Consider the following 129,588-nt stretch of genomic DNA (forward strand, 5'->3'; position numbering starts at 1 on the left):
TTGAACCTGAAGGATACAAACTTTAATATTGGCTTTTTCTTCATTTGCCTCATTTAACAGCCTTTTTACATGTTCCATCTTATTGAGCAGTTCAAGCTTTATGATTTCCATTGAGTCTCTCTCTTCTTTTACATTTTGTCTCTTTTCTTCCAATATTTCAAATTGTTTCTTCATGTCAGACATCAACAGCTTCAAATCCATTTTCTCTTTATTCAGCACCTCACTTTCTCTCTCCAGATCTTCTCTGTCTTGTCTCAGATCTTCTTTCCGTTTATCAAGATCTCGTTTGTCCAGTTCAAACTGCTGCTTCCATTCTTTTTCTGTGCATTCTCTCTTGGTGATCATGTCTGAAAGGATATTCTCACACCTTCCTTTCCTCTCTAACATTTCAGTGAAATAGCAAATGTTTTCTTTCTGTTTGTCTTGAGTTGTAAGTTTTTCTTCCAACACTGTTTGCAGCATGGACCTGTTGTCAACATTTTGTAGTAATCTGTCCGTTTTAGCTTTTATATGCTGCTTCAGTTGTTGAAGTTTCACTTTCAGAATCTCTAGTGATTTCATTTCATCCATGACTTGGTCTCCTCTCATTTCCATCTCAGACCGCTCTTCTTCCATATTTCTCCTTTCCTTCAACAACAGTTCTCGTTCTTTGGCAATGTCAGTCTTCATCTGTTTCACCTCTTCTTTTTCTTCACTCATGATTTCCTTTGCACGTTCAAGCTCTTCTTGCTTCTTGTTGAGATTCCTCATCAGACTCTCCACTTTTTCTCTTTCACTCTGTAATTGCTTCTTCTTCATTTCCAGTTCTTTTGTTTGTCTTCTGAGGTCATCTTCCTTGACTTTTTGTTCACTATGTGTTAAGAAAATCTTGCTTAAAATGTCTTCAAGTCTTTCTTTTTCCGTTTGAACCTGAAGGATACAAACTTTAATATTGGCTTTTTCTTTATTTGCCTCATTTAACAGCCTTTTTACATGTTCCATCTTATTGAGCAGTTCAAGCTTCATGATTTCCATTGAGTCTCTCTCTTCTTTTACATTTTGTCTCTTTTCTTCCAATATTTCAAATTGTTTCTTCATGTCAGACATCAACAGCTTCAAATCCATTTTCTCTTTATTCAGCACCTCACTTTCTCTCTCCAGATCTTCTCTGTCTTGTCTCAGATCTTCTTTCCGTTTATCAAGATCTCGTTTGTCCAGTTCAAACTGCTGCTTCCATTCTTTTTCTGTGCATTCTCTCTTGGTGACCATGTCTGAAAGGATACTTCTCACACCTTCCTTTTCTCTATCTAACATTTCAGTGAAACAGCAAATGTTTTCTTTCTGTTTGTCTTGAGTTGTAAGTTTTTCTTCCAACACTGTTTGCAGCATGGACCTGTTGTCAACATTTTGTAGTAATCTGTCCGTTTTAGCTTTTATATGCTGCTTCAGTTGTTGAAGTTTCACTTTCAGAATCTCTAGTGATTTCATTTCATCCATGACTTGGTCTCCTCTCATTTCCATCTCAGACCGCTCTTCTTCCATATTTCTCCTTTCCTTCAACAACAGTTCTCGTTCTTTGGCAATGTCAGTCTTCATCTGTTTCACCTCTTCTTTTTCTTCACTCATGATTTCCTTTGCACGTTCAAGCTCTTCTTGCTTCTTGTTGAGATTCCTCATCAGACTCTCCACTTTTTCTCTTTCACTCTGTAATTGCTTCTTCTTCATTTCCAGTTCTTTTGTTTGTCTTCTGAGGTCATCTTCCTTGACTTTTTGTTCACTATGTGTTAAGAAAATCTTGCTTAAAATGTCTTCAAGTCTTTCTTTTCCGTTTGAACCTGAAGGATACAAACTTTAATATTGGCTTTTTCTTTATTTGCCTCATTTAACAGCCTTTTTACATGTTCCATCTTATTGAGCAGTTCAAGCTTCATGATTTCCATTGAGTCTCTCTCTTCTTTTACATTTTGTCTCTTTTCTTCCAATATTTCAAATTGTTTCTTCATGTCAGACATCAACAGCTTCAAATCCATTTTCTCTTTATTCAGCACCTCACTTTCTCTCTCCAGATCTTCTCTGTCTTGTCTCAGATCTTCTTTCCGTTTATCAAGATCTCGTTTGTCCAGTTCAAACTGCTGCTTCCATTCTTTTTCTGTGCATTCTCTCTTGGTGATCATGTCTGAAAGGATATTCTCACACCTTCCTTTCTCTCTAACATTTCAGTGAAATAGCAAATGTTTTCTTTCTGTTTGTCTTGAGTTGTAAGTTTTTCTTCCAACACTGTTTGCAGCATGGACCTGTTGTCAACATTTTGTAGTAATCTGTCCGTTTTAGCTTTTATATGCTGCTTCAGTTGTTGAAGTTTCACTTTCAGAATCTCTAGTGATTTCATTTCATCCATGACTTGGTCTCCTCTCATTTCCATCTCAGACCGCTCTTCTTCCATATTTCTCCTTTCCTTCAACAACAGTTCTCGTTCTTTGGCAATGTCAGTCTTCATCTGTTCACCTCTTCTTTTCTTCACTCATGATTTCCTTTGCACGTTCAAGCTCTCTTGCTTCTTGTTGAGATTCCTCATCAGACTCTCCACTTTTTCTCTTCACTCTGTATTGCTTCTTCTCATTTCCAGTTCTTGTTTGTTCTGAGGTCATTCCTTACTTTTGTTCACTATGTTAAAAATCTTGCTTAAATGTCTTCAGTCTTTCTTTTTCGTTGAACCTGAAGATACAACTTTATTGGCTTTTCTTATTTGCCATTACAGCCTTTTACATGTTCATCTTATTGAGCAGTTCAAGCTTATGATTTCCATTGAGTCTCTCTCTTCTTTACATTTTGTCTCTTTTCTTCCAATATTTCAAATGTTTCTTCATGTCAGACATCACAGCTCAAATCCATTTTCTCTTTATTCAGCACCTCACTTTCTCTCTCCAGATCTTCTCTGTCTTGTCTCAGATCTTCTTTCGTTTATCAAGATCTCGTTTGTCCAGTTCAAACTGCTGCTTCCATTCTTTTTCTGTGCATTCTCTCTTGGTGACCATGTCTGAAAGGATACTTCTCACACCTTCCTTTTCTCTATCTAACATTTCAGTGAAACAGCAAATGTTTCTTTCTGTTGTCTGAGTTGTAAGTTTTTCTTCCAACACTGTTTGCAGCATGGACCTGTTGTCAACATTTTGTAGTAATCTGTCCGTTTAGCTTTTATATGCTGCTTCAGTTGTTGAAGTTTCACTTTCAGAATCTCTAGTGATTTCATTTCATCCATGACTTGGTCTCCTCTCATTTCCATCTCAGACCGCTCTTCTTCCATATTCTCCTTTCCTTCAACACAGTTCTCGTTCTTGCATGTCATCTTCATCTGTTTCACCTTTCTTTTTCTTCACTCATGATTTCCTTTGCACGTTCAAGCTCTTTGCTTCTTGTTGAGATTCCTCATCAGACTCTCCACTTTTCTCTTTCACTCTGTAATTGCTTCTTCTTCATTTCCAGTTCTTTTGTTTGTCTTCTGAGGTCATCTTCCTTGACTTTTTGTTCACTATGTGTTAAGAAAATCTTGCTTAAAATGTCTTCAAGTCTTTCTTTTTCCGTTTGAACCTGAAGGATACAAACTTTAATATTGGCTTTTTCTTTATTTGCCTCATTTAACAGCCTTTTTACATGTTCCATCTTATTGAGCAGTTCAAGCTTCATGATTTCCATTGAGTCTCTCTCTTCTTTTACATTTTGTCTCTTTCTTCCAATATTTCAAATTGTTTCTTCATGTCAGACATCAACAGCTTCAAATCCATTTTCTCTTTATTCAGCACCTCACTTTCTCTCTCCAGATCTTCTCTGTCTTGTCTCAGATCTTCTTTCAGTTTATCAAGATCTCGTTTGTCCAGTTCAAACTGCTGCTTCCATTCTTTTTCTGTGCATTCTCTCTTGGTGATCATGTCTGAAAGGATAGTTCTCACACCTTCCCTTTCCCTCTCCAACATTTCAGTGAAATAGCAAATGTTTTCTTTCTGTTTGTCTTGAGTTGTAAGTTTTTCTTCCAACACTGTTTGCAGCATGGACCTGTTGTCAACATTTTGTAGTAATCTGTCCGTTTTAGCTTTTATATGCTGCTTCAGTTGTTGAAGTTTCACTTTCAGAATCTCTAGTGATTTCATTTCATCCATGACTTGGTCTCCTCTCATTTCCATCTCAGACCGCTCTTCTTCCATATTTCTCCTTTCCTTCAACAACAGTTCTCGTTCTTTGGCAATGTCAGTCTTCATCTGTTTCACCTCTTCTTTTTCTTCACTCATGATTTCCTTTGCACGTTCAAGCTCTTCTTGCTTCTTGTTGAGATTCCTCATCAGACTCTCCACTTTTTCTCTTTCACTCTGTAATTGCTTCTTCTTCATTTCCAGTTCTTTTGTTTGTCTTCTGAGGTCATCTTCCTTGACTTTTTGTTCACTATGTGTTAAGAAAATCTTGCTTAAAATGTCTTCAAGTCTTTCTTTTTCCGTTTGAACCTGAAGGATACAAACTTTAATATTGGCTTTTTCTTTATTTGCCTCATTTAACAGCCTTTTACATGTTCCATCTTATTGAGCAGTTCAAGCTTCATGATTTCCATTGAGTCTCTCTCTTCTTTACATTTTGTCTCTTTTCTTCCAATATTTCAAATTGTTTCTTCATGTCAGACATCAACAGCTCCAAATCCATTTTCTCTTTATTCAGCACCTCACTTTCTCTCTCCAGATCTTCTCTGTCTTGTCTCAGATCTTCTTTCCGTTTATCAAGATCTCGTTTGTCCAGTTCAAACTGCTGCTTCCATTCTTTTTCTGTGCATTCTCTCTTGGTGACATGTCTGAAAGGATATTCTCACACCTTCCTTTCCCTCTCTAACATTTCAGTGAAAAGCAAATGTTTTCTTTCTGTTTGTCTTGAGTTGTAAGTTTTTCTTCCAACACTGTTTGCAGCATGGACCTGTTGTCAACATTTTGTAGTAATCTGTCCGTTTTAGCTTTTATATGCTGCTTCAGTTGTTGAAGTTTCACTTTCAGAATCTCTAGTGATTTCATTTCATCCATGACTTGGTCTCCTCTCATTTCCATCTCAGACCGCTCTTCTTCCATATTTCTCCTTTCCTTCAACAACAGTTCTCGTTCTTTGGCAATGTCAGTCTTCATCTGTTTCACCTCTTCTTTTTCTTCACTCATGATTTCCTTTGCACGTTCAAGCTCTTCTTGCTTCTTGTTGAGATTCCTCATCAGACTCTCCACTTTTTCTCTTTCACTCTGTAATTGCTTCTTCTTCATTTCCAGTTCTTTTGTTTGTCTTCTGAGGTCATCTTCCTTGACTTTTTGTTCACTATGTGTTAAGAAAATCTTGCTTAAAATGTCTTCAAGTCTTTCTTTTTCCGTTTGAACCTGAAGGATACAAACTTTAATATTGGCTTTTTCTTTATTTGCCTCATTTAACAGCCTTTTTACATGTTCCATCTTATTGAGCAGTTCAAGCTTCATGATTTCCATTGAGTCTCTCTCTTCTTTTACATTTTGTCTCTTTTCTTCCAATATTTCAAATTGTTTCTTCATGTCAGACATCAACAGCTTCAAATCCATTTTCTCTTTATTCAGCACCTCACTTTCTCTCTCCAGATCTTCTCTGTCTTGTCTCAGATCTTCTTTCAGTTTATCAAGATCTCGTTTGTCCAGTTCAAACTGCTGCTTCCATTCTTTTTCTGTGCATTCTCTCTTGGTGATCATGTCTGAAAGGATAGTTCTCACACCTTCCTTTACTCTCTAACATTTCAGTGAAATAGCAAATGTTTTCTTTCTGTTTGTCTTGAGTTGTAAGTTTTTCTTCCAACACTGTTTGCAGCATGGACCTGTTGTCAACATTTTGTAGTAATCTGTCCGTTTTAGCTTTTATATGCTGCTTCAGTTGTTGAAGTTTCACTTTCAGAATCTCTAGTGATTTCATTTCATCCATGACTTGGTCTCCTCTCATTTCCATCTCAGACCGCTCTTCTTCCATATTTCTCCTTTCCTTCAACAACAGTTCTCGTTCTTTGGCAATGTCAGTCTTCATCTGTTTCACCTCTTCTTTTTCTTCACTCATGATTTCCTTTGCACGTTCAAGCTCTTCTTGCTTCTTGTTGAGATTCCTCATCAGACTCTCCACTTTTTCTCTTTCACTCTGTAATTGCTTCTTCTTCATTTCCAGTTCTTTTGTTTGTCTTCTGAGGTCATCTTCCTTGACTTTTTGTTCACTATGTGTTAAGAAAATCTTGCTTAAAATGTCTTCAAGTCTTTCTTTTTCCGTTTGAACCTGAAGGATACAAACTTTAATATTGGCTTTTTCTTTATTTGCCTCATTTAACAGCCTTTTTACATGTTCCATCTTATTGAGCAGTTCAAGCTTCATGATTTCCATTGAGTCTCTCTCTTCTTTACATTTTGTCTCTTTTCTTCCAATATTTCAAATTGTTTCTTCATGTCAGACATCAACAGCTTCAAATCCATTTTCTCTTTATTCAGCACCTCACTTTCTCTCTCCAGATCTTCTCTGTCTTGTCTCAGATCTTCTTTCAGTTTATCAAGATCTCGTTTGTCCAGTTCAAACTGCTGCTTCCATTCTTTTTCTGTGCATTCTCTCTTGGTGATCATGTCTGAAAGGATAGTTCTCACACCTTCCCTTTCCCTCTCTAACATTTCAGTGAAATAGCAAATGTTTTCTTTCTGTTTGTCTTGAGTTGTAAGTTTTTCTTCCAACACTGTTTGCAGCATGGACCTGTTGTCAACATTTTGTAGTAATCTGTCCGTTTTAGCTTTTATATGCTGCTTCAGTTGTTGAAGTTTCACTTTCAGAATCTCTAGTGATTTCATTTCATCCATGACTTGGTCTCCTCTCATTTCCATCTCAGACCGCTCTTCTTCCATATTTCTCCTTTCCTTCAACAACAGTTCTCGTTCTTTGGCAATGTCAGTCTTCATCTGTTTCACCTCTTCTTTTTCTTCACTCATGATTTCCTTTGCACGTTCAAGCTCTTCTTGCTTCTTGTTGAGATTCCTCATCAGACTCTCCACTTTTTCTCTTTCACTCTGTAATTGCTTCTTCTTCATTTCCAGTTCTTTTGTTTGTCTTCTGAGGTCATCTTCCTTGACTTTTTGTTCACTATGTGTTAAGAAAATCTTGCTTAAAATGTCTTCAAGTCTTTCTTTTTCCGTTTGAACCTGAAGGATGGCTTTTTCTTTATTTGCCTCATTTAACAGCCTTTTTACATGTTCCATCTTATTGAGCAGTTCAAGCTTCATGATTTCCATTGAGTCTCTCTCTTCTTTACATTTTGTCTCTTTTCTTCCAATATTTCAAATTGTTTCTTCATGTCAGACATCAACAGCTTCAAATCCATTTTCTCTTTATTCAGCACCTCACTTTCTCTCTCCAGATCTTCTCTGTCTTGTCTCAGATCTTCTTTCAGTTTATCAAGATCTCGTTTGTCCAGTTCAAACTGCTGCTTCCATTCTTTTTCTGTGCATTCTCTCTTGGTGATCATGTCTGAAAGGATAGTTCTCACACCTTCCCTTTCCTCTCTAACATTTCAGTGAAATAGCAAATGTTTTCTTTCTGTTTGTCTTGAGTTGTAAGTTTTTCTTCCAACACTGTTTGCAGCATGGACCTGTTGTCAACATTTTGTAGTAATCTGTCCGTTTTAGCTTTTATATCCTCTTCAGTTGTTGAAGTTTCACTTTCAGAATCTCTATGATTTCATTTCATCCATGACTTGGTCTCCTCTCATTTCCATCTCAGACCGCTCTTCTTCCATATTTCTCCGTTCCTTCAACAACAGTTCTCGTTCTTTGGCAATGTCAGTCTTCATCTGTTTCACCTCTTCTTTTTCTTCACTCATGATTTCCTTTGCACGTTCAAGCTCTTCTTGCTTCTTGTTGAGATTCCTCATCAGACTCTCCACTTTTTCTCTTTCACTCTGTAATTGCTTCTTCTTCATTTCCAGTTCTTTTGTTTGTCTTCTGAGGTCATCTTCCTTGACTTTTTGTTCACTATGTGTTAAGAAAATCTTGCTTAAAATGTCTTCAAGTCTTTCTTTTTCCGTTTGAACCTGAAGGATACAAACTTTAATATTGGCTTTTTCTTTATTTGCCTCATTTAACAGCCTTTTTACATGTTCCATCTTATTGAGCAGTTCAAGCTTCATGATTTCCATTGAGTCTCTCTCTTCTTTTACATTTTGTCTCTTTTCTTCCAATATTTCAAATTGTTTCTTCATGTCAGACATCAACAGCTCAAATCCATTTTCTCTTTATTCAGCACCTCACTTTCTCTCTCCAGATCTTCTCTGTCTTGTCTCAGATCTTCTTTCAGTTTATCAAGATCTCGTTTGTCCAGTTCAAACTGCTGCTTCCATTCTTTTTCTGTGCATTCTCTCTTGGTGATCATGTCTGAAAGGATAGTTCTCACACCTTCCCTTTCCTCTCTAACATTTCAGTGAAATAGCAAATGTTTTCTTTCTGTTTGTCTTGAGTTGTAAGTTTTTCTTCCAACACTGTTTGCAGCATGGACCTGTTGTCAACATTTTGTAGTAATCTGTCCGTTTTAGCTTTTATATCCTCTTCAGTTGTTGAAGTTTCACTTTCAGAATCTCTATGATTTCATTTCATCCATGACTTGGTCTCCTCTCATTTCCATCTCAGACCGCTCTTCTTCCATATTTCTCCGTTCCTTCAACAACAGTTCTCGTTCTTTGGCAATGTCAGTCTTCATCTGTTTCACCTCTTCTTTTTCTTCACTCATGATTTCCTTTGCACGTTCAAGCTCTTCTTGCTTCTTGTTGAGATTCCTCATCAGACTCTCCACTTTTTCTCTTTCACTCTGTAATTGCTTCTTCTTCATTTCCAGTTCTTTTGTTTGTCTTCTGAGGTCATCTTCCTTGACTTTTTGTTCACTATGTGTTAAGAAAATCTTGCTTAAAATGTCTTCAAGTCTTTCTTTTTCCGTTTGAACCTGAAGGATACAAACTTTAATATTGGCTTTTTCTTTATTTGCCTCATTTAACAGCCTTTTTACATGTTCCATCTTATTGAGCAGTTCAAGCTTCATGATTTCCATTGAGTCTCTCTCTTCTTTACATTTTGTCTCTTTTCTTCCAATATTTCAAATTGTTTCTTCATGTCAGACATCAACAGCTCCAAATCCATTTTCTCTTTATTCAGCACCTCACTTTCTCTCTCCAGATCTTCTCTGTCTTGTCTCAGATCTTCTTTCAGTTTATCAAGATCTCGTTTGTCCAGTTCAAACTGCTGCTTCCATTCTTTTTCTGTGCATTCTCTCTTGGTGATCATGTCTGAAAGGATAGTTCTCACACCTTCCCTTTCCGTCTCTAACATTTCAGTGAAATAGCAAATGTTTTCTTTCTGTTTGTCTTGAGTTGTAAGTTTTTCTTCCAACACTGTTTGCAGCATGGACCTGTTGTCAACATTTTGTAGTAATCTGTCCGTTTTAGCTTTTATATCCTCTTTCAGTTGTTGAAGTTTCACTTTCAGAATCTCTAGTGATTTCATTTCATCCATGACTTGGTCTCCTCTCATTTCCATCTCAGACCGCTCTTCTTCCATATTTCTCCGTTCCTTCAACAACAGTTCTCGTTCTTTGGCAATGTCAGTCTTCATCTGTTTCACCTCTTCTTTTTCTTCACTCATGATTTCCTTTGCACGTTCAAGCTCTTCTTGCTTCTTGTTGAGATTCCTCATCAGACTCTCCACTTTTTCTCTTTCACTCTGTAATTGCTTCTTCTTCATTTCCAGTTCTTTTGTTTGTCTTCTGAGGTCATCTTCCTTGACTTTTTGTTCACTATGTGTTAAGAAAATCTTGCTTAAAATGTCTTCAAGTCTTTCTTTTTCCGTTTGAACCTGAAGGATACAAACTTTAATATTGGCTTTTTCTTTATTTGCCTCATTTAACAGCCTTTTTACATGTTCCATCTTATTGAGCAGTTCAAGCTTCATGATTTCCATTGAGTCTCTCTCTTCTTTACATTTTGTCTCTTTTCTTCCAATATTTCAAATTGTTTCTTCATGTCAGACATCAACAGCTCCAAATCCATTTTCTCTTTATTCAGCACCTCACTTTCTCTCTCCAGATCTTCTCTGTCTTGTCTCAGATCTTCTTTCAGTTTATCAAGATCTCGTTTGTCCAGTTCAAACTGCTGCTTCCATTCTTTTTCTGTGCATTCTCTCTTGGTGATCATGTCTGAAAGGATAGTTCTCACACCTTCCCTTTCCGTCTCTAACATTTCAGTGAAATAGCAAATGTTTTCTTTCTGTTTGTCTTGAGTTGTAAGTTTTTCTTCCAACACTGTTTGCAGCATGGACCTGTTGTCAACATTTTGTAGTAATCTGTCCGTTTTAGCTTTTATATCCTCTTTCAGTTGTTGAAGTTTCACTTTCAGAATCTCTATTGATTTCATTTCATCCATGACTTGGTCTCCTCTCATTTCCATCTCAGACCGCTCTTCTTCCATATTTCTCCGTTCCTTCAACAACAGTTCTCGTTCTTTGGCAATGTCAGTCTTCATCTGTTTCACCTCTTCTTTTTCTTCACTCATGATTTCCTTTGCACGTTCAAGCTCTTCTTGCTTCTTGTTGAGATTCCTCATCAGACTCTCCACTTTTCTCTTTCACTCTGTAATTGCTTCTTCTTCATTTCCAGTTCTTTTGTTTGTCTTCTGAGGTCATCTTCCTTGACTTTTTGTTCACTATGTGTTAAGAAAATCTTGCTTAAAATGTCTTCAAGTCTTTCTTTTTCCGTTTGAACCTGAAGGATACAACTTTAATATTGGCTTTTTCTTTATTTGCCTCATTTAACAGCCTTTTTACATGTTCCATCTTATTGAGCAGTTCAAGCTTCATGATTTCCATTGAGTCTCTCTCTTCTTTTACATTTTGTCTCTTTTCTTCCAATATTTCAAATTGTTTCTTCATGTCAGACATCAACAGCTCCAAATCCATTTTCTCTTTATTCAGCACCTCACTTTCTCTCTCCAGATCTTCTCTGTCTTGTCTCAGATCTTCTTTCAGTTTATCAAGATCTCGTTTGTCCAGTTCAAACTGCTGCTTCCATTCTTTTTCTGTGCATTCTCTCTTGGTGATCATGTCTGAAAGGATAGTTCTCACACCTTCCCTTTCCGTCTCTAACATTTCAGTGAAATAGCAAATGTTTTCTTTCTGTTTGTCTTGAGTTGTAAGTTTTTCTTCCAACACTGTTTGCAGCATGGACCTGTTGTCAACATTTTGTAGTAATCTGTCCGTTTTAGCTTTTATATCCTCTTTCAGTTGTTGAAGTTTCACTTTCAGAATCTCTATTGATTTCATTTCATCCATGACTTGGTCTCCTCTCATTTCCATCTCAGACCGCTCTTCTTCCATATTTCTCCGTTCCTTCAACAACAGTTCTCGTTCTTTGGCAATGTCAGTCTTCATCTGTTTCACCTCTTCTTTTTCTTCACTCATGATTTCCTTTGCACGTTCAAGCTCTTCTTGCTTCTTGTTGAGATTCCTCATCAGACTCTCCACTTTTTCTCTTTCACTCTGTAATTGCTTCTTCTTCATTTCCAGTTCTTTTGTTTGTCTTCTGAGGTCATCTTCCTTGACTTTTTGTTCACTATGTGTTAAGAAAATCTTGCTTAAAATGTCTTCAAGTCTTTCTTTTTCCGTTTGAACCTGAAGGATACAAACTTTAATATTGGCTTTTTCTTTATTTGCCTCATTTAACAGCCTTTTTACATGTTCCATCTTATTGAGCAGTTCAAGCTTCATGATTTCCATTGAGTCTCTCTCTTCCTTTACATTTTGTCTCTTTTCTTCCAATATTTCAAATTGTTTCTTCATGTCAGACATCAACAGCTCCAAATCCATTTTCTCTTTATTCAGCACCTCACTTTCTCTCTCCAGATCTTCTCTGTCTTGACTCAGATCTTCTTTCAGTTTATCAAGATCTCGTTTGTCCAGTTCAAACTGCTGCTTCCATTCTTTTTCTGTGCATTCTCTCTTGGTGATCATGTCTGAAAGGATAGTTCTCACACCTTCCCTTTCCGTCTCTAACATTTCAGTGAAATAGCAAATGTTTTCTTTCTGTTTGTCTTGAGTTGTAAGTTTTTCTTCCAACACTGTTTGCAGCATGGACCTGTTGTCAACATTTTGTAGTAATCTGTCCGTTTTAGCTTTTATATCCTCTTTCAGTTGTTGAAGTTTCACTTTCAGAATCTCTATTGATTTCATTTCATCCATGACTTGGTCTCCTCTCATTTCCATCTCAGACCGCTCTTCTTCCATATTTCTCCGTTCCTTCAACAACAGTTCTCGTTCTTTGGCAATGTCAGTCTTCATCTGTTTCACCTCTTCTTTTTCTTCACTCATGATTTCCTTTGCACGTTCAAGCTCTTCTTGCTTCTTGTTGAGATTCCTCATCAGACTCTCCACTTTTCTCTTTCACTCTGTAATTGCTTCTTCTTCATTTCCAGTTCTTTTGTTTGTCTTCTGAGGTCATCTTCCTTGACTTTTTGTTCACTATGTGTTAAGAAAATCTTGCTTAAAATGTCTTCAAGTCTTTCTTTTTCCGTTTGAACCTGAAGGATACAATCTTTAATATTGGCTTTTTCTTTATTTGCCTCATTTAACAGCCTTTTTACATGTTCCATCTTATTGAGCAGTTCAAGCTTCATGATTTCCATTGAGTCTCTCTCTTCTTTACATTTTGTCTCTTTTCTTCCAATATTTCAAATTGTTTCTTCATGTCAGACATCAACAGCTCCAAATCCATTTTCTCTTTATTCAGCACCTCACTTTCTCTCTCCAGATCTTCTCTGTCTTGTCTCAGATCTTCTTTCAGTTTATCAAGATCTCGTTTGTCCAGTTCAAACTGCTGCTTCCATTCTTTTTCTGTGCATTCTCTCTTGGTGATCATGTCTGAAAGGATAGTTCTCACACCTTCCCTTTCCGTCTCTAACATTTCAGTGAAATAGCAAATGTTTTCTTTCTGTTTGTCTTGAGTTGTAAGTTTTTCTTCCAACACTGTTTGCAGCATGGACCTGTTGTCAACATTTTGTAGTAATCTGTCCGTTTTAGCTTTTATATCCTCTTTCAGTTGTTGAAGTTTCACTTTCAGAATCTCTATTGATTTCATTTCATCCATGACTTGGTCTCCTCTCATTTCCATCTCAGACCGCTCTTCTTCCATATTTCTCCGTTCCTTCAACAACAGTTCTCGTTCTTTGGCAATGTCAGTCTTCATCTGTTTCACCTCTTCTTTTTCTTCACTCATGATTTCCTTTGCACGTTCAAGCTCTTCTTGCTTCTTGTTGAGATTCCTCATCAGACTCTCCACTTTTTCTCTTTCACTCTGTAATTGCTTCTTCTTCATTTCCAGTTCTTTTGTTTGTCTTCTGAGGTCATCTTCCTTGACTTTTTGTTCACTATGTGTTAAGAAAATCTTGCTTAAAATGTCTTCAAGTCTTTCTTTTTCCGTTTGAACCTGAAGGATACAACTTTAATATTGGCTTTTTCTTTATTTGCCTCATTTAACAGCCTTTTTACATGTTCCATCTTATTGAGCAGTTCAAGCTTCATGATTTCCATTGAGTCTCTCTCTTCTTTTACATTTTGTCTCTTTTCTTCCAATATTTCAAATTGTTTCTTCATGTCAGACATCAACAGCTCCAAATCCATTTTCTCTTTATTCAGCACCTCACTTTCTCTCTCCAGATCTTCTCTGTCTTGTCTCAGATCTTCTTTCAGTTTATCAAGATCTCGTTTGTCCAGTTCAAACTGCTGCTTCCATTCTTTTTCTGTGCATTCTCTCTTGGTGATCATGTCTGAAAGGATAGTTCTCACACCTTCCCTTTCCGTCTCTAACATTTCAGTGAAATAGCAAATGTTTTCTTTCTGTTTGTCTTGAGTTGTAAGTTTTTCTTCCAACACTGTTTGCAGCATGGACCTGTTGTCAACATTTTGTAGTAATCTGTCCGTTTTAGCTTTTATATCCTCTTTCAGTTGTTGAAGTTTCACTTTCAGAATCTCTATTGATTTCATTTCATCCATGACTTGGTCTCCTCTCATTTCCATCTCAGACCGCTCTTCTTCCATATTTCTCCTTTCCTTCAACAACAGTTCTCGTTCTTTGGCAATGTCAGTCTTCATCTGTTTCACCTCTTCTTTTTCTTCACTCATGATTTCCTTTGCACGTTCAAGCTCTTCTTGCTTCTTGTTGAGATTCCTCATCAGACTCTCCACTTTTTCTCTTTCACTCTGTAATTGCTTCTTCTTCATTTCCAGTTCTTTTGTTTGTCTTCTGAGGTCATCTTCCTTGACTTTTTGTTCACTATGTGTTAAGAAAATCTTGCTTAAAATGTCTTCAAGTCTTTCTTTTTCCGTTTGAACCTGAAGGATACAAACTTTAATATTGGCTTTTTCTTTATTTGCCTCATTTAACAGCCTTTTTACATGTTCCATCTTATTGAGCAGTTCAAGCTTCATGATTTCCATTGAGTCTCTCTCTTCTTTTACATTTTGTCTCTTTTCTTCCAATATTTCAAATTGTTTCTTCATGTCAGACATCAACAGCTTCAAATCCATTTTCTCTTTATTCAGCACCTCACTTTCTCTCTCCAGATCTTCTCTGTCTTGTCTCAGATCTTCTTTCAGTTTATCAAGATCTCGTTTGTCCAGTTCAAACTGCTGCTTCCATTCTTTTTCTGTGCATTCTCTCTTGGTGATCATGTCTGAAAGGATAGTTCTCACACCTTCCCTTTCCCTCTCTAACATTTCAGTGAAATAGCAAATGTTTTCTTTCTGTTTGTCTTGAGTTGTAAGTTTTTCTTCCAACACTGTTTGCAGCATGAACCTGTTGTCAACATTTTGTAGTAATCTGTCCGTTTTAGCTTTTATATCCTCTTTCAGTTGTTGAAGTTTCACTTTCAGAATCTCTATTGATTTCATTTCATCCATGACTTGGTCTCCTCTCATTTCCATCTCAGACCGCTCTTCTTCCATATTTCTCCTTTCCTTCAACAACAGTTCTCGTTCTTTGGCAATGTCAGTCTTCATCTGTTTCACCTCTTCTTTTTCTTCACTCATGATTTCCTTTGCACGTTCAAGCTCTTCTTGCTTCTTGTTGAGATTCCTCATCAGACTCTCCACTTTTTCTCTTTCACTCTGTAATTGCTTCTTCTTCATTTCCAGTTCTTTTGTTTGTCTTCTGAGGTCATCTTCCTTGACTTTTTGTTCACTATGTGTTAAGAAAATCTTGCTTAAAATGTCTTCAAGTCTTTCTTTTTCCGTTTGAACCTGAAGGATACAATCTTTAATATTGGCTTTTTCTTTATTTGCCTCATTTAACAGCCTTTTTACATGTTCCATCTTATTGAGCAGTTCAAGCTTCATGATTTCCATTGAGTCTCTCTCTTCTTTTACATTTTGTCTCTTTTCTTCCAATATTTCAAATTGTTTCTTCATGTCAGACATCAACAGCTTCAAATCCATTTTCTCTTTATTCAGCACCTCACTTTCTCTCTCCAGATCTTCTCTGTCTTGTCTCAGATCTTCTTTCAGTTTATCAAGATCTCGTTTGTCCAGTTCAAACTGCTGCTTCCATTCTTTTTCTGTGCATTCTCTCTTGGTGATCATGTCTGAAAGGATAGTTCTCACACCTTCCCTTTCCGTCTCTAACATTTCAGTGAAATAGCAAATGTTTTCTTTCTGTTTGTCTTGAGTTGTAAGTTTTTCTTCCAACACTGTTTGCAGCATGGACCTGTTGTCAACATTTTGTAGTAATCTGTCCATTTTAGCTTTTATATCCTCTTTCAGTTGTTGAAGTTTCACTTTCAGAATCTCTATTGATTTCATTTCATCCATGACTTGGTCTCCTCTCATTTCCATCTCAGACCGCTCTTCTTCCATATTTCTCCTTTCCTTCAACAACAGTTCTCGTTCTTTGGCAATGTCAGTCTTCATCTGTTTCACCTCTTCTTTTTCTTCACTCATGATTTCCTTTGCACGTTCAAGCTCTTCTTGCTTCTTGTTGAGATTCCTCATCAGACTCTCCACTTTTTCTCTTTCACTCTGTAATTGCTTCTTCTTCATTTCCAGTTCTTTTGTTTGTCTTCTGAGGTCATCTTCCTTGACTTTTTGTTCACTATGTGTTAAGAAAATCTTGCTTAAAATGTCTTCAAGTCTTTCTTTTTCCGTTTGAACCTGAAGGATACAAACTTTAATATTGGCTTTTTCTTTATTTGCCTCATTTAACAGCCTTTTTACATGTTCCATCTTATTGAGCAGTTCAAGCTTCATGATTTCCATTGAGTCTCTCTCTTCTTTTACATTTTGTCTCTTTTCTTCCAATATTTCAAATTGTTTCTTCATGTCAGACATCAACAGCTCCAAATCCATTTTCTCTTTATTCAGCACCTCACTTTCTCTCTCCAGATCTTCTCTGTCTTGTCTCAGATCTTCTTTCAGTTTATCAAGATCTCGTTTGTCCAGTTCAAACTGCTGCTTCCATTCTTTTTCTGTGCATTCTCTCTTGGTGATCATGTCTGAAAGGATAGTTCTCACACCTTCCCTTTCCGTCTCTAACATTTCAGTGAAATAGCAAATGTTTTCTTTCTGTTTGTCTTGAGTTGTAAGTTTTTCTTCCAACACTGTTTGCAGCATGGACCTGTTGTCAACATTTTGTAGTAATCTGTCCGTTTTAGCTTTTATATCCTCTTTCAGTTGTTGAAGTTTCACTTTCAGAATCTCTATTGATTTCATTTCATCCATGACTTGGTCTCCTCTCATTTCCATCTCAGACCGCTCTTCTTCCATATTTCTCCTTTCCTTCAACAACAGTTCTCGTTCTTTGGCAATGTCAGTCTTCATCTGTTTCACCTCTTCTTTTTCTTCACTCATGATTTCCTTTGCACGTTCAAGCTCTTCTTGCTTCTTGTTGAGATTCCTCATCAGACTCTCCACTTTTTCTCTTTCACTCTGTAATTGCTTCTTCTTCATTTCCAGTTCTTTTGTTTGTCTTCTGAGGTCATCTTCCTTGACTTTTTGTTCACTATGTGTTAAGAAAATCTTGCTTAAAATGTCTTCAAGTCTTTCTTTTTCCGTTTGAACCTGAAGGATACAAACTTTAATATTGGCTTTTTCTTTATTTGCCTCATTTAACAGCCTTTTTACATGTTCCATCTTATTGAGCAGTTCAAGCTTCATGATTTCCATTGAGTCTCTCTCTTCTTTTACATTTTGTCTCTTTTCTTCCAATATTTCAAATTGTTTCTTCATGTCAGACATCAACAGCTTCAAATCCATTTTCTCTTTATTCAGCACCTCACTTTCTCTCTCCAGATCTTCTCTGTCTTGTCTCAGATCTTCTTTCAGTTTATCAAGATCTCGTTTGTCCAGTTCAAACTGCTGCTTCCATTCTTTTTCTGTGCATTCTCTCTTGGTGATCATTTCTGAAAGGATAGTTCTCACACCTTCCCTTTCCCTCTCTAACATTTCAGTGAAATAGCAAATGTTTTCTTTCTGTTTGTCTTGAGTTGTAAGTTTTTCTTCCAACACTGTTTGCAGCATGGACCTGTTGTCAACATTTTGTAGTAATCTGTCCGTTTTAGCTTTTATATCCTCTTTCAGTTGTTGAAGTTTCACTTTCAGAATCTCTATTGATTTCATTTCTGTCATGACTTGGTGTCCTCTCATTTCCATCTCTTTCTGCTCATCTATGATATTTCTCCTTTCCTTCAACAACAGTTCTTTTCTATTGTCACGTCTAGTTCTCATCTGGTTGACTTTTTGTTTTCCCTGGTTTCGTTTTTTGATCTCTTTTTTTATGAAGTCTTGTTTTGTGTCTTGTAATACAACCCTTTTCATACCATCCTTAAGCGTTATTTTTTTTCCCGTTTCTTTTATTTCACTGGTTTTCTTTTCCTCTTTTATGTCTTCCTTTTTTTGTTTTAATATGTCAATTTCTTTTTTGACTTTACAGCCTCTCATTTCAAGTTTCTGGTTCTTCTTCAACATCTCAGTCATTCTTTTAACATCTTCTTTGTCTTGACTCTTGTCTGCACTCAAGTCATCAATGGCATCTTTTTCTATCTGAAATTGTTTTTTCCATCCGTTTTCATTTTTTTCTTGCTCTGTCTTGATTTTTGTCTCCACTTGTTCCCCATGTTTTCGCTCTTGTTTTATGTTTTTTAATGCGCACCGTATAATTTCCTTTTGCCTATCTAACTCGCTTTTCATATTCAGTACTTCTTTTCTTCTGGTCATGTAGAAATTCTTTTGGTCTTGCATGTGCTTATTTTCATTCTGAATTATTCCAATGATGATTTGAGTGTTTTTAATTACCTTGTTATATTCCCCTAAGTATTTGTTGATTAGTTCCCAATGCTTTTTAATTTGCTTCCTTTTTTCTGTCATCCTCATGTCTTCAATTTCACTTTTCATCCCTTTCTTTCCTTTTTGCAACTTCTGCTTTTTTTCTTGTTTACCTTGATGTTTGATGATCTCCGCTCGTCGTTGTTCAAGCTCCTTTTTCTGCTTTGTTTCTCTCACGAGGGCAGTTCTTTCTTCTTTGAAAGTAACCCATATTCTTTTTATCTTCTGTTCTTTTTGAATGCTTCTTTTGATTACACGTTGGTTTTCTCTTTTCTTCATCTCCAGCTCAACCACCAGAGCTTCGATCTCTTGTCTTTCCCTTTTAATACTTTCTAGTCTCATATCAAGCCTCTGTTTTTGTCTTTGGATTTTTTCCCACATGTTGATTGTTTCATCCATCTCTGCAGTGTCTTGTATGGTAACTCTTCCAAAGATTAAATTAAGCTGATATTTTAATCTCCTCATTTTGTTTGTTATATTCTTATTTTCAGCCTCAACTTCTCTGAATCCCTTCCTGTCCTTTTCTAAATGAGCATTCACATTTTCTAGAATTTTCATCTCTGTCCTAATTGTTCCCATGTGTAAATTAACCCTGTCTCTTATGTTTTGGATGTAAATAATATAATGAGAAACTTTTGAGCTGTGGTTTTTAAGTTTCTCCATGAACATTTTCACATCTTTGCTTTCCCAATGTTTTTCATGTTCATTGGGTAGATGGATGAACAGATTATGGTCTCTCTGCTTCTCCTCAGCCAGCTCTTCCATCTGTCGTTTCAATTTTACCCTTAACATTTCTAGTTCATCCCTTTTTCTCAGAGTTATCTCCAGTCTTTGGTCTAATTCTCTTCTTTTCTTTTTGATCTCGGTCCTCAATGCTTCCTTTTCTCGTTGTATTTCATTCCACATTATTTCAATTTCCTCCTTTTTTCTCATGGTTTTTCTAAATAAACGCTCCAGTTCTTTTGTCTTTATTTTCAATTCTGATTGTAGCAGCTCCATTTCTCTTATTTGCCTTTTTGTCATGTGTACTCTGTCATCAAGCTCCTGTTTGTGTCTTTCAGTTTTCTCCCTCAAATGGTTCATCTGTTCATCCTGTATTTCTGTTTCAGTTAGTTGTTTAACTATTTTCTCATTCTTTATCGCTGTTTGGATCTGTTCTGTCACCTCAGTCTCTTCTCTCTTAATTATTTGTTTCACAGTCTCACTAACTGATTTTTTTTTTTTATGACCCAGACTGTCTAATGAAAGTCTTACATCATCCAGTTTCTCTTTAACTTGTTTGAGGATTTCTGTTCCCTCAGTTTCTTTGTCCATTTTGGTTTTTGTCAGTTTATCTCTTTTATTGTCCATTGTCTTTCTAATTTCAGTCTTGAAAATTTCAAGAGCAGTTCTTTGCTTAGGTGTAGTACCATGTTCCATGTCTGGTTTTGCGCCTTTTGTTAAGTTAAGGTTAATGTAGTCAAGGTCTTTAAACTGTCTTAGTTTTATTTCAGTCTCCTTCATACTAATTTCTATCTCTTCAATTTTCCTTCTGGTCTGAGTGGCTATTTTCTCGATTGTGCTCTTAACTTTTGCCATTTTTTCTAAATTCTGCCGAATCAGTTCAGTTTGCCTCTGCATTTTTATTTTAAAGATGTCTAATCTGTCTCTCTCTTTTGAAGTATTTTCTAACCTTTGATCTAATTCTCTTCTCTTCTTTTTCACTGCAGTTTTAATTGATTTCATATTGCTCATTTCTTCTGTCATATATACTTCACTTTGCTTTATTGTGGCTTTTACAATTTCCAAAAACTCTTGAAACTGTTTGATGTCTTTTAGCAATCCTTCAATTTCACTGCCTTCATTCTTTTGATCTTTGTCCATGTTACTTTTTTCCGCTAGGTTCTCAAGTCCTCCTCTTAGCGTTCTTATAATCTCTTGTGTTTTGTAAATCTCTGCCCTGAGTCTTTGTACATCGGCTCCTCTGTCCTTTTTATTTTCATCTGTGTGTTCAACATATTTTTTCATCTCTTCTCCTGATTTCTGAATTTGTTTTTGCTTGTTAATATCAAGTCTTATCAAGCTAGACTCTTGTTTTATTTTTTTGGCATCGTCCTCCTCTTGTACTTCATATTTCATTATTTCATTTTTGAAAACTTTGGTGTTCACCATCAAAATCTTTCTCTGTTCAGTTTCTTCCAACAGCTTAGTTAATACTTCCTGGGCATTTTCAGTTTCGCCGACTGTAATTACAGTGTCTGCCCTCTGCAGGTCATTCATTTCCAAAATGAGCCTTTTGATGTCTTGAGTTTTTTCTTTCATGTTATCAACAGTGTACTTTATTTGCTCCTTTATTTCCCCCTCTTGCTGCTTTAGGTTACATATCAGTTTTTCCACTTCTTCCCTTTCTCTTACAATTATCAGTAATTCAGTTTTATCATGCACTGCTTCTTCATGAATTTCAGTTCGCATCTGTAAGCAAAAGTCCTGCTCCCCATTTTTGCCTTCTGCAAAACAATGTTTGGATTCAAAATGCTCCTTCTGTTGTTCTTTAATTTTTTTATTTTGATGCTGATCATCTAATGTTACAGAATTTTGTAATGATGTTGTATCTGTTATATTTTCTGTCCCCCTTTTGTCCTTTGGAATTGCTGATGTTTGATCCTCGAGGGAGTCTGTGTCTATTTCTTTCTGTGATTCTTGAAGTTTGGATGCATTCACCGAAAAAGTATATTTGATTGTAGATTGTGTCGATATCCATTTGTTGACCCAAGCTTTCATGGTTGTTAGGTTTTCCTTCACAAAAACAGAAAAAAAAAAGCTTTTTTGCTTTTGATGACACCAAGACAACAATAAAGAACTTCTTAAAACATCTATGTTTAAATTTTTTATTTCACATTTATGGATCTTACTAGGGTTGGTCGATACGTAAACATTTTCCAACCGACAATCGTCAGTCCAATAATCGACGATGGGCGATATATTCGCGCATACGCAGACTTTTTGATTGGCAGAGCAATGTAATCATGCATGGAGTGATTTGTGCGTTTACAACACAGATAAAATCCAAACATGGACGAACTAATTTCCCCCAAAAATTAGGGCTGTCAGCGTTTACGTGGTCATCACAAATTAATGCAATTAAAATTTTTAACGCGCTCAACCCATCTGGAGTGCAGAATGAATAAACTTTGGACAAACTGCCCGAAATGCGTTGAGAGAGACATTTCAGGGATTTTGACTCAGTCTGCGCTCCAGATGGGTTAATTGTTAAACGTGTTAGTCGTGATGACAGCGCGTTAATGTTGACAGCAGTAAAAAAAATATAAAGTCGCCAATTTGGGATTTCTTTGACTTTAAACCAGATGAAAAAGGTAAACCTAAGGACGTAACCACAACGGTGTGCCCCTTGTGCAGACATATAGTGCGAGCAAAGTACTCAAACATGATTAACTTGCATGAGCATATACGTGTCCACCATCTGGCTGGGTGTGCTAGGCTACCACCAGCTTCTGCAGCTCCATCAACAAGCATTTGGGCGCACTCTCGGGGTGCATTTGCTTGCAGATGAAAGAGGGTGCTGTTAAAACAGCGCTATGATTTTTTTTTTCTGTTGACTGATTCTATTAGCTCCATCATTATTAGCAAACTTACTCATGGGCAAATAAATAAATAATTCGCCCTTGTAAAAACGATCGCCGATGGGCTCAGCCTATCGTCGATAGTTGATATATTCGTCCAATCGCCCAACCCTAGATCTTACACAGGCTGCTATGCTCCTAAGCCTGGCAGTTGTAATAAAGGTAGAAATCTTCTATGTCACTTACATGGATAAGGATCAAGATGACATGGAATGAGTTTGCTACTATGTAAATTAGAAGTTATGTATGCTTAATTGTGAATGCTGACTGTTCTTTTTTCATTAAATGAAATGTAACATTATTTGGAGCAGCTTATCAGCACAGTGTGATGCACAGAGTCCATTCTGTAAGCAGACTTAGCCTTGATTACACACAGGCACACAGATGTCTGCATGGACACTTGTGCCCACCGTCTGATGACATAATTTACTTTACTATAGCAGACTTAAGCGGACTCACTCATTCTTCACCTTACTTTCTATATTGCCTGCCACTGGTGTATGTCCATCTATGCAATTTGTTAGCAGTTATTTTTTTTTTTTTACATTTTTCCAGGTTTAAAGGGCACACCCCCACCCCAAAACAAAAAACACATCTGGTGGTAGGAGATGTGTCGCCACTGACTCCAAAATCCACGATTCCCAATGCATAACTGATTATTTTTGCACATTCTTTTGCATTTCAGTTTGTTAGGTTTATACAGTAAAATTACTTATGTAGTTAGGTAACATTCCATACTTGAACCAAGTGGGAAACACTGAAAAAAAGTCAGAGATTTTAACTCTGTATAGCCTGGGGATAGTTCTTTTCTTCTTTAGAATGGCTAGAATAATTTCCTCAACTTATTGACAACAGCAACTACAGTATGTGGATATCAGTAACCATACCCTTTCAATTCTCAGAATATTAAAAAATTATGCATACGCAAATTACAATTTCAAGCTCAGTTAAACCCAAACTGTTGGCAGTAAGTAAGGCATCTTACTACTTTTTTACAGTTTTATTGGAGTACTTAAAAATGGAGTATTTTTTTCCAACAAATCCATTCGGTAAATAAAGGAATTGTTGTCAAATACTGAATCTCTTTCAACCAAAAGCAGTTTCAATAATAATCAGGGGATGCTGACAAGAAATAGCTAAAAGGAAAGAATAAATACTTACCATATAGTTCTTGGCTTCTTCCTCGTTCTTACTCATCTCCCTTTGGGTTCTCCGCATTTTCTCCCAAGTGTTGTTAATTTCTGCACCAGTTTTTTCTATTTTACCTTTCATCTCAGTGACAGTATTTTCCAGTTTTTGTTCAACCCCTTCCTTTTGTCGCTGTATTTTTCTCTTCATGATTTCTAACTCATCCCTCTCTTTCATTATCTTCTCGAGCAGATGCTCAAGCTCCCTTCTTTTTTGCTTTTCTCGAAAATTTGTCCATTTGGTTTGAGCCTTTACTTCTGTAAAGTCCCTCGTGCTCTGCTTTGTTTCTTCACTCTTGATACAAAGCACCTCATTGTTTTCTTCTTCCTCAGAGATCAAATTCTGCATGTAAGTATTTGGCTTGTCTTTTTCTACATTTTCCCTTCCTGTCTTTAGTTTCATTTTAACTCTCTTTAAGTCATCTCTTTCAGACTGGATGTGTGTCACTTTCAAGCTTAGATCTGAAGCTTGTTGCTTTGGATAATTAATATTCATCTTGATGTTCACGGGATTGTTCTCTGCCATTAGCTGCTGCTTTGCACTTTGAGTCACTTCCAGTTGTTGTTCACTGTCTTCCAGCACATCCCAAAGTTTCTCCATCTCTTCCTGGATTCTACACATTTTTCTCTTCACTGTGTCAAATGTGGCTTTTCCATCTTTTCTTTCTCTCTGTCCTTCTTTATACATGTGAATTTTCTTCATTTCAGCCTGTTTTATAATGCTTGCCCATCTGTGCTTGACCATGTTGATCTTTACATACATAATATGTTTAATGTGGTTAATTTGTTCACTGTTTTTTGAAATGTCCTCTTTATTTCTTTTTAATGCTTGCTGTATGTTTGCTTTAGTTTTCTCCATTTTTTCTTTAACTTTCTTTACTTCAACCATTATTTCCCTGTTTTTCTCAGTTGCATTCTCCAGTATATCCAGTTCCTGCTTTACCTGCTTAAGGAGCTCTTTGGGTTCCTCCCTTATTGGTGATTCTGTCTTACTAGCTTTTATACTGTCTAGCCTGTGTCGCTCATTGATGAAGTAATGACGTCTTCTGTCCAGAGTATCCTTCTCTTGGTATATTTTAGTCCACATTTTCAGAAGGTTTGTTTTTTCGTTAGCAACTGAATTTTTGCTTTCTTTGAGTTTCTCAGTTATATTTTTTATTTGGAAGTTAAATTGCTTTAATAGTAGGTGCTGTTTGTTTTTTTCAGATGTCAGTCTCTCAGTGTTTTCCTGTTGCCCCTCTGTCTTTGTCTTTAAGAAGTCAATTTCATTTCTTTTTCTTTCTGTCTGTCTCCAGAGTTGTTCGATCTCCTCCATTACTTGACATATCAGTTGCCTTTGTCTTTTTATAGTTTCTTTTTGGGTTTTCATGTCAGTTCTTGTTTGTTTGCTATCTGATTGCGTTCTGTTTTCCATTGTTGAGTTCCATTCAGTTGTCATCCTACTGTCTTTGTTCTGTTGGTAAAAATAAATAAATAAATGAATAAACAAAGTGGCCAAACCATAACTAACAAATGACAAGACATTCTAAACTCATACTGTGTTGGAAGATAACAAGTAAAAGAGGGATAACCAGAAATTGACAGATGGATTGGGGCCACAACTGCAGTCATGTGGATGCTGTACCAGTCCATCATGGTGAACAGAGAGCTGAGTATAAAAGCAAAGATTTCAATTTACTGGTTGCTCTACATCCCTACCCTCGTCTTCAAGATCGGCTGCAGACTCACCCACCCTCTACTCACCCTGCTCACTCCTCCCCACCCCCAACAACAGCATCCAATACACACTCAACACAAGGCTCCAGCCTGTCTCTCTCAACCACCCAGGTTAGGAGGGAACTGAGGAGGATTAAAGCCAGGAAGGCACCGGGTCCAGATGGCATCAGCTCAAGGGTCGTCAGGTCCTGCGCAGACCAACTGTGTGGGGTGATGGAGCACCTCTTCAACCTGAGCCTGAGGCTGGGGAGAGTCCCACAGCTCTGGAAAACCTCCTGTGTTGTCCCAGTGCCAAAGACTTCACACCCCAAGGACCTCAACAGCTATAGGCCGGTGACTCTGACATCCCACCTGATGAAGACCCTGGAGCGGCTGGTCCTGGCTCAGCTTCGGCGCCTGGTGAGCTCATCACTGGACCCACGTCAGTTTGCCTACCAGCCTGGCATTGGAGCGGATGATGCTGTCATTCACCTCGTGCAACCACTGAACATCCAAGGTATGGACATTGAGACTGTGGATAGCTACAGGTACCTTGGTGTTCATCTGAACAATAAACTGGACTGGACTCATAATTCAGACGCCCTCTACAGGAAAGGGCAGAGCAGGCTGTACCTGCTGCAGAGACTCAGGTCTTTTGGAGTGAAGGGCCCACTCCTGAAGACCTTCTATGACTCTGTGGTGGCCTCAGCTATCTTTTACGGTGTGGTCTGCTGGGGCAGCAACATCTCTGCCGGGGACAGGAAGAGACTGAACAGGCTGATCCGCAGGGCCAGCTCTGTTCTAGGATGTCCTCTGGACCCAGTGGAGGTGGTGAGTGACAGGAGAATGGTGGCTAAGCTGTCATCCCTGTTGGACAACATCTCCCACCCCATGCAGGAGACTCTGACAACACTGAGCAGCTCCTTCAGTGGCAGGCTGCGGCACCCTCGATGTGGGACGGAGAGATTTCGCAGGTCTTTCTTCCCCACTGCTGTCAGACTCCACAACAAAGACTTCAACTGATCAAACACACACATCCACACATGTGCAATAGCAACAACACTAAGTGCATTACTGTTTTTCTGGCATCGCTGTATTATACCCAATTGTATATAGAATTTGTATTCTATTTTATTCTATTTTATTTGATTGTATATAGTATTTATTTCTATCTATTGTGTACAGTATCTTATTGATATCTTATTCCAGTGTTTTTCTCTAATTTTCTATGCAGCTTTGCACTGTCCACTGCTGTAACAAAACAAATTTCCCACACGACCATTTCTTATGGTCGTAAGTGATTGAAAGAACAAGATCGCAGATACAAGCATGAAATGAGCTTTTTCCGAAGGGTGGCTGCTCCTCCTCCACATTGAAAGGAGGCAATTTGAGCATGTCCCACAGGGCGAAGGCCCCGGAGCACACCAAGGACACACTGGAGTTCCCCTGGATAAACAGGAGGAGGTGGCTGGGGAGAAGGTGGCCTGGGGTTCTTTGCTTAGGCTGTTGTCCCCACGACCCAGCCACAAAGAAGATGGGTAAATGGCATAATTGTTTATATCACATTTACAGTATTTTTTGGCAACAATGTAATAATGCAGTTCAATTCAATTCAATTTTATTTATATAGCGCCAAATCTCAACAACAGTCACCTCAAGGCACTTTATATTGTACAGTAGATCCTACAATAATAGATACAGAGAAAAGCCCAACAATCAAATGACCCCCTATGAGCAAGCACTTTGGCGACAGTGGGAAGGAAAAACTCCCTTTTAACAGGAAGAAACCTACGATTCAATGCAGAGAGGTCTATTAACACATAGTGAGTGAGAAAGGTGACTGGAAAGGAAAAGCTCAATGCATCATGGGAATCCCCCAGCAGCCTACATCTATTGCAGCATAACTAAGGGAGGATTCTATGGCGTTATTTTTGTGCCACTATTCTGAGCGCATGTAAAAAAATATTTGCAGGTGCAAGTGTTGCATTTTGAGGAGAAATTTATTTTGAGCGAAGAAAAGCTAAATTTGAGTGAACCAAATTCATTGCTGCGTGCAAAAAATGTATTTCAGTGTTTGCTATTATCCATACACACACACAATAGCAGCCCTTCTCGCTCAGTTTTTGCATTTGCGCTTGCTCGCAATGTGTTGCTTGCGCTCTCAACATTTCTGCCGTGCGCGTTCAACTCTTTCTGTACACCGTTATGTTTGTGCCACAAAACCAGCCAATCACAGACTTGGATGCAAAAAAATCTGATTGGCTGTTTTGGTCTCCAATCAGTTCAAAATGACGAAATGCAATATCCCAGAATCCATTTCGTCCAAAACTCAAACGAGACAGTGCCGGAAGAACACAGAGTGGCGGAGTTTGAAATATTACTCTTTCTGGGTCACAAAATAAACTTTTAAGATATTTTCATGCGAGAATGGTGCTGTGTAAACTTCAAATATCTGCTTGATTTATCAAGACATCACATATTTGCAAAAGTGCTCAAACGTTTTCTGCTCACTCTGGCTCAGCTGACTGCAGGTTTCCCCAATCTTAGTACAGTACATTTGCATAATGACTGAAACCAGCCCACTGAAGGAACAAAGGGCTGGGAGGACCTCCCAGCCCCACAGTCTCAGTCAGCTGAGACTGAAGAAGTCACTTGGATGAGTGATGAAATGTTTCTCCCACTGAAAACGCTACGTCCAGATGAACAGAATCAACATTTGGAGATTTACTTACCTGGATGATTGAGCATGCATCAAGATGCTATGCCTTCTGATGATACTGCCTAAGGCAGTGGTTCCCAAACTTTTTTTGCTGGGCCCCCCTTTGTTTTACAAGAAAAATGTTCGCGCCCCCCCACACAGCCTCCAACCACACACACCCATATTTTGCTCCATTGCGGTTTATTTCACACCTCAAACATTTAGTAAACAATTATTAAGCAAATACAAATAATCTGCAACAAATTAAAGTAAGTAAGAAAATAAACTACTAACTCTTTTATGCTACGTCCACACCTACACGGGTATTTTTGAAAACGCAGCTGTTTCGTCCACACATAAACGGCATTTCGAATCACTTTCTTTTAAAACTCCTTTTTTGCGTTTACGTGTGGACGAGGAATACAGAGTTCGTCACATCAAAGGGATGTGCCTTTTTTCACGTCACGCTGTGCGCCACGTTATTGTTTACATGAGATGAATTGCAGAATAGCAGATAGAGACAAAATACTGTTAATCTGACTATCTGCAGGTTTTACACGCTTACATATACACACACAGCTACTGTCCCTCTATTTAGAAAGGCAGAGGCGTCACGGTGTGATTATTTTACATGTAGTTGTTTTTTTCCTGTGTAATAATATTCAACATTGCTATCAATACATTTTTCAATCCCTCTGCAAAATGGGTTCAAAAACATAAACAACTGTTGGATGCTGTTTGTCCGTGATTTGAACAGGGGGGACAAATTGTGGCAGGATCAGCCTGATGTTATTTGTATCCCACTGTAACTTTACTGTATAAAGAGCTAACATCTCCAAAATGCCAGGAGTAGTTAGTCATTACAACAAGTGTTTGTGAACTAAAAATCAAGAATGTGGGATACTGTTTGTCCGTGATTTGAAGAGCCCAGCGCGTGCTCCCGACGAAGGGAAACCCAATTCTGCAGGGAAGATATGCTTCACCATATTTTCTAGTCTTTGGCTTAGAATGAAGTTGGTTTGGAAACATATTCAGCTATGCTTCATCTCCTGATTTGCGTTTCTGGAGGCGCCCCGTGCTAGCAGTGTCCAAGCGTTTGTTTTTTTTGTTTTGTTTTTTTCCTTTTCATACCGCGCCCCCCGGCGGGCCCCACACTTTGGGAAGGTCTGGCCTAATGGAAGCGTGTATAATGTAAACAGAATTGGTCCTAGCACTATGTGGAAAACCATAGTTGACCTTAGTGTGTGAAGAGGACTCTCCATTTACATGCACAAATTGGAGTCTATTAGATAGATATGATACAAACCACTGCAGCGGAGTACCTGTAATACCTACAGCATGTTCTAATCACTCTAATAGGATATTATGGTCAACAGTATCAAACGCTGCACTGAGGTCTAGCAGGACAAGCACAGAGATGAGTCCACTGTCAGAGGCCATAAGAAGATCATTTGTAACCGTCACTAAAGCTGTTTCTGTGCTTTGATGGGCTCTGAAACCTGACTGAAACTCTTCAAATAAGCCATTCCTCTGCAGATGATCTGTTAGCTGTTTGACAACTACTCTTTCAAGGATTTTTGATATGAAAGGAAGGTTGGAGATTGGCCTATAATTAGCTAAGACAGCTGGGTCTAGAGATGGCTTTTTAAGTAAAGGTTTAACTACAGCCAGCTTGAAGCCCTGTGGTACATAGCCGATTATTAGAGATAGGTTGATCATATTTAAGATTGAAGCATTAATTAATGGCAGGACTTCTTTGAGCAGTTTTGTAGGAATGGGGTCTAAAAGACACGTTGATGGTTTGGAGGAAGTAATTATTGAAGTTAACTCAGAAAGATCAATTGGAGAAAAAAAGTCTAACTTAACATCAATGGTACTAAGAGTAGCTGTAGACGATGTTACAACTGTGGGATGATTATTGGTAATTTTTTATCTAATGATAAGAATTGATGGTTTGGAGGAAGTAATTATTGAAGTTAACTCAGAAAGATCGTAGTTGGGTTATCTGAGGTCTGTTCTATAGCAAATGTAGAAAAAATGTTTTAAGAAGAGCCAATATAATTTGGTGTTCTAAAGAATATGACTGTTTCCTTGCAAGACAATAGCGCGGATACATCTGCAGCCTGTCTGCAGCTTAGACACAAAAACATTTCACTGCATGTTGTACTCTGTATGATTGTGTATGTGACAAATAAAGCTCGTTAGTTGTTAATGACTTTTAAAATCATATTCAAGTAGATTTTAATGTTTTTTTTGCATTAGAGGTGTTTCAGAACTACGTTATAATAAATTTAAAACAAGTGCATTCTGTGTGTCACAGTCTTTGTGTTGGTTGGAAGTTGAGTTTTGTAATTGTATTTTTACCTTGTTTAGCTTTTATACTTGTACTTTTTTATTTTTCATTTTTTATTTTTCATTCATCTTATATGTAAGGTGACCTTGAGGGTCTTTAAATGTACCTATAAATAAAATGTATCATCATTTTTATTATTATTATTATTTAGAAAAAATAGATTAACACAAATGCATAAGCTGCAAAGATGTTATATAGTTGTTTGGAACATAATTAAAATGAGAAAAATGAGTTATGTTCAAAATTTAAATGTAAACATAGCCAATTTGCATTGATAACTAAAGATTTTACATTGATGGGGGGGGAATCATCATTTTCATTTAACAAGTGAAAATAACATTAAAAACTATTAATTAACCAAGCATAACTTTGTTTTCAACAGATAAACATATGTTAATCCAACTAATGAGTTAAGTTCAAGTTCAAATTCTGGTAACTGACTGAGAAACACCTGGCAATGTAGTCAAAACTGCATTTGTAGTAGATATCTCCAGACCAAATTATGCCATTATGACACAGATTCACAAGTGCAGACTCAAAGTCTGCCCTTCCACGTTAGGCAGGCCTCTTTTCTTTCTAAGTTTAAAACTTTTCTTAAAACATATTTATTTGCTGAAGACATTTGGCATTTTTTAACAGGTTGACTCTATTTTTTCTAATTCTCTATTCTCTATCTCTATTTCTTCTAACTCTCTAATTCTAGATAGATAGATAGATAGATATTCCAGTGATGATCTGTGCTCTAAACTTTTCTAGGAATCTTTCTGCAACACATAAATGTGTTGGCTACTATACAGAGTTTATCAAAGTGTGAGTCTACTATTGGATAAATAACTGTATTAGGTATTACTTTCTCTCTGTAAAAGCTTATTTATATATATATATACTTTGACTTAAAATATTTATAAGTTATACATCCTGAATGTATAACTTATAAAATTACAACAATTAGTAAAACTGAGTCAATATAGTGAACCAAACCAAAAGTATTGTTTTTATGCCTTCTATCCTATGTCAGCTCCCTGCCCCCAGTCCCCACTTCAAACCTTGGATGAGAAAGAAAAAATATAATTCATCATACCTCCATCTTCTTTTGCCTTGTAATTTTAAAAACAAAGCTGTGTAGCAGGTCATCTGAGAGTCCTGTGCTGGTTCACTTTGATGGCAGTTCTGTGGAAGTGAAGCAGGTGAGGACTAATCTGACCTAAACATTGCTTATCTTCTCTGTCCACACCACCAGTTTGATTATCAGATACATGTGGCATCCAATAAGTGTGTCTAATTGGATAACAGGTCATGTTTGGCTGCAAAAACATCATGCTCCCTGAGTCTGCTCTCAGCTGATAAGGGTGGGGTCTATACTTGGCTGCATAGAGCCATTCTCCATGTATGCAACACACACAGACTTGTGTGCTTACTATGCTTCCGCATTCCAACATTTTAAAGATACAAATAACATCTGCTAGCTTTTTTAGTAGGAATTGCTTGTGAAAAGTAATGTGCAGTGTGAATGTGTACAGAATTTGTTCAAACTAATAAAACCTTGATTTGAAACCCGCATTAAAAGGGAATATGGTTTTTTACAACATTTACATACACCATATACTTGTATCTGACAATACAGGAAAACCACAGTTATACAAGTTCAGAGGAGACCATGTTGTTATTTACAAAGTGGTATATCAAATCCACAAATTCTTTGCAATTGCATTATTCTTAAAATATTTTACAAATATAACATAGTACGACTGTCACTGTTTCTAAGATGGTCATAGAACGGTTTAAATGACTTACACATTTAATGCAGCATCCTCACTTTTGGTGATAGGCCAGTATTTTAAGTGTCTCCCATTTTACAGAAAAAAGCCATGTGAAAATATTTCAGTTTTAATTGCAAATGTCAAAAATATGAACTATTCAGAACAGCTTGAACGGTTGAAAGGTTACAACCGTAGACATGATAAGGAAAAGCTGCCAGGCATTACCTCATCCTCATCCTCCTCCTCTGCTCAGTGTACAGAAGAAAAAAGATCCCAGATAGCAAAATTGGTATGGCCCGGATCTGGCCCATACTATGTGCTGACACATGGTGCACATACCGCAAAGAATGACGGCCCTTTGGTGGCCCACATCAGGTTTGCCAGAGGTAGTCCACACATGAGCCTGCACAAGGCCAGTCGCAGACACACTGCTGGTCCTGGTAAATGGCCTGTATTTATATAGCACCTTAATAGTCCCTAAGGACCCCAAAGCGCTTTACATATCCAGTCATCCACCCATTCATACACACATTCACACACTGTATGTGTTAATAGACCTCTCTGCATTGAATCATATCTGTTATTAATCTCTGTCTCTCTTCCACAGCATGTCTTTCATCCTGTTTTCCTTCTCTCACCCCAACCGGTCGCAGCAGATGGCCGCCCCTCCCTGAGCCTGGTTCTGCCGGAAGTTTCTTCCTGTTAAAAGGGAGTTTTTCCTTCCCACTGTCGCCAAAGTGCTTGCTCATAGGAGGTCATATGATTGTTGGGTTTTTCTCTGTACCTATGCTTCATACCTATGCCTTGAGGCGACTTTTGTTGTGATTTGGCGCTATATAAATAAAATTGAATTGAATTGAGACACAGGCTACTTTGTCTTGTCATTTTTTATTCATTAGAGATTGAGTGGATTACTGGTCTTGGGGCTCAAGTCTAGGGGCCCATTTGCTCAGGTACTACTACAACTATTTGTAGTGGGGATGGTGGGTGCTGGTCTTGAGTGGACACACACATCATAATAAAATTGTATGTTGTATGTTTCTCTGTTTTGTCTTACAGGCAGAGATGGGCAGTAATCTGATTACTTTTTCTTAAGTAACAAGTAAAGTAGGAGATTACTAATGCAAAAAAAGTAATTAGATTACTGTTACTTTCCCGTGAGCACGCTGTGTTACTGCATTACTAAACTGTGACTTTGGTTGTGACAGTGTCTCATGACAATGACATACAAGCGTGTGACATCCATGGCAGCAACAGACATGTGTGGATAAACAATGGACAATATGGAGTGCAGGAGAGAGTACGACCATGTAGTATTAAAAGCTTGGAAGTACTGACATTACTTTGAGTTTGATTCCGTAAAAAGTGACAAACACATTAGCGTCCGCTGTACACTCTGCGTGGGAAGAAAACTTCTTTCTACAGTGAAAAATTAAACTTCAAATCTGAGCAAGCACTGAGCACGCTGCCACAGGGAAACCCCCAGATCCTCCCACTGACATGACCGCTGCGGCACTGGGCAACCCTCCACTGGCCCCACTCCTGCTAAACAGGTGAAAAGAGATTTAAGAGCGACAGGACTTAGTGCTGCTGAATCTTTGATTTTTTTTAATTTTTTGCTGTGTTTTACTGGCATCTATTTGAAAGAGTGAGTGTAAACACAAAAAATATTTTTTTTATTTTATATGCTGGAATATTCCCAAAATAGTTTTAAAAGGAGACTTTCTCATTTGATTCAATTTTATATGATGGATTATGTAGAAAAAATAGAATTTTAAAAATTTAAAAATTTTATTCCACAACTTAGACATCCACATTATTCACACTCTCATAACACACACATACATATAGGGCCTTGAGGGTGACCACGTTAACGGCGTCCAGTGGACGGTCTGTGTTTTCAACCCTACCTCTGGCGCCGGTGCCCACCTGTCAATTTTAAATCCATGTAGACATTGAGGGTTCTCGGGAGGGGCCGTGCTAACACCTGCTGCTCTCTGGCAGCAGCACCATGCCCTCCCTTGTTTTAAATGCACTTTAGAACAACACGCAGCAACACTACACATGAGCGGGAGGAGGGAGGTATGGGGTCTTCACACACCCCCGTTCTCTACTAGCCATCGGGGCGGGGGACTGGGAGGAGGTGTTGGCTGTCCGATTGGCCTCCCTTCTGCTGCGGAGCCTGGGGCGGTCTGCTTGCCTCCACCCCGGGGGAAAGGGTCACATCTCTTGGGTCTGGGTGCCGTTTCCCCCTCTGGGGGCGAGGGTACCTGGACCTGGGGTATAGAGTATGTTTGGGGAGTATGATTGTGTGTACATGTCCATGTATGTCTATCCCTACGTTGGGTGAGTGCTGAGTGTTTGTATATGTGTGCATGAGGGTGGGAAAGCATGTTTGTGTCTGTGTGTGCCTGTTTGTCTGTGTCTATATGTCAGGTCGGGTCTTAGACTCCACCTCCCTGGGAACTCCCAGTCCCTCCAAAGTGTGGAGGCCTATCTCCCCTCACCACACTACCTGCCGGTAACTGATGCCCTCAGGGGTTGGTGCATTGGCGGTTCTTGGTGTCCGGGGCTGGGCACTCAGTTATGCACCAGCTCACTCCCGGTGGCTACTTGGCGGGGCCTGGTGCCTGTCGCTCGGTCAGGCCTCTTCTGGGGCAAAGGGGGCCCTCGGGCCTCCTGCCTCGGGGCCTGCAACTCGGTTCACTCTGGCACAGTTGGCTGCCGGCAGAGCCGGCGGGCACGCCGGTGCAGCCCCCTCTGGCTTCTGCTCCGTGGCTACTGGGTGGCCCCTCGTCTGGGGATCTCCTCAGCCCTTCCCAGGAGGGTGGCACGGATGCCCCTCCGGTGGTACTCCTTGGGCTCTCGCACTCTGGGGCCTCTGGATGTCTGGAGACTGGATCTCCTCCATGCCTGCTTCATGCCCTGGGGGACGGGGCTATGGCCCTCCACACCCTCTAGCAGACCGTTACATGGGGAAACCTTTTGTATACAAGCGCGCTGATCCACACAGGTGTGCACACGGGTGTTCACTGTTCGTAGACATAAACTACACCTTTCTTAGCTGCTACTTCAAAGCACATTGTGCGCTGTCTGTCCTGCGTGCTGCACAACAACATTCAATATTTAGTATTTACTGCTGTTCACACTTAGCTAGATTAACGTGATGGTGTTGTGTTTAGTATGTTGCTTTGTTTTTTTGTTTTTTTTTGCTTGTTTTCTCTTCTTTTTCTCTCAACAGGTGATCCAGGAGATTTTTTTTTTCTCTTTGTCTTTGTAAGTGCCCTTTCTCACTGTCCCTTTTCCCTTCTGTTTTTCTTTTCCTTCCTCTCTTTCTTTCTCCCTTTCCTATCCCCCAGTCATGTTTGTCCCATCTGTAACAACTGAAAATAAAGTAAATAATAACAACAAAGTTTGATCAAATGGACCAATACGGCAATGCCATGATGATCCATTTGGCAAAATAAATCCATTTGGTATCCTTGTTGGTCTTCAGACAACAATTCTGACGGCTAAAGAACCAAATGGGACAGGCAAAAAAAAAAAAAAAGAAAAAAAAAGAAAAAATAGAATTGGGCTGAAAGGTCTATTGCTTGGTATTCAGTATTCAGGTTGTGTATCATGCTTTTGAAAAGTAACTAAGTAAATAAAGTAACTAATTACTGATTACTTATTTTCAAAAGTAAAGTAACGGGATTACTTTCTTGGAGAAGTAATCAGTAATTAGTAACTAATTACTATTTCCAAGTAACTTGACCAACACTGCTTGCAGGTGCTGTTTGTTTTTTGAGTGTGTTTTGTAACCTTGACAAAAGTCAAGGCTTTATCCTTGACTTTTGTCCCCCTCCCCCCTTCTTTCTCTCTCTCTCTCTTTTTTCCTTTTTCTATTCCTCTGCCTTCTTCTCCTGTCTTTCACCAAACTGGCCTTTATCTTCAGTCTGCTCCGACATAATCCCCACTCTGATAATAATGTGAACAACAATGTAAAACCAATAAATACGTTTAAAAAGACTAACAGGAGGAGCCTATTGAAAGTCTACAGTGCTCCTCTTGGCAAAGCAAAAGTGTTTGGTACAAAAAAGTATAAAAAAAAATTGGATGAGCTGAGATTCTTCCTATTAGGCCAAACTCTGGCTCAGTAGAGCTGCATGATGGTTATTACTGAGACTTTGCTAAATCAATAAACTCCAAATTCAGCAGTTGAGCTAACAAGTCACACTAGCCATCACAACAACAGAAGCAGCAAGTCCCACAGGGGGGACTTTCTGTTTATACCAACAACAACTGTTGCATGTCACAATAGCGCCAGGTTTAAGACTCAAATGCAGGACTTTGGAGACAAAACGTAAACTGCAGCTTTATTTATCCCCCTTAAGAGATGGCTTCTCAGATGGCACAGCCACATCCACACGCCTTCCTGACCACTGTGCACAGACTATGCACCTTTTTAGTTGTTTACTTATTTATTGCTTTGTTATACATTCCAAAATCTTCTAGATTTATAGTTTATGACAGCAGATCACTTCTCAACATTGATAACAAGTTTGCACATGTAATCTTGGACACTTTTAAACCCACCCGTCCTGGCCGACTGAGATACTACGCAGCTTGGACAACATCAATGGACAGGACGCTCACCTGAGGCGAAGAACAAAGAAGCGCCGGGGGAAACGCGCTGGCGTTCGGAATAGACTGAGGCAGCAGGCGCACTGTGCACCTCTGCCCAGTATCCTGCTGGCTAATGTTCAATCGTTGGAGAACAAACTAGATAATCTGAGGGCAAGAGTCACCTTCCAAAGAGACATGAGGGACTGCAACATTCTGTACTTCACTGAGACATGGCTGAACCCCACCGTGCCGGACTGCACCGTAACTGTGTCTGATTCATTCTCTGTGCTCCGTGCGAACAGAACGACAGAGTCAAACAAAACCAAAGGTGGAGGATTGTGTCTTATGGTAAACAGTAAGTGGTGTGACACCAGGAGCATTTCTACGCTCTCCAGCGGCTCAGGAATACCTGAGCATTAAGTGTCACCCTTTTTACCTGCCCCGTGAGTTCACATCGGTCATCGCCACAGTGGTCTACATCCCACCCCAAGCGGACACAGGTACGGCTTTGTCTAAACTACATTATGTGCTGAGTGCATTTCAAAACAAGGATCTGGGTTCAGCCCTCATTGTGGCAGGGGACTTTAATAAAGCAAACCTCTGACAAGTCATGCCGAACTTTTACCAACATGTCACATGTCCGATGAGGGGAGACAGAATCTTGGACCACATGCCATACAAGCAGGGCTACAAAGCTGTTTCACACCCAGCTTTTGGGAAGTCTGACCATAACGCCATCTTCCTAATTCCTCAGTATAAACAAAACATACGGAGAGATGAAGTAACCACAAGGGAAGTGAAACGCTGGTCTGCCCAATCAGAAGTGACGCTACAGGATGCGCTCAATGACGTAGACTGGGACATGTTCAGGGCATATGCAGTCGACATCAAAGAGTTTACGGAAGTAGCAGTAAGCGTCATTAGCATGCTAATGGAGGAGATCATCCCCACTGCGAGAGTTGTGGCATTCCTGAACCAGAAACAGACAGATTGATCCACACTGCAGTGAACGCCAGGACCTCCACCTATAACACCGGTCTCGCGTCTGGCGATATGAGCGCCTACAAAGCTGCTTCATACGGCGTGCGACGCGCAGTGAGGGATGCCAAACGCAGGTATCGGGAGCGCATGGAGTCTCACTTCCGCCAGGGCGACACATGGAGCATGTGGCACGGACTACGCACAATCATGGACTATAAAGCCAGGGACACTGCGCCGATCAAGGCTGACTCTCCATTCACCAATGAGCTGAATTCGTTCTACGCCCGTTTCAAGGTTAGCCAGGCAGCTAATGCTAACTACTGCTTGACAATTGAGGACGGTGACATCATCAGCGAGGGACCAGTGATCAGCATCGGAAAGCACAATGTCCGAGCAGCGCTAAGGAGATTGAGCACAAGGAAAGCGGTGGCGCCAGATGGCATCACCAGCCGTCTGCTGCGTTGCTGTGCTGACCAACTAGCAGGTGTGTTCACTTCCATCTTCAACGAGTCCCTGGCGAAGTCTGTGGTCCCCACATGCTTCAAGAGATCCACCATTGTCCCTGTGCCCAAGAACAACAAGCCCTCATGCCTGAACAACTACCAGCCAGTTGCACTGACTTCGGTGGTAATGAAGGTGTTCGAGAGGCTACTGAAGAACATCATCTCATTCTCCATCCCAAACATCACAGATCCACTCCAGTTCACCTACCAACCCAACAGATCCACTGAGGAAGCCATCGCCCATGTCCTGCACACCACCCTCAGCCACGTGGACAAAAAACAGGGTAACTATATGAGACTGCTGTTTGTTGATAACAGTTCAGCGTTCAACACAATAGTGTCCGGTAGACTGTTCACAAAGCTGAAGGATCTAGGACTCAACAGCTGTCTGTGTGCATGGATGTTGGACTTCCTCACTGGCAGAACTCAGGTGGTGAGGGTGGGTAGGTGCGTCTCCGACAGCATCACCATCAAGCACCACAGGGGTGTGTACGCTCGCCTCTGCTCTACTCCCTCTATACTTTAGACTGTGCGGCTACCCGTAGCTCCAATACCATTGTGAAGTCTGCTGACAACACAGTGGTGTTGGGCGCCATCTCCAACAACGATGAGGCGGCCTACATGGATGAAGTGAAGAATCTGGCATCATGGTGCCAGGATAACCATGTCCAGCTGAACGTTCGCAAGACCAAGAAACTGGTGGTGGACTTCAGAAGGAGTAAAGACAGAGACTACAAGCCAGTTGTCATCAACGGAGCTCCAGCGGAGAGGGTGCCGTGCTTCAAGTATCTCGGTGTCCACATCTCCTCAGACCTGACATGGTCTACCCACATTCAGGTCCAGTCCAAAAAGGCTAGGCAGCACCTGTATCATCTCCGACAACTGAGGAAGTTCAGGGTTTCTCCAGTGATCCTCAGGACTTTCTATACAGGCGCTGTGGAGAGCATCCTCACACAGAACATTGCATCCTGGTATGGGAACAGCTATGTTAAGGAGCAAAAAGCTCTTCAGAGAGTGATCCGTACAGCAGAACACTGCTGCAGGGCTGCTCTCTCCTCCCTACAGGACATTTACACCAGGAGACGCTGGTCCAGAGCAGCCCAGATATTGAAGGACCCGTCCCATCCCAGCAATAAACTGTTCCAACCTTTGCAATCAGGCGGATGTTTCCGCACCATCCGAGCAAAAACTGAGAGGCTCAAGAGGAGCTTCTATCCTCAGGCCATCCGTGTGTTAAATCAGGACATCAATCACTGCGTGTTATACTTGTATATACTTGTATAACCATGCACGTGACAAATAAATAATCTTGAATCTTGAATCAGATGTCCCAGGAAAACAGCCAACATAAAATCAAAAAAAAAAAAAAAAACAGAAAACAGCCCAGATGTACACTCTGCTGTGATAACAGCATAGTATGTGTTTTCTTTGCATGGTATGACAATAAAGCATTTATCTATCTGATCTATTTGCCAGTCCTTATTCTTTGGAAAAGTAGCAGCAATCTTCCACTCCACCCTATTCATCAACCATAGAACCAGATAGATTCACATTACATATTCACATCATTTGAAAGCCTGACTTTTACCCTTGTATAAATTCAAAACCTCAGCCTTCATGCAACATTTCTCAAAGTGTCAGCAGTGTCAGTAGAGCAACACTTACCCCTCCTAAGTGGTCTGATGGTTTTCCAGAATCCCACTGAGTCTTTGAGTCAGAGTTACATTCCATTGTGACTGCCATCAGCTGCCTCTGAAGTCATACAGGCTAACCAAGCACAGAATGATGGCCCCTTTCGACTCCAACCGTCACTTATAATACATGTCTTTCTGAAAGTGTTGTAACTAAGTTTAAGGATATATTTCCTCCATAGTTCCTCCACCTTTGCCATGACTCCCCTTCTATTCAATTCAATTCAATTCAATTTTATTTATATAGCGCCAAATCACAACAAAAGTCGCCTCAAGGCGCTTTATATTGTACAGTAGATAGCACAATAATAAATACAGAGGGTAAATACAATCATATGACCCCCTATGAGCAAGCACTTTGGCGACAGTGGGAAGGAAAAACTCCCTTTTAACAGGAAGAAACCTCCGGCAGAACCAGGCTCAGGGAGGGGCGGCCATCTGCTGCAACCGGTTGGGGTGAGAGAAGGAAAACAGGATGAAAGACATGCTGTGGAAGAGAGACAGAGATTAATAACAGATATGATTCGATGCAGAGAGGTCTATTAACACATACTGAGTGAGAAAGGTGACTGGAAAGGAAAAACTCAATGCATCATGGGAATCCCCCAGCAGCCTACGTCTATTGCAGCATAACTAAGGGAGGATTCAGGGTCACCTGGTCCAGCCCTAACTATATGCTTTAGCAAAAAGGAAAGTTTTAAGCCTAATCTTGAAAGTAGAGATAGTGTCTGTCTCCCGAATCTAAACTGGAAGCTGGTTCCACAGAAGAGGGGCCTGAAAACTGAAGGCTCTCCCTCCCATTCTACTTTTAAATAATCTAGGGACAGCAAGTAGGCCTGCAGAGCGAGAGCGAAGTGCTCTAATAGGGTGATATGGCACTACAAGGTCATTAAGATAAGATGGGGCCTGATTATTTAAGACCTTGTATGTGAGGAGCAGGATTTTGAATTCAATTCTGGATTTAACAGGAAGCCAGTGAAGGGAAGCCAAAACAGGAGAAATATGCTCTCTCTTTCTAGTCCCTGTCAGTACCCTTGCTGCAGCATTTTGGATCAGCTGAAGGCTTTTCAACAAGTTTTTAGGACATCCTGATAATAAAGAATTACAGTAGTCCAGCCTGGAAGTAATAAATGCATGAACTAATTTTTCAGCGTCACTCTGAGACAGGATATTTCTAATTTTAGAGATGTTGCGCAAATGGAAGAAAGCAGTCTTACATATTTGTTTAATATGTGCATTGAAGGACATGTCCTGGTCAAAAATGACTCCAAGGTTCCTCACAGCATTACTGGAGGCCATGGTAATGCCATCCAGAGTAAGAATCTGGTTAGATACCATATTTCTAAGATTTTCAGGGCCAAGTACAATAACCTCAGTTTTATCTGAATTAAGAAGCAGAAAGTTAGCGGCCATCCAGGTCTTTATGTCTTTAAGGCATTCCTGCAGTTTAACTAATTGGTGTGTGTTACCTGGCTTCATGGATAGATAGAGCTGCGTGTCATCTGCATAGCAGTGAAAATTTATGCTATGTCTTCTAATGATGCTGCCTAGGGGAAGCATGTATAATGTAAATAGAATTGGTCTTAGCACTGAACCCTGTGGAACACCATAATTGACCTTAGTGTGTGAAGAGGACTCTCCATTTACTTGAACAAATTGGAGTCTATTAGATAGATATGATACAAACCACTGCAGCACAGTACCTGTAATACCTACAGCATGTTCTAATCGCTCTAATAGGATATTATGATCAACAGTATCAAACGCAGCACTAAGGTCTAGCAGGACAAGCACAGAGATGAGTCCACTGTCAGAGGCCATAAGAAGATCATTTGTAACCGTCACTAAAGCTGTTTCTGTGCTGTGATGGGCTCTGAAACCTGACTGAAACTCTTCAAATAAGCCATTCCTCTGCAGATGATCTGTTAGCTGTTTGACAATTACTCTTTCAAGGAATTTTGATATGAAAGGAAGGTTGGAGATTGGCCTATAATTAGCTAAGACAGTTGGGTCTAGAGATGGCTTTTTAAGTAAAGGTTTAACTACAGCCAGCTTGAAGGCCTGTGGTACATAGCCGATTATTAGAGATAGGTTGATCATATTTAAGATTGAAGCATTAATTAATGGCAGGACTTCTTTGAGCAGTTTTGTAGGAATGGGGTCTAAAAGACACGTTGATGGTTTGGAGGAATTAATTATTGAAGTTAACTCAGAAAGATCAATTGGAGAAAAAGAGTCTAACTTAACATCAATGGTACTAAGAGTATCTTTAGATAATATTACATCTGTGGGATGATTATTGGTAATTTTTTCTCTAATGATAAAAATTTTATTTGTGAAGAAGTTCATGAAGTCATTACTAGTTAACGTTAAAGGGATTGTTGGCTCAGTAGAGCTCTGACTTTTTGTCAGCCTGGCTACAGTGCTGAAGAGAAACCTGGGGTTGTTCTTATTTTCTTCAATCAGTGACGAATAGTAAGATGTTCTGGCTTTGTGGAGGGCTTTCTTATAAAGCAGCAAACTATTTCTCCAGGCTAAATGATGATCCTCTAAATTTGTGACACGCCCTTTCCTCTCCACCTTACGAGTTATCTGCTTTAGGCTACGTGTTTGAGAATTATACCACGGAGTCAGGTACTTCTAATTTGAGACCTTAGTTTTCACAGGAGCTACAGTATCCAGAGTCGTACGTAGTGAGGAGGTAAAATTATTAACAAGATAATGAACCTCTGTTGGAGTAGCGTTCAGATAGCTGCTCTGCTCTATGTTGGTACAGGGCATTGAAGATGATAACAGGGGGTGGATTATATTCTTAAACTTAGTTACGGCACTTTCAGAAAGACATCTACTTTGATAAAGTCTACTCTCCACTGCTGTGTAATCAATTATTGTAAGTGTGAATGTTATCAGGAAATGATCAGACAGGAGAGGGTTTTCAGGAAACACTGTTAAATGTCCAGTTTCTATGCCATATGTTAAAACAAGATCTAGAGTGTGATTAAAGTGGTGGGTGGGTTCTTTTACATTTTGAGAGAAGCCAATTGAGTCTAATAACAGATTAAATGCGATGTTGAGGCTGTCATTTTTAGCATCTACATGGATGTTAAAATCACCCACAATAATTATTTTATCTGAGCTGAGCACTAAATCAGATAAAAAGTCTGAGAAATCAGAGAGAAACTCTGTGTAAGGCCCAGGTGGACGATAGATAATAACAAGTAAGACTGGTTTCTGAGTTTTACAGCTGGGTTGGACAAGGCTAAGCATCAGGCTTTCAAATGAATTAAAAGTTTGTCTTGGTCTTTTGTTAATTAATAGACTGGTGTGAAAAACTGCTGCCACACCGCCCCCTCGGCCTGTGCTTCGAGATTTCTGGTAGTTAGAATGACTCGGGGGTGTTGATTCATTTAAACTAACATACTCATCTGGCTGCAACCAGGTTTCTGTAAGGCAGAGTAAATCGATTTGTTGATCAATTATTAAGTCATGTACTAACAGAGACTTGGTGGAGAGAGACCTAATATTTAATAATCCACATTTCACTGTTTTACTCTTTGGTTCAGATGTGGATACTGTATTGTTCTTTCTTTGTGATTTTTTATGTTTAAATTGTTTATTGCTGGTTTTTAGTTTGTTTTTTGTCTGTTTGGGAGCTGACACAGTCTCAATGGAGATGGGTTTTTGGGGGGGTAGCAGGAGGAGAGAAGCTGCAGAGAGGCGTGTAAGACTGCAACTCTGCTTCCTGGTCCCAACTCTGGAGTCATATTTTGGGGGGTTTAATGAATTGGTCCATATTTCTAGAAATGAGAGCTGCTCCATCCAAAGTGGGATGGATGCCGTCTCTCCTAACAAGACCAGGTTTCCTCCAGAAGGTTTGCCAATTATCTATGAAGCCCACATCATTTCTGGGACACCACTCAGACAGCCAGCAATTTAAGGAGAACATGCGGCTAAACATGTCACTCCTGGTCTGATTGGGGAGGGGACCAGAGAAAACTACAGAGTCCGACATTGTTTTGGCAAAGTTACACACCGATTCAATATTGATTTTAGTGACCTCCGATTGGCGTAACCGGGTGTCATTACTGCCGACGTAAATTATGAGCTTACTGTATTTACGTTTACCCTTAGCCAGCAGTTTTAAATTTCCTTCAATGTCGCCTGCTCTGGTCCCTGGAAGACAATTGACCATGGTTGCCGGTGTCTCTAGCTTCACATGTCTGAGAACAGAATCACCAATTACCAGAGTTTGACCCCCGGCGGGTGTGTCACCGAGTGGGGAAAAACGGTTAGACACATGAACAGGTTGGTGGTGTACCTGGGGCTTCTGTTTAAGACTATGCTTCCTCCTCACCGTCACCCAGCCGCCCTCTTTCCCCAGCTGCTTGGGGTCTGCCGGGGAACAGCTAGCGGGGCCTGCGCTATCTTCGGCTGCACCAGCTACAGGGGCCTGGCTAGCTACGGGTGAATGAAGGGTGCAAAGCCGAGTCTCCAATTCAGTAATCCTGGCCTCCAGAGCTGCAAATATGCTACATTTGTTACAGGTATCATTACTGCTAAAGGAGGCCGAGGAGTAACTAAACATCTGACACAATGAGCAGGAAAGTGCAGGAGGGACAGGTGAAGTAGCCATGGTGCTAACGAGTCGGCTACGAGCTAAGCTAAGCTAGCGAAACAGTAAAGAGACAGTGAGTGAATACTTTGGCTATAAATTAGGTAGTGAGCACACAGAAAGGGTGATTCAGATGAAGCACGTTAAGATTATACTATGAAAAAGGGATGTATCAAAAGATTTAAATTAAATTGCTAAGCAGAAAAGCTACTCAGAAACACCACTGTGTTTGAGCAGGAACAGGAAGTGATACTCTACCACAAAGCGAGCGAACACCAAGGCCCTTTCTCAATTCTCAAGTACGCGAGTACGTACTCACGTTCTCGGCGAGTACGTACTGGCCGAGAACGCACGGGAGTACGGACTCGCCGAGAACGCGAGCACGGACTCGTGATTTGTACAATTGGAACACCAGCGTACTTGATGATGTCACAGGTCCGGAGTTTTTACTGCCATCCCCTCTTAATTTAACTGTGAGTAATATGTTATGAAGCTTAACTTTAATCACAGCCAAACCGGTTTACTCAGGAACAAATAAAACACTGAAATAAACCAAACATTAACATTTAGAAGTGATCTAAGTGACTTATATATCATTTTTAACCTCAGTAGTGAAATCTCTATTAATAAAAATAGTGTACATGTACATACCTGTACATACCTTAATAAAAACAAGCAGGTGAGATGTTAGAACGCTTTTATTTTTATTTTAGTGGACACTCAATACAATACACAGCTACTGGGGTTTGTTAACCTGAGTAGTGAAAAGACCGCGGGGGGGGGTTGAAAACGATGTGCCGGGAGTCCGCTGTTCTCCCCGGCTCTAATAATCCTCGACCTCGCTGTCTGTTATGGAGCTGGTGGGTCACAGACGTCTCCGAAAACGTCGGAGCGCGTTTGGAAATATATGATATCTTGATAAATCGTGCAGATATTTGAAGTTTACACAGCTACATTCTCACTTGAAAATAACTTAAAAGTTTATTTTGTGACCCAGAAAGAGTAATATTTAAAAGTTTTTAGCCCCGCTCGTCCGCCATTGCCGCGTTTCAGTTTTGGACGAAATGCATTCTGGGATATTTAGCTGTACCAAGTCCACACAAGTCTCCACCGATGCATGCTCGATAAAACGGGCGGAGCGAGAACACATCCGGGACTTTTTCATGTTCTTGGCTTGATGCGTACTTCGAATTGGAACAGTACTTGGTCTCCGACTGATGACGTATCAAGAGTACACGAGAACGCAAGTACGCACAAGTATGCATATTGAGAAAGGCCCCAAGTGACATCTGCCAACCATTCTCCGCTCAGTATTAACTGTCCTCCCTCTCTGCTTTCAGTTGAATCCATGCCAGAGGCTCATGCTTCAGTTAAACATTCAGCATCACAAACCCCAAGTTAAATAAAGCTTTGTTTTCTCACAAACTTGTCTGTCCCTTGAATCTGGTTTTGGGTCCATTCAGCCCCTTCTGACACTACATCAAATCTACTCCAACAGAGATTGATTATCTTGTTAGTGTTATATCTTCACTGTGTATGGCTTTGAATTCTATGGCTTCTCTGAAAATGGAAGCCTGAAATCAGAGCTGCTCTTCTGCCTGGTATAACTCACAAACCACAAATAACATGTGAGCTGGAGACGAAATTGTGTCTCACTAATTTAAAAGATCTTTATTTAACCGGTAAAAAAAATCTGTTGCTTTATTTTTATTTATTTAAAAAAAAAGCCTGTATAGCTACAACATCTTACTATTAGTGATTGAAGAAAATAGGCAATAGGCAAAAAATATTCATAACCATCTGAGCTTTCTGAAATTACTTTTGATAATTACTTCCTTCAAGTTATCAATATGTCTATTAGACCCCATTCTTACAAGACTGCTCAAAGAAGTCCTACAGTCTTAAATATGATCAGGCATATTTTTCTTTCAATCCAATTTCTTCCTGCCTGTATGATGAGTCCCATGGGGAATTGAAAAAGACCTTTTCAAAACCTCGTCTCTGAGGGCAGCACAGCTAAGAAAATGTTAGGGAGTTTTCCTCCAAGCTCTGAATGATCAGATAAGGGATCAATTAGCCTCACAGGACTAGCCCTCCTCTTTTGAGGATTTGAGTCAAAAGGATCCGGCCGCCAGTAAAATTTGGGGATATAGGTGGGGGGATCCACGACCTCTTCTAAACCCTGGTTATTGCTACCAGTAAAACTTAGCCTAAACCAGGTCGGTCTCTACAGGCCCTTCTTGATTCAGAGGGTGAACAGAACATCATAGACACTGAATTAGCAAACCAACTGCATCTATCACTCAGGGCCCGGTCAGTCTCAGTTCTGGTTATCAACCCCAAAACAACAGCCAAACTGAATGACTGAATCAGGAACTGGAATCCGCTCTCCACTGTATCACCTTTCACAACCCAGAAACGTGGTCATCATATCTCAAATAGGTAGAGATTGCTCACAATTCTCTCACTGCCTCTGCTACTGGTCCCTCGCCTTTTGAGGATATCAACCACCCCTTTTCCCAGAGGCAGATATAGATCTGGTGGTTCCCTAATTTCAGTACCACTTGCAACTATGCCAACACATCTGGGCACGGGCCTTGGAAAGACTTCTCAGTTCAGTCGAAAGCCAGCACCACTATGCTAACTGCAGGACACCCACCCCCAGGTATCAGCCGGGGGAGAAGGTATGGCTCGCAGGTCATGGACATCTCCACTTAATGCCCCAACAGGTTATTAAACTCCAGCCAATCTGGGGTTTAATAACAAGGGATGTGTGAGGTGGGAGCTAACCATGACTTTGACTCTATGCCTTTAGCCCTTATATTTTATCAGCAGTGGCACTATATTTGTCTATGTCTCCATACACAAACCTCACCTCCACCCACTCAGTCTCCAACAATGCCTCAGGGCGAACCAGGATTTGGGCAGTCATGAAGGCCATGTCCCAGTCGCCTGCACCTTTAGCACTCCTACCCAGGTGTTCATGTGGCTCCTAGTGGGTGGGGCACAGTGTCCACAGATGCCAGGACCTGGGAAAAAACAACAGCAGAAAGGGGCCAAGTGGAGCCGTGGTCACATCATGCAGCTGCCTCCTTGGAGCCAGTCCTGGCCAGTCTTCTCCTGTCCTGTGGCACTGCTCCTGATGTATGGCCAGCCATTATCTTGGCCAGCGCCTCAACTGGCTGTGCATCACGAATTTAGCCATCTCATTGCAGTTTGCCCAGTGCTGAGAAAGAAAAAAATGTTAAAACATAAGAAACTTGTCTGCTGTAGGGCCAGTACAGTGTCAGTGCTGGCTGGCACCTTGTAGCGCCAGCACTGCCACTGTACTGGCCCTACAGTAGAGATAGATGTGTTCAAGCCTTTCATCTCCAAACGTTTTCCTTCACTGACTGGAAGCGAGGTGGACCCAATTACCATTATTATTTTAAGAGACACTGCTGCAAAGCATTCTATGGTACGATGCCGTGTAGTGTCTTTTTCTGACCAGTCATACTGTGGCTCAGATTTGTTGGTGTATATACTTCCACTGAAGTATATACAGGTAACAATGTACAGAAATATGTATAGAAAAATTGCACGGAGATATGTATAAAATGTACAGTGAACAAACAAGCTGATGAGTAACATAACCAAAAGGATGTTAAACTATGTTATAGAGTCTGACAGCTGCTGGTAAGAATGACCTGCGGTAGCACTCCTTCCAACACTGTGGGTGTAAAAGTCTACTGCTGAACAAGCTGCTCAGTGCTCGTACAGTCTCATGCAGGGGGTGGGAGGTGTTGCCCATGATGGATGTAAGCTTAGACAACATCCTCTCCTCCCCAACCTGCTTGATGGACTTCAGCGGACAGTCCAGGATAGAGCTGGCCCTCTTGACCATAAGTTTATTGAGTTTCCCCCTGTCCCTCTCTGCCATCCCACCACTCCAAGAGTGGAGTGGTGTGAAGAGGAGTGTGCTGTGTGGCAGGAGCAGAGTGTGTGTGCGTGGCCGAAGAGTATCATGGGAGCGTGCGTGGAATTCCCCACACCAGACCCCGTGGAGCCCGTGAACCCTTTCCTCCCCTCACATTTTGTATATACTCACTTGGTGTTTTGTAAATAAACCTTTTGCACTTTTTATGCTGGAATTCTTAACCTGTGCAACAGATGTAATACATCTCCCTGTGAATTAACTCATATGTTTTTTACTTGCCCAACACTTCAATCATACTGGACTTTTGTGCTCTCTCATGTTTTGAGTGTTACATTGAAACCTTGCTCACTAGTTGCCATTTCTGGTGTTTCTGAGGATTCCACTATAAACCTTGGTCGTAAGCAGATGGATGTTATTGCTTTTACTTCATTGTTGGCACATCGCAGAATTTTGCTTTCTTGAAAAGCTCCTCACCCTCCAGTTACATCACTTTGGCTGAAAGATGTTGTGTTTTTTTTTCAATGGAAAAAAATTTAATTCAGCCTCAGAGGGAATGCTAATAACACTTTTACAGATCTGGCAGCAGTCAGTAGTTTCCAAAAAAGCTTAAAAAAAAAAAAGTTTAAAAAAGTTTAAAAAATTGTGAATGGCTTGAACTGTATTGATTTATACCTTTATATCACTTGTGTTTTTGTTGAGCCTGATATGTGAAACTACATGGAAATTCTATAATAAAGATTGAAAAAGAGTGTTTTCTGCTGAAATCTAATTATATATTTACTGTTTCAGTGCTTGCAAGGGATCTAAAATGCTAATGCCTTATTGAAAAGTAAAACTTGTTAGAGAAAAAAAAGATTTAATTTGGCTATTGTTGCACTGTAACTGATGGTTGTGCCTGTATTCTTCCATTATATTCTCTAACAAATTCCACCACTGATGCCCACATCAGGCATCAGTGTTTTAGATTCTTTGCAAGCTCTGAGCGCTCTAATAGGAAGCTCAGCTTCAACAATATAAAGCACAATATAAAACACCATTGCATTTTATACAAATGGTACATATATACATATATATATATATATATATATAGTAGATACAATATTACATTTGGATCACTTTTTATTATTACTGTAATAAACCTTTTGCACTTTTTCCTCGAGTCTGCGCTGCAGTCCGTTCAGTCCACCGTGACACTTTCCATGTTACTAGTTCATTTCAACCTCACTGCAACAGGGTAGGATCCAGGGTAACAGGATCCTCATGCTATTTGGTGTTACCTTGAGGCTCAATCATGTCTCTCTACCTCACTTTCAACATTATTATTTTCATCCCTTCCTGTTTCCCTGTGACAATATACAGATAACCCTGTTGTAATTCCCTGTCTAAAGATATGGTATCAAATCTGGCCACACCTTAATTCTGTCTCTGCCTCTACTCTGGCCCCGATGTGTAACAATCATCTCTTCCCCCCATCTCCTTTGGACTCTTCCTTCCATATATATGCAAGAAAAGGTATAAAATGTTTTTTAAATCATTTTTTTTAAAGACAACACTTTTAGTGATATGTCTTATTTGTACAATTTGCCCTCATATCATTCATTCCGCTATTTTCAAATAAGATACTGTGCAGCCTCTATTTTCCCAGTTTCCAAATCAGCCCCCCAAGCATTCATGGGAGGACTTATTTTAATTGAAACCTCACAGTAAGACTCTTATATTAAGAATATATACTTTCATTACTGCATCGGGCAATTACTCAACCAAAAATATCACTTCCAGTTGGGAATAGGAACTGGGTCCTAAGTTTGGGGAAGATTACTGGGACACTGCCACTCTGCTTTTTAACTCCAGCCGATGGGACCATTTCTCACACCCATAAACATAAACTTCTTTATACTCTTTTTTATACTGCCGACACTTTATTCACTCTTAGTCACTTATAGTTATTTATTCACTTATTTAGTCTCTCTAATTTTAAAACTGTGTATATACTGTATATTCTAAGTATTTTTTATCTCATTTTTATTGTCTGTTTATGCCCTGTCCTTATCTTTAACGTCATGTTGCTCTGTTGTCTCTTAATTGCCCCTTGGGGATAAATAAAGTCTCTCTGATCTGATCTGAAAGTAGTTGACAGAATTCATACCTCATCCTCATGTGCAAGACTTACCCTTATTCAGTTTAAGACAGTATACAGATTGCACTTGTCAAAATCAAGATAAAATTTATGCTGTAATCATCAATCTCACATTTATTGCATTTTATTTTTGCATAAGAGTTCCCCTGTGTTATGCTTGCTGACAGATGCTATTTGTAATATTAATAATTAAAAGCATTGGCATAGGCAGTGAATAAGGAAGAAGGGATAGCAGTTAGAGTTGGTGCGATTTGCTTTTCCCGGGCAGACCTGCCAGTTGCTGCCAATATATGACATTGTTAATTAAACATTGTTAAAATTTATAAGCGTGTAATAGTCTTTTTACGTTGGTAAGACCGGTTAACACAACTTCCCGGAAGCAGCGCCAGCTGGAACTCTCCCGAGCAGTGTTGCCAACTTAGCGACTTTGTCGCTATATTTAGCGAGTTTTCAGACCCCCTTAGCGACTTTTTTTCTAAAAAGCGACTAGCGACAAATCTGGCGACTTTTTCTGGTGTTATTGGAGATTTATTTATGACGACTTTTTGACGTGAAAGTGGGTATCGCTTTTACTCTCAACAAGCAGCGGGTGCTGCCGTGGGCACCTCGCCCGTACCAAAGCGCTCACAGGCGGAGGATAGTCCTCCCCCAGCTGCTATCAGGGCAGGAGATGTTCACACCTATGCGTCCGAACTGCAAATGAATCGCGCATGAGCGAAGCCGCTGCTCCCGCACTGACTGTAACGCAGTCAGTTCTTCTTTTACTGTTATGCTGTTTTGTGGATCACGAGGTTTAAAACTACTTATAAACACACACACACACAAAGTAACTCCACCAGAGTGCCTATTTCGGGTCTTTTTTGCCGGTCCAAGCAGGGTTGGAATTCTGACTTTAAAAAAAACAATAATTGCTAAAATAAATTTAATTTGTAGTTCTAAATAAATTCTAAATGCATTTAGGACGTTTTTTACTCACTTTATGTCTCTTCCACAATGTTATTTCTCTCTCCAACAACGTAGGTTACAATTATATTAGCATGACCAATTATGCAAATTAGGCGATGATGTCATTTAGTGACTTCTGGCGACTTTTAGGACAGCCAATAGCGATTTTCCTTACTGAGGAGTTGGCAACACTGCTCCCGAGGACGGTGGCGGTGAAAGAATAGTAGCGCTGTCCTCGTAGGACACTGAGGACAGCATTAATCCGAACGGTGAGATCCGTCGCCTTAACAATAAATTTGAAGGTCAGATTAATGCTCGCAAAACGATCTCCGAACTGTCATTTTTACCAACAGCAACCGATCCTCTAACTTCCAGAGAACTTCCCTACACGACGCAACCGTCGGGGAACTGAGTGGGTGGGTGTGTGGGGGGTTGGGGGGCTGCAGATGGTTTCCTTGTTTGCTGGGAAGATCCGTGGTTCGATCATCAGAATAAAGACAACGTCCTCGGTGGTTGTATCAGGAAGGCCATCAGCCATCAAGATCTAACAAATCACAGCGGAGCTATGTGTAAATGCTGTAATCACTACTACACAACTTCAATAACACGTTTATGGAGGACGCACACTTGTCACACCCAAGCACTCTTGTCACTTCCGGTATAACACTGCTCGTTCCGACTGAAAGGAGTGGGAGCGGCCCTTATGTCACGTTGTAGTTGTAGCAAGATTCCAGAACAAGGCTAGAATGATGCAGGAACTTACATTACTGTACCTCTAAAATAAAAGCACAGACTTTACGCTATGAGTTGCGTTTGTGTGACGCAAAAATAAAGCCCAATGAAAAGATGAATGTAGCCACCAACCGAAAGCAAAAGGACAATTAAAAAAAGGCAAAAGTTAAACAAAACACATTTGTGCTGGGAGATACATATCTTGTGTTTAATGTAGGATAATTCAAATTTTGCAGTATTTATAAAGGAATAGAGTCTTCATAGTTCTGAGATGGGCCTGGGAGGTCGAGGGCTATGCTATGCACTATTTTAGTTTTTCTTAAGACTGCATCCTGATTAACCATGTTGCCACTTGAAACGATAATCATAAATTAATCAAGAGATACAGTTCTGTGATCTATTATTTTGAGTGTTAATAATATGGGCTACAGTGTCTAATTCTTATATTGACCAAAAATAAAAGGAAAGAAGTCGACAAAATTATTTTTAAAAAATCGCTAACAGTCCTATCTTTGATTACCACACACAGTGATGAAATTGTCACCTTAAATTAATCTTGTCGTTGGCCGTCATCTTTGTACCACTGGTGCTATTAAAAGAGCATGATTGTTGGGTGTTAATTTTAATTAATAACAAAATCGAATACAAGCTGACCACGGAGCCGAAAATCTAGATGTAAATGATTTCATCAATCGTCACTTTATTTTGAAATGTTCCACTGGAAGTATAATTTAGAGTATTTAACTTCACACCTGTTTTGCCGTACAAAACGTATTGTGCCTCGCGATTATACAGTTCCTCCGGCTGCTCCCAGGGAGTTGCTCTTATTTGACAATTATAAATTTTGAGGATTTATAGTGAAATAACAGAACTATATAGGCTGGATACTTTTCATGCCCATTTTTTTTCAGCATTGGACTCTGGGATAGTCCTTGTTTTTGTTTTGGATGTGGACCGAATTCAGTAGGGATCCCAGCAGATATTCCCTTGTGATTTGGTAAGTTAGGACTTTGTTCCCCCTCCAACATCCGTCTATATAAGTGTAAGAATCTTGTGTGACCTCAGTCACAGTCGCTTAAAACGAAAAATCAGCCTCCCGGAAACAGTGGTTATATGGTAGCTTACGTTCATAACAGGTAGTTCATGAAAACCAGAAAAACGAATGAGTTAACATATGAGAAGATCACTGCACACGAAGTAAAAACTTGATCCTTAATCAAACCACAAAGGAAGAGGACGGAATATAATAGGCATTTTGTGCACCTTAGTTTTGCAGTTAAAGTTCTGGATGTGTAAAAATAACGTGCAAATCTAGTGACATGCACTCATCAGGAAAGACGCTAAAACCTATATTGCAGGGGTTTAACTGTCAAGTCCAGGACCAAGGAGAGGTGTGGGGGGAAAAAAACCTAAGAAGAAGCTCGGTCTAATAAACATCTTATATAGGCTGTGCGTATTCTCTCATGTCTGAAAGCATATTAATGAAAAAATAGCAACTGTAACTGTTTTTCGCAAACCAAAAAATGCATCAGGCTGATTCTTTTTTTCTATCAGAAATTTTTCAGAAACATTTTTCAAATGTTTTCATGTCAATTAATGTCTTGATAGTGCAAATTCTGTGTAATTTTAGGAAATGGCAACTGCTCTCAGTAGCCGATATCCTGGTGGACGTGGACCAAATAGAAGTAAGGGGCGAATTTTAGGCATCATTGATGCCATCCAGGATGCAGTGGGGCCACCCAAACAAGCAGTTGCTGACCGGAGGACTGTGGAAAAAACTTGGAAGCTCATGGATAAAGTTGTAAGTCTTGAGAAATGACCTTGGCCATCAGATTCTAAATTCAGTTCAATTCAATTCAATTTTTTTTATTTATACAGCGCCAAATCAGAAAGTACTTTTTGTCGTATATTAACATGGAGAGATGGAGTTAATGGCTATGCACCTTTCATGTTTTCTAGTGGTTTATTAAATTTATTTAAGCATTTGTTTCATCCATCCATTTCATCTCAATAGAACCTTTAGAACTACCTTTACTTACAAAAGACCTACAAAATCGGTCATATACATACTTATGAGTTACATAATGGAACTAATATAGGCATAATATTGTTCCTGTTGTTCCTCTCACTGGCAAACTGGCCGAGGTAGAGTGGCAGGAGAAAATTTGATGTTCATTGAGAAAACATTGATATTTAATTTATTGATGAACTCCTTTGCAACAGGTGCGGCTCTGCCAAAATCCCAGACTCCAACTGAAAAACAGTCCACCATACATCCTGGATATTTTACCTGATGCCTACCAACACCTGCGGGTCATACTAGGCAAATATGAAGAGAACCAGATGATCATACAGCTTAGTGAGAATGATTACTTTAACATCTACATTGATAGCCTTATGAAGAAGTCCAAACGAGCTATCCGGCTCTTCAAAGAGGGAAGAGAGAGGATGTACGAGGAGCAGTCACAGGACAGGTATGACGACGGGATATTTCCTGGCTTTTGTGTTTTAACACAGGTTTTCTTGGTTTTCTCTGGAAGCTGCTGGTTTGAGAGAAGTAGCTATCCTATGATGTCTCTCAGACAGAATAGGAACAATAATAATTAACAGTTTTGTTTTAGATTTAAAAATTACAAGCTTTTTGGAGGTACACTCTGTTCTGGCCACTTAATTCCAAATCTATATGTATTTGTGTACATTTGGGCTAGATATGCACAGCAGATGCTCCTTGATGCCCTCAGATGTCAGTTTCCTTTTTGAATACTGTACGAGACTGTGCTCTTTTTTTGTTTTACTCACGATAACCATAGTCACAGAGACAACATGACTATCTGTCTTACCATTCACCTTTAAATGTTATTTAAATAACATTTTCTTAAAATCTTAGTAGCTCAGCTTTCCAGCCTCCTACAACCAACTCATATGTGTCACACTTGCAATTACAACTGTGAAAGTCAAAAGTTTCCATAAGTACTTCAACACAGCAACTCCTGCTCTTTGTCTTAACGCTCAATATTAAGTTGCAGGTTGATTCATCTGAAAAATATGTTGGAATGATCTTGACAACTTTAAGTTGTTTTTTTTTTAATCTCAGCCACATCATGATGATAGATATTTGTAACTGTACATGGCTGGTGAGACAGCTGAAATACTGTGATAGCAGCAATGATGATTATGAAGATGATTCTCTGTGAGAACTTTACCCATTGCAGAGTTACAGGAAGAACACTTCGCATTCTTTCCATGGTCCAAGTTGCAAAGTAGTCATATAATCCAAAAAGTAACTATGCAGAGAGTCTCTGCTGCAATTTCATCTGTTTTGAAGGCAAACTACTTCACGGTACTCTGCTGTCTATATTGAAGCTTAATAGAAATAAACACACATATATTTTATTTGTTTTTAACTGATTTTTTTACTTTATTTTTTTTACTGATGTCCAGACAGCCCTTCTGACTGTCTTTCTTCCCAAACTATCTAAGGATAAATGCCACTACACATCTTGTGCATTGCAAAAATTTGATATGAAATTCAGATTTTTTTTAAATGCAAACCTGTCATGTAACATATACAGAAGGCCCAGCCAGATGGTGTATTCAATTCCAGAAACTTCTTGCTATGAGTCAACAGGCCTAAAAAGTAAATGATTTCTGCCATTTAAAAACTGTTTTTGCAATAGGTAATTTAAATGTGTAAGGCTCCAGTAATTCTCAAGAGCCCTTTCTGATAGCTATGTGCAGAGCTTCAGAGGGAAAATCCCCACACACTTTACATCCGCTTCATATATTTCCTTTTTATCTCAGCTGAAGAAGCATCCAGCACCCTTTTTGATCTGTATGTGTGAAACGCTTTCTTTCTTTTTTTCTTACTTTTATTCTCTTATTGCCTCCGATTGTATAGGCTTAATTTATTGCAGTAAAACACAGTGTTTACAGTAAACACTATATGTTGCTGTTGCAATATGGTAAAGCCATAGAACCATAGAAACAAGACTGTAATATATTTCACATGTGATTCAGATTTATAAATGTCAAATCTGAATCACCTGACAAATTATTTAGCTATTTAGTACATTCTTGGTAGTTACATGATGTTGCATGAGTCAGTATTTCTAGATTTTTAACATAGCTGTTTTCATTTGCATAAAGCAAAGAGTCATGCGGTGTGTGTGGGTTCGTGATGATTCCTTCTGCTTCAATGAAGTCTAAAAGAACAGTTGAACCAGTTGCAGGGTTTGATTTCTGTGTTAATCAAATTGATTTCCGTTTTTATCAAATTGTTTTTGCTGTTACAACATGAGGTTGAGCTTTTACATTGTATGCAAATGTTGTAGGATGCCTGTGAAACCAGACTAAGTGAGAAGTGTTCCAGCAGTTTCTCCCATAGTTGAATTTTGGAACCTATACCAGTGATTATTAGGGAGAAAGTATATCCTGATATTTATATATCAGCAAATATTTTTCAAAATATTTTCACACATACTATACATAGATGTTAAAGATGTGAAACTGGAAAATGATAGGGGCATTATTCATCAACTCTTCTCAATGTTCTCAAGTGGATGTTCTGCAGACACATTGAGAGAATGGTAAACAGTTTCAAAATTACATGCATCCTTTTTTGCTGTCTAGCAATGACTCTTTTAACATAAGAAACTCAATTTCACCAGCATACAGTGTTTTAAATAGACCCTAGCTAGAACAGTGTGAAAAAATATGTAGTTGCAAATATATAGTCCGAGTTTATTCATACATCCTTCTATTCATATCGTGAGAAAGTGGACTCTTAAACATACAGGCAAGAGGCTCTCTTTCCACCTACAAAAGACTGAGAGACAGGGTGGCTGTGTGTCTTTGCTCATGTCTGTTTGAGTAATTGTGTTTTAACCTGACATTACATTATATTTACAACTTAAACTGGAGAAGCACTTTGTCTCTTTTGTATTAAATTTGAGCCTCTCTTTAGAAACAGACTCATGGCTGTTTTATTTAATTGAGCAAGTTAACCTCTTCTTTTTCAATGTTTTACTTTCTAGTACAAATCTTTGACACCATAGCACTTTGGTGATAACTCTCTCTATTTGTCCTGCCCATTGACAGTTAATGCCCAAAGCAGATGATGTCATTTGGGTAAACCCTTTTCAGAAAAGAGCCCATCAAACAGCGTAAAATGACACTGACAAACATGAGTGGTTTTCATAATTCAATGCTGCAAATGATAGATTTATTGTATAAAATGTCATTTGCTAAAACTGAGCTGTAAATCAAAGTTGCAGTAAATTAGCTCTGCTAAAAAAGTTTTTTTCTTGATCTTGCTGAAGGTTGCTTCAACTTATGCTGAAACAATTTTTTTTCTTCTGTGATCCTCATTTGATAGTTCACATACTACACCACATAATTTTGTACTGTCATATGCATTTTTTTATGTAGCTTATATTTCTGTGACATTTTATACCAGGATAGTTAAGGTGTTAAGATTATTAAAATCTCGAAAGAGCATTAGCAGGGACTGTTTATATTTTTAGCATATGACCACTCGGCAAACTCTGCCAAGAAAAGATTTTATTCAATAGGAAGAGAAGTGATCTCTGCAAAAATAGGCTTAGCATGGGGCAGTTATCTTCTGTGGCTAGTTGAGGGTTGAGGGAAAAGATAAGAGAGAATGAAAAGTATAGACGGAAAAGAAAAGCATAGTCCATTTTTCTTTGTTTAATTTAATGTTCACTGTATCAGTTATTTCTTTTAATTTGTTCATGAGAATGGGCATACTTTTACAGTACTGTGCAAAGGTTTTAGGCAGGTGTGAAAAAATGCTGTAAACAAAGAATGCTTTCAGAAATGGAAGTGTTAATCATTTATTTTCATCAATCAACAAAATGCAGTGAATGAACAAAGGGGAAATCTAAATCAAATCAATATTTGGTGTGCCCACCCTTTGCCTTCTTCTAGGTACAGTTGCACACAGTTTTTGAAGGAACTCGGCTGGCAGGTTGTTCCAGAAATCTTGGAGAACTAACCACAGATCTTCTGTGGATGTAGGCTTCCTCACATCCTTTTGTCTCTTCATGTCTCTCAGACACATTCGATGATGTTGAGATTTAGGCTCTGTGGGGGCCATACTATCACTTCCAGTGCTTCTTGTTCTTCTTTACGCTGAAGATAGTTCTTAACTAGAAAAATTTGCATTTCCTGCGAAAATGCAGTGTGGATGCTGTAAAGCTGAAGCTGTCTGCTGAAACTAGCAGAAAAAGCTGAAAAGTTGCAGAAATTGTAAAAACTTTGCAGAAGCAAAGGAACTTTGCTAAAATGTAGTAACTTAGCAGAACTGTAATATCTTAGAGGAAACATAATACTTGGCAGAAATACAATAGCAGAGCAGAACCTAGCAGAAATAATGTAACTTACCAGAAACACGATAACTTCTCCAAATTACAAGAATTTAGGAGAAACAGTATAAGATAACAGAAAGAATATATTTAGCCAAACATTCTTAAACATTACAGAAATACTATGATTTAGAAAAACAGTACAACATAGCTGAAATGCTGTGATTTACCAGAGACACTGTAATATACTATGAATATTATAATTTTATATAAATACTATGTATTAGCAAAAATACTCCAGTTTAGCACAAATATTATAACATAGCAGAAATACTATTCTATAGCAGAAATGCTATATTTAGAAAGAAAAATATAATATAGTAGAAATACTATGATTTAACAGAAATCCTACAATATAGCTTAATAACAATGATTTAGAACAGATACTATGATTGAGCAGAATAGTAATAACTTAAGTGAAAATATTGGAAAGGTAAAATGACAAGCTGAATAAAAAGGAACATGGTTAAGTTCGCTCAAAACTAATTTTTGTTCACCTGTGAAAAAATAAAATAAAAATACATTTAGAAAAAAAACAAATAAGAACAGCCAACAGATATACACAAAATCAAATATGGATACACAAATCACCAAATACACAGAAAATCAAATATGGATACACAAATGTACAGAGAGAGACACACACACAGGGTCTATGCCAGTCAACCAGTCTGAATATATTATATTTTTATCCAACAATGAGATGCTGCCCTAAAAAGGGTCTTCTTTCTCTCTCTCTCTCTCTCTTACACACACACACACACACACACACACACACACACACACACACACAGCAGCAGCATCAGCAAGTGAACAGGGGCTGTTAACAGCATGTTTCTAGGTCAGTCAAACAGCTGTGAGCTTCTCAATTTGAATCCACCAATCAGAGAGGCTGTGTGCTTTTTCTATGTTTTAGCACAAATACTATAAAACGGCAGAAATACTATAATTAAGCAGAAATACTATATTAAGTACAAATCCTATGAAATAGCAGAAATAGTATGATTTAGCACAAATGCTGTATTTAGCACAAATCTTATAAAATAGCAGAAAAAGTATGATTTAGCACAAATGCTGTATTTAGCACAATAGTAATAACTTAAATAGAAAAATTGGAAAAGCAAAATGAACACCTGAAAAAATGCTGAACATGCTAAGGGTCCCTCAAATGTAATTGTTAAATGAAAAAAAAAAAATCAGCAAAGAAAAGTATAACAGTCACACAATCACAAATATGGACACATATGGAAACACACATGCACAGAGAGACACACAGGATCAAATTCAGTCAAGCAGTCTAAATATAAGATGCTCCCATAAAAACTCTCTCTCGCCCTCTCTTTCTCTCTCTCTCTGTCACACACACACACACACACACACACACACACACACACACAGGGAGAGAAAAGCAAGTTTCTAGGTCAGTCAAGCAGCCTGGGAGCTGCTCAATTTGAATCCACCAATCAAAGAGGCTGTGTACTTTTTCCCGCCAAAACAGGTGCATCTGTTTTTACACACACGCAGCACAGAGACATGATTTCTGCAGTCTATTTCTCATAGTGAGGACTCCCCTCAAACAAATGGCTATAATTTCCTAACCGTAGGGGCTAGAACAGTCATTCTTACACCGTTTTGTTCAGAAGAGATGGGGGAATCTTAAAGTGTTGACAATTTATCATTAAAATATGAATTATTGAAGATATTTGACTTGTAATGCACCATAACTGAGTAGAGGCAAAGCGAAAACTGCCTTGACTTGCCCTCAAACAATGCTTTCTAACTCTAAATCTATTTGGAGTATCGATATCATTCTTTCACCGTAAGAGACAGCAGGCTTTGGTGAACAGTCATGGAAATTTTCAGGTCTGTGTGGAAATCCATAAAAAAGATATGACGAGAGAAAAAAGTGGTTCATTTCCAGAGTTTGAAATCTGAAGAAATCTGAGCGAGGGACAAATTTCCTACCCTCAAACAAACCCAATTCATGGCCAAATGGTAATAGGTGAGAAAAAAATTCTTGAATTGTGAGCATCAGCAGTGTCTGAAGATATATTGGCACAAGCCTCATGTCTTAACTTCGCTTCGTTAAGGAGATATGACGATTCAAAAATGCCTCTCATTACAGAAATCAAGCGGTGATTTTGAACAAACTCCCCATTGACTTTCTATGGAGAGTTTACAGACTTTGTGTTGGTCTGAGGAGATTTGCCAAAATTCTATAAATCCCATAACAATGATAGTGACATTTTCTGAAAGCCAGCAAAAATACCTACGTTTTGATGTATAATTTGTGGGGGTTGAGTGAAAATTGAGCAAGTAGCAAGAAGTTGTTCGGACATGAAGAGAAGACTGCAAAACCTTCAGTGGGACACTGAAAGCCAAGTGCATAGCAACCATAACAACGCATGTATTTTGTGAAAAATCACAAAAATGAAACTCAAAACTTAAAGAGGGATAAGATGAAAATGGTAACAGATATGAAAAAGCTGAATCATACAAGCATAGCAGAAAAATTTGTGAACATTTTAAAGTTTGAATGGTTGTTCTAGGTGAAAGTATGAGGAAGTAGTTAAGTTTCAAAAACAAGCAAGTTTTAGCAAAATTGTGGAAGTTTCCCATTCTTTTCAATGGGACAAATTAAAGGAAAAAAGCTTAATATTTTAAAAAGTATAATAGCAAAAAATACCAAAAGTCATAGCACCCATCTCCAGACATAGCAGAATATTTTAAAATTTGAACGGTGAAAATAGCACAAAAATTGTCGAAGCAGTTAAAGTCCAAAAAACGTACGGAAGCAACTTGAAGAATAAAGTATAAAGTATAAAGAATAAAGAGAAACAGTAACTCAATAGTGTGGATGCCTTAAAGCATCCACACAATAAAGAATAAAGAGAAACAGGAACTCAATAGTGTGGATGCCTTAAGCATCCACACAATGACTTCGATTGTATGTTTGGGGTCATTGTCCTGCTGCAGAATAAATTTGGGGCCAATCATACACTTCCCTGATGGTATTGCATGATGGAAAAATATCTGCCTGTATTTCTCAGCATTGAGAACACCATTAATCATGACCAAATCTCCAACTCCATTTGCAGAAATGCAGCCCCAAACGTTCAAGGAACCTCCACCATGCTTCACCGTTGCCTGCAGACACTCATTATTGCACCGTTCTCCAGCCCTTCAACAAACAAATTGCCTTCTGCTACAGCCAAATATTGACTCATCAGTCCAGAGCACCTACTGCCATTTTTCTGCACCCCCCGTTCCTATGTTTTCGTGCATACTTGAGTCACTTGGCCTTGTTTCTACGTCAGAGGCATGGCTTTTTGGCTGCAACTCTTACACGAAGACCACTTCTGGCCAGACTTCTCCAGACATTAGATGGGATTTCCCACTGGTTTTTGCCAGTTCTGAGCTGATGGCACTGCTGGACATCTTCTGATTTCAAAGGGTAATAAGCACTGCTGCAGTAAGTTTCCTTGGCCGACCACTTGCGTCTATGATCCTTTACGTTGCCCGTTTCTTTGTGCTTCTTCAAAAGAGCTTGAACAGCACATCTTGAAACCCCAGTCTGCTTTGAAATCTTTGTCTGGGAGAGACCTTGCTGATGCAGTATAACTACCTTGTGCCTTGTTGCTGTGCTCAATCTTGCCATGACATGTAACTGTCTTTCACAACCTCACCTTGGTAGCAGAGTTTGGCTGTTGCTCACCCAGTTTTAAGCCTCCTACACAGCTGTTTCTGTTTCAGTTCATGGCTGTGTTTCAATCTACATGTGACATTGATGATCATTAGCACCTGTGTGGTGTAATTGGTTGCGAAGTAGTTGATCATACACCTGACTATAATCGCACAAAATCCCTGACTTTGTGCAAGTGTACTATAAGAATTGATGCTGGTTTGAAGGCAAAAGGCAGTAACACCAAATATTGATTTGATTTAAACTTTTCTTTTGTTCGCTCACTTTGCATTTTGTAAATTGATAAAAATAAACAATCATTATTTATATTTCTGAATGCATTCTTTGTTTACAGCATTTTTTCATACCTGCCTAAAACCTTTTGCACAGTACTGTATTTCTGCAACTAACATGTATAGGCTTGATCTGGAATGTACTTCTGCAGAAGGATTTTTATTACGCTTGTTGATGTGCCATCGTGAGCAGTCATTTGAACTGATGATGTCATACGTTCCCATGGAAGGTCTGAGCCTGAGTAAGCTTCCACAAAGTAGAACCTGGGTAGGAATAAGTCTCAGTATAAATGTATGTGTGTTTATGAGAGTACATACATACAAAGGACTGGAAAGTTATTTTGAGAGGTTTACTCACTGCCTTCTGACTAAGGGTTTATATCAATGTGCTTTGACCTGCAGTATTATGACCCCACCCCTCAAACACACATGAAGGAAAAAGAACAGCCCCTCCACTGTTAGATCAAAGCTTGGATTGAGTCATTCGGGTCCAAAGGGCCCATTTAAGAACCAGTCCACATCCCCCAGCTGTAAATGGGAAATGGACTGGTTCCTAAATGGTGCCTTTCTACTCTACTGGAGCACTCAAAGTGCTTTATACACCGTGCTGCATTCACACAGGCACTATGTGCTGGCCTAACAGTCATATACATTCACACTCCAGTGAATTGGAGAGCAACTTGCACAAGGATACTTTGGAAACCAGGGATTGAACCACCAACCTTCAAATTGTGAATTAGCTCTACCTCCTGAGCTACATCCAGTTCTGCTTCATGAGCTATATGTCTGTGAAGGTTCGCAGTCATTCAGCTCATTGTAGTCTAAGGAGCTTAGAAAGAAAAGCATCTGGACTTCTTTAAGTTTCCTTGAGGTGAAACATCTTCAAGGAAACTTAAAGAAGTCCAGACGCTTTTCTTTCCAAACTTCTTAGACTTTATGAGCTATAGCCATTCCCCCAATTTTTCTTCTAAGACTACGGACCCTGCCGGACACTCAGCTATGAGCATTGAGGTGCACCGAGAGACAGGGGCTGTGGCAGACAAGCTTTAAACTGCAGCATCTTCAAAGCTTTCAACCACACCAACGCCTGCTAGTGACTGGTATTGACTAGGGGTCACTGCCGAACGGATGCGACCGGGGGACAATGTAGTGACTGGTATTGAATAGAATCACTACCAAACGGATGCGACTGGGGGCAGTGATGGGAATAACGGCTTTACTTTTTTCAGAAATGAGTAATCTAACTAATTACTATTGCTATCGTTACAACGCCGTTACCATTACTAACAAGAAAATGCGGTGCGGTTGAGTTACTATTTTTCAACAAACAGACGGTTGAAGCTGTCTTCAGCTTACCGCATCTTATATCAGTTGCACGGAAGTAGCTGTAAGTAATCTGGGCGCTACAGCTTTAAGCAGCTGCGCGCGCTCCCGCGGGCGGCAATCACTTTCTAGCAGACGATCACTTTTTGGCACAACACCTGGAGCTAAGGGGCAAAACAATCGCATGATTGCTGCTGTTTGACTGAGGAAGAATAAAGTAGTCGTGGTAAGCCAATCACATGACCCCATCAAGATGACAAACCAACAAGGTGATATATGCCAGTTTTTAAATTGTGTTGATAGGCCACGTAAAAACAGAGTCATGATAAACAATATATACGCGTGTTTTTTCCTGAATAGTTTCGTCACGTTTACTGTCTAAGGACAGAGCTAGCAAGCACTCTCTGCTTATGACCCAAAAAATAAAAAACAAAACAAAACAAAAAACACCCCTTTCGTGTTGGTGGAAAAATGCACCATGTCCACCAATCAAAAATAATATGGCAACATGACATTTGGTTGTTTAGGAAGACGGGGAAGTTTTAGGAGTGACGGCGAGAGAGAGAGAGGGAGAGAGAGAGAGAGATTTGTGACGTTTAGCGTGTTTGGACTGTGTAGTTAATGTGTTGTCTTGTGTAGCTAGTGTGTAGTGTTGTGGATAGTTTTGTGATGTGTGTCAGAACAATGAGGTGACTGCTGTCTCCAGTTAGAAAACTTGACCTGCTGTCAGACCTGCAGGTATCAGGCTGTGATGTTCTCCTTTATAGTGGACAGAAATTTTTGGAGTGGCACAAATAATTTGTGTGGCATCTTATTTAATGCAGAACACCTGATTGTTATGTAAATAGTTTGAAATGGTTATTTAAAAAAAGGGGTAAAAGGTAAATGGCTGCAAATAACTTTGTTGTTTGCAAAACTTGTGCACATGAGTGCGATCGTGGCTCAAGAGTTGGGAGCTCGCCTTGCAATCGGAAGATTGCCGGTTCGAGCCCTGGCTTGGACAGTCTCGGTCGTTGTGTCCTTGGGCAAGACACTTCACCCGTTGCCTACTGGTGGTGGTCAGAGGGCCCGGTGGCGCCAGTGTCCGGCAGCCTCGCCTCTGTCAGTGCGCCCCAGGGTGGCTGTGGCTACAACGTAGCTTGCCATCACCAGTGTGTGAATGTGTGCGTGAATGGGTGGATGACTGGATGTGTAAAGCGCTTTGGGGTCCTTAGGGACTAGTAAAGCGCTATACAAATACAGGCCATTTACCATTTTTTACCATGATTTTAAAATTGACAATTTATATTTGCATTTAAAGTTATGAAATATGATTCATTAAACATGTTTGTGGTTGTTACAGTAAAAAATATAACTTTTTCTACTCGGATTTTATGTTTTTTTGTCTGATTTAAGATCATTTCTCAACATAACTGTAAATTCAGACACGTGAGGTTGTGCTGAAAAGAATGATACCAAACAAGGCAAAGTAAATAGTTTTTAAAGGTGAAATGTAGAGGGAAAATCAAAAGTAGTTAAAAATGGCCAATTATACCCTGGACCCCAGAGGGTTAAACTTTTTTTTTTTAAAGTAACGCAATAGTTACTTTTCAAGTAATTAATTACTTTTAGAATCTTGTAACTCAGTTACTAACTCAGTTACTTTTTTGAAGAACTAGTAACTATAATGAATTACTTTTTCAAAGTAACTTGCCCAACACTGACTGGGGGACACCGTAGTGACTGGTATTGACTGGGGATCACTACCGAACGGATGCGACCAGGGGACACCGTAGTGACTGGTATTGACTGGGGGTCACTACTGAACGGATGCAGCCGGGGGACAGCGTGAAGGACATGGTCGAGGAAACCCCTCCCCAGAAGTGTGCTGTCAAACCCAGCATTGGCCCTACAGTGCCAGCCCACTTTTTTCCAGTTGATCGCTCTACCCTTTAACATCCAGACTTTATAATCATAGTTATCATCAACCATAGACAACCCTTAATTGCAGAAAAGAGAATGCTTTTTATTAATAAATCTAGAAACATCTTCCTTACATCACCCTTTTGATACAATACTGTTCCCAGTATGATAGGAAATGTTACATTAATGAATTGATAATAATAGCTTTTATCATCATTCATAAGAGCCTAAAAATGATTCAAATGAAGCTTTTGAATACCAGTACATGATGTTGGAGAAATGGTAATACATTTATCCAGGATTAAAGTAAATACTCAAGACTGAATATTGAATACAGCACAACTGTATGGTTCCTACCATATTACTGTTAATGAACAATTCATTTATTATTTAGAGACTTCTGTTATAGTGACCCTGACATTTAAAGCAAGTCTACAATGTCACAGTGAGCTAGAGGAAGCCGTTTGTGACAGAGACAAATTGTTCAGATGGCAGGAAGCCAGTAGAAATTGAGATAGTGAGCAGTTGAGCAGCTGGAGTGCAGGTGTCAGCACAGCAGTGTGATACCAACTGTGTAAGCAAATTTGTGACTTTGCTTTATTTTATTTATGGGGAATCTGAAATTGATCTTTTTAATTAACATGTTGAAAAGCTGTTTAGTATGATTTCATTTATGTGTTGCTCATAACAGAACAATCAAAAAATTACATAAGTCAGCCAGCGGTTTCTGGCCATGCTACCCTAGACACGCTGAATAAACTAGCCCTAATGAATAGGCTGCCTTTCATGGGCAGCTTGTCAGATGAGGCAGATTACACAACCAGACTGATAGCACAGATCATGGCAAGGACACATGAGAGACTGACCATATAGCTATCTTGCACTTTGAACTGAGCATTAAAGTGGGGTGATGCTGTAAGCAGGGAGAAAATTTACATTCAAAAAAGTCTCCAAATACATTATGTAGCGCAGAATACATGCTGCTTTTTCTGTTTGTTTGGGGGTACTTAAGAACAGATCCCTCCCCCACAAGCATGTGTGGTCTTTTTCTTTGCATCCCAATGAAAAGTTATTTTGGTTGGCCCTTGGTTGATTAGAGGCTTAATGGTAACCAGAGAAGCATGAAATTACTCTTTTTCAGTGCAGGCATACACACAAGCACACTCATATGCTCATACACATGCAGACCAACTGAAGTGGAACACTACCGCAGAATACTGATGCTCACTTTTCCCACTTTAACCTGATATTACCCAAATACGTTATTCCATTTCCAAGGAAATGGAGAAAGACAGTAGATGGGCAAACATTCCAAAATTAAATCAGAAATAAAGCAAAAGTTGAAAAATGTTATGAATAATTGTAAAATTATAGTATAATTTATCAAAATGACTACAGCTCTGATTGACGTTTAACTGTTCCTGGTGACTGATTTCTTAGTCAACTAAACAAGGCAAAAAACCCAAAAAACTAGACTAACTAGCTAGTATAGGAGACTAAGAGACACTCAGATATCAAGTTAAACTTACATTTTATACTCCAAACAGACAATGAAGAAAAACACTAAGCTGGTGTTAAATATGACAAATTAACATCCAAAAAGTGTGATGCAGTGTATGAATGATGCACGTTGTGCATAACTGATTTGTAGCATTTCTGAACATGATGCACCACATGGCTGAATAACATAACGGCAGTTTACCATCATTTACCATCAGTGGGCATCAATTAAAATGATATCAATTAGATTAAAAGAGCCTCAATATGTGTAGTGTTTTATGTCCACTTTAAAGTAGTCGTGCAATTACAACACAAATCGTGGTTATTTATTTCTATAAGGGGATTCCAATTAATATTTGCATGTTGTGTTTACATTACAGTTAATAGATTATGTTTTTGTCATCTGACCTATTTTATTGGTAAATGTGACATCAATTAGGGTTCTACTGTTTTGGTGACTCTTTAAGTCCTTTGATTATTTGTTTGAAATTAAATTTTGACATGCCATTTTCAATTTTTGTCAACCATTTCATATTATAGTACCACAGAATATTGTTTTTCTGCATTTGAGTAGTTGATCATAAAATAATATGTGTGTGATGGCGAATTGTACAAGACAACAATATTAAACTCATCTGATGGGAAAAAAATCACATGTAAAGCTACATTTGTAAAGCACCTCTCTTTTGATAGTGTTTGGGAAGTTACGAGATGTTCTTTATTTTTTCATTTTTGCCCTTCCTCATAGCAAAGGTGGAATATAATGTCAAATATAATTGTTCAAATAAATAGAATTTTCTCTGATTGACATTTGAGGTTATGACCATTTGAAAGTTGAAAGTATAGCTATGCCATCTGTTGGTTTTAACCAGGTTCTAATAGGAAGTAACAGTAGCAGGCAACAAAGTGACAGCATGCAATCTTTCTGTTGAAGAAGCGGCTTCTCACAAATAGGTTTTCTTTGCTCTAAGTCATCCTGGGAAGTGTAAAAACTTGCTGCAATGTGTAGATAGTGTCCATATGCAGTAATTCAAAAACAAATGACATGAATCCATTCCATAGAGGGTCTTCTGGATCAACAAGTCAGTGGTTTATTTGACTGATGAATCTTTCTATGTCACATTTACGATTGTCTGGTTTTGGCTTTCAAAAGAAGGAAATGTACCTGTCTACACTGGTTAGTTTTTGTGAATAAGAACAAATTTACTTTCCTTTTACAAAGCACTAACATTATCACCCTTTTTGTACTGTGCCACTCAGAGAACAAGTGGCAATATGCTATTGGGTTTTAGGCTGCATAAATAACTGTGCAAAATAAAACTTGATACTGGCTCTGCATTTGTCACATTTATCATTATCAGATCATTATGAGAAAAATGTGTTCTCACATCCTACGCCCACACATCCTTAAGTGTTGTAATATGTCTGTTTTTTTAAGTTCAGTTTTATCTAGTGTGTGATATATGTGATATGTTGTGTGATATAGCACAGAGATCCTTCTGTAGTCGTTATTTAAGCCAGTTTGTTTTCTAATGTGCTCATGTAGTTCATATTATAGTTAACATTTTTAAAGGAAATCCAACATTAAATAATCTATAAACTCTGTTCTAGCATATGTTGGTCTAAGAGAGTGTTTGAAATGTCTGATTTGACCAGCTATTACCAACAAATCAGAAGTCAGGAACATGTACAGTATATTTGTACAGGTCAAATAGTTTCCATATGGTGTCTGTCAAACATGTGAGGCTATAATTTTACATAAACTATTTCCTGTTTTCTGGCCTCTGCAGGAGGAACCTGACCAAGCTGTCTCTGATCTTCAGTCATATGCTGGCAGAAATCAAAGCAATCTTCCCTGGTGGACAGTTCCAAGGAGACACGTTCAGGATTACCAAAGCTGATGCTGCTGACTTCTGGAGGAGATTTTTTGGTGAAAAGTAAGCGCCACCTCAGTATTGTTTTTGTTTGTTTGTTTTTTGATAGATGTGTATGTTATTCACTTGTCCAAGTTGCACATGCACACATACGGCTACTGTCTTTGACCAATATTTGTCTCTCAGACAGGTCATGACCTCTGTCCAGAATGTGTGTGAATAGAGGCCTCTACAAACTGTACTTCTGTTCAGTCAGTGCAATCAAAAGTGGCTGCCCACAGGTTGAGGTTGTTGCACATTCAACCTCTGGGAAAACCAATTGGCCACTGCAACTACTTCCAGATGGTTGCCAAATTAAAAAATAATTCAATGAAATAATCAGGCAACTGCTGATTTTTTTTTCATCTTAGATGTAAGTAGGGTTGCCATCCTCTTTTATTCTAGTATGACTAGAAGATCTGATCCTAGAGGTACCTACTGTAGCTGAAAATACAAATGTCATTTTAAATACTCTGACAGATTTGAAGTAGCTACATAAACAAATAGTTGGGAATGACATATTCCATTAAATAATCACCACCATCACCTTTAACGTGTAATGGTAAAAAGTTGTAAAACACCACAACAAATGTACCAAGCCTATTCTAGAGCTGGCTAGCTAAAAGTTTGTCAAATTCCACACTGGTGCTAAATTTAGCAGTATTTTTCATTAAGCATACAATTTCAGATCATAACCATTTTCCATTCATACTGATTAAAGTCTGCAGTAGGGTAGTGGGTACTTCCTTGTGAAGCGGTTTCTAATTCTTTTCAGTTTTATCAGGAGGACATTTTTGGCTAGTATTTTCCATAAATTTTACAAATGTCTTAAAAGAATACATTTTGCTCATATACCTTCCTCATAAAAAAGAGCTAAATCTCTTGGATGTTTTCTTTTTATTTGCATAAAAAATGCAAAACTTACTTTGTGATATTCTTGGAATTTTGAGAATATTATAAGATCCCGTTCCTCTAATTTAAATACATTACAGAATATATGTAATTCAGTATAATAGTGAATATGAGTGTTTCTTATGAAAAATGTCATGTTAAAGAAATCCACTTGTGTAGAGAGATATAAATTGCTACTGGATGCACTATCACTGCTTTATTTTGATTCTGTAAAACCTCATAATTCTCAGGCCAAATACTCTGTTATATTTATCTCTAAGACAATGTGTTTGTTACTGTAGTTGAATTATCTCTGCTCATCCTACACTGTGTTCAGAGCCACCTTAGAAACTAAGTATAGTATAATCTATTAGATTATTAGATTGTTGCAAACCGAAGCTGAGGTATGGCCCTTTAATCAGTCGAAGGGTCACACTTGTTATCCATTCTGAGAGAAGATTGAGACGTCAGGACTTGGCTTGAGGCTATCTGCACATAATGTCTTTCAGATCAAGTTACTGTTTATATTGTAAGGAAGCTGATGCTGATGCTCACTATAAATAAACATTCATACATTTAAGCAGAAAACATCACTATGGTCACTATTAGCCAAATTAGCCAAATTAGCCTGTGTTAGACAGGAAGCTGTTGGAGGTATATGAAATGCAAAAAGTTGGTCTGTAGTTGCTTTATTTTAATGAGAGAAATGATATGCCTCAGCGGGTCATCTACCTATAGGAAGGTCAGTGCATCGTTCTCTTGACTCCTGAGTCCACATGCCCTGATGCATCCATGGCAATGTATGTGTGGATGCTATAAAGTTCTTAGGCATAGATAAACCCACTGTATGAATTTCTGTGTGATTGGGGGAATGAGACGTGCAGTAAAAAGTGCTTTGAATGATTAGAAAGGCGCTATACAACTACCAGTCATGGCTACTATAACACTGCAATTCTTTGTTAGCATCACATTTAATCAAACTGAAGTTTCCATTTCTGTGGTTTGTGCTTGTGGATGGGCTGAACCATGACAGCTCCAGGAAGTCACCTGTGGATCCATTCATTCCTATAACACTGGCTGATGGCTTTAGTCTGTAAATAATACTCACATACATTACATCTCTGAACTCACGTCAAAGACAAGCTCCAAAAATGTAATCATAGGAAGGATAGCTGAAGAGTTTCCCTCTATTATTTTTATTCAGTAGGCTGGTTGACAAATTACTGTATCATCAGATATGTGACATCAGCTGCAAACTACATCATCCGGAAAGTATTCACAGTGGTTAACCTCTTCCACATTTTGTCAAGTTAGACCCTTATTCCAAAATGGATTAAATTCATTTTTAACCACAAAATTCCACACAAAATACGATAATGACAAAGTAAAAAATTTTTGCTTACATAAGTATCCACAGCCTTTGATCAGTATTTTGTTGACGCACCTTTGGCAGCATTCAAGTCCTTTTGAGTATGATGCTACAAGCTTGGCACACCTGTTTTAGGGCAGATTCTCCCATTTTTTGCAGAACCTTTCAAGCTCCATCAGGTTGGTTTGGGCTCTGGCTGGGCCACTCAAAGACATTCACAGATTGGTCCCAAAGCCACTCCTTCTTGTTACCACACTTGTTATCTTGGCTGTGTGCTTAGGGTTATTATCCTGTTGAAGATAAACCTTCGCCACATTTCAAAAGCCAGAGCACTTTGAAAGAGGTCGTCATCAAGGATGTCTCTGTAGATTGCTGCATTAAATTTTTTCCTCAACCCTGACTAATCTCCCAGTTCTGCTGCTGATGCTGGCACCACGATGCTTCACTGTAGGGATGGTATTAGCCAGGTGGTGAGCAGTGCCTGCTTTCCATGACACACAGGATTCAGGCCAAAGAGTTAAATCTTTGTTTAAGAGAGACCAGAGAATTTTGTTTTTTATGGTCTGCGGGTCCCTCAGTTGACTTCTGGCAAACTCCAGGCAGGCTGTCATGAAGAATGATTTCCGTCTGGCTGCTCTACCATACAGGCTTGATCGGTGAAGTGCTACTTCACCGATACTCCTTCTACCCCAACTTGCTCAGACTGGCCAAGTAGCTAAAAGTCCAGGTGTTTCAAAATCTTCCTGTTATGGATGATGGTGGTCACTGTGATGATTGGGATCTTCAGTGCTGCAGAAATTTTTCAACCCAAGTTCTGTGACTTGATACAATCCTGTCTTGAAGATCTACAGACAATTCCTCTGACCTTTCTTCCACTGTCATCAAAGGGACCTAATATAGACAGGTGTGTGTCAGGGTGCAACTGAGCTCAGGTTTCAGTGTCATGCAAGAATTTCACTTCTGAATTTTAAGCAAACTTTTTCCACTTTGTCATTATTGGATATTGTGTGTAGAATTTTAAGTTGAAAAATGAATTTAATCCATTTTACAATAAGGCTGTAACAGGACAAATTTTGGAGGAAGTAAAGCACTGTGAATACTTCTCTCTTCCCCTGGGATTAATGGTACAGTCCAACTTACGATTACAGTTGTGTCATTCTAAAACTGCGACGTAAAAAGGATGACTTAAAAAAACAAAAAAACAAATACATTAAACATTGGGCACCAAATTCTGTAAGTTCTCAAAATGCCTGAAATCCCAATTTTGTGTGGATTTTTTTTATCCACAGTTTTGATAGAAGATGGTGTTTAAGGCAATAGCTTCACATTTTCACAGATAGACTGTTGGATATTTTTCAGAAAATGAAATTTAAACTGTGAATCATATATTTTATTTTAATATGTTAAAATTAATTAAATTTACTTCAGTTTTATGTATATTGCACTAGGGATGGGTACCGGTTTCCGGTGTCATCATGGCACCGGTTCTGACATAAACGGTAGTAACCAGACCGAAAAGCAGCGCACATTTCGGTGCTTTTTTTTTTCCTGAGATGTGATACACTTTAGATTCTAGCCAATCATTTTACGTTTCCGAGGATAGTAGGCGGGCCCAGGTACGTACGTTCTTTTAGAGCAGAGCTACAGATTAAAAATGCCCAAGGCGAAGCGGTCAAAAGTCTGGCTGTACTTCACAGCAAAAGATGCAAACCCAGCAGCCTGCAACAAGTGCTTTAAGCTGATACTGTGATACTGTGCAAATGAGGTAACTCCTCGAATCTGATGAAATACCTGGCGACGCAAAACGTTTTTTTAAAAGCCGAGAAATGCGCCGTATTTGATAGCTTGCTGCGAGACCTCACACCGTGCACATCTACTGCGGGTGTGGTGCCTGTTATCGGACCTGGAGTTAGCAACATCCCCGAAGAACCCGAAGAGTAGAGTCCTGGCCCCTAGCCCTGTCAGTGTAGCAGAAATGATGACGGATGATGATGGCAGCAGCAGCCGTTCTTCTCTGCGTGAGTAGCTTAATGTTGTTCGTGTGTAATTTACGTTGAGTACGCTAACCACGTTATTAAATTAATGCATGTAAGGTGAACTAGCAAACACCGTCGTAGTTAAATGCGGCTGTCTTCTTGTTTGATGGCAGATACTCCCTTCACCTGGGCCAAAAAGGCTAAAATGACCAAAGAAAAATTGGAAAACAGTTAAACATGAGAGGTTTTTGGACAAAGTTTGTGTTTTTTCCATTGTTTAAGCACTGCTTCCAGCCAAGAGTGATACCATATATGGCCTATAGCTGCAGAAAAGGCTAACATTGTTATCCTTTTCCAAAAAAACAGCTGAACATGAGAGGTTTTTGGACCAATTTTGTGTTCTCCATTCTTTAAGCACCGGTTTGAGCACCATTTAAGCACCGGCACCGTTTCAAAAGTACCGGTTTGGTACTGGTATCGGATAAAACCTAAACAATACCCATCCCTATATAGCACCAAATCACAAGAGTTCTGTTACAGTGCTTTATAATCTAAGATAGAAACCCTGAAGTAATAGAGAGAGAAAACCCCCCACAATTAAACGTCCCTCTGTGAGCAAGCACTTGATGACAGTGGGGAGGAAAAACTGCCTTTTATCAGAAAGAAATCTCTGGCAGAACCAGGCTCAGGAAGGGGGAGCCATCTGCCACAACCGTTTGGGGGTAATGGAAGTAAGACAGGCTAAAAAAAAGGAAGACAGAAAGAGATTAACAATAATGAATGATTAAATGTAGAGTGGTGTTAAAGCACATAGTGAGTGAAAAAGAAACACAAGTGCTCTATTGGGGTGATATGGCCTTGAACATCTCCAGAAAAGACTGCTATGTTCTGTAGAACACTGTTATAAAATATATCATTGTCTTATTAGTGAATGCCATTGAGATGTTTTGTCCTTTAATAAAAATTAATCACAAACATTTTTTAGATTTTAGATTTTTACGTTACAGTATTCCCTCGTTTATCGTGGGAGTTACGTTCTAAAATTAACCCACGATAGGTGAAATCCACAAAGTAGCCAGCTTTATTATTTACAATTATTATAGATGTTTTAAGGCTGTAAAACCCCTCACTACACACTTTATACACTTTTCTCAGTCAGACATGAACATTTTCACACTTTTCTCTCTTGTTTAAATGCTCTGAAAGTTCAAACCTTCGTAGAAAAATAAGTCCAGTATTATAGAATGAAACCAAAGATCAAACCCTGTTTTCAGGTCCAGAACATGGGAATAGAGCAGCTGCGAGAGAATTCAACATTAATGAATCAATGGTACGGAAGTAGAGGAAGCAAGAAGAATGAGTTGAGTGAAGTTTGACTTATCTGACTGTTTTGTTTCGCTTAATGCGCCTTATGGTCCGAAAAATACGGAAACTTCTACCTTCCTTTAGCATGTTTAGAAGTCCAACTTTTTGTTCGATGGTTAGCATCTTCCTCTGCCTTTTGGATGCTACCGCCGGTGCCTTTGACGGTGCAAAACATTTCGTCAACATTGTTTTTGTTGGGGAGAAAACTTACAAACATACAGTACAGCACTTCAGAGTCACACTGCTAGCGATCGAAGATGTTTGTACATTTGACAAGCTGAACGCATTCTGTACTGTTCAGGAGACACACCACGGAGGAGACTGATTGACAATAGTCTACAGCCAATCAGGGCGCAGAACACAATGCGCTGTAAAAAAAAAAAAAAAAAAAAGCATGCAAAATTGCACAAAAGAAAAAGAACCTGGCAAACAGTGAGGCCGCGAAAGGTGAACCGCGTTATAGTGAGGGACCACTGTACTGTTTAAATCTTGTTTTTAAGGTAGGCACCACAGAGTGTGTTACTACAATTGTTGTTAATACATCTGTGAACTTTGTGACATCATGTTGAATTTATAACAGAGTGTGACTTAAAAATATGCAGAAGTAATTTGTACTTACTTTATGGCCAGAACATGCTTGTTTAGTTTATTCAGAAAAGGTTTTCAACGCAGAGCTGCATTCATGAAAACTCGGACATCAGGATATCAGTCTTCTTTTATCTTGTGGTAACTGTGAGAGCATATGTACTCTCCTCCTTTCAACAAATTGAAGGTTTCAGCAGTAGCAACGAAACTGAATATAAACTCAAATCTATGGAATTCACATAGTAGCATAGAATGCATTTTTTTGGGTCTTCTAATGTCCTGTTTTCAGGATGGCACCACAAGGTTGCTTCGTTTTTTATTCACATTTCCAGGGAGCCCCCCATAAAACGCAGTCCAAACAGCTGATAAGTTACACACCCACGCACATCTATTATTAATTTCACTTGAAAGAAAGTTTACTTCAACATTTTTATTTTTGCTGTAGAGTTGCATTCATCATCTTGTCAGTGCTGTACAGGGAGTGCAGAATTATTAGGCAAGTTGTATTTTTGAGGAATAATTTTATTATTGAACAACAACCATGTTCTCAATGAACCCAAAAAACACATTAATATCAAAGCTCAATGTTTTTGGAAGTAGTTTTTAGTTTGTTTTTAGTTTGAGCTATTTTAGGGGGATATCTGTGTGTGCAGGTGACTATTACTGTGCATAATTATTAGGCAACTTAACAAAAAACAAATATACCCATTTCAATTATTTATTTTTACCAGTGAAACCAATATAACATCTCCACATTCACAAATATACATTTCTGACATTCAAAAACAAAACAAAAACAAATCAGCGACCAATATAGCCACCATTCTTTGCAAGGACACTCAAAAGCCTGCCATCCATGGATTCTGTCAGTGTTTTGATCTGTTCTCCATCAACATTGCGTGCAGCAGCAACCACAGCCTCCCAGACACTGTTCAGAGAGGTGCACTGTTTTCCCTCCTTGTAAATCTCACATTTGATGATGGACCACAGGTTCTCAATGGGGTTCAGATCAGGTGAACAAGGAGGCCATGTCATTAGTTTTTCTTCTTTTATACCCTTTATTGCCAGCCACGCTGTGGAGTACTTGGACGCGTGTGATGGAGCATTGTCCTGCATGAAAATCATGTTTTTCTTGAAGGATGCAGACTTCTTCCTGTACCACTGCTTGAAGAAGGTGTCTTCCAGAAACTGGCAGTAGGACTGGGAGTTGAGCTTGACTCCATCCTCAACCCGAAAAGGCCCCACAAGCTCATCTTTGATGATACCAGCCCAAACCAGTACTCCACCTCCACCTTGCTGGCGTCTGAGTCGGACTGGAGCTCTCTGCCCTTTACCAATCCAGCCACGGGCCCATCCATCTGGCCCATCAAGACTCACTCTCATTTCATCAGTCCATAAAACCTTAGAAAAATCAGTCTTGAGATATTTCTTGGCCCAGTCTTGACGTTTCAGCTTGTGTGTCTTGTTCAGTGGTGGTCGTCTTTCAGCCTTTCTTACCTTGGCCATGTCTCTGAGTATTGCACACCTTGTGCTTTTGGGCACTCCAGTGATGTTGCAGCTCTGAAATATGGCCATACTGGTGGCAAGTGGCATCTTGGCAGCTGCACGCTTGACTTTTCTCAGTTCATGGGCAGTTATTTTGCGCCTTGGTTTTTCCACACGCTTCTTGCGACCCTGTTGACTATTTTGAATGAAACGCTTGATTGTTCGATGATCACGCTTCAGAAGTGTTGCAATTTTAAGACTGCTGCATCCCTCTGCAAGATATCTCACTATTTTTGACTTTTCTGAGCCTGTCAAGTCCTTCTTTTGACCCATTTTGCCAAAGGAAAGGAAGTTGCCTAATAATTATGCACACCTGATATAGGGTGTTGATGTCATTAGACCACACCCCTTCTCATTACAGAGATGCACATCACCTAATATGCTTAATTGGTAGTAGGCTTTCGAGCCTATACAGCTTGGAGTAAGACAACATGCATGAAGAGGATGATGTGGACAAAATACTCATTTGCCTAATAATTCTGCACTCCCTGTAAACATTCTGCCGGTCAATAAATCGACTGGTTCTTACCTTATATAGCACTTTTGTACTCTACCTGAGCACCAGTGGTGCTTTATATAAAATGCCCCATTCACACCATCATCCATTATCTATGCGCTTTCTATCTCAACATTCACACGCCGATGGATGCATCAGAGAGCAACTTGGAGTTAGTATGCTTCTAAAGGATATTTAGGCATAGAAAGTATTTGGTTCATGCAATGTTTGTGTTATCTTTACTGTGTTGTTGAACTTTTAGAATGCTTAATGTTTAATATCTACTGCCTCTGTGTATTTTCCTTTTTGTAATTTAGTTAATGCATTTGGCATCTCGGGAACATTTGAATCTATTTTTTTAATTGCCGAAAATTAAGCTTTAAACTATGTCGGGGTATAAGATACAGTTGTGTTTAAGTAACTTTGCTGATTTGACTGCAAGCCCACTGTCTAGAGGCCCACTGTGGCTAATCACAGTCACCACATACATTTGGTAATTTGCACATATTCTTATCAGTTAAGATGCATGCCTGGATATCTAACTTATATCTCACAATCATTTATGTGACTTTTACGACTTGGTTCTTTTGCAGGACAATAGTGCCATGGAAAGTCTTCCGTCAGTGCCTTCATGACATACATCCCATCAGCAGCGGTCTGGAGGCTATGGCTCTCAAATCCACCATTGACCTCACCTGCAATGACTACATTTCTGTGTTCGAGTTTGACATCTTCACACGCCTCTTCCAGGTTGGTCAATATCAAGTAAATTAGTTTCCAACTACTTAATCTGATTATTTTGACTTTTTACTGTCGTTTGGTTTAATTTCACTTCCTTCGGCTTAACCGGGTCCGCGAGGCAGGGGCAGCAGCCTAATCAAGGACGCTAGTGCCGCGGTTTGTCAATCTAAAAACTATGAACCAAATCTGTGAAAAAGTGCAGTTCTAGGGGAGTCCAACACGCATTGAAAACGAATCCGACTTATTGCCAGCAAATTGGACCAAGCTCCTGCAGCAGTCACATAAGGATCGAATGGCTTGTAGCAATGAGCCAGACAACCTATTCCTGAGCACCCCCACAATATCTCCAAGTCCACAAAACATAAGTAGACTGGCTGGGCAAACTCCTACATGGCCTCAAACATCCTCCAGAGGATAAAGAGCTGTTTCAGTGTTTTGCGACCACAACAAAAACCCCATTGTTTCTCCTGTATCCAAAGTCCTACTAACAGACAAATTCTCCTCCTGGTCACTCTTCTTGAAGATGAGAACAACACTCGAGTCTGCCAGTTCAGAGGTACCACTCCAGATCTCCATGCGACATAGTCGAGGCATGTCAACCAGGACAGCCCTAATACATCCAGAGCCTTTTGGAACTCAGAGCGAACCTCATCCACCCCAGGGACCTCGCCACCAAGGAACTGGTTAACTGCCTCAGTAACCATGTCCCTAGTGAGCGGCGAGTTGTCCCTCTCATTCACAGACTGCTTCCTCTATGGAAGAGGTGTCAGTGGGATTGAGGAGGTCTTCAAAGTATTCCTTTCACCACCTAACTGTATTCTCACTTAAGATCAGTGAGTAGAGCACCACTTTCCCTCCCCGAGTTACCGAATGGTTTACCAGAATCGCTCTGAGACAGACCAAAAGGTTTTTTCCATGGCCTCACCAAACTCCCCTGAGTTTTTGCTTCAGCTACCACCCCGTGCTGCATTCCAGTTGGCCTGCTAGTACCCGTCAGCTGTTTCCAAAGTCCCACAGGCTAACCAAGCCCAATAGGACTCCTTCTTCAGCTTTGATGGGTCCCTTCACCTCCAGTTTCCACCATCTGGTTCAGAGATTACCACCACGACAAGCACCAAGAACACCCTCACCCAATGACTCCAAGAAGGCTGGGTGCTCATAAGCACATACAACAGTCAGGACCTGTTCCCTAGCCCTGAGGCGCAATGGCACTGGGGCTCGTGTCTCGTCCAATTCTTTCTCTGCTGTCCGCACACTGTGAGCAAATTTGGCACACAGATTTGTGTGCAAAGGAGCTATGAGCTTAATATGCTGGTTTAATATGTAAGATGACCTGATAGCAAAAATTATTATTACTGTTAAAATAGGTCAGCTATTCTGAGTCTGATAGCAGTGGGGAAGAAGTTGTTGAGTCGTGATGTTCTGGATTTCACACTTCTAAAACCTTCGTCCCGAGGGCAGAAGTGTGAACAGTCTGTGTTGGGGGTGTGTGGGGTGTTTGAGGATGGAGGCAGCTCTCCTCTGGACTCTGCGATGGTAGATGCTCTGCAGAGAGGGCAGCGCGGTCCTAGTGATACTCTCCGCAGTTGTTATCACTCTCTGCAGGCGTTTGCGGTCCATAGCAGTAGTGCTGCCGTACTATGCAGTGATGCAACTGGTCAGTGTGCTCTCGAAAATGCAGCTGTAGAACCTGCTGAGGATCTTGGCCGACATACCAGATTTCCTCAGCCTCCTCAGGAAATACAGCCGCTGCTGAGGATTCTTGACCAGCTGTGTGGTGTTCAGTGTCCAGGCGAGGTCCTCAGTGATGTAGACGCCTAGGTATCTAAAGCTGCTCACCCTCTCCACTTCAAGGCCCCGGATAAACAGCGGCTGGTGAGGCCTCCTCTTCTCTTTTGTGTCCACTATCATCTCTTTGTCTTATCAGTGTTGAGGGTTGAGGTTGTTGTCCTCACACCATGACACCAGACCAGCCACCTCTCTCCTATAAGCCGCTTCATCCCCTCCAGTGATGCAACCAATCACTGCAGTGTTGTCCGCGAACTTCAGTATGGTGTTGCCTATTGGAGGCAACACAGTCGTGGGTGTACAGGGTGTAGAGGATAGGACTGAGGACGCAACCCTGTGGAACGCCAGTGTTTGTAATAATGCTGGCTGAAGTCCTGTTGCCGATCCTGACGGACTGGGAAAGTCAAAAAGTCCTGTAGCCAGTCACATGGGTGATCTGGGGGTTCTGGAAGGTCTGGGAGGTTTGGAGGGTCTCGAAGCGGGTGTAGAATACATTGAGGTCATCCAGCAGACTGCCTGCAGAACTGATGGTGCTGATGGTGGCCCTGTACTCTGTGATGTGCTGCAAGCCTTGCCACATCCGCCCGGGGTCAGCAGAAGAATAGAAGCCATCCAGCTAAGAGGAAGACCTCTGTACTGCTTCTTAGCTGCTGTAATGGCTTTCCTCAGTCCATACTTCGCAGCTTTGTACTCCGTCTCATTGCCTGATCTAAATGCAAGAGACCGAGTACGCAGCATGTCTCGTACCTGACTGTTGATCCAGTTGTCTATAATGTGCTGGTGACATCATGGTTCTGCTTCTGGACAGTCTGCACGTCTCCGCACCACGAGTTGTTAATGAACACACACACACCTCCCATGATAGCCTTACCGGAGGCTGCAGTCCAGTCTCCTCAGTATACGGAGTGAGTCTGTAGGTGAATGGCGCACTCCGGGACTTTGTCTGAGAGCCTGGTCTCGGTGAAAATAAGAGCGCAGCATTCTCTAATTTCCCGTTGTGTTGTGATCCTGGCTCGTAGTTCGTCCAGTTTGTTTTCCAGGGACCTCACACTGGCCAGCAAGAGGCTGGGTAGTGATGGTTGGCTAGCCCGAGCTTTTAGCCTAGCATGGAGCCCCCCCCTCTTGCCTGGCCTACGTTGCCATCTCCGAAGTGCACTCCTGGGGTCAGCTGACTCACTAGGGCTCAGTGCTTCGGGGCCTTCCTGGGGGTGGTGGTGGTGGTGGCGGTGTCTACCGGGGCGAATAATGACTTGAAGCTCCGGTGGAAGGGTAAAGTCCGGAAGATTGATTGAGTTACCAATGTCCAGTAGTGCCTATCTCGGGTATGTTAACAGTGCACAACACTTATCCAGTGCAAAAAGAACAAAAAACAAACAACAACAAACAACAAGTTGGCATCTGAGAGCAGAGCAAGCAAACATGTCTGCCTCGAGGGGCGCCATGATTTTGCCTCCTCTATGAATTTTTTTTTAAATCACTCTTTGTCTGGTCCCTCAGCGAGGAACAGTTTACCTTGGAAGATCCTACCAGGTGCAAAATACTCCTGGGTTTTCTGAAACATAGAAATCTCTATAGCAAAATAAGATGGGAATTCACGGAGGCAACGCAATGAGTGTATGATGTTATACATGATCTGTCACACGCAGACCCAACTTCCGTTTACTTTATGTTCACAATATAAAACATTAATACTTACAAAAACTGCATAACCACAATAACATGTTTTTTTTTTTCAGCCTTGGGGATCGATTCTGAGGAACTGGAATTTCCTAGCGGTGACACACCCTGGCTATATGGCCTTCCTTACTTATGATGAAGTCAAAGCTCGACTGCACAAGTACATCAACAAGCCTGGCAGGTATGTAATCCTTCAATTTAAGCATGCAGAAAGGGCTGGATCACAGAGGGTCTCAGGATAGATGGATACTGTCATTGCTTCCTTAACTTATAAAAGTTTTATTTTGCCATTTGTTCTTATTCTTTGTTCTTATTTTACCAAGCTGTAGAGTTGACTTTCCAACTGCTATGACACTTCTGCTTAATGCAGTCACCTCTAATTTAGCTTATTTTGGCTTAGAATGCTCAAAAATACTGGCATAAAGAATATGACACAAAATATGGCACAGAATTTCAACCAACTTTGTACTTTGAGCACTTGTGACTATAAAATATACATTGGCTTTGCATCATGTTTTGGTAGGAAGAGAAAAAAAACCCGAGTGACACCTACACCACAAACATCTGAACTGTTTTAGAATTTAGCATCTGAACCAAGATACCAACAAAAAAGTGCACCTGCAATCTTCCTGGATGGCACAGAAAGTAGCTTTAAAAATACCCTAACTTATTTCCCAGCAGCTTGTATAGCCTTGAGCTGGGCCTTGCATGCCTTCTGAATAGCAGGTCTTGTGTTTTGGCAAGGTAGAGCAGGTAATAACAGGACAGGTCTCTGTGTATGTGAGCATGGAAGGGGGCTGGTGTGAGTATCCAAATATAAAGGGTACTGCCTATGAAATGACTCATGCAGATATCATGCTGCAAACCAACACTGGAACACATAAGCAGAACCACATAACTGTGTGGGTGAGGACAGTCATATCTGATGAGCCACTACATGTTACTCATTTAAAAAACAGAAAACACACACACTTTTAAACATGTTACTGGGATATGCCAGATGGTGAAAAGTCCATCCATATTATAAATGGTAAATGGTAAATGGCCTGTATTTGTATAGCGCTTTACTAGTCCCTAAGGACCCCAAAGCGCTTTACACATCCAGTCATCCACCCATTCACACACATTCACACAGTGGTGATGGCAAGCTACATTGTAGCCACAGCCACCCTGGGGCGCACTGACAGAGGCGAGGCTGCTGGACACTGGCGCCACCGGGCCCTCTGACCACCACCAGTAGGCAATGGGTGAAGTGTCTTGCCCAAGGACACAACAACTGAGACTGTCGGAGCCGGGGCTCAAACCGGCAACCTTCCGATTACAAGGCGACCTCCCAACTCTTGAGCCACGATCGAGCTAATCTTAGCTAATCTTAGCTAATCTTAGCTCAAATCTAGACTATAAATAAAAGTGGAATGTAATGATTTGCAAATATATTATTCACAGTAGAAAACAATTTAACATTTTAAGAAAAACATTAGCTCATGTTGAATTTCATGGCATCAACAAAAAACAGGCAACAAAAAAGGAAAAAAAAAAAATGTTTTTCAGAAGTAAAGGTTGGCAGAGGTTCACTGAGCTGCAAAAAACAAAAGAAAAAATAACAAGAAAACTGAATCGACAAACTGTGGAGAAAAAAAAAGAATCAGAATTATAATAAAATTAAAATAAGACCAGGTCTAAAAATATGCCAGCAACCTGTTATGCTAATGTTTCTAAGCTCATCTTTAGTGATGTTCTTGGAATCCTCTGGTCTTATCGAATTATATAACAGTATTAGATCATACTATAGGACCTTCCACTTCAGTCCCCAATGGTTCTCCTCCTATATAGTGTCAAGCCTACATGTAACTGTCTGTGGATTTTTACCTTCCGGTTTTCATTCTTTAATATTTTTCATCTTTTTTTCTGAACCTATTGTTGCCATGGCTTGAAGTTTCCTGTCAATATCTCCTATCATGGTTGCTTCTATAGTTTGGACCACATCATTGTCAGACTCAAGTTGACTTTGGGTGACTCCAGGCCTCCTTCTCAACAGATCGAACACCTGTGTGTTGTGTTGTTTGGGGTCCACCTTACAGAAGACACAGACTCTGTTGTAAGCCTGATTTGCCCCTAATGCCATCGTTCCAAGGTGTCACTGAGTCTCCAGTAGTCACTGCACTCTTTTCAGTTGTTACCCAGTTTTTCCTTGTCAGTGCTGTTTTTAGTGTGTGAGTCATCCATATCTTTATCTTTCTCTAATAGTTACATCTTCAGACTGAGTTGTACACGTTTGGGCCAATGGGCCATTGGCTATGTGACCTCTGATGGAAACATACTGCAGACCATTCCCAACAACAAACCGCTGTTCCAGGCGTTAATCGATGGCTACAAGGAGGGCTTGTATGTAACCTGTCACACACTTCTTTTTCTAACTCACTCTCTGCAGGTATGTGGTGAGCTTGTTGCTTTCTGCAAACAGAAAGTCACAAATTGTATCTTCAGTGGTCACATCTGATTGGCTTTAAATGCTTAGGAGCAAACCAGAGATCAGTGTATGAAAAACTCTTTTATGAAAGCCATATCCTGGATTAAGAAAGGGTTTTTGACCCAGAAGTGTTTATCTGATGTTGTCTGTTTCGATAATACCTGATAATGTTAAAGGCCTTCAAAAAAGTTAGACATATATATTTAATTTAAGTGGTGCAAAAAACAGGTTATATTAGTGATACAAACAGTACTACTAATCCATTTTTTCACTTTACTCATTACATAATTATAGTCAGTGTTTTTAACTAGACAGAATTCATGATTATTGAAAGGTGCACAAGTTAGACTCTTATAAATATAACATATAATGAAATGCTGTTCTTTGTTGTTTGGTTGTTTGCTTTAAATTCACAGCTACTTATTCCCAGATGGTCGCAGTTACAATCCTGACCTCACTGGTTTATGTGAGCCGACACCTCACGATCACATCAAAGTCACACAAGTGGGTTTGTGTGTGTGGTTATGTGTGTGTGTGAGTGTTTCTATGTTACTGAAAAAAAACATGTATACATGGTGAAATTTATAATATTATGTAAATTTCCCACGTGTATTGGCACATAACTAATTGTGACATTTCGGTGAGTAATATGATTTGCCGGGTAGACTTTGTGTTTCACAGCATTCAGTAAATCAACATGACTCACAGCCTCTCCAAACTATTAAATGTTGAAAATCACTGTGTAAAAGTGTGGCATTAAATGAAGTAATACAAATCAATGGCTTTTTTATACTCACTTCAGATTTATTACAAAACTGAATTTTCCGTATAGTGTGACAAAAACTTTAACAGTTTTCTAGAAGTGCCGCCACATTTTTTCAATTTCAAAATAGTGAATAAGTTATTTTTACAACACTTTTTACTAGTGGTTTGTTTATTCATTCACGTGTAGTAGTGTAGTGTTCCCTGTACTTTGACATTTTAATTTTCTGAGAAAATTATTCCAAACAAGATCAGTTAGGGAATACTGGGAAACTTCAAAGGTGAATGACAGTTGCCCAGCAAGCAGTCTGGTTATTATTTATTTGTTTTTCCTGAACCGGTAAGAGTATCATCTGACAAGGCCACTTTTAAGAAAGTGATCCAGTTCTACATCACCATCCAATGAGATCCTCTTTTTCAAATATTTACATCACCGTACAATTTCATGGAATTTGGCTTCGTAGTTTTTGCTTCCATCATTAAAAACATCACTGAAAACATAGCTCCACCAAGGCTTCCACTACAAAAGCGATTTTCTTCTTGGTAGATTATTAAATGGTCACAATGGGAGTAATTTGGGAAAATTACTTTAGAAAATGCTTAAAACCATTTTGGGTTATGTTACATGCTGACGTGTGCGGAAATTCTGATTGTTCTGTGGTTTCAAAACTGTACAGATAAATTGTAGTTTTTTAGTAGCTAGCAGTTCTTACACAGCTATACCTGTTCTTGTGCTTATTTTTGTTTAGTAATGGTGACAAATCAGACTTGGTTTTTGAGGGGGAAGCCTTTAAAATCAAACCAATAAAAATAGTCTGTTTCTGTGAATTTGGTGCAGCATCATTCACTATGAGAAAACATGTTTTTTTTTCTTTTGAACATAAGGGAAGATTCACTTATTCAGTTAGATCCCCAAATAAAATTTGGGACTTTAAAGATAAAAGGTTATGGAATAGCTCTGAACGAGTGAGAGAAGAAAAACACATTGTACAAGACGAGATGGGAAATGTGTGTTGTACGGATTGTGCATGTTTATATGTTTCTCATGACTTTTATATGCCATTTGATGACTAACAGCAGTATTTTCTGCATGAACAGGAGCAGTATGAGCTGTACTGTGAAATGGGCTCTACCTTTCAGCTTTGTAAGATCTGTGCTGAGAATGACAAAGACATCAAGATTGAACCATGCGGTCACCTCATGTGTACTTCCTGTCTTACTGCCTGGCAGGTATCATAACAAACCTTATCACAGAAGTCCATTTCAAAGTTATTGAATATTGGTGGTATTACATGTGTACGTGCATTTGTTCATTGTCACACTGAGAAATGTTCTGTCCAGTTGGGTAATATAATCTTTGTGATTAATATTGCATTAATGAGCCTGCATAGAAGTTTGAAAAGACTTCTGAAAAATACAGTCAAAGCAGCTTTCTTCAGCAGTCAGGCCAACAAAAAAACCCTCTCTTCCTTACTCCTTCCCTGTACCCATGAATTTGTCCAAATTGAAATTCCACATATCAGCAGAAGTGAGAGGTGAGACTGCACACAATATATTCCAGTTTTTATGCTTGTGGTTCTCCTTGTGGTTCTGCTTGTGGTTCTCTGCTTCCTGTTGTCTTTTTATGTAGTGTCTCTCACAGCAACCTGTCCTACACTAGTGTATTTATTGTGCCTCTTGTTTCTGCACTGAAAGCTGTATGAGGAGTGTCTGTAAATGTTACTCTCATATGAGTCATTAGCATGTCCTGTTCTCCCTTTTTTCATACGTATCCCTTCGCTGGCCATGGTGTTGTAGTTATGTCTCTTCAGACTTGAGTTCTGCACTGACCCTGATGTTATTAATCTCTGGGCAGTACGACAGTCCACACAATTTACTCTGTGGGGCTTAAAACAAGACCAAAAATCTTGCAATCATTCACAGGACCTTTGAGTGTTTTTTTGCAACACTCAGAAGACTTTATACAAACACACTATGGCTTGTACAAATGCACCGCACAGCCAAGCTTACAGACTTGAAGAGTCGGGCAGTAACTGTTCTTTAAAATGCACTGCTGAAAAGTTAATACAAAATGAGGCTATGGTTTCCCCTTTTCATTATAACTCTAGCATGCTTTAGGCTATTCATATAAAATGCCGAACATTGGCAGATCTATAGAGTGTGTGTTTAAACCTATCATTTTCCTTGCCATTTAATGTACTGTATATATACAGTATGTACAGTGGTCCTTCGTTTATCGCGGTAGTTACGTTCTAAAAATAACCCACGATAACTTAATTTTTTTACAATTATTATAGATGTTTTATAGCTGTAAAACCTCTCACTACACACTTTATACACTTTTCTCCAACAGGCTCGAACATTTCCACACTTTTCTCTATGGTTTAAACACTCTAAGTTCAAACCTTCGTAGAAAAATAAGTCCAGTATTATAGAATAAAACCAAAGGCACCCGTGGTTGCCTTTGGTGCAAAACGTTTCATTGACATTTTTGTGTTTGTTGGAGAAAATTTACAAACATACAGTACAGCACTTCAGAGTCACACTGCTAACGATCGAAGATTTATGTAAATTTGACAAGCTGAACGCATTCTGTACTGGACAGGAGACACGGCACGGAGGAGATTGATTGACAATGGTCCACAGCTGACCACTGTATACAGTATATTAAAGTTATATTTAAAAATTATCTTTAAAAGGAAAAATGATGAAATTCTTTATTCATTGTTTATAATTAATTATTCCATAACATATTTCCTAAACAAGATAAGAACTTACATTAAGCACCCAACAGCATCCTGTGGGGATTACCTTGGGACTATGGGATTGTTCCTAGCATAACCATAGCAAAAGCTTGGTTCACATTGCCGGTAGTAACTGAGCCCATTTCCCAGTGAGAGTTGGACTCCACCAGGCCCGCCCTCCTTCAAGACTATGTTCATAACTTTTATGAACAGAATATCTAGGTGCAGATGTGTACTTTGGTGGCCTCTGGATCACGTTTCTGCTATTCACAGATATGGTTCTTCTGGCTTTGTCAGGCAGTGACCTCCAGCTTGTACTTGGGAGGTCTGCAGCGAAGTATGGAGTAGCTGGAGAGAAAGATTTCCCAATCTTCATTTAAAAAAATTGGGACTGCAGGTACAGCAGGAGTTACAGTAAGGAGTTACTTCTGGTCTTCAAAACCAGGTTTGAAAAATAGGCAACTCTTGCAATTCTAACAAGAACGTGAACAGCAAATAGTGTCATTTAAGGATGAATGAGCTACTGTTTTTACAAGACTGACTTTATCTAAAATAGAAAGACAATGATTTCTATTTCTATTTCACACACAATGGGACGCAGACAGATGAAACCCAGGGAAAAGAGGCAGGACAACGAGGATAAGAGAGCAAGGGACAAGAGAGGGCGAGAGAACAAGGGACGAGAGGGACACAAGGAGACATGTCTAGGGAAACGGGCAGACAAACATGAAGACAAGACTGACCTAACAGGGGTGGAGACACAAAGGCAAGACCAAGGCAAACAGGACACAGAGACGAGACCAGGACATGAAAAGGGAACTAATAACTAACCAGACAACCTGAACTACAAATACAGATAACTCAACTAGGAAAAAAGTCACACAGAGAAAACAATAAAGAATAAACAAGAGTCAAAGAAAAGAAAACACAACGACCCAGGTACCCTAACATATTTGGACGTAATACGACCCTAAGGCTGTCAGAAGAGAACTGTGTACAAGAAGGATGCACAAAAAATGCATGAAGGCTACCCGCTCACTTTGCAGAGGCTAAAGTGAGAAGCAGTAGTCAAGTCAAGTCGAGTGGCTTTATTGTCATTTCAACCGTGTGCAGTGGTACAGTACACAGTGAAGCGAGACAATGTTCCTCCAAGACCATGGTGCTACATATGACATATAACAGACAATCAACACAGGAGTACGTAAAGTGCAAGTGTGCAAAAATTGCCAAAAATGTCCAAAAACCAAACAAAAACAGTGCAACACCAGGCAGAACAGAATAATACAGACACAAGACAGTGCAGACACAAGAGTGCAATAGAAAAGTGCAACAATGACAGTGGGTTGTGCAAAAGACTGAGCATTGTGGAAAAAGTAGCTTGATGAATGAAGGTGTGTGTGTGTGTGTGTGTGTGTGTGTGAGATTGTGCAGTTAAGTGCTTGAGGTAGTGACGTGTATGAAGGTCCAGTCACTGAGTGTTCAGGAGTCTGATGGCTTAGAGGAAGAAACTGTTTCGCAGTCTGGCAGTGAGGGCCCGAATGCTCCGGTACCTTTTGCCAGAAGGCAGGAGGGTGAAGAGTGTGTGTGAGGGGTGTGTGGGGTCCTCCGCCTTATTGCAACCTTATTGTTGCAAAACAAACTGATGGCACTGGTTACAGAACTGATCACTCTTGGGTAGGGATGGGTATTGATAAGATTTTCACGATTCCGATTCCATTTTCGATTCTGTTTAACGATTCGATTCTTTATCGATTCTCTTATCGATTCTTATTTTTAAAAAAGGAGAACACTAAGGTCAATTAGCTTAGAACTTTGTTTTATATCTTCTCTTTGAACAAGATAGAAATTTAGGAGTAACATGGCCTTACAAACCCAACAGTGAGATCTTAAGAGATCCACAGCCTACGGCTCTTCAATGGGGTGTCACAGGGTCCCCAGGAAAAAAAATTGTAAATGTAAAATAATAAAATAAATATTCTTCTGTAGCATTAACAAAGTATAACATAAATTATTCTGTAGCAATTACACAAGAATATCCAGTAATGTCCCTGCCTACAATTAAACACATTCACTTACCGAAAATCGGGGGCATCTGCTGTGGCAAATGGGTGCAAGCCTTTGACCACAAACTTAGTCACTGCTCGGTGACATTCGTCTATCCTGGCCTGAAAGGAGACGCTACCGGTAGACTGCAGCGAGAACTGCCAGCCAGACTCTGTCTCTCTCATCATGGTCACCTAAATGCAGCGCACAGTAATGGTAGGTTTTGTAATAAGGCAGATCGCGCTAACATAATATGCACTGTTAATTGATTATTTACCTGCCGCATTAACGGGAGAGGACGTGCAAACGTTACCACTGCTGCTGAGTTGAGATTCACGAGTCTGGAGCGGAATTAAAAACACAACATTCATTTAAGGTCATCGCGTGTTTTGTGAGCAAATGCTTTTGCATATTCGTAGTGTTTCCTCCCTTAAATGAAATATCTACTTTGCAAGTATTACAAGTTGCCCCATTGTCATCCGTTCTCGTAAAATATAACCAAACTTTTGAGCGTTTGAGCTGCCTAGGCGCCCTGCCAGGTAAATGATGCTCCGCAACGTGGTGACGTCTGAAGAGTGAAAAGAATTATTAGAAGAGTTGTCCAAGAGCTAAGGATGATAAAAATCAGCAGGTTTATTTATTCATAGAAAAAAGAAGTAATGTACTCAACCGCCATGGCCTGTATTTTTTTAAGTGTGATAATGGTAATAGTGATATAGTAGTGTAGTAATAAGCCCACAGAGAATAATCATTTGACTCAGAATTCTCCCAGTGTGCTACTGAAATGTTGACTTATGAATGAAACAGTCACTCAAAAATAAAGTTTAAAATAATAGAATGTGTGTCATATGTGGCTAAAGGTAAAGCTTTTTATTACAGGACATCAGTTATCCCAAGTCCACAGTCAAGTTCCCAACTATATGGCTACCAAAAGCATAGTTTTGCTCTATCTTTGTTAGATAGCTCTAAAACCTAAAACCTGCTATTTTTTTATGTTTTTGACAGGGTCTTTTACAATGAATGCACAATAGTTTCCTGATGTTACTGAAACAACATGTGGCATTTGGTAATATTTTTTGGTTAAAATGTCACCACCTGTGTTTTTGTATGTTTGTGTATGACTAGCCTTGTTATATCTATTCAGGAATCAGATGGCCAAGGATGCCCTTTCTGTCGCTGTGAGATCAAAGGCACAGAGCCCATTATTGTGGATCCCTTTGACCCACGAAATGAGGGCACCAAGTGCTTCTTCCTGGACCAACAAAGCTCCCCCTTGCTGGACCTGGATGATGAGGAAGACCGAGAAGACTGTCTTGTCATGAATGGACTGGCCAACATCAGGAAGGTAATCTACACAGGGTCAAAAGTATAAATACAGACTTAAATACACTGCTCAAAAAATTATATACAGATAGTGTCTAAGGAACTTGGAAAGAAAAATGTCTGGACTTCTTTAAGTTGCTTGAAGATGTTTCATCTCTCATCCGAGAAGCGTCTTCAGTTCTAAGGTCAAACGGTGGAGAGTCCCAGATTTAAGCCCTATGGGAGTGACCCCCAAGATGGACATGGACCCCTATTGATCCATAAGCTATTTGGTCCATTCGACCGTGTCCCTCGGTGTGCTGTTTGAGGTGCTGCGGGAGTATGGGGTGTCTGGCCCATTGCTACGGGCCATTCGATCCCTATACAACTGTAGCAAGAGCTTGGTCCGCATAGTCGGACTTGCTCCCGGATGGGTGATGGGCTCCGCCAGGGCTGGCCTTTGCCACTGATTCTGTTCATAATTTTTATGGACAGAATTTCTAGGCGGAAGCCTTTCACTTAGGTGGTCTCAGAATCTCATCTCTGCTTTTCGCGGATGATGTGGTTCTGTTGGCTTCATTGGGTGGTGGCCTCCAGCTCACAATGGAACGCTTCGCAGCCGAATGTGAAGTGGCGGGAATGAGGATCAGCACCTCCAAATCTAAGGCCATGGTTCTCAGCCGGAAAAGGGTGGAGTTTTCAAGGTATGGACATTGAGGCTGTGGACAGCTACAGGTACCTTGGTGTTTATTTGAAAAATAAACTGGACTGGACTCATAATTCAGACACCCTCTACAGAAAAGGGCAGAGCAGGCTGTACCTGCTGCAGAGACTCAGGTCTTTTGGAGTGAAGGGCCCACTCCTGAAGACCTTCTGAGACCTCAGCCATCTTTTATGGTGTGGTCTGCTGGGGTGGCAGTGGATTGGTGTTGCGGCAGCAGTGATGTGGACGCTGTACCAGTCCGTTGTGGTGAAGAGAGAGCTGAGCATAAAAGCAAAGCTCTCAATTTACTGGTCGATCTATGTCCTACCCTCACCTATGGTCACGAGCTGTGGGTAGTGACCGAAAGAACGAGATCGCGGATACAAGCGGCGGAAATGAGCTTCCTCCAAAGGGTGGCTGGACTCTCCCTTAGAGATTGGGTGAGAAGTTCATCCACCCGGGAGGGACTCAGAGTAGAGCCACTGCTCCTCCACAATGAAAGAAGCCAGTTGAGGTGGTTGGGACATCTGACAAGGATCCCTCCTGGGCACCTCCCGGGTGAGGTGTTCCGGGCATGTCCCACTGGGAGGAGGCCCCGGGGCAGACCCAGGACACGCTGGAGAGATTATATCTCTCGACTGTCCTGGGAACGCTTTGGTGTTCCTCCGGACAAGCTGGAGGAGGTGCCTGAGGAGAGGGAGGTCTGGGCTTCTCTGCTTAGGCTGCTGCCCCGCAGCCCAGTCCCAGTTAAGCGGAAGAAGATGGATGGATGGATGGATGGATGGATGGATGGATGGATGAATGAAAGAAACAATAAAATATTTCTCTTCTTCCCATGCATTGGATTTCCTCTTACTGAAACTTGGACTCTATCTGGTGATTTGAGTTGATTTGATTAGATTTTTTCTGAACTACTGCCGGCTGGCTGTACTTATTTTAGTGCTCTGAGATGTTCTGGTCACGGCGGGGGGTTAGCTGTTGTTTTTAAAGCACACTCGACTTTAAGCAGCTATCCTCATCGACATGCTTCACCAGCTTCGAACTCCTAGATATAAGAAGGATTTTATATCTGAGTTTGTGGACCTTCTCACTGACCTTCTCACTAAACTAACAAACTAAAACTCTAATTAATAAGTAAAAGACAAAGAAAGAAAGCAGGTGCACAGTACTGTATACTGTTTAATGTATATATGCACTTTTGTCCAATTGTTCAATTTACATGCACTCATCATGGGCATGAATGTTATGGATTTTTGGCTTTTAATGATTTCTTTGAACTGTTCTTTATCAGGGTGAAATGAATATCTTTAATGTTTTTTAAAAAAACAAGGATTGAGTGTACAAGTTTGAATTTATTTTGGATTCTCTCTAATTTACACAGGGTCCTACAAGGGGAAATTTGGTTGTATCAGCAGCAAAAACACACATATACAAACAGAACAGGACATAGAACAGAAACACAATTTTTTACATATTTACATCATGGACAATAGTTACCAAAGCAGAGTACTGTACAGTTATTAAAATTAGAGTACAGATAAGTGGCAAACCCAGGTTGTAGTGTGCAAACAGAGCAGGATACTGAAAGATGTTTAAATAGTTAAGAATATTTAGAATAATTAGAAAAGTGCAGATTGTGTATAGTACCTGTGCATTAAAAAGTAGACATGTAACTTCCAATACGTTAGTGTATATATAAATTGAGAAAAGTAATGTGCAAGTTATAACAGTAGAAGTTGTTATAGCACTGATGTAAACATCTATTTGTTGGGTTTGTTGGGAGCAGTTTTGATTGTACAGTCTGACAGCTGCAGGGAGGAAGGACCTGCAGAAATGCTCCTTCATGCATCTAGGATGCAGCAGTCTGTCACTGAAGGAGCTCTGCAGTTCAGCAACATTTCCATGCATGGGGTGGGAGACTCTGTGTCCTCCACCCCGATGCCAGGCTGGTAAGCAAACTGCAGCGGATCCAATGAAAACCTCAGCAGGGGGCGCAGACGGTTTAGAACCAACCTCTCGAGGGTCTTCATCAGATGTGATGTCAGGGCTACCGGCCTGTAGCTGCTGAGGTCCTTGGGATGGGAGGTCTTTGGTACTGGTACCACGCAGGAGGTCTTCCACAGCTGTGGTACTTTCCCCAGTGACAGACACAGTTCATCTGCGCAGCACCTCAGAAGCCTGGAGCTGATGCCATCTGGACCTGCAGCCTTCTGCATCTTGCGCTTGCGAAGCTCGTTCCTCACTTGAAGTGCTGAGATAGAAAGAATGGATTTTGGGGGAGGGGGGTGTAAGTTAGAGTCCACAGATGCCGGATACCGATACCGATATCATAAATTTGGATATCTGCCGATACCGATATGAATCCGATATAGTGTGTTTTTTAATCAATAAAATTGTTTTTTTAATATCTTGCTGCTTTTTGTATAAGTTCATACTCAAGTTAAAAAACAAAACAAAACACTAAAGCTATTCTGTTATACCTGTATGCAAAAAATACACTGCACCCAAAATATTTCATAGTTCAGCAATACTGATCAATCTAATAAACTTAAACCTACTCCATCCTTCCTATTCTGGTATTTTAAAGATTAAGCAACCTAACTAATAGGGTTCTAAAACTCCCAGCAAAATTTAAAAAAAAAAAAAAGGGACCACCCCCCACCCTCCACCTCGTGATGCTTAATCGACGTAATTAACTTTAATTTGATGCAGTGTGAAAAAAAATGCACAGAAATAAATTATTTTTCAAGAATAAGTAAATAGATTCAACATCTTTCTTCAACAGAATTGCAGACTGCACAGATCGTACCATCCCAAAGGAAAAAGTACTATAGCTTACTAGGGTATATTAGACTTAATAGTTACTACATGGACTTAATAGTTACTAATGGACTTCTATACATTTTACATCAGATTAAAACTTTGGGTGTAAGATTCGGATAATTATTTATTAAAAGCTAGACATTTTAAACGAGACTAAGAAAGAAAAGTATGTCTTTGTGCCCCCCTTTTCCCTGTTAATGCCCTACCTGCACCCCTGGCTAAACTTTGCTAGATCCGCCCCTGCACAGTTACCAGCCGTCAGCTACGTAGAAAAGGATCCTGGTGTAGAACGTAATATTAAATAAATTCTAACAACAGCTTATCAAGCTTAAACGTGCTGCTGTTGTTCAGCCGCTGGTTTCCTCTTTCTGGCGCGAAGTGGGCAATAAACAAACAAGAGAGACGGACTCGCGACAGAAAAGCTGATCAGCTGATCATTGATCAGTTTCATGATTGAAGTAGCAGCAGGAGAGGGAGGGGGAGAGAAGAGGCAGTCGCTCCATATATCGGTTGTTAAGCTTAACGCAGGAATGCTTTACAAACATTCAGAGATGAACTTACACACTTGCTTTACTTCTCTCTGGGATAACTTCCTCAGAGATGAAATGCCGGTGTTCTGGGAATCCATCCTACCTGGCAAACCATCCTACCCGTTGTTTCTGCGCATGCGCACAACACGAAATTCAGTGGCTAACCGTCCTACCTTTGTGAATATTAGCTAGAAAAATACAGATTGCTAGCGAGGCTACAAATACACACAGCCGCTCTATCACGTGACGCATACTGCTCCGACGTGCTACGGTTATGAGCCGAGTTACGCCATGTCGCAAGTTATGTGAGGTGCTTTTTTGATATTTAATGGATCGGATTACATTTTTTATTTCCCTCCTGTTATATTCCCACTGTAGTGTCAGTACACTATTAGAGCTTATGCCGAGTCAGACTGCACACACGATAGTTTGTTTACAAGTTGACTTCTTCTTTATTTGGATAACACAGAAGTAACACACACACATAACTGGCTGTGATGCCCCCTACTGGCGATGGCTTGCATAGCACACAATAACTCTTGGTTCATACATAACATCTCCTCCCCAGTAAGCTATGCGACCGTGGCACCACCCACAGAAACATTTCCCATAACCAAAGTAGTACCTTTTTTTTTTTATTACAACATTCATGAAAACTGGAACTAATGTTTCTTTCTGTATGAATTTCTTTGTAGTTGAGAACAATGTCTCTGAACGCCAACATTCTCACTGAACTACTTAATACGCTCACCCATCACGATAACGAGCAGGTGGCTTGGTGACTCTCACTGGGTAACGTCTTACAGACTCTTACAGACTCTGTAACCATCAGTTGGTGATGGTTTAAGAGACTGGGGTGTTTGTGGAGGTAAGGTGGTCCCCAGAACTTGTTCAAGAGTCTCTTCCTGCAGAGATGTACAAGGGTGAAGCATGGTGTCACTACCACTCTGGGCTGGTGACATCTGAGAGCTTGTCGGAGGATCCACTGTGACCTGCTGAGATACTGACTCCGGTCGTGTCAGCATCTGATCCACATGACGTTTCCACACTCCTTGGGCTCCCACATTCACCTTGTATGACACTGGCCCAGTCTTCTCCAGTATGACACCGTGCGTCCACTTGTCCTCTCCCTTCCTATAATCACGCACCAGGACAGGCTCGCCAACAGTGAACCATCTGTCCCTGGAGTGTTGCTGTTGGCATTGTTGTTGAGCATCTTGTGACCGACGCACTGCTCCGGCCACACTGGGCTTCAGAAAATCCAGTCGAGAGCGCAGCTTGCGTCCAATGAACAATATAGCTGGCGTTTCTCTAGTTGTTGCATGGGGAGTGTTGCGATATGTCAAGAGGAACGTGTCAAGGCGTTGTTGCACAGGTGCTGTACCCCTGGAAGCTTTCAGTGCATGCTTGAATGTCTGCACAAAACGTTCCGCGCCAAACCATTAGTGGCAGGATGGTACGGTGCGGAACGGATGTGTTTGACTCCATTAGCTTTCAGGAACACCCTGAATTCCTCAGAACAGAACTGCGGTCCGTTATCACTCACCAGGACGTGGGGAATGCTATGGCGACTAAAGAGACCCCGTAGCACTTGTATGGTTTTACCAGCTGTGGTGCTATCCATAATATGCACCTCAGGCCACTTGGAATGTGCATCTACCACCACCAGGTACATGTGACTTCCAAATGGACCTGCAAAATCCACATGGATCCGTTCCCACGGACAGGAAGGCCACAGCCAAGGGTGCAAAGGTGCTAACCCAGGCTCTTTTTGCACACGCTGACAAGAGTGGCAGGCTTTAGCTTGAAGCTCAATTTGAGAATAAATGCCAGGCCACCAAACATAGCTGCGAGCTAAGCTCTTCATCCTCACCATCCCTGGATGTGCAGTGTGGAGCTCTTTCAGGACATGAGAGCGCAGCTTAGGTGGCACAACCACCCTCACGCCCCACATGAGGCATCCCTGCTGTATTGTGAGTTCATGTCTGTGCATCAGATAGGGTGACAGCTCTTGATCTGTGTCCTTTGCTGCTGGAAAATGTCCAGTTGTTACCATTTCCAGGACACGAAACAAGGTGACATCAGACAAGGTGTCACGTCTGATCTCGGTGACACTGACTGGTAATGTGTCCAGTTGAGATGCGTAGAATACCTCAACCGCTCCCTGTTTCTCTTTCTGTGCAAGGGGCAGAGGCAAATGTGACAGTCCGTCCGCATTGGCGTGATGTGCCCCCTTCCGATACTGCAAGGTGTAATGATGTGCTGACAGAAGGAGCGCCCAACGCTGCATTTGCGCAGCTGCCATTGATGGTGTACCTTTTACTGGACTCAGAATGGAGCTCAGTGGGCGATGGTCAGTGAGCAAGGTTGTTACCATTGTTACCATGGAGATACTGGTGAAACTTGCGCACTCCAAAAACAATTGCCAACGCCTCCCTCTCGATCTGAGCATAGTTTCGTTCTACTTTACTGAGGGTTCGTGAAGCATAAGCAATTGGCCGTTCTTGGCCATCAGGCATGACATGTGAGAGCACGGCTCCAACTCCATATGGTGAAGCGTCACATGCCAAACGGAGAGGCAGTTCAGGATTGTAGTGGGTGAGTATTTCTGGTGAGGCCAGACGTTCTTTAGCTTTCTGGAAAGCTGACTCACAGGCCAGTGTCCACTGCCATTTCTTCTCTTTACTGAGTAGCTCATTCAGCGGCTTCAGGACCGTAGCTAAATCAGGTATGAAACGTCCATAATAGTTGAGCATTCCCAGAAAAGAACGTAACTGGCTGACATCAGCTGGTGCTGGAGCTTCCATAACGGCACGCACCTTTTCTGGTGATTTGTGTAACCCTGCCGCATCAATTATGTGGCCCAGGTATTCCACTGATTCTTGGAAAAACAGGCACTTCTCCTGTTTGAGACGCAGGCCATAGTCCTCCAGCCTGCCCAAAACTGCCTTAAGGGTTCTCAGGTGTGTCTGTTTATCTGGACCACTGACGAGGATGTCATCCAGATAACAATGGGTGTATGGTAGGCCGAGAAGCACTTGATCCATAGCCTTCTGAAACAATGCAGGTGATGACGCCACTCCAAAAGGCAAGCGATTGAAACAGAACAGCCCTTTTTGTGTCAAAATAGTCAGCAGCTTCTTAGACTCCTCTTCTACCTCCATCTGTAGGTAGGCATTTGCTAAGTCTAGCTTACTGAAATGCTGACCTCCTGCTAGAGAAGCAAACAGGTCCTCAATGCGTGGAAGTGGGTACTTATCCACACAGAGCTGTGAATTTAGAGTGACTTTGAAATCACCGCAGAGTCTCACTGAGCCATCCTTCTTGTTGACAGGGACCACGGGCGTAGCCCAATCACTATGCTCCACTGGTGTGATCACCCCAAGCTCAGTCAGGCGTTTCAGTTCCGCCTCCACCCGAGGGCGGAGGACATAAGGCACGTTACGTGGTGGACAGAATTTGGGGACACTATCAGGCCTAAGAGTCAATCTGGCTTTAATTCCTTTCATTGTGCCCAGCTCCTTTGAGAAAATGGCTGAGTGTTTCTTTAACACAGCCTCCAGATTGTCATTTCCGCTCTGCTCTCTGGCATGAATCATCTTTAAGTCTTTCCAGTTCAGCTTGATAACTCTCAGCCACTCCCTACCAAACAGTGGTGGAGCATCCACCTTTACCACATACAAGGGTAGAGTTGCACGCTGCTCATTCAGTTCAACTTGCACCTTGATGACCCCTTCTGGTGCCAGCGGCTCCCCAGTGTATGTTTTCAGCAAAATGCCAGTGGGTTGCAACGGCAACTGACTCAGCATACTTTTGTACTGTTCCCATGGGATCAAAGACACAGCAGCCCCTGTATCCAGCTCCATCTCCATTTTCTTCCCATTAACTACAGGCATTAGGGAGATACGTGAATATTTCTCTTTTCGAGACAAAGAATACAGCTCCAACTCACTATCAGTGTCGAGCCTGGTTCCTTCACTCTCACTTTCCTCTGCAGCAACATGATGAATTCTCCTCTTTTTGTCCTTTGCTCTGTTTTTAACTGCATTGCCTTTCAGCTCAGGTTTTCCCTCTTTCTCTTTCCTGTTCCAATCTTGGCTGCTTCTGACATGCGTTTCGTGTGGCCCTTCCTCCCACACTGGTGACAGTCATGGTCTTTGTACCAGCAGTCATCATTGGTATGATTCATTTTCCCGCAGCGGCGGCATTTATCACCTTTTTGTGACAGCACCGCATTCACTTTAAGGGAACCACTCAACTGCTGCAGTTCACGTGTTGCTGTCTCTGCCGACACGGCATAATCAACCGCTTTGCGAAACGTGAGATCCTTTTCAGTCAAAAGAGTGAAAAGAGTGAACACTTTAATCCACACACAAATCTGTCCCGTAGAGCATCTTCCAGGTACGCACCAAACTCGCAATGTTCTGAGAGTCGTTTCAGCACCGCCACATACTGTGCGACCGTTTCTTCCTCCCCCTGATTCCTCTTGTGGAACCGGAACCTTTCAGCTATCACCAGCGGTTTGGGAGCAAAATGAGCTTGCAAAACACCCACAATATTGTCATACTGCATTGTCCCAGGCTTGCTCGGAGCCACCAGATTACGCAGAAGACCTTACGTCTTGGGACCCATCAAGGATGTAATGCTCAAAACGTTCAATATACGTTGCCCATTGCTCACCAGCAACATCAAAGGGGTCCATCTGCCCAATCATTCCAGCCATGATGTATCCGCTGTCCACAGCCAACACTGTCATTTCTGACTCGTCGGAGAAAAAGCAGCTAGCAGCTAGCTCCGATGCTAATTCGCCACGCGATCGTCCGTTTTCCGTCCAAACTCGGCCACGCGGTCAGTACATGCTCAGTAGACGGCCAAGTCTTCCAGACATCACAACTCGTCGCCAATTTATGTTATATTCCCACTGTAGTGTCAGTACACTATTAGAGCTTATGCCAAGTCAGACTGCACACACGATAGTTTGTTTACAAGTTGACTTCTTCTTTATTTGGATAACACAGAAGTAACACACACACATAACTGGGCGTGGTGCCCCCTACTGGCGATGGCTTGCATAGCACACAATAACTCTTGGTTCATACATAACACCTCCGATATCCGATCCAGTAATTTCCTCAAACAGGAAATTGATTAACGTTTTACCACATTTTAAAGTGGTGTAGATTTGCTTCCATCTATCCCCTATAAAGAATGTGGATTCTAGCAGTCTCTAGTCAGGATAGAACTGGTAATAAATAAATAAAAAAAATTTTTAAAGTTTATTTGCTTTTTCCCTTAGCAATGTGGTGAGCATCAGAAATCGCCAATGGTGTCGCCCAGTTCTTCACCTGTCAGCCAACACAAAAAAACCCATGGGGGAAACTCCAGCCAATGTGTCCAGCACCTCAGCCTCCCACCTGTCCCACCACGACGTGACCTTATCAACAAAGGTGCCATTCGCTCCCCATCTGCCAGTCCCACCTGCTCCCCCAAGGTCAGTCACAGTTCAGCACACTGCCACAATGAAACCCCTCATACGTTCACCTGGCACACAAGGGTTTAAGTTTTTTAACACAGTTTCTACACTGTTGTTTACTGATCAGCAGATAATTTACATGACAATCCACAAATTACTCCAAGTGCCCCAAATGCTGCTAATTAAATGCACTTGATTCACTCACTGATCATGATTATCAACTGTTACCACCTCTATAAAATTAGCAGTCTTGAGTATTAAGGTATGTGTTATCACAATGCTATGGAGACTCAGAGTTTACTGACAGTACAATTTGAAAAAAAACAAAAAAACTTGAACAAATATTTATTTGGAAAGTTGCCAGGAGAAAACCTCTTCTCTCTAAAAAGAACATGTTAGCATAGCTTAGGTTTTTTTTTTTTAAAGTTCATCTGAACAAGCCACAAGATTTCTGAAGCAGTATCCTTTGGACAGCAAAAACCAAAGTGGACATGTTTGGCCATAATGTACAGTACTATGTCTGATCAAAAGCAAACACTGCATATTGGCAAACACACCTCATTCCAGCTGTCAAGCACCGTAGCTTGAATCAGTCATATGAAAAGGAATATTATTGTAACCTATGAGTAGTTCAGGGCTAGATGTAATTTTAATTATAATGGTCTGTATAATTCTTTACTAGTCTTTGCCACATTGTTGCTGCTATCTCTCCTTGGTTATCGTTTGAAAAAATGACACTTTAATATCTTAGTGTGTGTATGGACAACAAAGATTTAAGAAACACTTCATTTATAGAGTGAAATATGATGCAACCTTTGGACTTATGTCTTCCTTACAACCCTCACAAAAAATAATGATAAATTTAAAACAAAAATTCACAAATTATTAGCATATTCAGAACATTTTATTAAATATTAGAGACAGATTGCTTTGTACATCTCGTTACTATCCAAATAATCTACATTTACCGTATTTACATGGGTAAAAAATGGTTCTCAAGACTCGAGCCCCAAACTTCGAGTCTAAGTCTCAAGTCTGAAGGCTTTGGATTTTGCAACTTAACTGTGACTCGTGTCTAAGTCGTGAGTGCAAGTAGCCATCTCTGGTTTGACACCCCTGTCTTGTGATTTGTTCAGATTCAGTTTTGCAATCCTAAACCATGTTCTTTTAAGTAGAAAGATGTTTTTTTCTTGGCAACCCTTGTAAACAAGTCATACTTGTTCAGTCTTTTGCAAACTGAACTTTAACATTTAACTAATAATAACTGAGTCCTGTAGAGTCTGAAATGTGGCTCTTGGGTTTTCTGTATTTTCTCTGAGCATTTTACAGAGGTAAATTTGTGGAGATTTTTACTCCTGGTAAGCTTATGGCATTGTGTTAGCACACACCTGAAAGTGTGAATAGTTATCCGTCTCTCTGTGTTGGCCCTGTGATCTGTTCAGGGTGTACCCTTCCTCTTGCCCTATGGTAGCTGGGAGAGGCTCCAGTCTCCCCGTGAGGAGAATGGATGGACAACTAGATTAATATAAAATACAAATCAAGAAAGATGTTAAAAAAAAAATGTAAATCCAAGTATCAAATTAGTTGTCTCATTTTATTGAACAACTTTATCTTTCTACCTCTTTAGTCTTCACCAGGCATATCTAGGAAGCAAGACAAGCCTCTTCCAGCCCCACCTCCTCCACAGAGGGACCCACCACCACCTCCTCCTCCTGAGCGTCCTCCTCCTGTCCCCCCTGAATCACACCACTCTTCGCTCCCCAGTTCCTCGTACATGTCCTCTTCTTCTACAGGCATGCTGTCAGAATTCCAAATTTCCTCTGAGACTTGGTGCTCCAAAGACAGCCATTTGACAGATGCACACAAGACTGGAGGGGAACACCAACTCCAGCTGGGACCCACTGTGCCTTGTCACTTGAACAGAAGACCACTCAGTTGTCCATCTGCGGAATTCGCGAGGTTACATCAAAGGTTGGACGGGGCAGGAAATTCAGAGAGCTCCAAGGTAAAGATTACGTGTCTTTTAAATATTTAAAATGAGAAGCCAGTATTAGACTGTATTTTTTTGAATTTACTAAGTAAAAGAAAGGATAAACCCTCATAATTCTGGGAGGAAGAATCCTAACTCTGTGAAATTGTTCAGTCTCTTCATTCTGCCACGTGAGGTTCAATGTGTCCAGAACTGTGGGATGGGTTTGTCATGGTTCTTTGACCCAATGTTTTGTGTGCGTGGACTTTTTAAGCTTGTTTATTGTCACTGTTGTATTCTTAAAGACTGATTTATTTTTCTTAGTTTAGTTTCCATGCGCTTATGAGTTTCTGATTATGTGTTATCTCGGGTGATTCATGTTAGTTTGGATTTTTTAGTTTTCTTTAGCATTTCCCCTATTGTCTTACCCTCTGTCCTTGTTTATTACCCTTCAGTGTCTCTTTCTCTCTCTATCTACATCTGTGTCACTTCGTCTCTCTCTCATCCCAGTCAGACCTCAGTGTTCTGTCTCCCTTACCTGTTCCCATGTTCTTCTCTGTATTTTATCCTTGGCCTCCCCAGTTTGTCATGTGTTTCCAAGTTTGTTTAGCCCCGTCATAGTGTCAGGCTCGAATGATTTTGTCTGAGTCTCAGTGTTTGAGCTCCTTCCTGTTTTCTTTTGGTAGTTCTTGTCTCATTTGTATTGTTTTCTGTTTTGCTTCCCCTATCTGGTTATGTCTGATTTGTTCTTGCTGTGTTCTCATGTGTTTTCACTTCCACTATATGCACTGATCTCCCCTCAGTGCATATATTGTCACTGTTTTCCTCTGGCCTTTGTCAAAGCGTCTGTTCATCTACCCTTGTGTTTCTTCAGGTTCCATGGGCTCTGTTGCTAGCATTTCATGGTTTAGTTTCTCTGTTTTAGTTCCCCATTCCGTTTTGTTTTTTTATTTTTGTACCATTCGACAATCAGCCTTAATAAACGGCTCACCTTCAGTTAACTCCTTCCTGCATTTGGGTGTTTGCCTTTGGGTCCTCACTTCAAGCTTCTCTGAGTCTGTTACACCTTGGAGACCTTAACAGGATTATTGTAGCGCTGCAGTGAGTAATGAATAATTTGATTATAAAAAAATCTTCAATGCTTTGTTTAATACATGGCTCTGTAGTGCGCCGCTGTGTTAAACGATGTAAATGTGAGCATTTCACTGAATTTGCAGCTAAAAAAAGAACTTCAATATATGCGTATTTTGGAGTGGTGTATAATAAAAAGTCTGACCATAACATGGTAATGCCATATTAATTTCAAGGCTTTTGTAACATGTTTTAGATTGAAAGGGAAATCATATAAAATACTGTGTTATTAAATTGCATTTAATATTTTAAAATATAAATATAAAAGTTTTTTTCATAAGCCAATAAAAATGTACATGGGCCATTTAACTCTAAGCCACTGACCTCAGGGTTGTTAGGTTGGACACTGAATTATTATTAATATTAATTAATTACTACAATGTCATAACATCTGTTCTCAGCAGCACAACACTTGCCTCCTTTCTCTTAGTCCCAGTGTCAGATCAAAATTTTGTCCGATACAAAAGTAAATGTTATCTTAACAGCCTCCACTGGACATGCTGTCACACTTAGATTGCTCTAAAGTTTGTAATAAACACAAGCTTAACAAGCTTTGGTGATCAGTTTACTTTTTATTAAACACCAACTTCTCCTGGACTGCTGTAGGAGGATTCATGGATGTAGTCACTAGTCATTGGGCTCCTTCTTCCGCTTAGTGTATAGCTCCAGGTTGCTGGACTTGGATTAAACCCTCCATGCATGGTCAGTAGTTTCCTTGTCTTGATGTCAGAGGCTTCTATCTCCTCCTTTGGCCAGGTTATTATCTCAGAAGGGTATCTGACAATTGGCAGGGCATAGGTGTTGATTCCTTAGATGTTGGTCTTCCCATTGAGCTGACTCCTCGGGACTTGCCTTACTCTCTGCAGGTAATTGGTGGTTGCAGCTTTCCAAGCAGCCTCTGGGAACACCTCTCAGCTGTTGTTTTGGCCCTCTGGTGTTTCTACCTCTTCCTTTCTATGCCCCTTTCATGTTTAAAACTGTGTGCCCATTCATCTTAGCTTCCCTTCTGGGGATCCTTGGGGATCAGGACTATCCGGCCTTCAGTTAGCCATTCCATTCCATTGGCAGCTGGTTCATTTGTGCTGCCAAGGGGAGTGCAGTTAGCCGGTAGGCATGAATCATGTTAAGGCCTGGTGCTGTCCAACTCTTCATGCTTGAGTCTTTGGATGTCTGTCACTGTGATGTCACTGGATCCTGGTCAGGGAGGTTGCTATGGTCTGCTCTTAGATCCACTAGCCACTGAGCAGTGATGTTATGGGTTGCGTCTACCTGTGTTCTTTTCCAATATTGCAAAGTCTCCTCCTCTCTCTCAGGTCTGCTCTTCAAAATCTCAACGCCTTCAAAACACCAATTGTTTTTGGAGCTTGAGGCCCAATCTCAGAGGGTGGGGATGATGATATTCCCCTCTGACCTGACGTCTTGGCCTCTCCCTTGCCATAGCATTAGTGTTGTAGTTCATCAGTCCCTAGTTGTGATAGCACTTGTTTGCTCTGGATGTTGGAACACTCAGCTACTATTAAAAAAAGAAAATTTTAAGCCTAATCTTTAAAATAACCAAGGGTGTCTATCCAAACTGGCAGCTGTTTTCACAGAAGAGGCAGATGAAAGCTGAAGGCTCTGCCTCCTATTCTCCTTTTAAATACTCTGGGAACCCCAAGTAAGCCTGCAGTCTGAGAGTGAAGAGTACTAGAGGAGTGATAAGGTATTGTACTGACTGTAATGTCATGAACTAGTTTTTCAGCGTGTGTGTTTGAGAGATACATCAGGGATTCAAGTACTTCTGATTTGATGCTTTCTTTTTCAGAGGAGCTACAGTATCTGGAGTTGTACGCAGTGAAAAAGTAAAAATATTAACAAGATAATGAGGTAAAAAGTCTAAGAATTCAGACAGAAACTCTGAGTAAGACCCAGGGTGGATGATAGATCAAAACCAGTTTTATTTGTTGATAAGTTTTCTAGCTAGGGTTGACAAGGCATCAGGCTTTCAACTTAATTAAAACTCTGTCTAGGGCTTGTGGTTGATTAATAAGCTGGAGTGGGAGATTGCTACCGAGTTGGCATGGCACCTCTGTTTTAAAAACCGTATTTGTTTCAATTTTGAAAATAAAGTTTGACAAATTAACTATTAGGAGTTGTTGTTTCCTGTGTAAAAGTGGAAATGCTGACAACTGACATTCGACTTCTGTAATGCTGAAGAAATCAATAGATTAATGGGACAGCAGAGGCTGTTTTTTTCCAACAGTGTCTTTATTTATTTTGAACATAACACTGTACACATCTACGAAGCGTAACAAAACAAGTAGCTAAACTTACATAAACTACAAGCTACAAGCTACACATACTACCTTTATACACATAACACCATATAGGAAAGGAATAGGAAAAACCAGCAACGACAAAACAACAAAAACAACACAGAAAAGCAAAACAAACAAACAAGAAAAGAAGAGAAGAGAAAAAAAGGGGGGGGAGAAAGGGGGGAATAACTGTGTGCATCTCCCACCATAAATTATGCACATTCACAGGTATACATTAAATGTAAATTAGAAAGTAGTTGTTCAATATCAAGCAATAAACTTATTCCCAAATGGACTGCAGAGGGCCACCTATGAATCCTCCCCAAAAATTTCCACCAAGTGGGGCAAGTCTTTATTAGCAAGGAAGTTTTTGAAGGGGCCCCAGATGCTATCAAAGCATCGCTGCTTACCCCTGATTGCATAGGTGATCTTTTCTAAGGGCAGAGTAGTTGTTAACTCTGAAATCCATTTACTTCTTCTCGGTCTATCCACCTCTTTCCAAGCAATGGCAATGACTTTCTTAGCCATCAGCAGCCCTATGTCTAAAAATATGTTTCCTTGTTATATTACAGTTAGCTGGATAGATGCCCAGCAGAAAAAGTTTTGGTTCTAAGTGCAGTTTTATTTCTAATATTTCTTCAGTGCATTGTTTCACTTCTTCCCAGAATTTCTTAATTTCAGGACACTGCCATAAACAATGGAGAAGTGTGCCCTTTTCCTCGTCGCATTTTATACAAACATCCGGGATGGTACTGTAGAAAGCATTAAGTTTGACTGGAGTCATATACGTACGCATTAACCAGTTGTACTGCAAGAGATTTAAACGAGTGTTCACTGTTTGTGATTGTGCCCTGGCGCAAGCCCTCTCCCACTCTTCAAGGGAGATATTCTCCTGTAAGTCTTCTCTCCAGGACTCAAGCTTCTTTACGGACGTTTCTGTAGAGGCGGCCAGCAGTTCATTATAGATTTTGGAAATCAAGCTCCTTCCCTGGCAATCTTTCACCATCATTTCTTCAAGTATTGATAGGCCAGGAATGGACAAGGACTGGTTTTGCTGTGTTCTAATAAAATCTCTCAGCTGTAAATATCTAAAGAACTGGCTGCGGGCTAAGTCATGCTTGACAACAATTTCATCAAAGGACAGTAAATGTTTATTATCCAGATTGTAAAGATCCCCTATTTTTTGTAGCCCCCTTTCAGCCCATATTTTAAATCTCCCTTCACCCCGTCCTGGGGGGAAATGATCATTTCCCCATATCGGGCTGAATATTGAGAGTGAATTAACTTAATTGAGGTGAGTCTTAACTTGATGCCACACTGCAATCATATTTTTGACCATGGGATTCTTGGTGTTTCTTTTGAGTTTCTTAAAATTAGCCGAGTATAGGTAAATGGGAAATGGCAACTTCAGCGCATACCCTTCCATCTCTCTCCACAGTGGCACATTCTCTTCTGAATAGTAAAACATTAGTGTTCTCAGCTGCGCCGCCCAGTAGTACCATAGTGGGTTTGGGCATTTAAGCCCTCCTCTGTCGTAAGGCAGATACAATAGAGATAGGCGCAGCCTGGGGCGTCTATTTTCCATAAAAACTTGATGAAGAGTGTCCTCAGTTGAGAAAATAAATTGCTTGGTGGTGGCAGAGGCAAGTTTTGAAATAAGTACAACAGTTTAGGGAGTATAATCATTTTGAGAGTATTTATTTTCCCCATTAATGACATTGGTAGAGCGGTCCATCTATCCAGAGAGTTTGAGATATCTTGCATAACAGAATTATAGTTGATTTCTATGATATCCTTAAGCAAAGGAACAATTTGGATGCCCAAATAGGTAAAGCTATTAACGACCTTAAATTGAGTAACAACAGAGGTTGGGTTTTCCCTATCTAATTGGTTTATTAACATAATGGATGTTTTAGACATATTGATCTTGTAACCAGAAATTTTACCAAACTCCTTAATCAATTCATGGGATCTCACTGCAATAGCCAAAGGCTCGATGGGGGGACAAAGGGTCCCCTTGTCTACACCCTCGGTTTATTTTTATGGTTTTTGAGATATTATTGTTAGTCAGGATCTGTGCATATGGTTCCTTATAAAGTAATCTTATCCAATTACAAAAATTCTCTCCCAGACCAAAGCGCGCCAGAGTCCCAAACAAATAAGGCCTTTCCACTCTGTCGAATGCTTTTTCAGCATCGAGTGACAGTAAAGCAGTGTCCCGAGCCCCCTTTTGGTCATAAAGAATGTTCAGAATCCTTCGGACATTGTGGAATCCTTGTCTGCCCCGAATGAATCCATTCTGATCCCTCCCAGTTATCTTAGGTTGTATTTCTTCGATTCTCTTGGCTAAGATTTTACAAAGTACTTTCAAATCCGCATTAAGCAGACTGATGGGTCTCCAATTTTCACATTTATTGTGTGGTTTGCCAGCCTTTGGGAGCAGAGTAACTAGTGCTCCTCTCAAGGACTGTGGTAAGGTGCCCTTTTGAAAGGATTCTGTAAACATTTCTAAAATTGGAGTCAACAGTTTATATTTAAATTTTTTATAAATTTCAATTGGGAGGCCATCGGGTCTGGGTTTTTTTCCCGATTTAATACTATCGATTGCAGCAGATAAGTCCTCGACTGAGATATCTTTCTCCAAAATAGCCCTAAGGTCTTCAGGTATATTGGGTATATTTATCTTATCTAAAAACTTTTTTAGTTCCGAGTGGTCATTAGATATTTCTGAACTGTAAAGATCTTCATGATATTTCCTGAAGGATTCATTTATATCTGCCGGATCCACAATAATTTCTCCTAGCTCATTTTGCAGTGAGATAACAACCCTTTCACTCTCGAGCTGCTTGAGACGCCATGCAAGAACCTTCCCAGGTTTTTCACCCTGATCATAGAAGGACTTTTTAAGTCGCAGCAGACTGGCCAAAGCTTTTGAGGCAGAAAGTTCATTGTATTGGGCCCGAAGCAGCAATAAATTTTGGTGTATTTCAGGGGACCTTGTTTGATAGTATTCATTTTCTAATTCCTTTATTTTTGTCTCTAACTTTTTTGCCTTTTGGAAAGTCAGTCTTGCTTTAGAGCTAGTGATGCTAATTATTTGGCCCCTAATAAAAGCCTTAAAAGCCTCCCATCTTATGCTTGCAGAAGTTTCTGTTTTATTCATTTCAAAATAGAGGCTAATTTGTTCATCCAGAAGTGAGACAAAACCAGGGTCCGCCAACCATTTCTGTTTGCAATGCCGAATCCTAGCATCTTTCACAAGCTTTGAGTCCTGATATACCAATGAATTGGGAGCATGTTCTGAAGTTAGGATAGCCTCATAGGAGCATTCCTTGATTTTATGTCTCAACTCTGCAGCTATCAAAAAGAAGTCAATTCTTGAATAGGACTTGTGTGCACCAGAATAACATGAGAACTTTAGAACGTCCAGATTTTCTTCCCTCCAGATATCTATTAAGTTCAATTCCTTCATAAAGCGCTGTATAGTTACCCTACTACGGGTGTGAGACTCTTCGGTTCCCGACCTCCTATCTTTCACTGGATCTAGTACACAGTTAAAATCGCCTGCCACCACACATTTACCAGGAAAAGAGGATAACATAAGGAATAAGTTTTGAAAAAAGATAGGGTCTTCTGTATTAGGTGCATAGATGTTCGCCAAGATAATTTGTTCATTTAGTAAGTTCCATATTTATCTTTGGTGACTTTGTTTACCTGGAGTGGTATGGATTCGTGCACCAAAATGGTGACCCCTCTCGCTTGAGAGTTAAACGAAGAAGACAAGACCTTGCCTCTCCACCTCCTTTTAATTTTCAAGTCCTCATTATGCATCAGATGTGTTTCCTGAAGAAACACAATGTTAGACTGCAAAAATTTTATTCTGTTCATGACTTTTAACTTTCTTCAGATTTCGTAACCCTCTGCAGTTCCATGATGTGATTTTGATTCTTATCTCACTAGACATTTCTTGTAGATTGTGTAGTTATATTCCCCAAACAAGTGAAAATATATAATATAATAATAATAATAATAATACTAATAATAACTTTATTTATAAAGCACCTTCAAGCAAAGTGCTGTACAACTGTTTGAAATTAAAAGGGTTTAAAAGTAATACATAGCACTACAGATAGGAGACACAGTACAAGTTAAGAACAGAGAATGTCAAAAGAATTACAAAAAGAAAAAGACAGAAAGCTAACATAAATACTATTACTAACAACAGAAACTGTCCGAATACCCTCACCGTCCCCCATATCCAGGCCTTTTAACCTGGATTTCCTTCCCCAGATGTTTAAAGCTTCCAGGTAGCAATTAACAGTCCCACCCAAGGATGACGCCGTATAGCTGAACTAGTAAAACCGAACAATCCAAATTCTCTGGTTTTAAAGATTTCTTCTGTCCTAGGGGGCACTGCTTTTACATTATTGCAGGTAATAATAATAATTCTCAAAAAGTAATTCATCTTTCTCAGAACACTGTTCTTTAGTGATTGTAGGAAACAATATTTGAAAAAACAGCTTTTACCCCATAGCCATAAGATGCTGATGGGGTAAGCAACGCATGAGTTTGACATTTATGCTACAGGTGAATCTGCTAAAAATCTCAGAGGATTTTGAATCAAGGTCTATTTTGGGAATGATATAACTCAAGAAGGAAGTCACCTTGGATTTTCAAATTTATACCATAAATGTATCTACTTGCAATGACAGCTGCCAATATTTTTATAAAAGGTCTTTTTTTTTCATCATTAAGGATGGGTTCTTCTACATGAAATATATTTTGATTTATTTCTGACTGCCACATCACAGCTACCACATCCATTTTCTCTTTTGTGTGTCTGTGCAGCCCTTCTGTAATGGCGAGCAAGTCAGTGATGAGTACGACATCGTTCCCTCACGGCAGTTGCCAACTCAGTCCAAACTTGGTAGTAGCCACAAGTGAGTATCACATCACACACACACACGCAGGCACGCACACACACATAAATATTTATCTAGCTGGATATGAACAAATATTCCCAGAAAATATCCTGGAAATTTCTGGTTAATCTGCATTTTAGGTCAGTTTTGATGCTGCTCTAAAACTGTAGATTAACCAGCCTTTGACAAGGCTGTGTCTCAGATTTTGAGTCAAGATTGTGTGCTTTAAAAAAAAATGAAAACATACTGTTATGCTGTGCATGCTATAGACCTCTTGGATACTCAGTTGTATAGACTGTGGGATATTTAGCTATAGAAGTGTGTATACCAAAAATGAATTGGAATAAAACATGTCGTCTTAAGTCTTTAATCACACTACGTGGAAACAACAGAAACTACAAGACTTGTGTTTAACCTTATTTTCAGCAAGTAAGCTTTACATGTAAATTGTAGATTTTAAACTAGCCATGGATTTGAAGTAGATAAAGTGCTTAAAGTGTAAAACACTGTATACATGGATAAATGGGACAAATGTAAAATGCCTTGAGTGGTCAGTAAGATTAAGAGTGCTCTGATACATGTTTAAAAAAAATCTCCCCACTCGCCACGTGGGCTGTCTTTATTCTTGAAGTTTGGGTCCTCTACCAGAAGCCTGGGATGTCTAGTGCAGTGTCTTTGCTGTTCCTATGACTAGGATATTGTTCTTGGCATCTGCTGGAACCACACTCCCCCAGCTTGGGGGGGGTCACTGCCCTGTTTACCACATGGACAACAGTTGCCTTCACCTTACACATTTTTTCTAGCTCCTCTTTCAGTCCTTGGTATGTTTCCAGCTTCTCATGTTCCTTCTTCCTTCTTGTTGTTACTCCTAGTATAGCTAAATCTATCACTGCAACCTTTTTCCTCTGCTTGTCCATCATTACTAGTTGAGTGAAAGCAAAGTAAGCAAAGATGATAAAGCAGCTGATGATGGCAGTTTTCAAGAGTGATCCACTTACCGACATGTCTTTTATGGAAGACTCTAAACAGAGATGGACCAATCCGATATTACCGGTATTGGTCCGATACTGACCTAAATTACTGGATCAGATATCGGAGAAAAATAAAAAAAGGAATCCAATCCATTAAATATCACAAAAGCACCTCACAAAACTTGCGACATGGCGTAACCCAGCTCATAACCTTAGCACGTTGGAGAAATATGCGTCACGTAATAGAGCAGCTGTGGCGTGCAAGACCTGTCGGCGGTCTGGTTGAGCATTTGGAGCCTTGCTACGTGCTTCCAAACTGGCATTTCGTCTCCGAGAAAGGTATCCCAGAGAAGTAAAGCAAGTGTGTAAGTCTGAATGTTTGTAAAGCATTGCCACGTTAAGCTTAACAACCGATATATGGAGCGACTGCCTTTCATTCTCTCCCTCTCCTGTTGCTACTTCAATCATGAAACTGATCAATGATCACCTGATCGGCTTTTCTGTCGCAATTCTGTCTCTCGTTTGTTTATCGCCCACTTCGCGCCAGAAAGAAGAAACCAGCGGATAAACAACAGCAGAATGTTTAAGCTTGATAAACTGTTGTTAGAATTTATTTAATATTACTTTCTACACCAGGATCCTTTTCTACGTAGCTGACAGCTGGTCAGTGTGCAGGGGGCGGGTCTAGCAAAGTTTAGCCAGGGGGGCCATATAGGGCATTAACAGGGAAAGGGGGGCACAAATACATACTTCTCTTTCTTATTCTCATGTCTAGCTTTTAATAAATAAATATCTGAATCTTACATCATCTGATGTCAAATGTATAGAAATCCATTATTGTATATAGGAACTATTAAGTGAAATTTATAACCTGGTAAGATGTAGTACCTTTTCTCCTACCATGTTGCAGTCTGCAATTCTGTTGAAGAAAGATGTTGAATCTATTTAATTATTGTGGAAAAATTATTGATTTCTGTGCGGTTTTTTTTTTTGTTTTTGCATGTGCATTAAATTAAAGTTGAATACGTCAATTAAGCATTACAAGGTGGAGGGTGGTTCCCTTTTTTTTTTTTTTTTTTGGGTGCAGTGTATTTTTTGCGTACAGGTATAGCAGAATAGCTTTAGTTTTGTTTTGTTTTTTTAAACTTGAGTATGAACTTATACAAAATGTAGCAAGATATTAAAAAAAATGTTTTATTGATTATAAAATACGCTATATCGGATTTATATCGGTATCGGCAGATATCCAAATTTATGATATCAGTATCGGACATAAAAAAGTGGTATTGTGCCATCCCTAATTCTAAACACATAAATCTCAATGTGAGGATAAACTAGAATTTTCCATAACAGGGAGTATATATGAAACTTTTCGTTTGTTTTCTCTGTGGGTTCAGATCTTTTACCAATGATGTCTTACAGGTTAAGGGAAATCTGATGGTTAGAAACTGCTCTTAAAAGCAATGGCTGAATGATAATAGCCTTTTAGCTATAGTAAGTATTAGATTAGATATTTCTGTGTATCCAGATCTACTGGAGGCAGGAGATAGAGCTGATACTTCTGATGAAGCTTTAACCCAAAGGGGAGGCTCAAACTGAAAAAATATTGTGTGATTGTGTGATTGATGTACATATACTTTCAAATGTTGGCATCTGCCTTCCACACTTTGCCTTCCAGTGAAACCAAAATTGAGTAGTTTGGCATCAACTCAACCCACTGTGTTTGGAGGAAGAGAAATGCTGAGTATGACCCAAATAACACCATTCCCACAGTCAAGTAGAAGGTGGAAACATTATGCTTTGGGGCAGTTTGTCTAAGGGTAGAGGATGACTTCACTACATTGACAGGGAAATGGACCGGATCATGTTTCTTTTCAATTCAATTCAATTCAATTTTATTTATATAGCGCCAAATCACAACAAAAGTCGCCTCAAGGCGCTTCATAGGTACAGAGAAAAACCCAACAATCATATGACCCCCTATGAGCAAGCACTTTGGCAACAGTGGGAAGGAAAAACTCCCTTTTAACAGGAAGAAACCTCCAGCAGAACCAGGCTCAGGGAGGGGCAGCCATCTGCTGCGACCGGTTGGGGTGAGAGAAGGAAAACAGGATGAAAGACATGCTGTGGAAGAGAGACAGAGGTTAATAACAGATATGATTCAATGCAGAGAGGTCTATTAACACATACTGAGTGAGAAAGGTGACTGGAAAGGAAAAACTCAATGCATCATGGGAATCCCCGACAGCCTACGTCTATTGCAGCATAACTAAGGGAGGATTCAGGGTCACCTGGTCCAGCCCTAACCATATGCTTTGGCAAAAAGGAAAGTTTTAAGCCTAATCTTGAAAGTAGAGATAGTGTCTGTCTCCCGAATCCAAACTGGAAGCTGGTTCCACAGAAGAGGGGCCTGAAAACTGAAGGCTCTGCCTCCCATTCTACTTTTAAATACTCTAGGAACAACAAGTAGGCCTGCAGTGCAAGAGTGAAGTGCTCTAATAGGGTGATATGGTACTACAAGGTCATTAAGATAAGATGGGGCCTGATTATTTAAGACCTTAGCAGGATTTTGAATTCAATTCTGGATTTAACAGGAAGCCAAAACAGGAGAAATATGCTCTGTCTTTCTAGTCCCTGTCAATACTCTTGCTGCAGCATTTTGGATTAGCTGAAGGCTTTTCAGCGAGTTTTTAGGACATCCTGATAATAATGAATTACAGTAGTCCAGCCTGGAAGTAATAAATGCATTAACTAGTTTTTCAGCATCACTAAGAGACAGGATATTTCTAACTTTAGAGATGTTGCGCAAATGGAAGAAAGCAGTCTTACATATTTGTTTAATATGTGCGTTGAAGGACATGTCCTGGTCAAAAATGACTCCAAGATTCCTCACAGCATTACTGGAGGCCAAGGTAATGCCATCCAGAGTAAGAATCTGGTTAGATACCATATTTCTAAGATTTTCAGGGCCGAGTACAATAACCTCAGTTTTATCTGAATTAAGAAGCAGAAAGTTAGCGGCCATCCAGGTCTTTATGTCTTTAAGACATTCCTGCAGTTTAACTAATTGGTGTGTGTTACCTGGCTTCATGGCTAGATAGACCTGCGTGTCATCTGCATAGCAGTGAAAATTTATGCTATGTCTTCTAATGATGCTGCCTAGGGGAAGCATGTATAATGTAAACAGAATTGGTCCTAGCACCGAACCCTGTGGAACACCATAATTGACCTTAGTGTGTGAAGAGGACTCTCCATTTACATGTACAAATTGGAGTCTATTAGATAGATATGATACAAACCACTGCAGTACAGTACCTGTAATACCTACAGCATGTTCTAATCGCTCTCATAGGATATTATGGTCAACAGTATCGAACGCCACACTAAGGTCTAGCAGGACAAGCACAGAGATGAGTCCACTGTCAGAGGCCATAAGAAGATCATTGGTAACCTTCACTAAAGCTGTTTCTGTGCTGTGATGAGCTGTGAAACCTGACTGAAACTCTTCAAATAAGCCATTCCTCTGCAGATGATCTGTTAGCTGTTTGACAGCTACTCTTTCAAGGAGTTTTGATATGAAAGGAAGGTTGGAGATTGGCCTATAATTAGCTAAGACTGCTGGGTCTAGAGATGGCTCTTTGAGTAAAGGTTTAACTACAGGCACCTTGAAGGCCTATATTTTACTATTGGTTTACCATAGAAAGTAAAATTTTGGATGAGAACCTCCTTCCCTCAACGAAATCACTAAAGCAAAATCACTTTTTTGCACCACAGACCGGTTTAATGTCAGATTATATTTTCATGGACCAGCCTTTAAGGTGTTGCAGATAAATACAACAAAATAAAATGATATGAAATTGTGTAACTTTATTAGCAGCGTCCTCCTGAAATGCGCCAATAACATTGAGAGTCCTCCTCTCTACCCCTTAATGCTCTCTGGTTGCTATGGTAATGCGTAAATATTTCTTTGAAAATAAGACACAACTACAACACAGGAAAAGTTAACAATAAAAACCCTGAAAACCATAAATTTCACACCCAAGCATCAACTCTCGTGGCCCAGTGCCAGACCACTCATGGACCTATACCGGTCTGTGGACCGGGGGTTGTGGACCGCTGGTGTATGGGGCTTGTGGCTAGAGTGGCTATAGAAGAAGGTCGTGAAGTGGCCTTGTCAGTCTCCTGACCTCAGTACTATAGCGAGGTGAAGCTTGAAGTTGCCAACCAGGCAACCAAGAAACCTTAGATAGCTGTAAAGAGGAGTGGGACAAAATCCCACCTGAGAGATATGAAAAACTGATAACAAGAAATTATGCCAAGAAAATTAGTATTCTTGACCAAGTACTAAAACTAGGTTTTGCTCCCCAAGATCAAATACTTATTTCACTCAATGACATGCAAATCTGTTTATAATAACTTTTGAGGGGTTTTTAACTCTTGTTTTTTCTGGGTTGTTTTTTTGGTTGAATTCTGTCTCTATCCTTTGACAGGAGCAAACCTCTGGCAGAAAAAGGGTTAGAAAGGGCTTTTGCATAAGATTCCCTCTTATAGTTAACCATTAGCCAAACTAGCTGATGTAGGCAAAGGTTGTTTTGACAAAACAAATGTCATCTTTGCAGATCCTCCAACCCTTTTAGCAGCCCTGTGTTAGAACAACATCAGAGGGCAATGGAAGGACCGGAGGGCAACTGTCACATTCCTTCATCCATTCTGTGCCTGAGTCAGACTCCTGTCTGCATCACTGTAGCAAGCAGGTATTGGTCTTCACACACATTGTATATAGTTAGTTCCATAGGTAGTTGGTGAACAGAGGGACAAAACATCAGCTACTGGTAGACAGAGCAGTTGCCCAAGACTTGTCTTCACCTTTCACCTTGGTTCTCCAGCTCCTCTCTCCGCCCTTAGTATTTCCAGCTTCTCATGTTCTTCTTCACAGTGTTCTTCCTGATGTAGCTATCAGTTTATATAGCTACAGCTATCATTACGGCCTTCTTCCTCTGCTTGTCGACCACTACTATGTCCGTTTGGTATGCCATCACCAGTTTTCTGTCTGTATGTCATTAGAGTTTAGTTGGGGTGCTGTGATTCAGTTACATTTTGTTGCTCATGCAGGTCCTTGGAAAATAGCCCTCCAGATCTGTCCTTTGAGGAGGAGAAGCCCCGGTCCCTTGGGCCTGGTGAGTCTTTCAAGTATTAATTAACTTACATTTTTGGCTCATATATCGTTGCTATGAGCAGGTCAGGCTACATCGTTTTTTCATGTTTTGATTAAGGGACCCATTGAGGCAGAAATTACCTTCTGTATATTTAAAATAAAAGAGTACAAGAAAACTTTCTGGAGAAATTGTGGTGGGATTGTTGCTACTGGCAGACTAGGTCTGGGGCTATTGGTGGCACTAAAAACCTTGTTGCTACAGCTTGTTGCTGTAAAGTGAAAACAGGCATACCTAAGGCATACCTAAGGCATACCTAAGGCAGACATTTTAAAAATGACATATGTGCATCTTACCCATACTGTATATTCATAATGGGAAACTGAGAAACACATGGGCCATGAAAAATTATCCTTAAAGTACTTCAGTCTGCAATCTGTAGTTACATTCAGAAAATGAATTTTACAGAGATGGACTTGCTAGTGTGTTTTGGGACCTAAGTGTGCTTCAGCTTGAGGTCACGAACAGATGACCAGACATTCTCCTTCAGGATGTTTTGGTAGAAAGCAGAAATTCATGGTTCCATTTACTACAGCAAATCTTTCAGGTCCTGAGGCAGCAAAGCAGCCCCAGACCATCACACTATGACCCCTATATTTTACTGTTGGTTGATGTTCCTTTTCTGAAATGCTGCGTTACTTTTACGCCGGGACACACACCTTTGGGGGGGAGGGAGGTGCATGTTATTCTTTTTTTTTTTTCTTTTTTTTTCTTTTAAACCTGTCCCGTTTGGTTCTTTTGCCATCAGAATTATTGTCTAAAGGCGAAGAAAGATGCCCAACGGATTTACTTTACCAAATGGACCATCCCAGCCTTGCCGTAATGGTCCATTTGATTCACCTTTTATTGTTTATTTTATTTTCACTTGCTGAATACGGGACAGACTTGACTGGTGGAAAGAAAGGGGAGAAAGAAAGAGGGAAAGAAAAACAGCTGAGAAGAGGGACGGGGGAGAAGGGCAAAAACCAAAAACCAACAGAATAAGCAGACAAAAAATACATATATCGATCACCTGGGTCACCTGTTGAGAAAGAAAAAAAAAAGAAAGCAAGCAGAAGAAAACGAGAGTAATAAACAACATCACAATGATATATGGGAATATGACAGTAAATACTAAATATTAAACATTATTGTGCAGCACGTGAGAACGACAGCGCACAGTGTGCTTTGAGGTAGGAGCCAAAAAGGGTGTAGTTTGTGTGTGTGATCACCCGTGTGTGCACCTGTGAGCATGAACGCGCTTGTTTTTAAAAGGTTCCTTCATGTAATGATCTGCTAGAGGGTGTGGGGGGCCACTGCCCCGTCCTCCAGGGCATGAAGCAGGTATGGAGGAGATCAAAACTCCAGACATCCAGAGGCCCCCAGAACACAAGAGACCAAGGAAGACCAACAGAGGGGCAGCCGCGCCACTATCCCAGAAAGAGCTGAGGAGAGTCCCAGATGAGGGGTCACTCAGCAGCCGCGGAGCAGAAGCCAGGGGGGGTTGCAGTGACGTGCCCGTGAGCTCCGCCGGCAGCCAGCTGTGCCTGAGTGACCGAGCCCCGGGCCGAGAGGCCGAGGGCACCCCATCCCCGAAGTGGCCCGAGCGAGCCCCAGGCTCCAGGCCCCGATAAACAGCCGCCAAGGAGTGAGCCGGTGGGTACCTGGGCGCCCACCCCCGGACACAAAGAACCACCAACGCACCGATGTCTGAGGGCGTCTGCCACCGGCAGGGGAAGTGGTGGGGGAGATGGGCCTCCAAACCTTGGAGGGCCTGAGATGTCCCCAGAGAGGTGGCGTCTGATACCCAACCTGACATATAGACACAGACAAACAGGCACACACAGATACAAACATCTATTCCCACCCTCATGCTCTCATATACAATTACTCAACACTCACCCAACGTGGAGACGGACATAAAGAGACGCTGTACACACAATCACACTCCCCAAGCGTACTCTAAGCCCCGGGTCTAGGTACCCTTGCCCCTGGAGGGGGAAACTGCGCCCAGACCCAGGTGATGTTACCCTTTTCCCTGCGGTGGGGAGAAGCAGACTGCCCCGACTCCGCAGCAGCAGGGAGGCCCCACATTCCAGACCCCAGTCGGACGGCCAACTCCTCCTCCTAGCCCCCCCCGCTCCAGCAGGCCGCAGAGAACGGGGGTGTAGGAAGACTCCAAACCTCCCTCCACCCGCTCATATGTAGTGTTGATGTATGTGTGTTCTAAGGTGCAATTAAAACCCAGGAGGGCATGGAGCCACCTGCCAGAGCAGCAGGTAAGCGTATAGCCCCTCCTGCTAGCCCTCAATGTCTACGTGTATTTAAAATTGAGAGGTGGGCAACGACGCCAGGGGTGAGGTGTACACCCTGATGGTAATTTGGAATCCGTGTAGCGTGCCCACCCCCAAGATCCTATATGTATGAGTAATGAGAGTGTGAGTAATGTGAATGTCTAAGTTGTGGGATAAAATTGAGGCAGAGGCAGCCAGAAGGGGACAGAGGGGGGGGATGTCTCCTCTGCACCCTGGTGACACACCCCTACCCCAAGGCCCTGCATGTGTGGGTGATTGTGGTGGAGCGGGAAGAGGGAGGCAGCTGGAGATGGGGAGGGAAGGAAGGGAGGGCAAGTGACCCCTCCCTGGGGCCAGCTCCCCCGCTGACCCCAGTAGGCACCCCCATACTCTGCAACCCGCCAGGGAAAGGGGGCCCAGGCCCATCCGGACCGGGGCCCAATGCAGCAACGCCGCCCAGCCCCACAGAGCCCGGGACAGTCCACCCGACCCCACCACAGAGAAAACTGCACCCACCCCATCATCCACTCATCTTCCAGACTACACAAGACAATAGACGCCCAGGCTGAGATCTTCCTCCACCTCTCCTGTATCTCCCCTCCTGCAGAGAGAGTTCCTGAAGAGAGGAAATCTCCTGCAGGATTTGACAACCTCCCCCACCAGTTGAAGAGCCCCCCAGGTGGTTCGATGCACAGGCGGCACCCCGCGCCAGGACTGGGCCCCATACACCCACCCGCCCACAACCCCGGCAACACACCAACCAGGACCCAAGCCCCTGAGGCTTGGCCAGGGCCCCAGCCCAGAGACGGAGTGCCCCCAGAACCTCACGCCCATCCCGGACTTCAGTGCATGTTATTCTGCTGATGACAGCAGCACTAATGATCTAGGAAAACCATATATCACTTTACATGTTTTCTTGAATTTTTTTTTAACAAATGCTGTTTCTGTTTTCTACCATCAGATTAAATTTGAAAACAATAACTGTGGACACTAAAATGTTAACAAAAAGACAGACAGACAAACAAATAAACTGAACTGATTACATACTCCCTCCCTTTGGGGCAACAATGACCATTTTTTTACAATGTAAGATGGAATTTAACATAGACTGAGTGGCACACTGCTTAAACCTTATATACGGTACATGCATATGTGAGTTTAATGGGGAACTACAAGTACTGGAATTACCGCTCCTTTTTGTTTGGATCTTTCTTTGTCTCTGTCTATATACACTACATTATCAACTGTGCCTGTTTTTGTTCTCTGCATTACCATTTACCAGTTCTAAACCAAGCTTAGTGATGTGTGACTCACCATTCATTTCACTGGTGACTAATTTTTTACAATTTTGGCAAATGTTCTAGTGCACAGGCTCAGTAGCACATTTATGTAACACAAGCAGCACCTGTGGAAATTTCTAACATGTCAGGTTCTAACATTCTTGACTCCACAGAAAGGTGTGGCTTGTCTCATCCATTCTGCTAGTTTTAGGGTATTTCCAATATTTGTGTACATCTTTTTTTGTGACGTCAAAATGCAACAGAATTAACGACTCGTGGCTGTGTTCATCAACCTGTTATGTGTCGCATACACGTATATCTTTTGGACAGTCTGGTGGTTCTCTTTTACAGAGCTTACAGAGCTTGTAAGCAAAGCTCTGTCTTCCTTGGACATTGGATCAGGCCTTTGACACTGATGTGGTTCAGCATCTCAGCAAAAGAAATCATCCTTTTGATGTCAGTAAATTGTGAACATTACAGTATTGTCAGAACTCTTTTTACTTCCTGTTAAAAAAACAAAGCATTCTACGTAGACAGAGAATAGGCAGTTTTATTCCTTCATTTAGATTGCATATATACCTTAACTTATTTCACTTTGACCTTTGACTGTACTTGAAGTTTTTTATATATTTTTGCTTTTAGGAACATGTTTACTTTTAAAAAAGTAAATTTAATATGGCACATAATACAATCTAGGGGGTTATTATTATTATTATTATTTTTTACAGATACTGTATGCAGTTAAACTTATAAAACCTGCCATTTCTAAAATATAACCCAATGAGCAATTCCTTTTGAAAGATCTGTTTTTTCCCTTTTGAATCTTTATTATTGCTCATTCATAAGACAAAGTATTTCTTAGCCGATTACTCAATTAATCATTGAAATTATAGATAGAATTCTTGATTACTATAATAATATGCCAAATATCCTTGGGCAAGATGCTCAGGAAGTTACTAACCCCATGTTGCTCGTATGAATGCATGTGAATGTTAGATAGGAAGCCCTTAGAAACAGCGTAGAAAAAAGTGCTTGTGCGAATGGGTGTGAATTTACCGTCATCGTTAGGTTCTCTCAAATAAGAGTTAGATTCAAGCAAGATTGCACCATTCATTTCTTATGCCACTATTTTGCTTATCCTGTTCAGTGGCACTAAAAATATCTTGGCTATGCTTCTCATATTTGTCTCCATTATGCTTAATAAGTTCACAAACTCGCTCAGGGTACTGCGAATTTGGCAGTGTGACAACAGCATAGTCATGGATGGACTTGCTTGTAGGGAGGTTACTGGTTTAAAGCTGGCTTTCTGAGCAACGTGGCAGGTAAAGTTTAAGCATGTGCGTGTTGTTCAGTAAACGTACAACATTCTTATCCTTTGCTCCTTTGCCATATACTACCCTGTAGGTGGCAGCAAAATCAGCCAGCCACATTGCCTTAAACTCTGGCATTGATGGTCTTGATTTACATGTGTCAGGTAATCCACTCATCCATATATTTTATGAGTCTGAGTCTCAGATCATGGTCTCTGAGCATAGTTGCTTTGGGAATCTACAGTGGCTTGCGAAAGTATTCGGCCCCCTTGAACTTTTCCACATTTTGTCACATTACAGCCACAAACATGAATCAATTTTTTGAGAAGTGGAACGAAAATCATACATGATTCCAAACATTTTTTACAAATAAATAACTGAAAAGTGGGGTGTGCGTAATTATTCAGCCCCCTGAGTCAATACTTTGCAGAACCACCTTTTGCTGCAATTACAGCTGCCAGTCTTTTAGGGTATGTCTCTACCAGCTTTGCACATCTAGAGACTGAAATCCTTGCCCATTCTTCTTAGCAAAACAGCTCCAGCTCAGTCAGATTAGATGGACAGCGTTTGTGAACAGCAGTTTTCAGATCTTGCCACAGATTCTCGATTGGATTTAGATCTGGATTTTGACTGGGCCACTCTAACACATGGATATGTTTTAAACCATTCCATTGTTGCCCTGGCTTTATGTTTAGGGTCGTTGTCCTGCTGGAAGGTGAACCTCCACCCCAGTCTCAAGTCTTTTGCAGACTCCAAGAGGTTTTCTTCCAAGATTGCCCTGTATTTGGCTCCATCCATCTTCCCATCAACTCTGACCAGCTTCCCTGTCCCTGCTGAAGAGAAGCACCCCCAGAGCATGATGCTGACACCACCATATTTGACAGTGGGGATGGTGTGTTCAGAGTGATGTGCAGTGTTAGTTTTCTGCCACACATAGCGTTTTGCATTTTGGCCAAAAAGTTCCATTTTGGTCTCATCTGACCAGAGCACGTTCTTCCACATGTTTGCTTGGCTGCATTTCTGATCAGCGCTCTCCTTGTTCGGCCTGTGAGTTTAGGTGGACGGCCTTGTCTTGGTAGGTTTACAGTTGTGCCATACTCCTTCAATTTCTGAATGATCGCTTGAACAGTGCTCTGTGGGATGTTCAAGGCTTGGGAAATCTTTTTGTTGCCTAACCCTGCTTTAAATTTCTCAATGACTTTATCCCTGACCTGTCTGGTGTGTTCTTTGGACTTCATGGTGTTGTTGCTCCCAATATTCTCTTAGACAACCTCTGAGGCCATCACAGAGCAGCTGTATTTGTACTGACATTAGATTACACACAGGTGCACTCTATTTAGTCATTAGCACTCATCAGGCAATGTCTATGGGCAACTGACTGCACTGAGACCAAAGGGGGCTGAATAATTATGCACACCCCACTTTTCAGTTATTTATTTGTAAAAAATGTTTGGAATCATGTATGATTTTCGTTCCACTTCTCAAGTGTACACCACTTTGTATTGGTCTTTCACGTGGAATTCCAATAAAATTGATTCATGTTTGTGGCTGTAATGTGACAAAATGTGGAAAAGTTCAAGGGGGCCGAATACTTTTGCAAGCCACTGTAAATCTGCATCTAGAGCCATATTTAGGGCCCGAGCACTGAGAGTGCGAAGGCCCTATTGTATCTGCTCCGTTTCTTCTTATTATTATTCAGGCAAAACAAGGGCCTTTTTGAGGGCCTAAACATGCTCAAAACCTCATGAAATTTTGCACACATGCCAGGACTGGTGAAAAATTTTGTATTATAATGGTTTTACACATGAGCACTGGGAAATGGCTCTAGAGCGCCACCTATGCTTTGTTAAATGCAGCCCTACGACCACATCGTTTGAGCTACATGTATGCAATCTGGCACACATGTGTATCATGCCAAGACGGACAAAAAAGTCAGTGGGACCATTGACGCAAACCCAACAGGAAGTCCGCAATTTAGAAGTGAAGGTGACATTTTGGCTCTAATTTTGCCATTTCCATGCCTCGAACTTTTTCGAACTCCTCCTTGGGATTTGGTCATATAAGCTTCATCTTTGGTCAGTGTCAACTACACACCTGGGCCATGTTAATTTGTGGAACTTTTGACTTTTCGCGATACAGTGAGGCGGTGGCGCCACGGCGAATTTCGATGACTCGCCATGAAAATCGTATTGCCTCTCATTCCTCCATACATTGTCCGACCTGGACCAAAGAGCACACATATGATAAGGCTCCACCCCTGAACATATTTCAACTGCCATATTTGACACCAGGGACAGCGCCACCTAGTGGGAACAGGAAATGTCATGTTTTACACTTTGGGGTACAGTATTGTGATGGGTGACATCTGCAGCCTCAAATTTCTCCAGGAAAGCCTTAAGGAGTTGGTCTTGGGTTACAGTGAAAACTGTGACTTTTCGCAAAAGGGTGTGACCCCAGCAGCATGGCGAACTTTGATGTCTCGCCATGAAGAAACGAATTAGTATAACTAAATGAAATCCAGTCTGATCAGTACGAGACTTTACAGGCATGATGACAGACCCACCCTGAACAGATTGATGTGCCCATTGTCAGGAATATGCAGAGTGCCACCTAGTGGCAACAGGAAATGTCATGTCTTTCATTTTGTTGTACTGATTTTCACAGGTTTATCGTGGCCACCTCAAAAGTGGTGAATATCACCATCAGTCTCTCAAGATGCTTCAGTGAGAAAATTGTGACTTTAAACTGAACGGCGCACCCTGGTGGCAACGCGGTTCACCATGAACAATGAAGTGGCTTTTGAGGGGCTTGGAAAGTTTGAAAAGTCTTGAAATTTGGCCCACACCTCCAATGTGATGAAGGCTTTTTTGGTATGTGATTATTTTTATGGAATCTTGCAAATTGGCTCCACAGCGCCCCCTACAAAATTTCAAAACATCAGCCCCTGCTCTGTGTTTCGTCTATGAGCCTGAAACCTGGTAAGCTCATCGAAGATATGAAGATGTACAAAAAAGTCTCTTGGAGCAATATCCCAAATCCAACAGGGAGTCAGCCATTTTAAAATTAATGTGTAATTTTGGCGACATTTTCCCCTCTTTTCAGGCACCGTTCTTTGATGAACTCCTCCAAGGGATTTCATCAGATTGCCACGATCTCCAGTGTGTGGAATCCAAAGACCTTTGTGATGTTAAATTGTGAAGCTTTTTACGTTCAGGGAAACGGGGTGGTCATGGTGGCACGTGGAGTTTCAATCACTCGCCAAAAAGCAGTAATCTGCTGTCACTCAAAAACACAGGGCGTTTATCAATATACGTACTTGTGCGTACTTGCGTTCTCGTGTACTCGTGATACGTCATCAGTCGGAGACCAAGTACTGTTCCAATTCGAAGTACGCATCACGCCGAGAACGCGAAAAAGTCCCGGATGTGTTCTCGATCCGCCCATTTTATCGAGCATGCATCGGTGTAGACTTGGGACAGCTATATATCCCAGAATGCATTTCGTCCAAAACTCAACAGCGGACTCCCGGCACATCGTCCCCCCCCGCTCCCCTCCCTTCCCCGCCCGCTCGCGGTCTTCTCACTACTCAGGTTAAAGAAACTCCAGCAGCTGTCTATAGTATTGAGTGTCCACTAGAATAGAAATAAAAGCGTTCTAACATCTCACCTGCTTGTTTTTATTAAGGTATGTACACGTATGTACATGTACACTATTTGTATTAATAGAGGTTTCACTACTGAGGTTAAAAATGATATATAAGTTACTTAGATCACTTCTAAATGTTAATGTTTGGTTTATTTCAGTGTTTTATTTGTTCCTGAGTAAACCGGTTTGGCTGTGATTAAAGTTAAGCTTCATAACATGTTACTCACAGTTAAATTAGGAGGGGACGGCAGTAAAAACTCCGGACCTGTGACATCATCACGTACGCTGGTACAAATCACGAGTCCGTGCTCACGTACTTGAGAATTGAGAGACGGCCCACGAGTCCGTGCTCGCGTTCTCGGCGGGTACATACTCCCGTGCGTTCTCGGCGAGTACGTACTCACCGAGAACGCGAGTACGTACTCGCGTACTTGGGCATTGATAAACGGCCACAATGTCCAATCTCTCCCAAAGGTCGCAGGCGTGATGAGACTCGAGGTTGGAAATGTTTGTTATGCCATTTGTCAGTAATAGTTAAAGCGCCACCTAGTGGGACGACTATAATAATGGTTGAATTAGATGAAATGTTAGCTGGTGGTTAAATGCATAAATTCCATCAATGTGACATCATATCGGATGCACTGGTTTTAGGCGTTGGGCTTGGCTCGATGTGCTGGGGTGCGAGGGCCCTCGTATCGCTGCTTGCAGCTTTAATTATTAGGGCCAGAGCACTGAGAGTGCGAAGGCCCTATTGTATCTGCTCCGTTTCTTCTTATTATTATTCAGGCAAAACAAGGGCCTTTTTGAGGGCCTAAACATGCTCAAAAACTCATGAAATTTTGCACACATGCCAGGTCTGGTGAAAAATTTTGTATTTTAATGGTTTTACATATGAGCACTGGGAAATGGCTCTAGAGCGCCACCTATGCCTTGTTAAATGCAGCCCTACGACCACATCATTTGTGCTACATGTATGAAATTTGGCACACATGTGTATCATGCCAAGACGAACAAAAAAGTCAGTGGGACCATTGACGCAATCCCAACAGGAAGTCCGCAATTTAAAAGTGAAGGTGACATTTTGGCTCTAATTTTGCCATTTCCATGCCTCGAACTTTTTCGAACTCCTCCTTGGGATTTGGTCGTATAAGCTTCATATTTGGTCAGTGTCAACTACACACCTGGGCGATGTTAAATTGCGGAGCTTTTCAGTTTTCACGATACGGTGAAGCAGTGGCACCACGGCGAATTTCGATGACTCGCCATGAAAATCTTATTGCCTCTCATTCTGTCATACATGGTCCGACCTGGACCAAAGACCACACATATGATAAGGCTCCACCCCTGAACATATTTCAACTGCCATATTTGACATCAGGGACAGCGCCACCTAGTGGGAACAGGAAATGTCATGTTTTACACTTTGGGGTACAGTATTGTTATGGTTGACATCTGCAGCCTCAAATTTCTCCAGGAAAGCCTTAAGGAGTTGGTCTTGGGTTACAGTGAAAACTGTGAGTTTTCGCGAAAGGGTGTGACCCCAGCAGCATGGCGAATATTGATGTCTCGCCATGTAGAAACAAATTAGTGTAACTCAATGAAATCCAATCTGATCAGTACCAGACTTTACAGGCATGATGTCAGACCTGCCCTGAACAGATTGATGTGCCCATTGTCAGGAATATGTAGAGCGCCACCTAGTGGCACCAGGAAATGTCATGTCTTTCATTTTGTTGTACTGATTTTCACAGGTTCATCGTGGCCATCTCAAAAGCGGTGAATATCACCATCAGTCCCTCTTGATGCTTCAGTGAGAAAATTGTGAGTTTAAACTGAACGGCGCACCCTGGTGGCAAGGCGGTTCACCATGACAATTGAAGTAGCTTTTGAGGGGCTTGGAAAGTCTGAAAAGTCTTGAAATTTGGCCCACACCTCCAATGTGATGAGCGCTTTCTTGTTATGTGATCATTTTCATTGAATAGCGCAAAATGGTTCCACAGCACCCCCTACAAAATTTCAAAACATCAGCCCCTGCTCTGTGTTTTATCTATGAGTCTGAAACCTGGCAAGCTTATGGAAGATATCAAGATGTACAAAAAAGTCTCTTGGAGCAATATCCCAAATCCAACAGGAAGTCAGCCATTTTAAAATTAATGTGTAATTTTGGCGACATTTTCCCCTCTTTTCAGGCACCGTTCTTTGACGAACTCCTCCAAGGGATTTCATCAGATTGACACGATCTTCAGTGTGTGGAATCTAAAGACCTTTGTGATGTTAAATTGCGAAGCTTTTTACGTTTAAGGAAACGGGGTGGTCATGGCAGCAGGTGGAGTTTCAATTACTCGCCAAGAAGCAGTAATCTGCTGTCACTCAAAAACACAATGTCCAATCTCTCCGAAACTTCACAGGCATGATAAGACTCAAGCTCGGAAATGTTTGTTATGCCATTTTTCAGTAATGGTTAGAGCGCCACCTAGTGGGATGAATATAATCATGATTGAATGAGATAAAATGTTAGCTGGTGGTTAAATGCATGAATTCCATCAATGTGACATCAGATTGGACGTGCTGGTTTTGGGTGTTGGGCGTGGCTCGACGCGCTGGGGGTGCGAGGGCCCTCATAATGCTGCTTGCAGCTTTAATTAGGGCCCGAGTACTGAGAGTGCGAAGGCCCTATTGTATCTGCTCTGTTTATTATTATTATTATTAAGTGTGCCTATGCCAAGAGGCACACTTATTACTATTCGTCGGATTTATTATTCTTATTGTGTGGATGCCCTCAAAGGGCTTCCACACTATTGAGTTCCTGTTTCTCTTTATTCTTTATTGTGTGGATGCCCTCAAAGGGCTTCCACACTATTGAGTTCCTGTTTCTCTTTATTCTTTATCTTTATACTTTATTGTGTGGATGCCCTCAAAGGGCTTCCACACTATTGAGTTCCTGTTTCTCTTTATTCTTTATCTTTATACTTTATTATTCTTCTAGTTGCTCCGTTCTTCGCCGTTTAACTACTCTGTCAGTTTTCAGCCGATTTTCTCCGTTCAAACTCTAAACTGTTCTGCTCTTTCTGCTAATGACTGCTATGACTTTTGGTGTTTATTACTATTATACTTTTTAAAATATTACACTTTTTTCCTTTAATTTGTCCTATTGAAATGAATGGGAAACTTCCACAATTCTGCTAAAACTTGCTTGTTTTTGAAACTTAACTACTTTGTCATACTTTCACCTAGAAACTCCATTCAAACTTTAAAATGTTCTCAGATTATTGGGCTATTCCTGAGTGATTCAGCTTTTTCAGATCTTCTACCGTTTTAATTTTATACCTCTTTAAGTTTTCAGTTGCAAAATTGTGATTTTTCAGAAAATACATGCGTTGTTATGGTTGCTATGCAATTAACTCAGAGTGAGGGCTGGTCTGTTCTGAATTTTCTCTTCATGTCTGAACAACTTCTTGCAACTCGCTCAATTTCCACTCACCCCCCACAAATTATACATCAAAACGTAGGTATTTTTACTGGCTTTCAGAAATTGTCACTATCATTGTTGTAGGATTTACAGATTTTTTGCAAATCTCCTTAGAGCAACACAAAGTCTTAAAACTCTCCATAGAAAGTCGATGGAGAGTTTGTTCAAAATCACCGCTGGATTTCTCTAATGAGAGGCATTTTCAAATTGTCATATCTCCTTAATGAAACAAAGTTGAGACATGAGGCTTGTGCCAATATATCTTCAGACTCTCCTGATGCTCACAATTCAAGAATTTTTTTCTCACCTATTACCGTTTGGCCATGAATTACATTTGATTGAGGTTAGGAAATTTGTCCCTCTCTCAGATTTCGTCAGATTTCAAACTCTGGAAATGAGGCACTTTTTTCTCTCATCATATCTTTTTGATGGATTTCAACAGAGCCCTGAAAATTTCCATGACTGTTCACCAAAGCCTGCTGTTTCTTACGGTGAAAGAATGATTTTGATGCTCCATAGAGATTTAGAGTTACAAAACATTGTTTGAGGGCATGTCAAGGTAGTTTTTGCTTTGCCTCTACTCAGTTACAGTGTGTTACAAGTCATATATCTTTAATAATTTATATTTTATCTCTGAATTATGAACACCTGAAGATTCCCCCATCTCTTCTGAACAAAACGGTGTCAGAATGAGCGTTCTAGCCCCTACGTTTAGGAAATTATGGCCATTTGTTCGAGGGAAATCCTGAATGTGAGAAATACACTGAAGAAAACTCATACCTCTCTCTGTGTCTGTGTGTGTAAGGGCTGATTACAGCAGGTGCAGCCAATTTAACTGACCTAGATATACCAGGCCCAGACTCTTAACCGCTCCTGTTCACTTTACCCTCTGTGAATATGTGTGTGTATCAATATTTCTCCTATTTCAAAGTATTACTCCTCAATCATAGTATTTCTGCTAAATCAAAGTACTTCTACTACATCTCAGTACTTCTGCTCAATCACAGTGTT

General features: G+C 40.5%; 5 protein-coding genes and 1 pseudogene across 5 annotated transcripts; 2 read left to right on the top strand and 4 right to left on the bottom strand.

The window, feature by feature from the left end:
- Positions 1-3,448: 3,448 nt before the first annotated feature.
- On the bottom strand, positions 3,449-4,545 carry LOC112848066 (uncharacterized protein PF11_0207-like). The gene has a single exon (XM_025911051.1). It carries the CDS (start codon positions 4,359-4,361, stop codon positions 3,690-3,692), a length of 672 nt encoding a protein of 223 aa, XP_025766836.1. The 5' UTR covers positions 4,362-4,545; the 3' UTR covers positions 3,449-3,689.
- Positions 4,546-8,700: 4,155 nt separating this feature from the next.
- LOC109199534 (golgin subfamily A member 6-like protein 7) lies at positions 8,701-10,011 on the bottom strand. The gene has a single exon (XM_019354880.2). It carries the CDS (start codon positions 9,978-9,980, stop codon positions 9,063-9,065), a length of 918 nt encoding a protein of 305 aa, XP_019210425.1. The 5' UTR covers positions 9,981-10,011; the 3' UTR covers positions 8,701-9,062.
- LOC109199531 (intracellular protein transport protein USO1-like) lies at positions 9,824-13,421 on the bottom strand. Its single transcript, XM_025911066.1, has 2 exons — positions 12,691-13,421; positions 9,824-12,449 (listed from the first exon to the last, which is right to left on the bottom strand). Exons 1-2 carry the CDS (start codon positions 13,381-13,383, stop codon positions 10,743-10,745), a joined length of 2,400 nt encoding a protein of 799 aa, XP_025766851.1. The 5' UTR covers positions 13,384-13,421; the 3' UTR covers positions 9,824-10,742.
- LOC100704665 (golgin subfamily B member 1) lies at positions 13,319-31,138 on the bottom strand. Its single transcript, XM_003460121.5, has 3 exons — positions 31,015-31,138; positions 23,162-24,640; positions 13,319-21,155 (listed from the first exon to the last, which is right to left on the bottom strand). The coding sequence occupies exons 1-3, from the start codon at positions 31,018-31,020 to the stop codon at positions 13,458-13,460; spliced, it is 9,183 nt and encodes a 3,060-aa protein (XP_003460169.4). The 5' UTR covers positions 31,021-31,138; the 3' UTR covers positions 13,319-13,457.
- Positions 31,139-51,292: 20,154 nt separating this feature from the next.
- On the top strand, positions 51,293-119,524 carry cblb (Cbl proto-oncogene B, E3 ubiquitin protein ligase; the record flags this gene model as incomplete). Its single annotated transcript, XM_025911025.1, has 17 exons — positions 51,293-51,355; positions 53,449-53,619; positions 54,042-54,292; positions 68,692-68,838; positions 77,635-77,791; positions 81,307-81,428; positions 83,286-83,345; positions 83,495-83,632; positions 84,134-84,221; positions 85,578-85,709; positions 90,411-90,611; positions 99,921-100,115; positions 101,725-102,102; positions 110,343-110,434; positions 116,007-116,141; positions 116,500-116,564; positions 119,481-119,524. Coding segments are annotated over exons 2-17 (2,373 nt in total), but the record flags the coding sequence as incomplete, so codon positions are not given.
- Positions 119,525-124,425: 4,901 nt separating this feature from the next.
- Positions 124,426-129,588, top strand: part of LOC109203825 (transcription initiation factor TFIID subunit 6-like) — a 9,550-nt pseudogene continuing 4,387 nt past the window's right edge.

This window comes from Oreochromis niloticus, linkage group LG10 (assembly GCF_001858045.2).
Source record: "Oreochromis niloticus isolate F11D_XX linkage group LG10, O_niloticus_UMD_NMBU, whole genome shotgun sequence".
Classification (NCBI taxonomy): Eukaryota; Metazoa; Chordata; class Actinopteri; order Cichliformes; family Cichlidae; genus Oreochromis; species Oreochromis niloticus.

What these genes read in the sequence shown, in the direction of transcription:
- LOC100704665 (XM_003460121.5), bottom strand. An exon ending in AAGAAGCCAAGAACTATATG is followed by an intron (nt 21,156 to 23,161) that starts GTAAGTATTTAT and finishes GTTTTTGTGAAG; the next exon opens with GAAAACCTAACAACCATGAA.
- LOC112848066 (XM_025911051.1), bottom strand. Translation starts at nt 4,361, where the DNA reads ATGAAGAAGAAGCAATTACAGAGTGAAAGAGAAAAAGTGGAGAGTCTG.
- LOC109199534 (XM_019354880.2), bottom strand. Translation starts at nt 9,980, where the DNA reads ATGGAAATCATGAAGCTTGAACTGCTCAATAAGATGGAACATGTAAAA.
- LOC109199531 (XM_025911066.1), bottom strand. Translation starts at nt 13,383, where the DNA reads ATGAAGAAGAAGCAATTACAGAGTGAAAGAGAAAAAGTGGAGAGTCTG. An exon ending in AGAAGAGAGAGACTCAATGG is followed by an intron (nt 12,450 to 12,690) that starts AAATCATGAAGC and finishes ACAGAGTGAAAG; the next exon opens with AGAAAAGTGGAGAGTCTGAT.